Source organism: Nerophis lumbriciformis, linkage group LG25 (assembly GCF_033978685.3).
Source record: "Nerophis lumbriciformis linkage group LG25, RoL_Nlum_v2.1, whole genome shotgun sequence".
Classification (NCBI taxonomy): domain Eukaryota; kingdom Metazoa; phylum Chordata; class Actinopteri; order Syngnathiformes; family Syngnathidae; genus Nerophis; species Nerophis lumbriciformis.
Genome location: NC_084572.2, coordinates 20739320 through 20883498, shown reverse-complemented (window position 1 = coordinate 20883498; position 144179 = coordinate 20739320).

The window sequence follows — 144179 nt, the reverse complement described above, 5'->3', positions numbered from 1 at the left end:
ACGGCGGAAAAGATCATCAGGACTCCTCTTCCTCCTATCCAGGAGATCGCAAAAAGTGCTGCCTCACCAGGGCTCAGAAAATTTGCAAAGACTCCTCCCACCCCCACCAAGGACAGTTTTCACTGCTGGACTCTAGAAAGAGGTTCCGCAGCCTCCGAAGCAGAACCTCCAGCTTCTGTAGCAGCTTCTTCCCTCAGGCCGTAAGACTCTTGAACGCATCATAATTAAATTATCTCCTCAACTCCCCTCAAAATGAATTAACTCGCTGGAATGAAATAAACAATATAACATACACCCATAAACGTGGGCGCATGTGAAAAAAGTGCAATATATTTATCTGCACAGTAATCTATTTATCTATTTATATATATTTATATATATTTATTTATTATATATATATATGTATATATATATACATATATATATATATATATATATATATATATATATAGTATTTATATATTATTTATATATATTTATTTATCGAAATATGCACCTTATTGCTTTTTTATCCTGCACTACGACATTTCGTTCTTATCTGTGCTGTAAAGTTCAAATTTGAATGACAATAAAAAGAAAGTCTAAGTCTAAGTCTTTACTAGAATAACGATCTTTTGTAAGGTTTGCAAAGACACAAGTTAGGTTTTTTTTTACTCAATGGTAATATACAGTATAACTGTCATACTAAATATGAAAGTTGTATAATCAAAACTCCAAAACCAAACATGCAATCCGTCTAAAAATGCATGTAATAATGAATCTATGTGAGTTTTACCAGAATCAGGTATTTTGGTAAGGTTTACAATTACAAAATTTAGGTTTCACTCATAATGACAGTATAACTGCCACATTCAATTTGACATCTATTTAAACATAACTCCTAAACCACAAATGCACAATGGCTATTAATGCCTGGAGAAATGTCTCTTTGTGAGTTTTACTGGAAAAAAAATATTTCGTAATGTTTGTACCGACACAAGTGCGTTTTTTTTACTCAATATGACAGTGTTACTGTCATACTAAATATGGAAGTTATATAAACATAACTCCAAAACCAAACATGCATTATCTCTAAAAATGCCTGTAATTTTGTATCCATGTGAGTTTTACTAGAATCAGTTGTTTTTGTAAGGTTTGCAAATACAAAATATGGGTTTTACTCACAGTATACTGTCACACTCAATCTGACAGTTATTTAAACATAACTCCTAAACCACACATGCCAAATGGCTAATAATGCCTGGAGAAATGTCTCTTTGTGAGTTTTGCAGGAAAAAAAATATTTTGTAAGGTTTGTAAAGACACAAGTTAGTTTTTATTACTCAATATGACAGTATTACTGTAATACTAAATATGAAAGTTATATACACACAACTCCAAAATCAAACATGCATCATGTCTAAAAATGCCTGCAATATTGCATCCATGTGAGTTTTACTAGAATCAGTTGTTTTTGTAAGGTTTTTGCAAATACAAAAATTAGGTTTTACTCACTATGACAGTTATTTAAACATAACTCCTAAACAACAAATGCAAAATGACTAATAATGCTTGGAGAAATGTATCTTTGTTAGATTAACTAAAACAATGATCTTTTTTATGGTTTGCAAAGAAACACATTTTAGTTTTTTGTACTCAATATGATAGTATAACTGTTATACTAAATATGAAAGTTGTATAAACATAACCCCAAAACCAAACATGTAATCTGTCTAAAAATGCCTGTAATATTGAATATTTGTGAGTTTTACCAGAATCAGGTATTTTGGTAAGGTTTACAATTACAAAAATTAGGTCATGATGACAGTATTACTGCCACATTCAATATGACAGTTATTTAAACATAACTCCTAAACCACACATGCAAAATGGCTAATAATGCCTGTAGATATGTATCTTTGTGAGTTTTACTAGAAAAAATATATTTTGTAAGTTAGTTTTTTTTACTTAATATGACAGTATAACTGTCATACTAAATCCATCCATTTTCTTCCGCTTATCCGAGGTCCGGTTGCAGGGGCAGCAGCCTAAGCAGAGAAGCCCGGACTTCCCTATCCCCAACCACTTCGTCCAGCTCATCTCGGGGGATCCCGAGGCGTTCGACAGCCCAGCCAGGAGACATAGTCTTCCCAATGTGTCCTGGGTCTTCCCCGCGGCCTCCTGCCCGTCGGACTTGCCCTAATGAAAAAAGCAATACAAATGTATTCAAACACAACTCTAAACCAAACATGTAAAATGTCTAAAAATGCCTGTAATATTGAATCTATGTGAGTTTTACCAGAATCAGGTATTGTGGTAAGGTTAACATTTACAAAAATTAGGTTTTACTCATAATAACAGTATAACTGCCACATTCAATTTGACATTTATTTAAACATAACTCCTAAACCACATGTGCACAATGGCTAATAATGCCTGGAGAAATGTCTCTTTGTGAGTTTTACTGGAAAAAAAAATATTTTTTAAGGTTTGTACAGATACAAGTTAGTTTTTTTTATTCAATATGACAGTATTACTGTCATACAAAATATGAAAAATATATAAACATTACTCCAAAACCAAACATGCATTATGTCTAAAAATGCCCGTAATCAGGGCCGGCCCGTGGCATAGGCCGTATAGGCAAATGCTAAGGGCGCCGTTCATCAGGGGGCGCCACGCCAGTGCCACAAATGTTGGAGAAAAAAAAAAAAAAAAAAAAGTTGGTACTATTATTTCTAAATACAAAAAATAATCCCACGTTAATTAAAATGCAAATTAAAGCCTATTTAATAGAAATATTATTTGTTACAACATTACGCCCCCCCTTCCCCCCGCACGGTCCCCCCCCCCCCCCCCCCCCCCCCCCTTTCCCGTATCATGACTCTTTTTGGACGTCACCACATCAAAAAATCAACACAAGATGTCAAAACGGCCAAAACTGTCAGGTGCTCAGGGAAGAAAAAAGAGAAAAGAAGAGGAGGAGAAACGAGAAAAGACAGAGGTAGCAGGTAGGTAACGTTAGCCTACATGAAATTATTTGTCTGTTACAGAATGTGATAGTAACCTGGCTTTTTAGCATTAAGCTATTGTTACATGATTCGGCAATTGCTAATCAATAAATAGCTAGTTCTGTTTTAACGTCGGGTTAATATTGTGGAGGGGGCTAAATTGTTATGGAAAATAATAATGTAACGTTAGGTAATTACAGTACTCCCACCTTACATTCCTCAGGGACATTTGTATTAGATCTTTTAAGCAGGTGTTTTTGTTTACATTGTTATTGCCTTCTGGTTAGCTAATGTTTGCCATGCAGGTAATAGTCACTTTTCCACCCCTTTATATATTAGGTATAGTTGTAAGCAGAGGTGGCTAGAGTAGCCAGAAATTGTACTCAAGTAAGAGTACTGTTACTTTAGAGATTTATTACTCAAGTAAAAGTAAGGAGTAGTCACCCAAATATTTACTTGAGTAAAAGTAAAAAGTATGTTGTGAAAAAACTACTCAAGTACTGAGTAACTGATGAGTAACATACACACACACACACACATATATATATATATATATATATATATATATATATATATATATATATATATATATATATATATATATATATATATATATATATATATATGCATACATATACATTGATATATACAGTATATAATTTATATGTAATTATTTTGCTGTTTTTGTTTACATGTTAAAGATGTTTTAATGAATATAAATGCATGTTTAACATATAGATTATTTTCTTTCATGCAGACTAGAATATAAATTGGTGTATTACCTGATTCTGATGACTTGCGTTGACTGTAATCAGACAGTAGTGATGATAACGTCCACGTTTTCAAATGGAGGAGAAGAAAAGTTCCTCCTTTCTGTCTAATACCACATGAAAGTGGTTGGTTTTTGGCACCTTGTTTGTCCAGCTTCCATATTCGTTTTTATACACTTTACAAGAAATATATTGGCGTCAAACTCCGTAGCTTGCTAGCTTGTTTGCGCTGGCTTTCGGAGACTCTTGTTTTGAAAGCGCAGGCGGGATGGAGCGGCATTTTTATTGTGAAGACAGGAACGTCCTCATGTGCGGTCAGTCTTGAGGCTTTTGACGGGATGTACGGTTGAAATAAAAAAAGTATATTTTTTCCTTCACACTTTTGATTGATTGATTGGAACTTTTATGATTAGATTGCACAGTACAGTAAATATTCCGTACAATTGACCACTAAATGGTAACACCCCAATAAGTTTTTCAACTTGTTTAAGTCAGGTCATGTGACCACCTGGCTCTGTTTGATTGGTCCAACGTCACCAGTGACTGCATCTGATTGGTGGAACGAAGTGAAACGTCACCAGTAAGGCAGGCACTTTGAAGGTCTGTCTGACAGACCAAAACAAACAAAGCGTGCATTAACAGATCGATAAAAATTAGTAGCGAGTAGCGAGCTGAATGTAGATAAAAGTAGCGGAGTAAAAGTAGCGTTCCTTCTCTATAAATATACTTAAGTAAAAGTAAAAGTATGTTGCATTAAAACTACTCTTAGAAGTACAATTTATCCCAAAATTTACTCAAGTAGATGTAACGGAGTAAATGTAGCGCGTTACTACCCACCTCTGGTTGTAAGTAAAAAAAAAGGTCAAAGACAAAGCTATTCGGTTTCTTGTGAGTATATACACTTCACTGCCGATGTGGGGGGGCGCCACCTAAAATCTTGCCTAGGGCGCCAGATTGGTTAGGGCGGGCCTGCCCGTAATATTGTATCCATGTGAGTTTTAGTAGAATCATTTGTTTTCATAAGGTTTGCAATTACAAAATATGGGTTTTACTCACTATGACAGTATACTGTCACACTCAATCTGACGATTATTTAAACATAAATCCTAAACCACACATGCAAAATGGCTAATAATGCCTTGAGTTATGTATCTTTGTGAGTTTTACTAGAAAAAATATATTTTGTAATGTTTGCAAATACCCAAGTTATTTTTTTACTTAATATGACAGTATAACTGTCATACTAAATCCATCCATTTTCTTCCTGCTTATCCGAGGTCAGGTTGCGGGGGCAGCAGCCTAAGCAGAGAAGCCCAGACTTTCCTCTCCCCAGCCACAAGGGACGGCGTGGCGCAGTGGAAGAGTGGCCGTGCGCGACCCGAGGGTCCCTGGTTCAATCCCCACCTAGTACCAACCTCGTCATGTCCGTTGTGTCCTGAGCAAGACACTTCACCCTTGCTCTTGATGGGTGCTGGTAGCGCCTTGCATGGCAGCTCCCTCCATCAGTGTGTGAATGTGTGTGTGAATGGGTAAATGTGGAAGTAGTGTCAAAGCGCTTTGAGTACCTTGAAGGTAGAAAAGCGCTATACAAGTACAACCCATTATCATTATCATTATCACTTTGTCCAGCTCTTCTCGGGACAAATATATAAATTGTATAAATTGTATAATTTGAAACAAAATAGAAACATATTACAATAGAATAAAAATAAAAAGCAACAATGAGAATAAAAAATAAAAAATGTATTCAAACACAACTCCTAAACCAAACATGTAAAATGTCTAAAAATGCCTGTAAAATTGAATCTATGTTTTACTAGAATCAGTAAAATAAGGTTTGCAAATACAAAATTAGGTTTTACACATAATGACAGTATAACTGCCACACTCAATATGACAGTTATTTAAACATAATTCCTAAACCACACATGAAAAATGTCTAATAATGCGTGAAGAAATGTATCTTTGTGATTTTTATTAGAAACGTTTTCTTTTGTGAGGTTTGCAAAGAAACAAGTTAGTTTTTTTTACTCAATATGACTGCCACACTCACTATGACAGTTATTTAAACATAACTCCTAAACTCATACTTGCCAACATTGAGACCTCCGATTTCAGTATATATATATATATATATATATATATATATATATATATATATATATATATATATATATATATATATATACACACACATATATAAAAAAAACTTGACTTTCAGTGAATTCTAGCTATATATATATATATATATATATATATATATATATATATATATATATATATATATGTATGTGTGGGGAAAAAAATCACAAGACTACTTCATCTCTACAGGCCTGTTTCATGAGGGGTTCCCTCAATCATCAGGAGATATAAGACATATATATATATATATTTATATATATATATAAAATAAATACTTGAATTTCAGTTTTCATTTATTTACACATATACACACACCTAACACTCATCTACTCATTGTTGAGTTAAGGGTTGAATTGTCCATCCTTGTTCTATTCTCTGTCACTATTTTTATAACCATGCTGAACACCCTCTCTGATGATGCATTGCTGTGTGGCACGCACAAAAGTGCTTTCATCAAATGCACGAGAGTCTGGAATTTTCCATCCCTCCCGAGCATGGCCAAAAACCGGTCAATCTTTGCTTCCTGAGGAAGATCTTCACTGCCAAGCACTTGGTATTCCACTACTTCTTCCCGGAGGCTATCTAGGTCCAATCGCAGCTGCGGCTTGGAACTTATAAGCGTGTTTCTTCATCTTACTCGTCGTCGGCGTCGCCATGGCTGTATCTTCCGCGTTCTTCTGCTTTGTCTCCTTGTTGTGTGCGCAGTTGTGCACTGCATTCTCTAAAAGCCCTGGATGTTATTGTCACATATGCATGTACAGTAGATGGCAGTATTGCCCTGTTTAAAGAGTGTCACAACATTGCTGTTTACGGCAGACAAACTGCTTTACGGTAGACGAAAACGTGACTGCTGTTGTTTTGTGTTGTTACCGCGCTGGGAGGACGTTAATGAAACTACCTAACAATAAACCCACATAAGAAACCAAGAACTCGCCCTCGATCATTCTACAGTTATAACGTGATTGGGCAGGCATGCTGTTTATATCGTGGGAAAGCAGACGTGAATACAGGCTGTCCTCACTCAGATCAGCCTGAATTTCGGGAGATTTTCGGGAGAAAATTTGTCCCGGGAGGTTTTCGTGAGATGCGCTGAATTTCGGGAGTCTCCTGGAAAATCCAGGAGTATTGGCAAGTATGCCTGAACTACACATAAAAAATGGCTAATAATGCCTGAAATAAGGCATTCTTGTGAGTTTTACTCGAAACATATGCTTTTTTAAGGCTTGCAAACACAAAAAGTATTTGGTTTCCTCTATATGACAGTAAAGTTCTTAAAATCCTGAGATAATGCGAAATAAGCAAAAACAATGTATTCCATCATAATTCCTACACCAAATAAGCAAAATGTCTAAAAATGCCTGTAATATTGAATCTGTGTGAGTTTTACTAAAATCAGTTGTTTTGGTAAGGTTTACAAATACAAAAATGAGGTTTTACTCTTTATGACAGTTATTTAAACATAACTCCATCCATCCAGTCATCCATTTTCTTCCGCTTATCCGAGGTCGGGTTGCGGGGGCTGCAGCCTAAGCAGGGAAGCCCAGACTTTCCTCTCCCCAGCCACTTCGTCCAGCTCCTCCCGGGGGATCCTGGGGCGTTCCAGGCCAGCCGGGAGAGATAAGCTTCCCGTTTCCTGGGTCTTCCTGGGCCTCCTACCGGTCGGACGTGCCCGAAACACCTCCCTAGAGAGGCGTTCGGGTGGCATCCTGACCAGATGCCCGAACCACCTCATCTGGCTCCTCTCGAAATGGAGGAGCAATGGCTTTACTTTGAGCTCCTCCCGGATGACAGAGCTTCTCTAAGGGAGAGCCCCGCCACCCGGCGGAGGAAACTCATTTCGGCCGCTTGTACCCGTGATTTTGTCCTTTTGGCCATGACACAAAGCTCATGACCATAGGTGAGGATGGGAACGTAGATCGAACCGGTAAATCGAGAGCTTTGCCTTCCGGCTCAGCTCCTTCTTCACCACAACGGATCAATACAACGTCCGCATTACTGAAGACGCCGCACCGTTCCGCCTGTCGATCTCACGATCCACTCTTCCCTCACTCGTGAACAAGACTCTGAGGTCCTTGAACTCCTCCACTTGGGGCAAGATCTCCTCCCCAACCCGGAGATGGCACTCCACCCTTTTCCGGGCGAGAACCATGGACTCGGACTTGGAGGTGCTGATTCACATCCCAGTCACTTCACACTCGTCTGCGAACCGATCCAGTGAGGGTTGAAGATCTTGGCCAGATTAAGCCATCAGGACCACATCATCTGCAAATAGCAGAGACCTAATCCTGCAGACACCAAACCGGATCCCCTCAACGCCCTGACTGCGCCTAGAAATTCTGTCCATAAAGGTTATGAACAGAATCGGTGACAAAGGGCAGCCTTGGCGGAGTCCAACCCTCACTGGAAACGGGTCCGACTTACTGCCGGCAATGCGGACCAAGCTCTGACTGTTGCAAAGGGAGCGAACCGCCACAATAAGACAGTCCGTTACCCCATACTCTCTAAGCACTCCCCACAGGACTTCCAGGGGTAAATGGTCGAATGCCTTCTCCAAGTCCATAAAGCACATGTAGACTGGTTGGGCAAACTCCCATGCACCCTCAAGGACCCTGCCGAGAGTATAAAGCTGGTCCGCAGTTCCACGACCAGGACGTAAACCACACTGTTCCTCCTGAATCCGAGGTTCGACTATCCGGCGTAGCCTCTTCTCCAGTACACATGAATAGACCTTACCGGGAAGACTGAGGAGTGTGATCTCACGATTGTTGAAACACACCCTCTGGTTCCCCTTCTTAAAGAGAGGAACCACCACCCCGGTCTCCCAATCCAGAAGTACCGCCCCCGATGTCCACGAGATGTTGCAGAGTCTTGTCAACCAAGACAGCACCACAGCATCCAGAGCCTTAAGGAACTCCGGACGGATCTCATCCACCCCCAGGGCGTTGCCATTGAGGAGCTTCTTAACTACCTTGGCATCCTCAGCCCCAGAAATAGGAGAGCCCACCACAGATTCCCCAGGCAATGCTTCCGCATAGGAAGACATGTTGGTGGGATTAAGGAGGTCTTCGAAGTATTCCCTCCACCGATCAATAACAGCTGCAGTAGAGGTCAGCAGCGCACCATCCTCACCATACACGGTGTTACAGTGCACTGCTGCCCCCCCTTGAGCCGGCGGATGGTGGTCCAGAATCGCTTCGAAGCCGTCTGGAAGTCGTTTTCCATGGCTTCTCCAAACTCCTCCCATGTCCGAGTTTTTGCCTCTGCGACCGCTGAAGCCGCACTTCGCTTGGCCTGTCGGCTGCCTCTGGAGTCCCATGAGCCAAAAGGACCCGATAGGCTCTTTCTTCAGCTTGACGGCATCCCTCACTGCTGGTGTCCACCAGCGGGTTCTAGGATTACCGCCACGACAGGCACCAAACTCCTTGCGGCCACAGCTCCAATCAGCCGGCTCGACAAGAGAGGCACGGAACATGGTCCACTCAGACTCAATGTCCAGCGCCTCCCTCGTGACATGTTCAAAGTTCTTCCGGAGGCGTTCCCAGCAAACCCTCACAATGCGTTTGGGCCTGCCAGGTCTGTCAGGCATCCTCCCCCACCATCGCAGCCAACTCACCACCAGGTGGTGATCGGTAGAAAGCTCCGCCCCTCTCTTCACCCGAGTGTCCAAAACATGAGACCGCAAATCCGATGACACAACTACAAAATCGATCATGGAACTGCGGCCTAGAGTGTCCTGGTGCCAAGTGCACATATGGACACCCTTATGTTTGAACTTGGTGTTTGTTATTGACAATGTGTGACGAGCACAAAAGTCCAATAACAAAACACCACTCGGGTTCAGATCCGGGCGGCCATTCTTCCCAATCACGCCTCTCCAGGTTTCACTGTTGTTGCCAAGATGAGCGTTGAAGGCCCCCAGTAGAACGAGGGAATCACCCGGTGGAGCACTTTCCAGTACTCCCTCGAGTGAATCCAAAAAGGGTGGGTACTCTGAGCTGCCGTTTGGCGCGTAAGGCCAAACAACAGTCAGGACCCGTCCCCCCACCCGAAGGCGGAGGAAAGCTACCCACTGGTCCACTGGGTTGAACTCCAACGTGCAGGCTTTGAGCCGGGGGACAACAAGAATTGCCACCCGAGCCCGTCGCCTCTCAACGCAAGCATTATAACTCCAAAACAACAAATGCTAATAATGCTTGGAAAAATGTATCTTTGTTAATTTTACTAGAATAATAATCTTTTGTAAGGTTTGCAGACACAAGTTGTTTTTTTTTTACTCAATATGACAGTATAACTGTCATACTAAATATGAAAGTTGTATAAACATATCTCCAAAACCAAACATGCAATCCATGTAAAGATGCCTGTAATATTGAATCTATGAAAAATAGTTTTTTTACTCAATATGACAGTATAACTGTCATACTAAATCCATCCATTTTCTTCCGCTTATCCGAGGTCGGGTTGCGGGGGCAGCAGCCTAAGCAGAGAAGCCCCAGCCACTTTGTCCAGCTCTTCTCGGGGGATCCCGAGGCGTTCCCAGGCCAGCCTGAGACATAGTCTTCCCAATGTGTCCTGGGTCTTCCCCGTGGCCTTCCTTGCCCTAACGAAAAAAGCAATAAAAATGTATTCAAACATGTGAAATGTCTAAAAATGCCTGTAATATTGAATCTATGTGAGTACAAAAATTTGGTTTTACACATAATAACAGTATAACTGCCACATTCAATATGACAGTTATTTAAACATATTTCCTAAACCACACATGAAAAATGTCTAATAATGCCTGGAAAACATTATTTTTGTGAGTTTTACTGGAAAAACATAGTTTGTAATGTTTGTAAAGACACAAGTTAGTTTTACTCAAGATGACAGTATAACTGTCATAATACATATGAAAGTTATATAAACATAATTCCAAAACCAAACATGCATTATGTCTAAAAATACCTGTAAAATTGTATCCATGTGAGTTTTACTAGAATCATTTTTTGTTGTCGTTACTAAATCCATCCATTTTCTTCCGCTTAACCAAGGTCGGGTTGCGGGGGCAGCAGCCTAAACAGAGAAGCCCAGACTTCCCTCTCCCCAGCCACTTCTTCCAGCTCTTCTCGGGGGATCCTGAGGCGTTCCCAGGCCAGCCGGGAGACATAATCTTCCCAATGTGTCCTGGGTCTTCCCCGTGGCCTCCTGCCGGTCGGACTTGCCCTAAACACCTCCCTCGGGAGGCGTTCGGGTGGCATCCTGAGCAGATGCCCGAACCACCTCATCTGGCTCCTCTCAATGTGGAGGAGCAGCGCTTTACTCTGAGTTCCTCCCGGATGACAGAGCTTCGGGAGAGACCCGCCACCCGGCAGAGGAAACTCAATTTGGCTGCTTGTCTTTGATATTGTCTTTTCGGTCATAACCATGACCATGGGTGCAGGATGGGAATGTAGATCGACCGGTAAATTTAGAGCTTTTAATTCTGGCTCAGCTCCTTCTTCACCACAATGGATCGATATAGCGTCCTCATTACTGAAGACGCCGCACCGATCCGCCTGTGGATCTCATGATCCACTCTTCCCTCACTCGTGAACAAGACTCCTAGGTACTTGAACTCCTCCACTTGGGGCCATCTAGTATGTGCCATCGCCTCCTCAACCTGGAAATGGCACCCCACCCTTTACCGGGCGAGAACCATGGACTCGGACTTGGAGGTGCTGATTCTCATCCCAGTCGCTTCATACTCGGCCATCCAATGGAGATCCTGGCCAGTTGAAGCCATCAGGACCACATCAACTGCAAAAAGCAGAGACCTAATCCTGCAACCACCAAACCGGATCCCCTCAACGCCATGACTGCAATTCTGTCCATAAAAGTTAACAACAGAATCGGTGACAAAGGGCAGCCTTGGTGGACCAAGGCTGCCCTACACTGATCATACAGGGAGCGACCCGCCACAATAAGACAGTCCGATACCCCATACTCTTGTCTTTGAGCCGGGGGGACAACAAGAATTGCCACCCCAGCCTCTCATTGCTTGCAACGCCATAGTGGAAGAGAGTCCAGCCCCTCTCGAGAGAACAGGTTCCTGTGCGTCGAAGTGAGTCCAACTATATCTAGCCGGAACTTATCCATCTCGCACACCAGCTCAGGCTCCTTCCCTCCCAGCGAGGTGACATTTCACGTCAGAAGAGCTAGCTTATGTAGCCGATGATCGGACCGCCAAGTGCCCTGCCTTTGGCTGCCGCTCAGCTCACACTGCACCCGACCTCTATAACCCAGCCCATGAGTGGTGAGCCCATTGGAGGAGGGAACCACGTTGCTTCATTGAGCTGAGCCAGCCAACAGGCGCTCGCCATCGTGCCCCACCTCTGGGCCTGGCTCCACAGGGGAGCCACGGTGACCCGCATCCGGGCGAGGAAAAATCTAGGACCTCGATTTGTACTTTTCATAAAGGTCTTTGAGCTGCTCTTTGTCTGATCCCTCACCTAGGACCTATTTGTCTTGGGAGAGCCTACGAGGGGGCATAGAAGCCCACAGACAGCATAGCTCCTAGGATCAGTGGGCCCCGCAAACTCCTCTACCACGATAAGGTGGCGGCTCAGAAAGGAGGTTATGTAAACATAACTCCAAAACCAAACATGCATTATGTCTAAAAATGCCTAAAATATTGTACCTGTGTGACTTTTACTAGAATGGGTTGTTTTTGTAAGGTTTGTAAATACAAACATTTGGTTTTACTCACTATGGTAAATGGGCTATACTTGTATAGCGCTTTTCTACCTTCAAGGTACACAAAGCGCTTTGACACTATTTTTACATTCATCCATTCACACACACATTCACACACTGATGGCGGAAGCTGGCATGCAAGGCCCTAACCACAACCCATCAGGAGCAAGGGTAAAGTGTCTCCCTCAAGGACACAACGGACGTGACGAGGTTGGTAGAAGGTGGGGATCGAACCAAGAACCCTCAGGTTGCTGGAACGGCCACTCTCCCAACTGCGCCACGCCTTCCCCATGTATACTGTCTCTGTCTCTGTATCTGACAGTTATTTAAACATAATTCCGAAACCACACATGCAAAATGGCTAATAAGAGAAATGTATCTTTGTGAGTTTTACTGGAAAAAAATATTTTGTAAGGTTTGCAAAGACACGTCTTTTTTTTTTTTTTTTTACTTAATATGACAGTATAACTGTCATACTAAATATGAAAAGTTATAAACCTAACTCCAAAACCAAACCTGCATTATGTCTAAAAATGCCTGTAATATTGTATATTTGTGAATTTTACTAGAATCAGGAGGTTTTAAGGTTTAAAAATACAAAAATTAGGTTTTACTCATAATGACAGTATAACTGCCACAAGCAATATGACAGTTATTTAAAAACTCCTAATCCACACAAGCAAAATGGCTATTGATGCCTGAAATACTGCATCCTTAGGAGTTTTCCTCGAAACATAAGCTTTTTTAAATCTTGCAAACACAAAAAGTAGTTTTTTACTCAATATGACAGTAATGTTCTTAAAATCCTGAGATAATGCGAAAAAAGCCATAAAAATGTATTCAATCATAATTTCTAAACTAAACATACAAAATGTGTAAAAATGCCTGTATTATTGAATCCATGTGAGTTTTACTAGAATCAGTTGTTTTAGTGAAGTTTGCAAAAACAAAAATTAGGTTTTCTCTTTATGAAAGTAAACTGTCACACTCAATATGACATGTATTTAATCATAACTCCTAAACTACACATGCAAAAGTCTAATGATGCCTCAAATAATGCATTCTACGGAGTTTTACTCGAAACATATGCTTTTTCAAATCTTGCAAACAAAAAGTAGCTTTTTACTCAATATGACAGTAATATTCCTAAAATACTGAGATAATGCGGAAAAAAGCAATGAAAATATATTCAATCATATTTCCTAAACCAAACATGCAAAATGTGTAAAAATGCCTGTAATATTGAATCCATGTGAGTTTTACTAGATTAGGTTGTATTTGAAATTTTTGCAAATACAAAAATTAGGTTTTTTTCACCATGACAATGTACACTCAATATGACAGTAAATTAAACATAACTCCTAAACTACACTTAAAAATGAGCTAATGTTGCCTGAAATAATGGATCCTTGGGAGTTTTACTCGAAACATATGCTTTTTTTAAGGTTTGTAAACACAAAAAGTAGTTTTTACTCAATATGACAGTAATGTTCTTAAAATTCTGAGATAATGCGAAAAAAGCAATAAAAATGTATTCCAACATAATTCCTAAACCAACAATGCAAAATGTCTAAAAATGCCAGTAATATTAAATCCATGTGAGTTTCACTAGAATCAGTTGTTTTAGTAAGGTTTGCAAAAGCAAAAATTAGGTTTTACTCTTTATGAAAGTAAACTGTCACACTCAATATGACAATCTTTTAATCATAACTCCTAAACCCCTCATGCAAAATGGCTAATAATGTTTAAAATAATAGTTCCTTGGGAGTTTACCTCGAAACATATGCTTTCTTAAGGCTTGCAAACACAAAAAGTATTTTTTTACTCAATATGACAGTAATGTTCTTAAAATCCTGAGATAATGCGAAAAAAGCCATAAAAATTTATTCAATCATAATTTCTAAAATAAACATGCAAAATGTGTAAAAATGCCTGTAATATTGAATCCATGTGAGTTTTACTAGAATCAGTTGTTTTAGTGAAGTTTGCAAAAACAAAAATTAGGTTTTACTTTTTATGAAAGTAAACTGTCACACTCAATATGACAATTTTTTAATCACAACTCCTAAACTACTCATGCAAAATGGCTAATAATGTTTGAAATAATGGATCCTTGGGAGTTTTCCTCGAAACATATGCTTTCTTAAGGCTTGCAAACACAAAAAGTATTTTTTACTCAATATGACAGTAATGTTCTTAAAATCCTGAGATAATGCAAAAAAAGCAATAAAAATGTATTCAATCATAATTTCAAACTTAAACATGCAAAATGTGTAAAACTGCCTGTATTATTGATTCCAAGTGAGTTTTCCTAGAATCAGTTGTTTTAGTGAAGTTTGCAAAAACAAAAATTAGGTTTTACTCTTTATGAAAGTAAACTGTCACACTCAATATGACAATTTTTTAATCATAACTCCTAAACCACTCATGCAAAATGGCTAATAATGTTTAAAATAATAGTTCCTTGGGAGTTTACTTCGAAACATATGCTTTCTTATGGCTTGCAAACACAAAAAGTATTTTTTTACTCAATATGACAGTAATGTTCTTAAAATCCTGAGATAATGCGAAAAAAGCCATAAAAATGTATTCAATCATAATTTCTAAACTAAACATGCAAAATGTGTAAAAATGCCTGTATTATTGAATCCATGTGAGTTTTACTAGAATCAGTTGTTTTAGTGAAGTTTTCAAAAACAAAAATTAGGTTTTACTCTTTATGAAAGTAAACTGTCACACTCAATATGACAGTTTTTTAATCATAACTCCTAAACTACTCATGCAAAATGGCTAATAATGTTTGAAATAATGGATTCTTGGGAGTTTTCCTCGAAACATATGCTTTCTTAAGGCTTGCAAACACAAAAAGTATTTTTTTACTCAATATGACAGTAATGTTCTTAAAATCCTGAGATAATGCGAAAAAAGCCATAAAAATGTATTCAATCATAATTTCTAAACTAAACATGCAAAATGTGTAAAAATGCCTGTATTATTGAATCCATGTGAGTTTTACTAGAACCAGTTGTTTTAGTGAAGTTTGCAAAAACAAAAATTTGGTTTTACTCTCTATGAAAGTAAACTGTCACACTCAATATGACAGTTTTTTAATCATAACTCCTAAACTACTCATGCAAAATGGCTAATAATGTTTAAAATAATAGTTCCTTGGGAGTTTTCCTCGAAACATATGCTTTCTTAAGGCTTGCAAACACAAAAAGTATTTTTTTACTCAATATGACAGTAATGTTCTTAAAAACCTGAGATAATGCGAAAAAAGCCATAAAAATTTATTCAATCATAATTTCTAAAATAAACATGCAAAATGTGTAAAAATGCCTGTAATATTGAATCCATGTGAGTTTTACTAGAATCAGTTGTTTTAGTGAAGTTTGCAAAAACAAAAATTAGGTTTTACTCTTTGTGAAAGTAAACTGTCACACTCAATATGACAGTTTTTTAATCATAACTCCTAAACTACTCATGCAAAATGGCTAATAATGTTTGAAATAATGGATCCTTGGGAGTTTTCCTTGAAACATATGCTTTCTTAAGGCTTGCAAACACAAAAAGTATTTTTTGTACTCAATATGACAGTAATGTTCTTAAAATTCTGAGATAATGCGAAAAAAGCAATAAAAATGTATTCCAACATAATTCCTAAACCAACAATGCAAAATGTCTAAAAATGCCAGTAATATTAAATCCATGTGAGTTTCACTAGAATCAGTTGTTTTAATAAGGTTTGCAAAAGCAAAAATTAGGTTTTACTCTTTATGAATGTAAACTGTCACACTCAATATGACAAGTTTTTAATCATAACTCCTAAACCACTCATGCAAAATGGCTAATAATGTTTGAAATAATGGATTCTTGGGAGTTTTCCTCGAAACATATGCTTTCTTAAGGCTTGCAAACACAAAAAGTATTTTATGTTTATGTTCTTAAAATCCTGAGATAATGCGAAAAAAGCCATAAAAATGTATTTAATCATAATTTCTAAACTAAACATGCAAAATGTGTAAAAATGCCTGTATTATTGAATCCATGTGAGTTTTACTAGAATCAGTAGTTTTAGTAAAGTTTGCAAAAACAAAAATTAGGTTTTACTCTTTATGAAAGTAAACTGTCACACTCAATATGACAGTTTTTTTTAATCATAACTCCTAAACTACTCATGCAAAATGGCTAATAATGTTTGAAATAATGGATCCTTGGGAGTTTTCCTTGAAACATATGCTTTCTTAAGGCTTGCAAATACAAAAAGTATTTTTTGTACTCAATATGACAGTAATGTTCTTTAAATTCTGAGATAATGCGAAAAAAGCAATAAAAATGTATTCCAACATAATTCCTAAACCAACAATGCAAAATGTCTAAAAATGCCAGTAATATTAAATCCATGTGAGTTTCACTAGAATCAGTTGTTTTAGTAAGGTTTGCAAAAGCAAAAATTAGGTTTTACTCTTCATGAAAGTAAAATGTCACACTCAATATGACAGTTATTTAAAAATAACTCCTAACTACACATGCAAAATGGCTAATGATGCCTCAATTAATGCATTCTACGGAGTTTTACTCGAAACATATGCTCTTTCAAATCTTGCAAACACAAAAAGTAGTTTTTTACTCAATATGACAGTAATATTCCTAAAATCCTGAGATAATGCGAAAAAAGCAATGAAAATATATTCAATCATATTTCCTAAATCAAACATGCAAAATGTGTGAAAATGCCTGTAATTTTGAATCCATGTGAGTTTTACTAGAATCGGTTGTGTTTGAAATTTTTGCAAATAAAAAAATTAGGGTTTTTTTCACCATGACAATGTACACTCAATATGACAGTAAATAAACATAACTCCTAAACTACAGATAAAAATGAGCTAATATTGCCTGAAATAATGCATTATTGTGAGTTTTACTCGAAACATATGCTTTTTTAAGGCTTGCAAACGCAAAAAGTAGTTTTTTACTCAATATGACAGTAATATTCCTAAAATCCTGAGATAATGCGAAAAAAGCAATACAAATGTATTCCATCATAATTTCTAAACCAAACAGGCAAAATGTCTAAAAATAACTGTAATATTGAATGCATGTGAGTTTTACTAGAATCAGTTGTTTTTGTAAGGTTTGCAAATACAAAAATTTGGTTTTACTCTATATGAGAGTATACTGTTACATTTAATATGACAGTTATTTAAACATAACTCCTAAACAACAAATGCAAAATGGCTAATAATGCCTGGAGATGTATCTTTGAGTTTTACTAAAATGTTCTTTTGTAAGGTTTGCAAAGACACAAGTTAGTTTTTTTTACTCAATATGATAGTATCACTGTCTTACTAAATAAGAAGGTTATATAAACATAATTTCAAAACTACAATGCAATCCGTCTAAAAATGCCTGTAATATTGAATCTCTGTGAGTTTTACCAGAATCAGGTATTTTGGTAAGGTTTACAATTACAAAAATTAGGTTTTACTCATAATGACAGTATAACTGCCACGTTCAATATGGCAGTTATTTAAACATAACCCCTAAACCACATGCAAAATGGCTTATAATGCCTGGAGATGTATCTTTGTGAGTTTTACTAGAAAACATTAAATTTGTAAGGTTTTTTAAAGACACAAGTTAGTTTTTTTTACTCAATATAATAGTATAACTGTCATACTAAATGTATCCATTTTCTTCCGCTTATCCGAGGTCGGGTTGCGGGGGCAGCAGCCTAAGCAGAGAAGCCCAGACTTCCCTCTCCCCAGCCACTTCGTCCAGCTCTTCTCGGGGGATCCCGAAGCGTTCCCAGGCCAGCTGGCTGACATAGTCTTCCCAATGTGTCCTGGGGCTTCCCCGTGGCCTCCTGCCGGGCGGACTTGCCCTAACGAAAAAAGCAATTAAAATGTATTCAAACACAACTCCTAAACCAAACATGTGAAATGTCTAAAATGCCTGCAATATTGAATCTATGTGAGTTTTACTAGAATCAGTTGTTTTTGTAAGGTTTGCAAATACAAAAATTAGGTTTAACACTTAATGTCAATTTGACAGTTATTAAAACATAACTCCTAAACTACACATGAACATTTTCTAATAATGCATGAAGAAATGTATCTTTTGTGAGTTTTACTAGTAACATTTTCTTTTGTAAGCATTGCAAAGACACAAGTTAGTTTGTTTTACTCACTATGACTTTACTGTCACACTCAATATGACAATTATTTAAACATAAATCCTAAACCGCACATGCAAAATGGCTAATAATGCCTGTAGAAATGTATCTTTGAGTTTTACTGGGAAAAATATTTTGTAAGGTTTGTAAAGACACAAGTTAGTTGTTTTTTCTTTACTCAATATGACAGTATTACTGTAATACTAAATATGAAAGTTATATAAACACAACTCCAAAACCAAACATGCATTATGTCTAAAAATGCCTGTGATATTGTATCTGAGTTTTCCTCGAATCAATTGTTTTTGTAAGGTTTGCAAATACAAAATTTAGGTTTTACTCACTATGACAGTTATTTAAACATAAATCCTAAACAACAAATGCAAATAGCTAATAATGCTTGGAGAACTGTATCTTTGTTATAGAGAGCCTGCTGACCAACAGCATCTCTGTCTGGACTGGAGCCTGCAGTGCCTGATCAGACTGGAAGTCTCTCCAGAGAGTGGTGAGGACCGCGGAAAAGATCTTCAGGAATCCTCTTCCTCTTATCCAGGAGATCGCAAAAAGCGCTGCCTGACCAGGGCTCAAAAAATTTGCAAAGACTCCTCCCACCCCCACCAAGGACTGTTTTCACTGCTGGACTCTAGAAAGAGGTTCCGCAGACTCCGAAGCAGAACCTCCAGCTTCTTCCCTCAGGCCGTAAGACTCTTGAACGCATTATAATTAAATTATCCCCTCAACTCCCCTCAAAATGGATTAACTCGCTGGAATAAACAAAAAACAATATAACATACACCCATAAACGTGGGCGCATGTGGAAAAAGTGCAATATATTTATCTGCACAGTAATCTTTTTATTTATTTATATATATTTAAGTATATTTATTTATTTTATATATATATTTATATATTATTTTTATTTATTTATTTATTTATAAATGCACCTTATTGCTTTTTTATCCTGCACTACCATGAGCTTATGTAACGAAATTGTGTTATCTATGCTGTAAAGTTCAAATTTGAATGACAATAAAAAGAAAGTCTAAGTCTTTACCAGAATAATGATCTTTTGTAAGGTTTGCAAAGACGCAAGTTATTTGGTTTTTTTACTCAATATGACAGTATAACTGTCATACTAAATATGAAAGTTGTAAAAACATAACTCCAAAACCAAACAAGCAATCCGTCTACAAATGCATGTAATATTCAATCTATGTGAGTTTTACCAGAATCAGGTATTTTGGTAAGGTTTTCAAATACCAAAATTAGGTTTTTTTTTACTTTGACAGTTATTTAAACATAACTCCTAAACAACAAATGCAAAATAATGCTTGGAGAGATGTATCGTTGTTATAGCGAGCCTGCTGACCAACAGCATCTCTGTCTGGACTGGAGCCTGCAGTGCCTCAGACTGGAAGTATCTCCAGAGAGTGGTGAGGACGGCGGAAAAGATCATCAGGACTCCTCTTCCTCCTATCCAGGAGATCGCAAAAAGTGCTGCCTGACCAGGGCTCAGAAAATTTGCAAAGACTCCTCCCACCCCCACCAAGGACAGTTTTCACTGCTGGACTCTAGAAAGAGGTTCCGCAGCCTCCGAAGCAGAACCTCCAGCTTCTGTAGCAGCTTCTTCCCTCAGGCCGTAAGACTCTTGAACGCATCATAATTAAATTATCTCAACTCCCCTCAAAATGAATTGACTCGCTGGAATGAAATAAACAATATAACATACACCCATAAACATGGGCGCATGTGGAAAAAGTGCAATATATTTATCTGCACAGTAATCTATTTATCTATTTATATCTATGTATATATATTTATTTATTATATATATGTATATATATATATATATATATATATATATATAGTATTTATATATTATTTATATATATTTATTTATCAAAATATGCACCTTATTGCTTTTTTATCCTGCACTACGACATTTCGTTCTTATCTGTGCTGTAAAGTTCAAATATGAATGACAATAAAAAGAAAGTCTAAGTCTTTACCAGAATAATGATCTTTTGTAAGGTTTGCAAAGACGCAAGTTATTTGTTTTTTTTACTCAATATGACAGTATAACTGTCATACTAAATATGAAAGTTGTAAAAACATAACTCCAAAACCAAACAAGCAATCCGTCTAAAAATGCATGTAATATTCAATCTATGTGAGTTTTACCAGAATCAGGTATTTTGGTAAGGTTTACAATTACAAAAATTAGGTTTTACTCATGACAGTATACCTGCCACATTCAATTTGACATTTATTTAAACATAACTCCTAAACCACACATGCACAATGGCTAATAATACCTGGGGAAATGTCTCTTTGTGAGTTTTACTAGAAAAAATATATTGTGTAAGGTTTGTAAAGACACAAGTTAGTTTTTTTTACTCAATATAACAGTATAGCTGTAAATAAATAAATAAATAAATGGGTTGTACTTGTACAGCGCTTTTCTACCTTCAAGGTACTCAAAGCGCTTTGACACTACTTCCACATTTACCCATTCACACACTGATGGAGGGAGCTGCCATGCAAGGCGCTAACCAGCACCCATCAGGAGCAAGGGTGAAGTGTCTTGTTCAGGACACAACGGACATGACGAGGTTGGTACTAGGTGGGGATTGAACCTGGGACCCTCGGGTCGCGCACGGCCATTCTTCCACTGCGCCAAACATTACTCCAAAACCAATGTCTAAAAATGCCTGTAATATTGTATCTGTGTGAGTTTTACTAGAATCAGTTGTTTTTGTAAGGTTTTCAAATACCAAAATTAGGTTTTATTTACTTTGACTGTTATTTAAACATAACTCCTAAACAACAAATGCAAAATAGCTAATAATGCTTGGAGAGATGTATCGTTGTTATAGCGAGCCTGCTGACCAACAGTATCTCTGTCTGGACTGGAGCCTGCAGTGCCTCAGACTGGAAGTATCTCCAGAGAGTGGTGAGGACGGCGGAAAAGATCATCAGGACTCCTCTTCCTCCTATCCAGGAGATCGCAAAAAGTGCTGCCTGACCAGGGCTCAGAAAATTTGCAAAGACTCCTCCCACCCCCACCAAGGACAGTTTTCACTGCTGGACTCTAGAAAGAGGTTCCGCAGCCTCCGAAGCAGAACCTCCAGCTTCTGTAGCAGCTTCTTCCCTCAGGCCGTAAGACTCTTGAACGCATCATAATTAAATTATCTCCTCAACTCCCCTCAAAATGAATTAACTCGCTGGAATGAAATAAACAATATAACATACACCCATAAACGTGGGCGCATGTGAAAAAAGTGCAATATATTTATCTGCACAGTAATCTATTTATCTATTTATATATATTTATATATATTTATTTATTATATATATATATGTATATATATATATACATATATATATATATATATATATATATATAGTATTTATATATTATTTATATATATTTATTTATCGAAATATGCACCTTATTGCTTTTTTATCCTGCACTACGACATTTCGTTCTTATCTGTGCTGTAAAGTTCAAATTTGAATGACAATAAAAAGAAAGTCTAAGTCTAAGTCTTTACTAGAATAACGATCTTTTGTAAGGTTTGCAAAGACACAAGTTAGGTTTTTTTTTACTCAATGGTAATATACAGTATAACTGTCATACTAAATATGAAAGTTGTATAATCAAAACTCCAAAACCAAACATGCAATCCGTCTAAAAATGCATGTAATAATGAATCTATGTGAGTTTTACCAGAATCAGGTATTTTGGTAAGGTTTACAATTACAAAATTTAGGTTTCACTCATAATGACAGTATAACTGCCACATTCAATTTGACATCTATTTAAACATAACTCCTAAACCACAAATGCACAATGGCTATTAATGCCTGGAGAAATGTCTCTTTGTGAGTTTTACTGGAAAAAAAATATTTCGTAATGTTTGTACCGACACAAGTGCGTTTTTTTTACTCAATATGACAGTGTTACTGTCATACTAAATATGGAAGTTATATAAACATAACTCCAAAACCAAACATGCATTATCTCTAAAAATGCCTGTAATTTTGTATCCATGTGAGTTTTACTAGAATCAGTTGTTTTTGTAAGGTTTGCAAATACAAAATATGGGTTTTACTCACAGTATACTGTCACACTCAATCTGACAGTTATTTAAACATAACTCCTAAACCACACATGCCAAATGGCTAATAATGCCTGGAGAAATGTCTCTTTGTGAGTTTTGCAGGAAAAAAAATATTTTGTAAGGTTTGTAAAGACACAAGTTAGTTTTTATTACTCAATATGACATTATTACTGTAATACTAAATATGAAAGTTATATACACACAACTCCAAAATCAAACATGCATCATGTCTAAAAATGCCTGCAATATTGCATCCATGTGAGTTTTACTAGAATCAGTTGTTTTTGTAAGGTTTTTGCAAATACAAAAATTAGGTTTTACTCACTATGACAGTTATTTAAACATAACTCCTAAACAACAAATGCAAAATGACTAATAATGCTTGGAGAAATGTATCTTTGTTAGATTAACTAAAACAATGATCTTTTTTATGGTTTGCAAAGAAACACATTTTAGTTTTTTGTACTCAATATGATAGTATAACTGTTATACTAAATATGAAAGTTGTATAAACATAACCCCAAAACCAAACATGTTATCTGTCTAAAAATGCCTGTAATATTGAATATTTGTGAGTTTTACCAGAATCAGGTATTTTGGTAAGGTTTACAATTACAAAAATTAGGTCATGATGACAGTATTACTGCCACATTCAATATGACAGTTATTTAAACATAACTCCTAAACCACACATGCAAAATGGCTAATAATGCCTGTAGATATGTATCTTTGTGAGTTTTACTAGAAAAAATATATTTTGTAAGTTAGTTTTTTTTTACTTAATATGACAGTATAACTGTCATACTAAATCCATCCATTTTCTTCCGCTTATCCGAGGTCCGGTTGCAGGGGCAGCAGCCTAAGCAGAGAAGCCCGGACTTCCCTATCCCCAACCACTTCGACCAGCTCATCTCGGGGGATCCCGAGGCGTTCGACAGCCCAGCCAGGAGACATAGTCTTCCCAATGTGTCCTGGGTCTTCCCCGCGGCCTCCTGCCCGTCGGACTTGCCCTAATGAAAAAAGCAATACAAATGTATTCAAACACAACTCTAAACCAAACATGTAAAATGTCTAAAAATGCCTGTAATATTGAATCTATGTGAGTTTTACCAGAATCAGGTATTGTGGTAAGGTTAACATTTACAAAAATTAGGTTTTACTCATAATAACAGTATAACTGCCACATTCAATTTGACATTTATTTAAACATAACTCCTAAACCACATGTGCACAATGGCTAATAATACCTGGAGAAATGTCTCTTTGTGAGTTTTACTGGAAAAAAAAACATTTTTTAAGGTTTGTACAGATACAAGTTAGTTTTTTTTATTCAATATGACAGTATTACTGTCATACAAAATATGAAAAATATATAAACATTACTCCAAAACCAAACATGCATTATGTCTAAAAATGCCCGTAATCAGGGCCGGCCCGTGGCGTAGGCCGTATAGGCAAATGTTAAGGGCGCCGTTCATCAGGGGGCGCCACGCCAGTGCCACAAATGTTGGAGAAAAAAAAAAAAAAAAAAAAGTTGGTACTATTATTTCTAAATACAAAAAATAATCCCACGTAAATTAAAATGCAAATTAAAGCCTATTTAATAGAAATATTATTTGTTACAACATTACGCCCCCCCCTTCCCCCCGCACGGTCCCCCCCCCCCCCCCCACATGATTCGGCAATTGCTAATCAATAAATAGCTAGTTCTGTTTTAACGTCGGGTTAATATTGTGGAGGGGGCTAAATTGTTATGGAAAATAATAATGTAACGTTAGGTAATTACAGTACTCCCACCTTACATTCCTCAGGGACATTTGTATTAGATCTTTTAAGCAGGTGTTTTTGTTTACATTGTTATTGCCTTCTGGTTAGCTAATGTTTGCCCTGCAGGTAATAGTCACTTTTCCACCCCTTTATATATTAGGTATAGTTGTAAGCAGAGGTGGCTAGAGTAGCCAGAAATTGTACTCAAGTAAGAGTACTGTTACTTTAGAGATTTATTACTCAAGTAAAAGTAAGGAGTAGTCACCCAAATATTTACTTGAGTAAAAGTAAAAAGTATGTTGTGAAAAAACTACTCAAGTACTGAGTAACTGATGAGTAACATACACACACACACACACACACACATATATATATATATATATATATATATATATATATATATATATATATATATATATATATATATATATATATATATATACATACATATACATTGATATATACAGTATATAATTTATATGTAATTATTTTGCTGTTTTTGTTTACATGTTAAAGATGTTTTAATGAATATACATGCATGTTTAACATATAGATTATTTTCTTTCATGCAGACTAGAATATAAATTGGTGTATTACCTGATTCTGATGACTTGCGTTGACTGTAATCAGACAGTAGTGATGATAACGTCCACGTTTTCAAATGGAGGAGAAGAAAAGTTCCTCCTTTCTGTCTAATACCACATGAAAGTGGTTGGTTTTTGGCACCTTGTTTGTCCAGCTTCCATATTCGTTTTTATACACTTTACAAGAAATATATTGGCGTCAAACTCCGTAGCTTGCTAGCTTGTTTGCGCTGGCTTTCGGAGACTCTTGTTTTGAAAGCGCAGGCGGGATGGAGCGGCATTTTTATTGTGAAGACAGGAACGTCCTCATGTGCGGTCAGTCTTGAGGCTTTTGACGGGATGTACGGTTGAAATAAAAAAAGTATATTTTTTCCTTCACACTTTTGATTGATTGATTGGAACTTTTATGATTAGATTGCACAGTACAGTAAATATTCCGTACAATTGACCACTAAATGGTAACACCCCAATAAGTTTTTCAACTTGTTTAAGTCAGGTCATGTGACCACCTGGCTCTGTTTGATTGGTCCAACGTCACCAGTGACTGCATCTGATTGGTGGAACGAAGTGAAACGTCACCAGTAAGGCAGGCACTTTGAAGGTCTGTCTGACAGACCAAAACAAACAAAGCGTGCATTAACAGATCGATAAAAATTAGTAGCGAGTAGCGAGCTGAATGTAGATAAAAGTAGCGGAGTAAAAGTAGCGTTCCTTCTCTATAAATATACTTAAGTAAAAGTAAAAGTATGTTGCATTAAAACTACTCTTAGAAGTACAATTTATCCCAAAATTTACTCAAGTAGATGTAACGGAGTAAATGTAGCGCGTTACTACCCACCTCTGGTTGTAAGTAAAAAAAAAGGTCAAAGACAAAGCTATTCGGTTTCTTGTGAGTATATACACTTCACTGCCGATGTGGGGGGGCGCCACCTAAAATCTTGCCTAGGGCGCCAGATTGGTTAGGGCGGGCCTGCCCGTAATATTGTATCCATGTGAGTTTTAGTAGAATCATTTGTTTTCATAAGGTTTGCAATTACAAAATATGGGTTTTACTCACTATGACAGTATACTGTCACACTCAATCTGACGATTATTTAAACATAAATCCTAAACCACACATGCAAAATGGCTAATAATGCCTTGAGTTATGTATCTTTGTGAGTTTTACTAGAAAAAATATATTTTGTAATGTTTGCAAATACCCAAGTTATTTTTTTACTTAATATGACAGTATAACTGTCATACTAAATCCATCCATTTTCTTCCTGCTTATCCGAGGTCAGGTTGCGGGGGCAGCAGCCTAAGCAGAGAAGCCCAGACTTTCCTCTCCCCAGCCACAAGGGACGGCGTGGCGCAGTGGAAGAGTGGCCGTGCGCGACCCGAGGGTCCCTGGTTCAATCCCCACCTAGTACCAACCTCGTCATGTCCGTTGTGTCCTGAGCAAGACACTTCACCCTTGCTCTTGATGGGTGCTGGTAGCGCCTTGCATGGCAGCTCCCTCCATCAGTGTGTGAATGTGTGTGTGAATGGGTAAATGTGGAAGTAGTGTCAAAGCGCTTTGAGTACCTTGAAGGTAGAAAAGCGCTATACAAGTACAACCCATTATCATTATCATTATCACTTTGTCCAGCTCTTCTCGGGACAAATATATAAATTGTATAAATTGTATAAATTGTATAAATTGTATAAATTGAAACAAAATAGAAACATATTACAATAGAATAAAAATAAAAAGCAACAATGAGAATAAAAAATAAAAAATGTATTCAAACACAACTCCTAAACCAAACATGTAAAATGTCTAAAAATGCCTGTAAAATTGAATCTATGTTTTACTAGAATCAGTAAAATAAGGTTTGCAAATACAAAATTAGGTTTTACACATAATGACAGTATAACTGCCACACTCAATATGACAGTTATTTAAACATAATTCCTAAACCACACATGAAAAATGTCTAATAATGCGTGAAGAAATGTATCTTTGTGATTTTTATTAGAAACGTTTTCTTTTGTGAGGTTTGCAAAGAAACAAGTTAGTTTTTTTTACTCAATATGACTGCCACACTCACTATGACAGTTATTTAAACATAACTCCTAAACTCATACTTGCCAACATTGAGACCTCCGATTTCAGTATATATATATATATATATATATATATATATATATATATATATATATATATATATATATATGTATATACACACACATATATAAAAAAAACTTGACTTTCAGTGAATTCTAGCTATATATATATATATATATATATATATATATATATATATATATATGTATGTGTGGGGAAAAAAATCACAAGACTACTTCATCTCTACAGGCCTGTTTCATGAGGGGTTCCCTCAATCATCAGGAGATATAAGACATATATATATATATATTTATATATATATATAAAATAAATACTTGAATTTCAGTTTTCATTTATTTACACATATACACACACCTAACACTCATCTACTCATTGTTGAGTTAAGGGTTGAATTGTCCATCCTTGTTCTATTCTCTGTCACTATTTTTATAACCATGCTGAACACCCTCTCTGATGATGCATTGCTGTGTGGCACGCACAAAAGTGCTTTCATCAAATGCACGAGAGTCTGGAATTTTCCATCCCTCCCGAGCATGGCCAAAAACCGGTCAATCTTTGCTTCCTGAGGAAGATCTTCACTGCCAAGCACTTGGTATTCCACTACTTCTTCCCGGAGGCTATCTAGGTCCAATCGCAGCTGCGGCTTGGAACTTATAAGCGTGTTTCTTCATCTTACTCGTCGTCGGCGTCGCCATGGCTGTATCTTCCGCGTTCTTCTGCTTTGTCTCCTTGTTGTGTGCGCAGTTGTGCACTGCATTCTCTAAAAGCCCTGGATGTTATTGTCACATATGCATGTACAGTAGATGGCAGTATTGCCCTGTTTAAAGAGTGTCACAACATTGCTGTTTACGGCAGACAAACTGCTTTACGGTAGACGAAAACGTGACTGCTGTTGTTTTGTGTTGTTACCGCGCTGGGAGGACGTTAATGAAACTACCTAACAATAAACCCACATAAGAAACCAAGAACTCGCCCTCGATCATTCTACAGTTATAACGTGATTGGGCAGGCATGCTGTTTATATCGTGGGAAAGCAGACGTGAATACAGGCTGTCCTCACTCAGATCAGCCTGAATTTCGGGAGATTTTCGGGAGAAAATTTGTCCCGGGAGGTTTTCGTGAGATGCGCTGAATTTCGGGAGTCTCCTGGAAAATCCAGGAGTATTGGCAAGTATGCCTGAACTACACATAAAAAATGGCTAATAATGCCTGAAATAAGGCATTCTTGTGAGTTTTACTCGAAACATATGCTTTTTTAAGGCTTGCAAACACAAAAAGTATTTGGTTTCCTCTATATGACAGTAAAGTTCTTAAAATCCTGAGATAATGCGAAATAAGCAAAAACAATGTATTCCATCATAATTCCTACACCAAATAAGCAAAATGTCTAAAAATGCCTGTAATATTGAATCTGTGTGAGTTTTACTAAAATCAGTTGTTTTGGTAAGGTTTACAAATACAAAAATGAGGTTTTACTCTTTATGACAGTTATTTAAACATAACTCCATCCATCCAGCCATCCATTTTCTTCCGCTTATCCGAGGTCGGGTTGCGGGGGCTGCAGCCTAAGCAGGGAAGCCCAGACTTTCCTCTCCCCAGCCACTTCGTCCAGCTCCTCCCGGGGGATCCTGGGGCGTTCCAGGCCAGCCGGGAGAGATAAGCTTCCCGTTTCCTGGGTCTTCCTGGGCCTCCTACCGGTCGGACGTGCCCGAAACACCTCCCTAGGGAGGCGTTCGGGTGGCATCCTGACCAGATGCCCGAACCACCTCATCTGGCTCCTCTCGAAATGGAGGAGCAATGGCTTTACTTTGAGCTCCTCCCGGATGACAGAGCTTCTCACTATCTCTAAGGGAGAGCCCGCCACCCGGCGGAGGAAACTCATTTCGGCCGCTTGTACCCGTGATTTTGTCCTTTTGGCCATGACACAAAGCTCATGACCATAGGTGAGGATGGGAACGTAGATCGAACCGGTAAATCGAGAGCTTTGCCTTCTGGCTCAGCTCCTTCTTCACCACAACGGATCAATACAGCGTCCGCATTACTGAAGACGCCGCACCGTTCCGCCTGTCGATCTCACGATCCACTCTTCCCTCACTCGTGAACAAGACTCTGAGGTCCTTGAACTCCTCCACTTGGGGCAAGATCTCCTCCCCAACCCGGAGATGGCACTCCACCCTTTTCCGGGCGAGAACCATGGACTCGGACTTGGAGGTGCTGATTCACATCCCAGTCACTTCACACTCGTCTGCGAACCGATCCAGTGAGGGTTGAAGATCTTGGCCAGATTAAGCCATCAGGACCACATCATCTGCAAATAGCAGAGACCTAATCCTGCAGACACCAAACCGGATCCCCTCAACGCCCTGACTGCGCCTAGAAATTCTGTCCATAAAGGTTATGAACAGAATCGGTGACAAAGGGCAGCCTTGGCGGAGTCCAACCCTCACTGGAAACGGGTCCGACTTACTGCCGGCAATGCGGACCAAGCTCTGACTCTTGCAAAGGGAGCGAACCGCCACAATAAGACAGTCCGTTACCCCATACTCTCTAAGCACTCCCCACAGGACTTCCAGGGGTAAATGGTCGAATGCCTTCTCCAAGTCCATAAAGCACATGTAGACTGGTTGGGCAAACTCCCATGCACCCTCAAGGACCCTGCCGAGAGTATAAAGCTGGTCCGCAGTTCCACGACCAGGACGTAAACCACACTGTTCCTCCTGAATCCGAGGTTCGACTATCCGGCGTAGCCTCTTCTCCAGTACACATGAATAGACCTTACCGGGAAGACTGAGGAGTGTGATCTCACGATTGTTGAAACACACCCTCTGGTTCCCCTTCTTAAAGAGAGGAACCACCACCCCGGTCTCCCAATCCAGAAGTACCGCCCCCGATGTCCACGAGATGTTGCAGAGTCTTGTCAACCAAGACAGCCCCACAGCATCCAGAGCCTTAAGGAACTCCGGACGGATCTCATCCACCCCCAGGGCGTTGCCATTGAGGAGCTTTTTAACTACCTTGGCATCCTCAGCCCCAGAAATAGGAGAGCCCACCACAGATTCCCCAGGCAATGCTTCCGCATAGGAAGACATGTTGGTGGGATTAAGGAGGTCTTCGAAGTATTCCCTCCACCGATCAATAACAGCTGCAGTAGAGGTCAGCAGCGCACCATCCTCACCATACACGGTGTTACAGTGCACTGCTGCCCCCCCTTGAGCCGGCGGATGGTGGTCCAGAATCGCTTCGAAGCCGTCTGGAAGTCGTTTTCCATGGCTTCTCCAAACTCCTCCCATGTCCGAGTTTTTGCCTCTGCGACCGCTGAAGCCGCACTTCGCTTGGCCTGTCGGCTGCCTCTGGAGTCCCATGAGCCAAAAGGACCCGATAGGCTCTTTCTTCAGCTTGACGGCATCCCTCACTGCTGGTGTCCACCAGCGGGTTCTAGGATTACCGCCACGACAGGCACCAAACTCCTTGCGGCCACAGCTCCAATCAGCCGGCTCGACAAGAGAGGCACGGAACATGGTCCACTCAGACTCAATGTCCAGCGCCTCCCTCGTGACATGTTCAAAGTTCTTCCGGAGGCGTTCCCAGCAAACCCTCACAATGCGTTTGGGCCTGCCAGGTCTGTCAGGCATCCTCCCCCACCATCGCAGCCAACTCACCACCAGGTGGTGATCGGTAGAAAGCTCCGCCCCTCTCTTCACCCGAGTGTCCAAAACATGAGACCGCAAATCCGATGACACAACTACAAAATCGATCATGGAACTGCGGCCTAGGGTGTCCTGGTGCCAAGTGCACATATGGACACCCTTATGTTTGAACTTGGTGTTTGTTATTGACAATGTGTGACGAGCACAAAAGTCCAATAACAAAACACCACTCGGGTTCAGATCCGGGCGGCCATTCTTCCCAATCACGCCTCTCCAGGTTTCACTGTTGTTGCCAAGATGAGCGTTGAAGGCCCCCAGTAGAACGAGGGAATCACCCGGTGGAGCACTTTCCAGTACTCCCTCGAGTGAATCCAAAAAGGGTGGGTACTCTGAGCTGCCGTTTGGCGCGTAAGGCCAAACAACAGTCAGGACCCGTCCCCCCACCCGAAGGCGGAGGAAAGCTACCCACTGGTCCACTGGGTTGAACTCCAACGTGCAGGCTTTGAGCCGGGGGGCAACAAGAATTGCCACCCGAGCCCGTCGCCTCTCAACGCAAGCATTATAACTCCAAAACAACAAATGCTAATAATGCTTGGAAAAATGTATCTTTGTTAATTTTACTAGAATAATAATCTTTTGTAAGGTTTGCAGACACAAGTTTGTTTTTTTTTACTCAATATGACAGTATAACTGTCATACTAAATATGAAAGTTGTATAAACATATCTCCAAAACCAAACATGCAATCCATGTAAAGATGCCTGTAATATTGAATCTATGAAAAATAGTTTTTTTACTCAATATGACAGTATAACTGTCATACTAAATCCATCCATTTTCTTCCGCTTATCCGAGGTCGGGTTGCGGGGGCAGCAGCCTAAGCAGAGAAGCCCCAGCCACTTTGTCCAGCTCTTCTCGGGGGATCCCGAGGCGTTCCCAGGCCAGCCTGAGACATAGTCTTCCCAATGTGTCCTGGGTCTTCCCCGTGGCCTTCCTTGCCCTAATGAAAAAAGCAATAAAAATGTATTCAAACATGTGAAATGTCTAAAAATGCCTGTAATATTGAATCTATGTGAGTACAAAAATTTGGTTTTACACATAATAACAGTATAACTGCCACATTCAATATGACAGTTATTTAAACATATTTCCTAAACCACACATGAAAAATGTCTAATAATGCCTGGAAAACATTATTTTTGTGAGTTTTACTGGAAAAACATAGTTTGTAATGTTTGTAAAGACACAAGTTAGTTTTACTCAAGATGACAGTATAACTGTCATAATACATATGAAAGTTATATAAACATAATTCCAAAACCAAACATGCATTATGTCTAAAAATACCTGTAAAATTGTATCCATGTGAGTTTTACTAGAATCATTTTTTGTTGTCGTTACTAAATCCATCCATTTTCTTCCGCTTAACCAAGGTCGGGTTGCGGGGGCAGCAGCCTAAACAGAGAAGCCCAGACTTCCCTCTCCCCAGCCACTTCTTCCAGCTCTTCTCGGGGGATCCTGAGGCGTTCCCAGGCCAGCCGGGAGACATAATCTTCCCAATGTGTCCTGGGTCTTCCCCGTGGCCTCCTGCCGGTCGGACTTGCCCTAAACACCTCCCTCGGGAGGCGTTCGGGTGGCATCCTGAGCAGATGCCCGAACCACCTCATCTGGCTCCTCTCAATGTGGAGGAGCAGCGCTTTACTCTGAGTTCCTCCCGGATGACAGAGCTTCGGGAGAGACCCGCCACCCGGCAGAGGAAACTCAATTTGGCTGCTTGTCTTTGATATTGTCTTTTCGGTCATAACCATGACCATGGGTGCAGGATGGGAATGTAGATCGACCGGTAAATTTAGAGCTTTTAATTCTGGCTCAGCTCCTTCTTCACCACAATGGATCGATATAGCGTCCTCATTACTGAAGACGCCGCACCGATCCGCCTGTGGATCTCATGATCCACTCTTCCCTCACTCGTGAACAAGACTCCTAGGTACTTGAACTCCTCCACTTGGGGCCATCTAGTATGTGCCATCGCCTCCTCAACCTGGAAATGGCACCCCACCCTTTACCGGGCGAGAACCATGGACTCGGACTTGGAGGTGCTGATTCTCATCCCAGTCGCTTCATACTCGGCCATCCAATGGAGATCCTGGCCAGTTGAAGCCATCAGGACCACATCAACTGCAAAAAGCAGAGACCTAATCCTGCAACCACCAAACCGGATCCCCTCAACGCCATGACTGCAATTCTGTCCATAAAAGTTAACAACAGAATCGGTGACAAAGGGCAGCCTTGGTGGACCAAGGCTGCCCTACACTGATCATACAGGGAGCGACCCGCCACAATAAGACAGTCCGATACCCCATACTCTTGTCTTTGAGCCGGGGGGACAACAAGAATTGCCACCCCAGCCTCTCATTGCTTGCAACGCCATAGTGGAAGAGAGTCCAGCCCCTCTCGAGAGAACAGGTTCCTGTGCGTCGAAGTGAGTCCAACTATATCTAGCCGGAACTTATCCATCTCGCACACCAGCTCAGGCTCCTTCCCTCCCAGCGAGGTGACATTTCACGTCAGAAGAGCTAGCTTATGTAGCCGATGATCGGACCGCCAAGTGCCCTGCCTTTGGCTGCCGCTCAGCTCACACTGCACCCGACCTCTATAACCCAGCCCATGAGTGGTGAGCCCATTGGAGGAGGGAACCACGTTGCTTCATTGAGCTGAGCCAGCCAACAGGCGCTCGCCATCGTGCCCCACCTCTGGGCCTGGCTCCACAGGGGAGCCACGGTGACCCGCATCCGGGCGAGGAAAAATCTAGGACCTCGATTTGTACTTTTCATAAAGGTCTTTGAGCTGCTCTTTGTCTGATCCCTCACCTAGGACCTATTTGTCTTGGGAGAGCCTATGAGGGGGCATAGAAGCCCACAGACAGCATAGCTCCTAGGATCAGTGGGCCCCGCAAACTCCTCTACCACGATAAGGTGGCGGCTCAGAAAGGAGGTTATGTAAACATAACTCCAAAACCAAACATGCATTATGTCTAAAAATGCCTAAAATATTGTACCTGTGTGACTTTTACTAGAATGGGTTGTTTTTGTAAGGTTTGTAAATACAAACATTTGGTTTTACTCACTATGGTAAATGGGCTATACTTGTATAGCGCTTTTCTACCTTCAAGGTACACAAAGCGCTTTGACACTATTTTTACATTCATCCATTCACACACACATTCACACACTGATGGCGGAAGCTGGCATGCAAGGCCCTAACCACAACCCATCAGGAGCAAGGGTAAAGTGTCTCCCTCAAGGACACAACGGACGTGACGAGGTTGGTAGAAGGTGGGGATCGAACCAAGAACCCTCAGGTTGCTGGAACGGCCACTCTCCCAACTGCGCCACGCCTTCCCCATGTATACTGTCTCTGTCTCTGTATCTGACAGTTATTTAAACATAATTCCGAAACCACACATGCAAAATGGCTAATAAGAGAAATGTATCTTTGTGAGTTTTACTGGAAAAAAATATTTTGTAAGGTTTGCAAAGACACGTCTTTTTTTTTTTTTTTTTTTACTTAATATGACAGTATAACTGTCATACTAAATATGAAAAGTTATAAACCTAACTCCAAAACCAAACCTGCATTATGTCTAAAAATGCCTGTAATATTGTATATTTGTGAATTTTACTAGAATCAGGAGGTTTTAAGGTTTAAAAATACAAAAATTAGGTTTTACTCATAATGACAGTATAACTGCCACAAGCAATATGACAGTTATTTAAAAACTCCTAATCCACACAAGCAAAATGGCTATTGATGCCTGAAATACTGCATCCTTAGGAGTTTTCCTCGAAACATAAGCTTTTTTAAATCTTGCAAACACAAAAAGTAGTTTTTTACTCAATATGACAGTAATGTTCTTAAAATCCTGAGATAATGCGAAAAAAGCCATAAAAATGTATTCAATCATAATTTCTAAACTAAACATACAAAATGTGTAAAAATGCCTGTATTATTGAATCCATGTGAGTTTTACTAGAATCAGTTGTTTTAGTGAAGTTTGCAAAAACAAAAATTAGGTTTTCTCTTTATGAAAGTAAACTGTCACACTCAATATGACATGTATTTAATCATAACTCCTAAACTACACATGCAAAAGTCTAATGATGCCTCAAATAATGCATTCTACGGAGTTTTACTCGAAACATATGCTTTTTCAAATCTTGCAAACAAAAAGTAGCTTTTTACTCAATATGACAGTAATATTCCTAAAATACTGAGATAATGCGGAAAAAAGCAATGAAAATATATTCAATCATATTTCCTAAACCAAACATGCAAAATGTGTAAAAATGCCTGTAATATTGAATCCATGTGAGTTTTACTAGATTAGGTTGTATTTGAAATTTTTGCAAATACAAAAATTAGGTTTTTTTCACCATGACAATGTACACTCAATATGACAGTAAATTAAACATAACTCCTAAACTACACTTAAAAATGAGCTAATGTTGCCTGAAATAATGGATCCTTGGGAGTTTTACTCGAAACATATGCTTTTTTTAAGGTTTGTAAACACAAAAAGTAGTTTTTACTCAATATGACAGTAATGTTCTTAAAATTCTGAGATAATGCGAAAAAAGCAATAAAAATGTATTCCAACATAATTCCTAAACCAACAATGCAAAATGTCTAAAAATGCCAGTAATATTAAATCCATGTGAGTTTCACTAGAATCAGTTGTTTTAGTAAGGTTTGCAAAAGCAAAAATTAGGTTTTACTCTTTATGAAAGTAAACTGTCACACTCAATATGACAATCTTTTAATCATAACTCCTAAACCCCTCATGCAAAATGGCTAATAATGTTTAAAATAATAGTTCCTTGGGAGTTTACCTCGAAACATATGCTTTCTTAAGGCTTGCAAACACAAAAAGTATTTTTTTACTCAATATGACAGTAATGTTCTTAAAATCCTGAAATAATGCGAAAAAAGCCATAAAAATTTATTCAATCATAATTTCTAAAATAAACATGCAAAATGTGTAAAAATGCCTGTAATATTGAATCCATGTGAGTTTTACTAGAATCAGTTGTTTTAGTGAAGTTTGCAAAAACAAAAATTAGGTTTTACTCTTTATGAAAGTAAACTGTCACACTCAATATGACAATTTTTTAATCACAACTCCTAAACTACTCATGCAAAATGGCTAATAATGTTTGAAATAATGGATCCTTGGGAGTTTTCCTCGAAACATATGCTTTCTTAAGGCTTGCAAACACAAAAAGTATTTTTTTACTCAATATGACAGTAATGTTCTTAAAATCCTGAGATAATGCAAAAAAAGCAATAAAAATGTATTCAATCATAATTTCAAAATTAAACATGCAAAATGTGTAAAACTGCCTGTATTATTGATTCCAAGTGAGTTTTCCTAGAATCAGTTGTTTTAGTGAATTGCAAAAACAAAAATTAGGTTTTACTCTTTATGAAAGTAAACTGTCACACTCAATATGACAGTTTTTTAATCATAACTCCTAAACTACTCATTGAAAAGGGCTAATAATGTTTGAAATAATGGATTCTTGGGAGTTTTCCTCGAAACATATGCTTTCTTAAGGCTTGCAAACACAAAAAGTATTTTTTTACTCAATATGACAGTAATGTTCCTAAAATACTGAGATAATGCGAAAAAAGCCATAAAAATGTATTCAATCATATTTTCTAAACTAAACATGCAAAATGTGTAAAAATGCCTGTATTATTGATTCCATGTGAGTTTTACTAGAATCAGTTGTTTTAGTGAAGTTTGCAAAAACAAAAATTAGGTTTTACTCTTTATGAAAGTAAACTGTCACACTCAATATGACAGTTTTTTAATCATAACTCCTAAACTACTCATGCAAAAGGGCTAATAATGTTTGAAATAATGGATTCTTGGGAGTTTTCCTCGAAACATATGCTTTCTTAAGGCTTGCAAACACAAAAAGTATGTTTTTACTCAATATGACAGTAATGTTCCTAAAATCCTGAGATTATGCGAAAAAAGCCATAAAAATGTATTCAATCATAATTTCTAAAATAAACATGCAAAATGTGTAAAAATGCCTGTATTATTGAATCCATGTGAGTTTTACTAGAATCAGTTGTTTTAGTGAAGTTTGCAAAAACAAAAATTTGGTTTTACTCTTTATGAAAGTAAACTGTCACACTCAATATGACAGTTTTTTAATCATAACTCCTAAACCATTCATGAAAAATGGCTAATGTTTGAAATAATGGATTCTTGGGAGTTTTCCGAAACATATGCTTTCTTAAGCCTTGCAAACACAAAAAGTATTTTTTTTTACTCCATATGACAGTAATGTTCTTAAAATCCTGAGATAATGCGAAAAAAGCCATAAAAATGTAATCAATCATAATTTCTAAACTAAAGATGCAAAATGTGTAAAAATGCCTGTATTATTGAATCCATGTGAGTTTTACTAGAATCAGTTGTTTTAGTGAAGTTTGCAAAAACAAAAATTAGGTTTTACTCTTTATGAAAGTAAACTGTCACACTCAATATGACAATTTTTTAATCATAACTCCTAAACCACTCATGCAAAATGGCTAATAATGTTTAAAATAATAGTTCCTTGGGAGTTTACTTCGAAACATATGCTTTCTTATGGCTTGCAAACACAAAAAGTATTTTTTTACTCAATATGACAGTAATGTTCTTAAAATCCTGAGATAATGCGAAAAAAGCCATAAAAATGTATTCAATCATAATTTCTAAACTAAACATGCAAAATGTGTAAAAATGCCTGTATTATTGAATCCATGTGAGTTTTACTAGAATCAGTTGTTTTAGTGAAGTTTTCAAAAACAAAAATTAGGTTTTACTCTTTATGAAAGTAAACTGTCACACTCAATATGACAGTTTTTTAATCATAACTCCTAAACTACTCATGCAAAATGGCTAATAATGTTTGAAATAATGGATTCTTGGGAGTTTTCCTCGAAACATATGCTTTCTTAAGGCTTGCAAACACAAAAAGTATTTTTTTACTCAATATGACAGTAATGTTCTTAAAATCCTGAGATAATGCGAAAAAAGCCATAAAAATGTATTCAATCATAATTTCTAAACTAAACATGCAAAATGTGTAAAAATGCCTGTATTATTGAATCCATGTGAGTTTTACTAGAACCAGTTGTTTTAGTGAAGTTTGCAAAAACAAAAATTTGGTTTTACTCTCTATGAAAGTAAACTGTCACACTCAATATGACAGTTTTTTAATCATAACTCCTAAACTACTCATGCAAAATGGCTAATAATGTTTAAAATAATAGTTCCTTGGGAGTTTTCCTCGAAACATATGCTTTCTTAAGGCTTGCAAACACAAAAAGTATTTTTTTACTCAATATGACAGTAATGTTCTTAAAAACCTGAGATAATGCGAAAAAAGCCATAAAAATGTATTCAATCATAATTTCTAAAATAAACATGCAAAATGTGTAAAAATGCCTGTATTATTGAATCCACGTGAGTTTTACTAGAATCAGTTGTTTTAGTGAAGTTTGCAAAAACAAAAATTAGGTTTTACTCTTTATGAAAGTAAACTGTCACACTCAATATGACAGTTTTTTAATCATAAATCCTAAACTATTCATGCAAAATGGCTAATAATGTTTGAAATAATGGATTCTTGGGAGTTTTCCTCGAAACATATGCTTTTTTAAGGCTTGCAAACACAAAAAGTATTTTTTTTACTCAATATGACAGTAATGTTCTTAAAATCCTGAGATAATGCGAAAAAAGCCATAAAAATGTATTCAATCATAATTTCTAAACTAAACATGCAAAATGTGTAAAAATGCCTGTATTATTGAATCCATGTGAGTGTTACTAGAATCAGTTGTTTTAGTGAAGTTTGCAAAAACAAAAATTAGGTTTTACTCTTTGTGAATGTAAACTGTCACACTCAATATGACAGTTTTTTAATCATAACTCCTAAACTACTCATGCAAAATGGCTAATAATGTTTGAAATAATGGATCCTTGGGAGTTTTCCTTGAAACATATGCTTTCTTAAGGCTTGCAAACACAAAAAGTATTTTTTGTACTCAATATGACAGTAATGTTCTTAAAATTCTGAGATAATGCGAAAAAAGCAATAAAAATGTATTCCAACATAATTCCTAAACCAACAATGCAAAATGTCTAAAAATGCCAGTAATATTAAATCCATGTGAGTTTCACTAGAATTAGTTGTTTTAATAAGGTTTGCAAAAGCAAAAATTAGGTTTTACTCTTTATGAATGTAAACTGTCACACTCAATATGACAGTTTTTTAATCATAACTCCTAAACTACTCATGCAAAATGGCTAATAATGTTTAAAATAATAGTTCCTTGGGAGTTTTCCTCGAAACATATGCTTTCTTAAGGCTTGCAAACACAAAAAGTATTTTTTTACTCAATATGACAGTAATGTTCTTAAAAACCTGAGATAATGCGAAAAAAGCCATAAAAATGTATTCAATCATAATTTCTAAAATAAACATGCAAAATGTGTAAAAATGCCTGTATTATTGAATCCACGTGAGTTTTACTAGACCCAGTTGTTTTAGTGAAGTTTGCAAAAACAAAAATTAGGTTTTACTCTTTATGAAAGTAAACTGTCACACTCAATATGACAGTTTTTTAATCATAAATCCTAAACTATTCATGCAAAATGGCTAATAATGTTTGAAATAATGGATTCTTGGGAGTTTTCCTCGAAACATATGCTTTTTTAAGGCTTGCAAACACAAAAAGTATTTTTTTTACTCAATATGACAGTAATGTTCTTAAAATCCTGAGATAATGCGAAAAAAGCCATAAAAATGTATTCAATCATAATTTCTAAACTAAACATGCAAAATGTGTAAAAATGCCTGTATTATTGAATCCATGTGAGTGTTACTAGAATCAGTTGTTTTAGTGAAGTTTGCAAAAACAAAAATTAGGTTTTACTCTTTGTGAAAGTAAACTGTCACACTCAATATGACAAGTTTTTAATCATAACTCCTAAACCACTCATGCAAAATGGCTAATAATGTTTGAAATAATGGATTCTTGGGAGTTTTCCTCGAAACATATGCTTTCTTAAGGCTTGCAAACACAAAAAGTATTTTTTTTACTCAATATGACAGTAATGTTCTTAAAATCCTGAGATAATGCGAAAAAAGCCATAAAAATGTATTTAATCATAATTTCTAAACTAAACATGCAAAATGTGTAAAAATGCCTGTATTATTGAATCCATGTGAGTTTTACTAGAATCAGTAGTTTTAGTAAAGTTTGCAAAAACAAAAATTAGGTTTTACTCTTTATGAAAGTAAACTGTCACACTCAATATGACAATTTTTTAATCACAACTCCTAAACTACTCATGCAAAATGGCTAATAATGTTTGAAATAATGGATCCTTGGGAGTTTTCCTCGAAACATATGCTTTCTTAAGGCTTGCAAACACAAAAAGTATTTTTTACTCAATATGACAGTAATGTTCTTAAAATCCTGAGATAATGCAAAAAAAGCAATAAAAATGTATTCAATCATAATTTCAAACTTAAACATGCAAAATGTGTAAAACTGCCTGTATTATTGATTCCAAGTGAGTTTTCCTAGAATCAGTTGTTTTAGTGAAGTTTGCAAAAACAAAAATTAGGTTTTACTCTTTATGAAAGTAAACTGTCACACTCAATATGACAGTTTTTTAATCATAACTCCTAAACTACTCATTGAAAAGGGCTAATAATGTTTGAAATAATGGATTCTTGGGAGTTTTCCTCGAAACATATGCTTTCTTAAGGCTTGCAAACACAAAAAGTATTTTTTTACTCAATATGACAGTAATGTTCCTAAAATCCTGAGATAATGCGAAAAAAGCCATAAAAATGTATTCAATCATAATTTCTAACTTAAACATGCAAAATGTGTAAAAATGCCTATTATTGAATCCATGTGAGTTTTACTAGAATCAGTTGTTTTAGTAAGGTTTGCAAAAACAAAAATTAGGTTTTACTCTTTATGAAAGTAAACTGTCACACTCAATATGACAGTTTTTTAATCATAACTCCTAAACTACTCATGCAAAATGGCTAATATTGTTTGAAATATTGGATCCTTGGGAGTTTTCCTCGAAACATATGCTTTCTTAAGGCTTGCAAACACAAAAAGTATTTTTTTACTCAATATGACAGTTATGTTCTTAAAGTCCTGAGAAAATGCGAAAAAGGCAATAAAAATGTATTCAATCATAATTTCTAAACTAAACATGCAAAATTTGTAAAAATGCCTGTAATATTGAATCCATGTGAGTTTTACTAGAACCGGTTGTGTTTGAAATTTTTGCAAATAAAAAAAATTAGGGTTTTTTCACCATGACAAGTACACTCAATATAACAGTAAATAAACATAACTCCTAAACTACACATAAAAATGAGCTATTATTGCCTGAAATAATGCATTATTGTGAGTTTTACTCGAAACATATGCTTTTTTTAAGGCTTGCAAACACAAAAAGTAGTTTTTTACTCAATATGACAGTAATGTTCTTAAAATCCTGAGATAATGCGAAAAAAGCAATAAAAATGTATTCCAACATAATTCCTAAACCAACAATGTAAAATGTCTAAAAATGCCTGTAATATTAAATCCATGTGAGTTTTACTAGAATCAGTTGTTTTTGTAAGGTTTGCAAATACAAAAAATAGGTTTTACTCTATATGAGAGTATACTGTTACATTTAATATGACAGTTATTTAAACATAACTCCTAAACTACAAATGCTAAATGGCTAATGATGCCTGAAATAATGCATCCTTAGGAGTTTTACTCGAAAAATATGCTTTTTTAATCCTTGCAAACACAGAAAGTAGTTTTTACTCAATGTGACAGTAATATTCTTATAATCCTGAGATAATGCGAAAAAAGCAATAAAAATGTGTTCCATCATAATTTCTAAACCAAACATGCAAAATGTGTAAAAATGCCTGTTATATTGAATCCATGTGAGTTTTACTAGTATCAGTTGTTTTTGTAAGGTTTTCAAATACAAAAAATAGGTTTTACTTACTATGACAGTTATTTAAACTCCATGTATCTTTGTGAGTTTTACTAAAAAAAATATATTTTGAATGTTTACAAAAACAAAAGTTAGTTTTTTTTTACTCAATATGATAGTATAACTGTCATACTAAATCCATCCATTTTCTTCTGCTTATCCGAGGTCGTGTTGCGGGGGCTGCAGCCTAAGCAGAGAAGCCCAGACTTCCCTATCCCCAGCTACTTCGTCCAGCTCCTCTCGGGGGATCCCGAGGCGTTCCCAGGCCAGCCAGCTGATATAATCTTCCCAATGTGTCCTGTGTCTTCCCCGTGGCCTCCTGCCGTTTGGACTTGCCTTAACGAAAAAAGCAATACTAATGTATTCAAACACAACTCCTAAACAAAACATGTAAAATGTCTAAAATGCCTTTAATATTGAATCTATGTGAGTTTTACAAGAATCAGTTGTTTTTGTAAGGTTTGCAAATACAAAAATTAGGTTTTACACTTAACTTTATAACTCAATATGTGTGGCAGTTATACTACCACACTCAAAATGACAGTTATTTAAGCATAACTCCTAAACTACACATGACCATTTTCTAATAATGCATGAAGAAATGTATCTTTGTGAGTTTTACTAGTAACATTTTCTTTTGTAAGGTTTGCAAAGACACGAGTTAGTTTTTTTTTACTCACTTTGACAGTATACTGTCACACTCAATTTCAGTTATTTAAACATAACTCCTAAACCACACATACAAAATGGCTAATAATGTCTGTAGAAATGTATCTTTGTGAGTTTTACTGGGAAACAATATTTTGTAAGGTTTGTAAAGACACAAGTTAGTTTTTTTTTACTCAATATAACAGTATAACTGTCATACTATATATGAAAGTTATATAAACATAACTTCAAAACTACACATGAACATTTTCTAATAATGTTAGAGTTTTACTAGTAACATTTTCTTTTGTAAGGTTTGCAAAGACACAAGTTAGTTTTTTTTACTCAATATAACAGTATAACTGTCATACTATAAACACAAGTTATATAAACATAACTCCAAAACCAAACATGCATTATGTCTAAAAATTCAGCACTGCAACTACACATGCACCGGATTTAAACTAAATGTCCCTGCTGCTGAGATCCGAGTTGCAGGGCTGGCCACCACGCCAACATCATCCAGGGCTCCAGAAACATTTGTAGGTCAATGCCCCACAATACAAGTAGATGCTGGAGGCACTATTCTGCCAGGACTTTTAGACACCGGGTCCCAAGTGACGCTAATGTCCGAAAGCCTATTTAATGCTCACTTTACCGAAGCTAAGCTCGAAAGGACCCCTACCCTTTTTCGTCTAAGAGCAGCTAATGGCCTGGAAATCCCCTATATCGGCTATGCGGTTCTTGATTTTGAGGTAGAGGGTGTTAAAGTTCCCGAAAGAGGAGTAGTAATTGTTGCGGATCAAAACTGTACACACCCCTTCATAATAGGTATGAATCTAATCGTGGGTTGTTGGGATGCCGTTTTTAAATGTCCTAAGACCTCTACTCTTCGGCATCTTCAAAAGCAAAAGGTGTGGAGGGAAGCTTTTGCTACATGTTCCCGTATAGAAGCTGTTGCTGCTAAAGATGGCTTGCTAGGCCACGTGAGATTGGCCTCGAAGACTAGTATTACATATCCCCCAAAGGAGATGTTGGTGCAGGGCTAACTACTGCGCCTGCCACGCCAACTGCCGGTGCAGTTGGCGTGGCAAAATCACTGGTCGTGGTGAACAGAGGTAGGCTGCCCCTCCATGTTTATAACCCCCATTCCTACAGTATTTCCTTAAAACGATTTGAGAAGCTAGGGCAGCTGTTCTGTGTTGATGATAGTGATGTGCATGGAGCTGAGGATCTGTGTTTATCTCTAGTAGAGGAGGGTGTGGTAGAAGTGTCACTCATTGATGCCACAGCCCAAACCAATCCAGAACTGTCCCCAGATGTTAGGGATTTGAGTGATAAGCCGGATCTGTCTGAGCAGCAACAGGTGCAGCTACGCGCCCTGCTGGCGAAGTGGGAGAAGGTGTTTGCACAACATGAGGACTTTGGAAGGACCAGTGTTGTGCAACACAGGATACTGACTGGAGATTCCGCCCCTACCAGGGAGAGATACCGACCCATCCCGCCTCTGTTGCATAAGGAAGTGAAGACACTGCATGCTTTCAGGTATGCTTGAACAGAGAGTGATAAAGGAAAGCTGCAGTCCCTGGGCAGCGCCTATAGTGTTAGTCCGCAAAAAGTTGGCGCTTTTGTGTAGACTACCGGAGGTTAAACTCAGTTACACATAAAGACGCCTTTCCGTTCCCCTGAATCGAAGAGACCCTAACTGGTCTGAGCAAATCTGAATGGTTTTCGACCTTAGACCTCGCTAGTGGGTATTGGCAAGTGGAGGTGCACCCGGACGATCGTGAAAAGACTGCATTTACAACTCTCCTCGGACTGTTCGAGTTTGAACGCATGCCATTTGGTCTATGCAATGCACCTGCCACTTTCCAACGGCTTATACATCATTGTTTGAATGGTCAAATAGCGGAATCATTGTTGGTTTATCTTGATGACATAATACTTTTTTCTGTTGATTTCACTGCCCATCTACAGCACCTGGACCAGGTGTTTGAACGGTTGCAGCGACATGGACTTAAACTCAAGCCCTCTAAGTGCAAGCTCTTTCAGCGTGAGGTGAAATTCTTGGGACACGTGGTGGATCGGGATGGAGTGAGACCGGACTCAGGTAAAATTAAGGCAGTACAGGACTGGGCCGCTCCGACCACTGTCAAGGAAGTGAGAGCGTTTCTTGGATTGGCAGGCTATTACCAACGTTTTGTGGCTGGGTTTGCTAAAATAGCCCGTCCCCTAAATAAATGTCGGTGGGACGGCCTCACTGGCCGTCCCACCGACAAGAAGGCACAGGCCCACAAAATAGTGTGGACACCAGAGTGTCAGACGTCCTTTGAAGAGCTAAAAAAGGCTTTGACCGACAGTTGCCTGCCCGCTATGCAGACGAGAGTTCCCCCCGTTGCAGGGACTGACAACGATAATGTATGGGGGGGATGTGATGGGACACAAGTAGGGGATTTTATTTTTTTTGTTTCATTGTCATGCATGTCTGAGTGTTTTTATTGTTGTAGATTTTAATTGCATGTTTTTACATTTTACAATTTGATTGCATGTTTTGACACTTTGAGGACTTTGACTGTATTTTTAATTGCATAAGTTTATTCCTTGTGGACTTTGCTGGCATTTAAGACGTTGCCCCTTTTAGCTTGTTGCCCCTGACAACCAAAGTGCCCAATCGAACGGCACCTGAAATCAGACGCACCTGTGGAGCATTAGGGCTGCACACATTTAAAAAGGAGCGACCAGGAGGATCGTCAGGCTTGACAAGGAGGACCGGGTGAACGCGCGCAGGTTGAGAAGGAATCCCCAAGACTACCCAGCAGACCTGCAGGCTACCGAAAAGAACCCCCAGAATCCCACAATACGCAGGGGCAGAGGAAACTCTGACTCCAAAGTAAGTGTCGTGCCTTGTGGATTTGCAGGGGTATTTAACTGCCTTGGGCTGTGGGCTTGTGGCTCGTGTGTTGTGCGCTGGCTGTGTGGTTCTGTGAGCAGGAGCAATCGAACACGATTCATAAACCAAAGATGTATTATGTCTAAAAATGCCTGTAATATTTTATCCATGTGAGTTTTACTACAATCAGTTGTTTTTGTAAGGTTTGCAAATACAACAATTAGGTTTTACACATAATGACAGTATAACTGCCACACCCAATCAGTAGTTTTTTACTCGATTTGACTAATATTTTTACAATCCTGAGATAATGCAAAAAAAGCAATAAAAATGTATTGCAACATAATTCCTAAACCAACAATGCAAAATGTCTAAAAATACCTGTAATATTAAAACTATGTGACAATTACTGTAATCAGTTGTTTTTGAAAGATTTGCAAATACAAAAATTAGGTTTTACGCATAGACATATAACTGCCACCTAAATATGACAGTTGTTTAAAACATATCTCCTAAACCACACATGCAAAGTGGCTAATAATGCCTGGAGGAATGTATCTTTGTGAGTTTTACTAGAATAATGATCTTTTGTAAGGATTGCAAAGACACAAGTTAGTTTTTTTTACTCAATATGACAGTTTTACTGTCATACTAAATATGAAAGTTATATAAACATAACTCTATAACCAAACATGCATTATGTCTAAAAATGCCTGTAATATTGTATCCATGTGAGTATTACTAGAATCAGTTGTTTTTGTAAGGTTTGCAAATACAAAAATTAAGTTTTACTCACTATGCCAGTTATTTAAACATAACTCCTAAACAACAAATGCAAAATGGCTAATAATGCCTGGAGATGTATCTTTGAGTTTTACTAAAATGTTCTTTTGTAAGGTTTGCAAAGACACAAGTTAGTTTTTTTTTACTCAATATGATAGTATCACTGTCATACTAAATAAGAAAGTTGTATAAACATAATTTCAAAACTACACATGCAATCCGTCTATAAATGCCTGTAATATTGAATCTATGTGAGTTTTACCAGAATCAGGTATTTTGGTAAGGTTTACAATTACAAAAATTAGGTTTTACTCATGACAGTATAACTGCCACATTCAATATGGCAGTTATTTAAACATAACCCCTAAACCACATGCAAAAAGGCTTATATTGCCTGGAGATGTATCTTTGTGAGTTTTACTAGAAAACATATAATTTGTAAGGTTTTTTAAAGACACAAGTTAGTTTTTTTTACTCAATATAATAGTATAACTGTCATACTAAATGTATCCATTTTCTTCCGCTTATCCGAGGTCGGGTTGCGGGGGCAGCAGCCTAAGCAGAGAAGCCCAGACTTCCCTCTCCCCAGCCACTTCGTCCAGCTCTTCTCGGGGGATCCCGAAGCGTTCCCAGGCCAGCCGGCTGACATAGTCTTCCCAATGTGTCCTGGGGCTTCCCTGTGGCCTCCTGCCGGTCGGACTTGCCCTAACGAAAAAAGCAATTAAAATGTATTCAAACACAACTCCTAAACCAAACATGTGAAATGTCTAAATGCCTGCAATATTGAATCTATATGAGTTTTACTAGAATCAGTTGTTTTTGTAAGGTTTGCAAATACAAAAATTAGGTTTAACACTTAATGACAGTATAACTGCCATACTCAATTTGACAGTTATTAAAACATAACTCCTAAACTACACATGAACATTTTCTAATAATGCATGAAGAAATGTATCTTTTGTGAGTTTTACTAGTAACATTTTTGCATTGCAAAGACACAAGTTAGTTTGTTTTACTCACTATGACTTTACTGTCACACTCAATATGACAATTATTTAAACATAAATCCTAAACCGCACATGCAAAATGGCTAATAATGCCTGTAGAAATGTATCTTTGAGTTTTACTGGGAAAAATATTTTGTAAGGTTTGTAAAGACACAAGTTAGTTGTTTTTTCTTTACTCAATATGACAGTATTACTGTAATACTAAATATGAAAGTTATATAAACACAACTCCAAAACCAAACATGCATTATGTCTAAAAATGCCTGTGATATTGTATCTGAGTTTTCCTCGAATCAATTGTTTTTGTAAGGTTTGCAAATACAAAATTTAGGTTTTACTCACTATGACAGTTATTTAAACATAAATCCTAAACAACAAATGCAAATAGCTAATAATGCTTGGAGAACTGTATCTTTGTTATAGAGAGCCTGCTGACCAACAGCATCTCTGTCTGGACTGGAGCCTGCAGTGCCTGATCAGACTGGAAGTCTCTCCAGAGAGTGGTGAGGACCGCGGAAAAGATCTTCAGGAATCCTCTTCCTCTTATCCAGGAGATCGCAAAAAGCGCTGCCTGACCAGGGCTCAAAAAATTTGCAAAGACTCCTCCCACCCCCACCAAGGACTGTTTTCACTGCTGGACTCTAGAAAGAGGTTCCGCAGACTCCGAAGCAGAACCTCCAGCTTCTTCCCTCAGGCCGTAAGACTCTTGAACGCATTATAATTAAATTATCCCCTCAACTCCCCTCAAAATGGATTAACTCGCTGGAATAAACAAAAAACAATATAACATACACCCATAAACGTGGGCGCATGTGGAAAAAGTGCAATATATTTATCTGCACAGTAATCTTTTTATTTATTTATATATATTTAAGTATATTTATTTATTTTATTTATATATTATTTTTATTTATTTATTTATTTATAAATGCACCTTATTGCTTTTTTATCCTGCACTACCATGAGCTTATGTAACGAAATTGTGTTATCTATGCTGTAAAGTTCAAATTTGAATGACAATAAAAAGAAAGTCTAAGTCTTTACCAGAATAATGATCTTTTGTAAGGTTTGCAAAGACGCAAGTTATTTTTTTTTTACTCAATATGACAGTATAACTGTCATACTAAATATGAAAGTTGTAAAAACATAACTCCAAAACCAAACAAGCAATCCGTCTACAAATGCATGTAATATTCAATCTATGTGAGTTTTACCAGAATCAGGTATTTTGGTAAGGTTTACAATTACAAAAATTAGGTTTTACTCATGACAGTATACCTGCCACATTCAATTTGACATTTATTTAAACATAACTCCTAAACCACACATGCACAATGGCTAATAATACCTGGGGAAATGTCTCTTTGTGAGTTTTACTAGAAAAAATATATTGTGTAAGGTTTGTAAAGACACAAGTTAGTTTTTTTTACTCAATATAACAGTATAGCTGTCATACTATATATAAATAAATAAATGGGTTGTACTTGTATAGCGCTTTTCTACCTTCAAGGTACTCAAAGCGCTTTGACACTACTTCCACATTTACCCATTCACACACTGATGGAGGGAGCTGCCATGCAAGGCGCTAACCAGCACCCATCAGGAGCAAGGGTGAAGTGTCTTGCTCAGGACACAACGGACATGACGAGGTTGGTACTAGGTGGGGATTGAACCAGGGACCCTCGGGTCTCGCACGGCCATTCTTCCACTGCGCCAAACATTACTCCAAAACCAAATATGTATTATGTCTAAAAATGCCTGTAATATTGTATCTGTGTGAGTTTTACTAGAATAAGTTGTTTTTTTAAGGTTTTCAAATACCAAAATTAGTTTTTTTTTACTTTGACAGTTATTTAAACATAACTCCTAAACAACAAATGCAAAATAATGCTTGGAGAGATGTATCGTTGTTATAGCGAGCCTGCTGACCAACAGCATCTCTGTCTGGACTGGAGCCTGCAGTGCCTCAGACTGGAAGTATCTCCAGAGAGTGGTGAGGACGGCGGAAAAGATCATCAGGACTCCTCTTCCTCCTATCCAGGAGATCGCAAAAAGTGCTGCCTGACCAGGGCTCAGAAAATTTGCAAAGACTCCTCCCACCCCCACCAAGGACAGTTTTCACTGCTGGACTCTAGAAAGAGGTTCCGCAGCCTCCGAAGCAGAACCTCCAGCTTCTGTAGCAGCTTCTTCCCTCAGGCCGTAAGACTCTTGAACGCATCATAATTAAATTATCTCAACTCCCCTCAAAATGAATTGACTCGCTGGAATGAAATAAACAATATAACATACACCCATAAACGTGGGCGCATGTGGAAAAAGTGCAATATATTTATCTGCACAGTAATCTATTTATCTATTTATATCTATGTATATATATTTATTTATTATATATATGTATATATATATATATATATATATAGTATTTATATATTATTTATATATATTTATTTATCAAAATATGCACCTTATTGCTTTTTTATCCTGCACTACGACATTTCGTTCTTATCTGTGCTGTAAAGTTCAAATTTGAATGACAATAAAAAGAAAGTCTAAGTCTTTACCAGAATAATGATCTTTTGTAAGGTTTGCAAAGACGCAAGTTATTTGTTTTTTTTACTCAATATGACAGTATAACTGTCATACTAAATATGAAAGTTGTAAAAACATAACTCCAAAACCAAACAAGCAATCCGTCTACAAATGCATGTAATATTCAATCTATGTGAGTTTTACCAGAATCAGGTATTTTGGTAAGGTTTACAATTACAAAAATTAGGTTTTACTCATGACAGTATACCTGCCACATTCAATTTGACATTTATTTAAACATAACTCCTAAACCACACATGCACAATGGCTAATAATACCTGGGGAAATGTCTCTTTGTGAGTTTTACTAGAAAAAATATATTGTGTAAGGTTTGTAAAGACACAAGTTAGTTTTTTTTACTCAATATAACAGTATAGCTGTAAATAAATAAATAAATAAATGGGTTGTACTTGTACAGCGCTTTTCTACCTTCAAGGTACTCAAAGCGCTTTGACACTACTTCCACATTTACCCATTCACACACTGATGGAGGGAGCTGCCATGCAAGGCGCTAACCAGCACCCATCAGGAGCAAGGGTGAAGTGTCTTGTTCAGGACACAACGGACATGACGAGGTTGGTACTAGGTGGGGATTGAACCTGGGACCCTCGGGTCGCGCACGGCCATTCTTCCACTGCGCCAAACATTACTCCAAAACCAATGTCTAAAAATGCCTGTAATATTGTATCTGTGTGAGTTTTACTAGAATCAGTTGTTTTTGTAAGGTTTTCAAATACCAAAATTAGGTTTTATTTACTTTGACTGTTATTTAAACATAACTCCTAAACAACAAATGCAAAATAGCTAATAATGCTTGGAGAGATGTATCGTTGTTATAGCGAGCCTGCTGACCAACAGTATCTCTGTCTGGACTGGAGCCTGCAGTGCCTCAGACTGGAAGTATCTCCAGAGAGTGGTGAGGACGGCGGAAAAGATCATCAGGACTCCTCTTCCTCCTATCCAGGAGATCGCAAAAAGTGCTGCCTCACCAGGGCTCAGAAAATTTGCAAAGACTCCTCCCACCCCCACCAAGGACAGTTTTCACTGCTGGACTCTAGAAAGAGGTTCCGCAGCCTCCGAAGCAGAACCTCCAGCTTCTGTAGCAGCTTCTTCCCTCAGGCCGTAAGACTCTTGAACGCATCATAATTAAATTATCTCCTCAACTCCCCTCAAAATGAATTAACTCGCTGGAATGAAATAAACAATATAACATACACCCATAAACGTGGGCGCATGTGAAAAAAGTGCAATATATTTATCTGCACAGTAATCTATTTATCTATTTATATATATTTATATATATTTATTTATTATATATATATATGTATATATATATACATATATATATATATATATATATATATATATATATAGTATTTATATATTATTTATATATATTTATTTATCGAAATATGCACCTTATTGCTTTTTTATCCTGCACTACGACATTTCGTTCTTATCTGTGCTGTAAAGTTCAAATTTGAATGACAATAAAAAGAAAGTCTAAGTCTAAGTCTTTACTAGAATAACGATCTTTTGTAAGGTTTGCAAAGACACAAGTTAGGTTTTTTTTTACTCAATGGTAATATACAGTATAACTGTCATACTAAATATGAAAGTTGTATAATCAAAACTCCAAAACCAAACATGCAATCCGTCTAAAAATGCATGTAATAATGAATCTATGTGAGTTTTACCAGAATCAGGTATTTTGGTAAGGTTTACAATTACAAAATTTAGGTTTCACTCATAATGACAGTATAACTGCCACATTCAATTTGACATCTATTTAAACATAACTCCTAAACCACAAATGCACAATGGCTATTAATGCCTGGAGAAATGTCTCTTTGTGAGTTTTACTGGAAAAAAAATATTTCGTAATGTTTGTACCGACACAAGTGCGTTTTTTTTACTCAATATGACAGTGTTACTGTCATACTAAATATGGAAGTTATATAAACATAACTCCAAAACCAAACATGCATTATCTCTAAAAATGCCTGTAATTTTGTATCCATGTGAGTTTTACTAGAATCAGTTGTTTTTGTAAGGTTTGCAAATACAAAATATGGGTTTTACTCACAGTATACTGTCACACTCAATCTGACAGTTATTTAAACATAACTCCTAAACCACACATGCCAAATGGCTAATAATGCCTGGAGAAATGTCTCTTTGTGAGTTTTGCAGGAAAAAAAATATTTTGTAAGGTTTGTAAAGACACAAGTTAGTTTTTATTACTCAATATGACAGTATTACTGTAATACTAAATATGAAAGTTATATACACACAACTCCAAAATCAAACATGCATCATGTCTAAAAATGCCTGCAATATTGCATCCATGTGAGTTTTACTAGAATCAGTTGTTTTTGTAAGGTTTTTGCAAATACAACAATTAGGTTTTACTCACTATGACAGTTATTTAAACATAACTCCTAAACAACAAATGCAAAATGACTAATAATGCTTGGAGAAATGTATCTTTGTTAGATTAACTAAAACAATGATCTTTTTTATGGTTTGCAAAGAAACACATTTTAGTTTTTTGTACTCAATATGATAGTATAACTGTTATACTAAATATGAAAGTTGTATAAACATAACCCCAAAACCAAACATGTAATCTGTCTAAAAATGCCTGTAATATTGAATATTTGTGAGTTTTACCAGAATCAGGTATTTTGGTAAGGTTTACAATTACAAAAATTAGGTCATGATGACAGTATTACTGCCACATTCAATATGACAGTTATTTAAACATAACTCCTAAACCACACATGCAAAATGGCTAATAATGCCTGTAGATATGTATCTTTGTGAGTTTTACTAGAAAAAATATATTTTGTAAGTTAGTTTTTTTTACTTAATATGACAGTATAACTGTCATACTAAATCCATCCATTTTCTTCCGCTTATCCGAGGTCCGGTTGCAGGGGCAGCAGCCTAAGCAGAGAAGCCCGGACTTCCCTATCCCCAACCACTTCGTCCAGCTCATCTCGGGGGATCCCGAGGCGTTCGACAGCCCAGCCAGGAGACATAGTCTTCCCAATGTGTCCTGGGTCTTCCCCGCGGCCTCCTGCCCGTCGGACTTGCCCTAATGAAAAAAGCAATACAAATGTATTCAAACACAACTCTAAACCAAACATGTAAAATGTCTAAAAATGCCTGTAATATTGAATCTATGTGAGTTTTACCAGAATCAGGTATTGTGGTAAGGTTAACATTTACAAAAATTAGGTTTTACTCATAATAACAGTATAACTGCCACATTCAATTTGACATTTATTTAAACATAACTCCTAAACCACATGTGCACAATGGCTAATAATGCCTGGAGAAATGTCTCTTTGTGAGTTTTACTGGAAAAAAAAATATTTTTTAAGGTTTGTACAGATACAAGTTAGTTTTTTTTATTCAATATGACAGTATTACTGTCATACAAAATATGAAAAATATATAAACATTACTCCAAAACCAAACATGCATTATGTCTAAAAATGCCCGTAATCAGGGCCGGCCCGTGGCATAGGCCGTATAGGCAAATGCTAAGGGCGCCGTTCATCAGGGGGCGCCACGCCAGTGCCACAAATGTTGGAGAAAAAAAAAAAAAAAAAAAAGTTGGTACTATTATTTCTAAATACAAAAAATAATCCCACGTTAATTAAAATGCAAATTAAAGCCTATTTAATAGAAATATTATTTGTTACAACATTACGCCCCCCCCTTCCCCCCGCACGGTCCCCCCCCCCCCTTTCCCGTATCATGACTCTTTTTGGACGTCACCACATCAAAAAATCAACACAAGATGTCAAAACGGCCAAAACTGTCAGGTGCCCAGGGAAGAAAAAAGAGAAAAGAAGAGGAGGAGAAACGAGAAAAGACAGAGGTAGCAGGTAGGTAACGTTAGCCTACATGAAATTATTTGTCTGTTACAGAATGTGATAGTAACCTGGCTTTTTAGCATTAAGCTAATGTTACATGATTCGGCAATTGCTAATCAATAAATAGCTAGTTCTGTTTTAACGTCGGGTTAATATTGTGGAGGGGGCTAAATTGTTATGGAAAATAATAATGTAACGTTAGGTAATTACAGTACTCCCACCTTACATTCCTCAGGGACATTTGTATTAGATCTTTTAAGCAGGTGTTTTTGTTTACATTGTTATTGCCTTCTGGTTAGCTAATGTTTGCCCTGCAGGTAATAGTCACTTTTCCACCCCTTTATATATTAGGTATAGTTGTAAGCAGAGGTGGCTAGAGTAGCCAGAAATTGTACTCAAGTAAGAGTACTGTTACTTTAGAGATTTATTACTCAAGTAAAAGTAAGGAGTAGTCACCCAAATATTTACTTGAGTAAAAGTAAAAAGTATGTTGTGAAAAAACTACTCAAGTACTGAGTAACTGATGAGTAACATACACACACACACACACACACATATATATATATATATATATATATATATATATATATATATATATATATATATATATATATATATATATATATATATATATATATATATACATACATATACATTGATATATACAGTATATAATTTATATGTAATTATTTTGCTGTTTTTGTTTACATGTTAAAGATGTTTTAATGAATATACATGCATGTTTAACATATAGATTATTTTCTTTCATGCAGACTAGAATATATATTGGTGTATTACCTGATTCTGATGACTTGCGTTGACTGTAATCAGACAGTAGTGATGATAACGTCCACGTTTTCAAATGGAGGAGAAGAAAAGTTCCTCCTTTATGTCTAATACCACATGAAAGTGGTTGGTTTTTGGCACCTTGTTTGTCCAGCTTCCATATTCGTTTTTATACACTTTACAAGAAATATATTGGCGTCAAACTCCGTAGCTTGCTAGCTTGTTTGCGCTGGCTTTCGGAGACTCTTGTTTTGAAAGCGCAGGCGGGATGGAGCGGCATTTTTATTGTGAAGACAGGAACGTCCTCATGTGCGGTCAGTCTTGAGGCTTTTGACGGGATGTACGGTTGAAATAAAAAAAGTATATTTTTTCCTTCACACTTTTGATTGATTGATTGGAACTTTTATGATTAGATTGCACAGTACAGTAAATATTCCGTACAATTGACCACTAAATGGTAACACCCCAATAAGTTTTTCAACTTGTTTAAGTCAGGTCATGTGACCACCTGGCTCTGTTTGATTGGTCCAACGTCACCAGTGACTGCATCTGATTGGTGGAACGAAGTGAAACGTCACCAGTAAGGCAGGCACTTTGAAGGTCTGTCTGACAGACCAAAACAAACAAAGCGTGCATTAACAGATCGATAAAAATTAGTAGCGAGTAGCGAGCTGAATGTAGATAAAAGTAGCGGAGTAAAAGTAGCGTTCCTTCTCTATAAATATACTTAAGTAAAAGTAAAAGTATGTTGCATTAAAACTACTCTTAGAAGTACAATTTATCCCAAAATTTACTCAAGTAGATGTAACGGAGTAAATGTAGCGCGTTACTACCCACCTCTGGTTGTAAGTAAAAAAAAAGGTCAAAGACAAAGCTATTCGGTTTCTTGTGAGTATATACACTTCACTGCCGATGTGGGGGGGCGCCACCTAAAATCTTGCCTAGGGCGCCAGATTGGTTAGGGCGGGCCTGCCCGTAATATTGTATCCATGTGAGTTTTAGTAGAATCATTTGTTTTCATAAGGTTTGCAATTACAAAATATGGGTTTTACTCACTATGACAGTATACTGTCACACTCAATCTGACGATTATTTAAACATAAATCCTAAACCACACATGCAAAATGGCTAATAATGCCTTGAGTTATGTATCTTTGTGAGTTTTACTAGAAAAAATATATTTTGTAATGTTTGCAAATACCCAAGTTATTTTTTTACTTAATATGACAGTATAACTGTCATACTAAATCCATCCATTTTCTTCCTGCTTATCCGAGGTCAGGTTGCGGGGGCAGCAGCCTAAGCAGAGAAGCCCAGACTTTCCTCTCCCCAGCCACAAGGGACGGCGTGGCGCAGTGGAAGAGTGGCCGTGCGCGACCCGAGGGTCCCTGGTTCAATCCCCACCTAGTACCAACCTCGTCATGTCCGTTGTGTCCTGAGCAAGACACTTCACCCTTGCTCTTGATGGGTGCTGGTAGCGCCTTGCATGGCAGCTCCCTCCATCAGTGTGTGAATGTGTGTGTGAATGGGTAAATGTGGAAGTAGTGTCAAAGCGCTTTGAGTACCTTGAAGGTAGAAAAGCGCTATACAAGTACAACCCATTATCATTATCATTATCACTTTGTCCAGCTCTTCTCGGGACAAATATATAAATTGTATAAATTGTATAAATTGAAACAAAATAGAAACATATTACAATAGAATAAAAATAAAAAGCAACAATGAGAATAAAAAATAAAAAATGTATTCAAACACAACTCCTAAACCAAACATGTAAAATGTCTAAAAATGCCTGTAAAATTGAATCTATGTTTTACTAGAATCAGTAAAATAAGGTTTGCAAATACAAAATTAGGTTTTACACATAATGACAGTATAACTGCCACACTCAATATGACAGTTATTTAAACATAATTCCTAAACCACACATGAAAAATGTCTAATAATGCGTGAAGAAATGTATCTTTGTGATTTTTATTCGAAACGTTTTCTTTTGTGAGGTTTGCAAAGAAACAAGTTAGTTTTTTTTACTCAATATGACTGCCACACTCACTATGACAGTTATTTAAACATAACTCCTAAACTCATACTTGCCAACATTGAGACCTCCGATTTCAGTATATATATATATATATATATATATATATATATATATATATATATATATATATATATATATATATATATACACACACATATATAAAAAAAACTTGACTTTCAGTGAATTCTAGCTATATATATATATATATATATATATATATATATATATATATATATATATATATATGTATGTGTGGGGAAAAAAATCACAAGACTACTTCATCTCTACAGGCCTGTTTCATGAGGGGTTCCCTCAATCATCAGGAGATATAAGACATATATATATATATATTTATATATATATATAAAATAAATACTTGAATTTCAGTTTTCATTTATTTACACATATACACACACCTAACACTCATCTACTCATTGTTGAGTTAAGGGTTGAATTGTCCATCCTTGTTCTATTCTCTGTCACTATTTTTATAACCATGCTGAACACCCTCTCTGATGATGCATTGCTGTGTGGCACGCACAAAAGTGCTTTCATCAAATGCACGAGAGTCTGGAATTTTCCATCCCTCCCGAGCATGGCCAAAAACCGGTCAATCTTTGCTTCCTGAGGAAGATCTTCACTGCCAAGCACTTGGTATTCCACTACTTCTTCCCGGAGGCTATCTAGGTCCAATCGCAGCTGCGGCTTGGAACTTATAAGCGTGTTTCTTCATCTTACTCGTCGTCGGCGTCGCCATGGCTGTATCTTCCGCGTTCTTCTGCTTTGTCTCCTTGTTGTGTGCGCAGTTGTGCACTGCATTCTCTAAAAGCCCTGGATGTTATTGTCACATATGCATGTACAGTAGATGGCAGTATTGCCCTGTTTAAAGAGTGTCACAACATTGCTGTTTACGGCAGACAAACTGCTTTACGGTAGACGAAAACGTGACTGCTGTTGTTTTGTGTTGTTACCGCGCTGGGAGGACGTTAATGAAACTACCTAACAATAAACCCACATAAGAAACCAAGAACTCGCCCTCGATCATTCTACAGTTATAACGTGATTGGGCAGGCATGCTGTTTATATCGTGGGAAAGCAGACGTGAATACAGGCTGTCCTCACTCAGATCAGCCTGAATTTCGGGAGATTTTCGGGAGAAAATTTGTCCCGGGAGGTTTTCGTGAGATGCGCTGAATTTCGGGAGTCTCCTGGAAAATCCAGGAGTATTGGCAAGTATGCCTGAACTACACATAAAAAATGGCTAATAATGCCTGAAATAAGGCATTCTTGTGAGTTTTACTCGAAACATATGCTTTTTTAAGGCTTGCAAACACAAAAAGTATTTGGTTTCCTCTATATGACAGTAAAGTTCTTAAAATCCTGAGATAATGCGAAATAAGCAAAAACAATGTATTCCATCATAATTCCTACACCAAATAAGCAAAATGTCTAAAAATGCCTGTAATATTGAATCTGTGTGAGTTTTACTAAAATCAGTTGTTTTGGTAAGGTTTACAAATACAAAAATGAGGTTTTACTCTTTATGACAGTTATTTAAACATAACTCCATCCATCCAGCCATCCATTTTCTTCCGCTTATCCGAGGTCGGGTTGCGGGGGCTGCAGCCTAAGCAGGGAAGCCCAGACTTTCCTCTCCCCAGCCACTTCGTCCAGCTCCTCCCGGGGGATCCTGGGGCGTTCCAGGCCAGCCGGGAGAGATAAGCTTCCCGTTTCCTGGGTCTTCCTGGGCCTCCTACCGGTCGGACGTGCCCGAAACACCTCCCTAGGGAGGCGTTCGGGTGGCATCCTGACCAGATGCCCGAACCACCTCATCTGGCTCCTCTCGAAATGGAGGAGCAATGGCTTTACTTTGAGCTCCTCCCGGATGACAGAGCTTCTCACCCTATCTCTAAGGGAGAGCCCCGCCACCCGGCGGAGGAAACTCATTTCGGCCGCTTGTACCCGTGATTTTGTCCTTTTGGCCATGACACAAAGCTCATGACCATAGGTGAGGATGGGAACGTAGATCGAACCGGTAAATCGAGAGCTTTGCCTTCCGGCTCAGCTCCTTCTTCACCACAACGGATCAATACAGCGTCCGCATTACTGAAGACGCCGCACCGTTCCGCCTGTCGATCTCACGATCCACTCTTCCCTCACTCGTGAACAAGACTCTGAGGTCCTTGAACTCCTCCACTTGGGGCAAGATCTCCTCCCCAACCCGGAGATGGCACTCCACCCTTTTCCGGGCGAGAACCATGGACTCGGACTTGGAGGTGCTGATTCACATCCCAGTCACTTCACACTCGTCTGCGAACCGATCCAGTGAGGGTTGAAGATCTTGGCCAGATTAAGCCATCAGGACCACATCATCTGCAAATAGCAGAGACCTAATCCTGCAGACACCAAACCGGATCCCCTCAACGCCCTGACTGCGCCTAGAAATTCTGTCCATAAAGGTTATGAACAGAATCGGTGACAAAGGGCAGCCTTGGCGGAGTCCAACCCTCACTGGAAACGGGTCCGACTTACTGCCGGCAATGCGGACCAAGCTCTGACTCTTGCAAAGGGAGCGAACCGCCACAATAAGACAGTCCGTTACCCCATACTCTCTAAGCACTCCCCACAGGACTTCCAGGGGTAAATGGTCGAATGCCTTCTCCAAGTCCATAAAGCACATGTAGACTGGTTGGGCAAACTCCCATGCACCCTCAAGGACCCTGCCGAGAGTATAAAGCTGGTCCGCAGTTCCACGACCAGGACGTAAACCACACTGTTCCTCCTGAATCCGAGGTTCGACTATCCGGCGTAGCCTCTTCTCCAGTACACATGAATAGACCTTACCGGGAAGACTGAGGAGTGTGATCTCACGATTGTTGAAACACACCCTCTGGTTCCCCTTCTTAAAGAGAGGAACCACCACCCCGGTCTCCCAATCCAGAAGTACCGCCCCCGATGTCCACGAGATGTTGCAGAGTCTTGTCAACCAAGACAGCCCCACAGCATCCAGAGCCTTAAGGAACTCCGGACGGATCTCATCCACCCCCAGGGCGTTGCCATTGAGGAGCTTTTTAACTACCTTGGCATCCTCAGCCCCAGAAATAGGAGAGCCCACCACAGATTCCCCAGGCAATGCTTCCGCATAGGAAGACATGTTGGTGGGATTAAGGAGGTCTTCGAAGTATTCCCTCCACCGATCAATAACAGCTGCAGTAGAGGTCAGCAGCGCACCATCCTCACCATACACGGTGTTACAGTGCACTGCTGCCCCCCCTTGAGCCGGCGGATGGTGGTCCAGAATCGCTTCGAAGCCGTCTGGAAGTCGTTTTCCATGGCTTCTCCAAACTCCTCCCATGTCCGAGTTTTTGCCTCTGCGACCGCTGAAGCCGCACTTCGCTTGGCCTGTCGGCTGCCTCTGGAGTCCCATGAGCCAAAAGGACCCGATAGGCTCTTTCTTCAGCTTGACGGCATCCCTCACTGCTGGTGTCCACCAGCGGGTTCTAGGATTACCGCCACGACAGGCACCAAACTCCTTGCGGCCACAGCTCCAATCAGCCGGCTCGACAAGAGAGGCACGGAACATGGTCCACTCAGACTCAATGTCCAGCGCCTCCCTCGTGACATGTTCAAAGTTCTTCCGGAGGCGTTCCCAGCAAACCCTCACAATGCGTTTGGGCCTGCCAGGTCTGTCAGGCATCCTCCCCCACCATCGCAGCCAACTCACCACCAGGTGGTGATCGGTAGAAAGCTCCGCCCCTCTCTTCACCCGAGTGTCCAAAACATGAGACCGCAAATCCGATGACACAACTACAAAATCGATCATGGAACTGCGGCCTAGGGTGTCCTGGTGCCAAGTGCACATATGGACACCCTTATGTTTGAACTTGGTGTTTGTTATTGACAATGTGTGACGAGCACAAAAGTCCAATAACAAAACACCACTCGGGTTCAGATCCGGGCGGCCATTCTTCCCAATCACGCCTCTCCAGGTTTCACTGTTGTTGCCAAGATGAGCGTTGAAGGCCCCCAGTAGAACGAGGGAATCACCCGGTGGAGCACTTTCCAGTACTCCCTCGAGTGAATCCAAAAAGGGTGGGTACTCTGAGCTGCCGTTTGGCGCGTAAGGCCAAACAACAGTCAGGACCCGTCCCCCCACCCGAAGGCGGAGGAAAGCTACCCACTGGTCCACTGGGTTGAACTCCAACGTGCAGGCTTTGAGCCGGGGGGCAACAAGAATTGCCACCCGAGCCCGTCGCCTCTCAACGCAAGCATTATAACTCCAAAACAACAAATGCTAATAATGCTTGGAAAAATGTATCTTTGTTAATTTTACTAGAATAATAATCTTTTGTAAGGTTTGCAGACACAAGTTTTTTTTTTTTTACTCAATATGACAGTATAACTGTCATACTAAATATGAAAGTTGTATAAACATATCTCCAAAACCAAACATGCAATCCATCTAAAGATGCCTGTAATATTGAATCTATGAAAAATAGTTTTTTTACTCAATATGACAGTATAACTGTCATACTAAATCCATCCATTTTCTTCCGCTTATCCGAGGTCGGGTTGCGGGGGCAGCAGCCTAAGCAGAGAAGCCCCAGCCACTTTGTCCAGCTCTTCTCGGGGGATCCCGAGGCGTTCCCAGGCCAGCCTGAGGCATAGTCTTCCCAATGTGTCCTGGGTCTTCCCCGTGGCCTTCCTTGCCCTAACGAAAAAAGCAATAAAAATGTATTCAAACATGTGAAATGTCTAAAAATGCCTGTAATATTGAATCTATGTGAGTACAAAAATTTGGTTTTACACATAATAACAGTATAACTGCCACATTCAATATGACAGTTATTTAAACATATTTCCTAAACCACACATGAAAAATGTCTAATAATGCCTGGAAAACATTATTTTTGTGAGTTTTACTGGAAAAACATAGTTTGTAATGTTTGTAAAGACACAAGTTAGTTTTACTCAAGATGACAGTATAACTGTCATAATACATATGAAAGTTATATAAACATAATTCCAAAACCAAACATGCATTATGTCTAAAAATACCTGTAAAATTGTATCCATGTGAGTTTTACTAGAATCATTTTTTGTTGTCGTTACTAAATCCATCCATTTTCTTCCGCTTAACCAAGGTCGGGTTGCGGGGGCAGCAGCCTAAACAGAGAAGCCCAGACTTCCCTCTCCCCAGCCACTTCTTCCAGCTCTTCTCGGGGGATCCTGAGGCGTTCCCAGGCCAGCCGGGAGACATAATCTTCCCAATGTGTCCTGGGTCTTCCCCGTGGCCTCCTGCCGGTCGGACTTGCCCTAAACACCTCCCTCGGGAGGCGTTCGGGTGGCATCCTGAGCAGATGCCCGAACCACCTCATCTGGCTCCTCTCAATGTGGAGGAGCAGCGCTTTACTCTGAGTTCCTCCCGGATGACAGAGCTTCGGGAGAGACCCGCCACCCGGCAGAGGAAACTCAATTTGGCTGCTTGTCTTTGATATTGTCTTTTCGGTCATAACCATGACCATGGGTGCAGGATGGGAATGTAGATCGACCGGTAAATTTAGAGCTTTTAATTCTGGCTCAGCTCCTTCTTCACCACAATGGATCGATATAGCGTCCTCATTACTGAAGACGCCGCACCGATCCGCCTGTGGATCTCATGATCCACTCTTCCCTCACTCGTGAACAAGACTCCTAGGTACTTGAACTCCTCCACTTGGGGCCATCTAGTATGTGCCATCGCCTCCTCAACCTGGAAATGGCACCCCACCCTTTACCGGGCGAGAACCATGGACTCGGACTTGGAGGTGCTGATTCTCATCCCAGTCGCTTCATACTCGGCCATCCAATGGAGATCCTGGCCAGTTGAAGCCATCAGGACCACATCAACTGCAAAAAGCAGAGACCTAATCCTGCAACCACCAAACCGGATCCCCTCAACGCCATGACTGCAATTCTGTCCATAAAAGTTAACAACAGAATCGGTGACAAAGGGCAGCCTTGGTGGACCAAGGCTGCCCTACACTGATCATACAGGGAGCGACCCGCCACAATAAGACAGTCCGATACCCCATACTCTTGTCTTTGAGCCGGGGGGACAACAAGAATTGCCACCCCAGCCTCTCATTGCTTGCAACGCCATAGTGGAAGAGAGTCCAGCCCCTCTCGAGAGAACAGGTTCCTGTGCGTCGAAGTGAGTCCAACTATATCTAGCCGGAACTTATCCATCTCGCACACCAGCTCAGGCTCCTTCCCTCCCAGCGAGGTGACATTTCACGTCAGAAGAGCTAGCTTATGTAGCCGATGATCGGACCGCCAAGTGCCCTGCCTTTGGCTGCCGCTCAGCTCACACTGCACCCGACCTCTATAACCCAGCCCATGAGTGGTGAGCCCATTGGAGGAGGGAACCACGTTGCTTCATTGAGCTGAGCCAGCCAACAGGCGCTCGCCATCGTGCCCCACCTCTGGGCCTGGCTCCACAGGGGAGCCACGGTGACCCGCATCCGGGCGAGGAAAAATCTAGGACCTCGATTTGTACTTTTCATAAAGGTCTTTGAGCTGCTCTTTGTCTGATCCCTCACCTAGGACCTATTTGTCTTGGGAGAGCCTATGAGGGGGCATAGAAGCCCACAGACAGCATAGCTCCTAGGATCAGTGGGCCCCGCAAACTCCTCTACCACGATAAGGTGGCGGCTCAGAAAGGAGGTTATGTAAACATAACTCCAAAACCAAACATGCATTATGTCTAAAAATGCCTAAAATATTGTACCTGTGTGACTTTTACTAGAATGGGTTGTTTTTGTAAGGTTTGTAAATACAAACATTTGGTTTTACTCACTATGGTAAATGGGCTATACTTGTATAGCGCTTTTCTACCTTCAAGGTACACAAAGCGCTTTGACACTATTTTTACATTCATCCATTCACACACACATTCACACACTGATGGCGGAAGCTGGCATGCAAGGCCCTAACCACAACCCATCAGGAGCAAGGGTAAAGTGTCTCCCTCAAGGACACAACGGACGTGACGAGGTTGGTAGAAGGTGGGGATCGAACCAAGAACCCTCAGGTTGCTGGAACGGCCACTCTCCCAACTGCGCCACGCCTTCCCCATGTATACTGTCTCTGTCTCTGTATCTGACAGTTATTTAAACATAATTCCGAAACCACACATGCAAAATGGCTAATAAGAGAAATGTATCTTTGTGAGTTTTACTGGAAAAAAATATTTTGTAAGGTTTGCAAAGACACGTCTTTTTTTTTTTTTTTTTTACTTAATATGACAGTATAACTGTCATACTAAATATGAAAAGTTATAAACCTAACTCCAAAACCAAACCTGCATTATGTCTAAAAATGCCTGTAATATTGTATATTTGTGAATTTTACTAGAATCAGGAGGTTTTAAGGTTTAAAAATACAAAAATTAGGTTTTACTCATAATGACAGTATAACTGCCACAAGCAATATGACAGTTATTTAAAAACTCCTAATCCACACAAGCAAAATGGCTATTGATGCCTGAAATACTGCATCCTTAGGAGTTTTCCTCGAAACATAAGCTTTTTTAAATCTTGCAAACACAAAAAGTAGTTTTTTACTCAATATGACAGTAATGTTCTTAAAATCCTGAGATAATGCGAAAAAAGCCATAAAAATGTATTCAATCATAATTTCTAAACTAAACATACAAAATGTGTAAAAATGCCTGTATTATTGAATCCATGTGAGTTTTACTAGAATCAGTTGTTTTAGTGAAGTTTGCAAAAACAAAAATTAGGTTTTCTCTTTATGAAAGTAAACTGTCACACTCAATATGACATGTATTTAATCATAACTCCTAAACTACACATGCAAAAGTCTAATGATGCCTCAAATAATGCATTCTACGGAGTTTTACTCGAAACATATGCTTTTTCAAATCTTGCAAACAAAAAGTAGCTTTTTACTCAATATGACAGTAATATTCCTAAAATACTGAGATAATGCGGAAAAAAGCAATGAAAATATATTCAATCATATTTCCTAAACCAAACATGCAAAATGTGTAAAAATGCCTGTAATATTGAATCCATGTGAGTTTTACTAGATTAGGTTGTATTTGAAATTTTTGCAAATACAAAAATTAGGTTTTTTTCACCATGACAATGTACACTCAATATGACAGTAAATTAAACATAACTCCTAAACTACACTTAAAAATGAGCTAATGTTGCCTGAAATAATGGATCCTTGGGAGTTTTACTCGAAACATATGCTTTTTTTAAGGTTTGTAAACACAAAAAGTAGTTTTTACTCAATATGACAGTAATGTTCTTAAAATTCTGAGATAATGCGAAAAAAGCAATAAAAATGTATTCCAACATAATTCCTAAACCAACAATGCAAAATGTCTAAAAATGCCAGTAATATTAAATCCATGTGAGTTTCACTAGAATCAGTTGTTTTAGTAAGGTTTGCAAAAGCAAAAATTAGGTTTTACTCTTTATGAAAGTAAACTGTCACACTCAATATGACAATCTTTTAATCATAACTCCTAAACCCCTCATGCAAAATGGCTAATAATGTTTAAAATAATAGTTCCTTGGGAGTTTACCTCGAAACATATGCTTTCTTAAGGCTTGCAAACACAAAAAGTATTTTTTTACTCAATATGACAGTAATGTTCTTAAAATCCTGAGATAATGCGAAAAAAGCCATAAAAATTTATTCAATCATAATTTCTAAAATAAACATGCAAAATGTGTAAAAATGCCTGTAATATTGAATCCATGTGAGTTTTACTAGAATCAGTTGTTTTAGTGAAGTTTGCAAAAACAAAAATTAGGTTTTACTCTTTATGAAAGTAAACTGTCACACTCAATATGACAATTTTTTAATCACAACTCCTAAACTACTCATGCAAAATGGCTAATAATGTTTGAAAAAATGGATCCTTGGGAGTTTTCCTCGAAACATATGCTTTCTTAAGGCTTGCAAACACAAAAAGTATTGTTTACTCAATATGACAGTAATGTTCTTAAAATCCTGAGATAATGCAAAAAAAGCAATAAAAATGTATTCAATCATAATTTCAAACTTAAACATGCAAAATGTGTAAAACTGCCTGTATTATTGATTCCAAGTGAGTTTTCCTAGAATCAGTTGTTTTAGTGAAGTTTGCAAAAACAAAAATTAGGTTTTACTCTTTATGAAAGTAAACTGTCACACTCAATATGACAATTTTTTAATCATAACTCCTAAACCACTCATGCAAAATGGCTAATAATGTTTAAAATAATAGTTCCTTGTGAGTTTACTTCGAAACATATGCTTTCTTATGGCTTGCAAACACAAAAAGTATTTTTTTACTCAATATGACAGTAATGTTCTTAAAATCCTGAGATAATGCGAAAAAAGCCATAAAAATGTATTCAATCATAATTTCTAAACTAAACATGCAAAATGTGTAAAAATGCCTGTATTATTGAATCCATGTGAGTTTTACTAGAATCAGTTGTTTTAGTGAAGTTTTCAAAAACAAAAATTAGGTTTTACTCTTTATGAAAGTAAACTGTCACACTCAATATGACAGTTTTTTAATCATAACTCCTAAACTACTCATGCAAAATGGCTAATAATGTTTGAAATAATGGATTCTTGGGAGTTTTCCTCGAAACATATGCTTTCTTAAGGCTTGCAAACACAAAAAGTATTTTTTTACTCAATATGACAGTAATGTTCTTAAAATCCTGAGATAATGCGAAAAAAGCCATAAAAATGTATTCAATCATAATTTCTAAACTAAACATGCAAAATGTGTAAAAATGCCTGTATTATTGAATCCATGTGAGTTTTACTAGAACCAGTTGTTTTAGTGAAGTTTGCAAAAACAAAAATTTGGTTTTACTCTCTATGAAAGTAAACTGTCACACTCAATATGACAGTTTTTTAATCATAACTCCTAAACTACTCATGCAAAATGGCTAATAATGTTTAAAATAATAGTTCCTTGGGAGTTTTCCTCGAAACATATGCTTTCTTAAGGCTTGCACACAAAAAGTATTTTTTTACTCAATATGACAGTAATGTTCTTAAAAACCTGAGATAATGCGAAAAAAGCCATAAAAATTTATTCAATCATAATTTCTAAAATAAACATGCAAAATGTGTAAAAATGCCTGTAATATTGAATCCATGTGAGTTTTACTAGAATCAGTTGTTTTAGTGAAGTTTGCAAAAACAAAAATTAGGTTTTACTCTTTGTGAAAGTAAACTGTCACACTCAATATGACAGTTTTTTAATCATAACTCCTAAACTACTCATGCAAAATGGCTAATAATGTTTGAAATAATGGATCCTTGGGAGTTTTCCTTGAAACATATGCTTTCTTAAGGCTTGCAAACACAAAAAGTATTTTTTGTACTCAATATGACAGTAATGTTCTTAAAATTCTGAGATAATGCGAAAAAAGCAATAAAAATGTATTCCAACATAATTCCTAAACCAACAATGCAAAATGTCTAAAAATGCCAGTAATATTAAATCCATGTGAGTTTCACTAGAATCAGTTGTTTTAATAAGGTTTGCAAAAGCAAAAATTAGGTTTTACTCTTTATGAATGTAAACTGTCACACTCAATATGACAAGTTTTTAATCATAACTCCTAAACCACTCATGCAAAATGGCTAATAATGTTTGAAATAATGGATTCTTGGGAGTTTTCCTCGAAACATATGCTTTCTTAAGGCTTGCAAACACAAAAAGTATTTTATGTTTATGTTCTTAAAATCCTGAGATAATGCGAAAAAAGCCATAAAAATGTATTTAATCATAATTTCTAAACTAAACATGCAAAATGTGTAAAAATGCCTGTATTATTGAATCCATGTGAGTTTTACTAGAATCAGTAGTTTTAGTAAAGTTTGCAAAAACAAAAATTAGGTTTTACTCTTTATGAAAGTAAACTGTCACACTCAATATGACAGTTTTTTTTAATCATAACTCCTAAACTACTCATGCAAAATGGCTAATAATGTTTGAAATAATGGATCCTTGGGAGTTTTCCTTGAAACATATGCTTTCTTAAGGCTTGCAAATACAAAAAGTATTTTTTGTACTCAATATGACAGTAATGTTCTTTAAATTCTGAGATAATGCGAAAAAAGCAATAAAAATGTATTCCAACATAATTCCTAAACCAACAATGCAAAATGTCTAAAAATGCCAGTAATATTAAATCCATGTGAGTTTCACTAGAATCAGTTGTTTTAGTAAGGTTTGCAAAAGCAAAAATTAGGTTTTACTCTTCATGAAAGTAAAATGTCACACTCAATATGACAGTTATTTAAAAATAACTCCTAACTACACATGCAAAATGGCTAATGATGCCTCAATTAATGCATTCTACGGAGTTTTACTCGAAACATATGCTCTTTCAAATCTTGCAAACACAAAAAGTAGTTTTTTACTCAATATGACAGTAATATTCCTAAAATCCTGAGATAATGCGAAAAAAGCAATGAAAATATATTCAATCATATTTCCTAAATCAAACATGCAAAATGTGTGAAAATGCCTGTAATTTTGAATCCATGTGAGTTTTACTAGAATCGGTTGTGTTTGAAATTTTTGCAAATAAAAAATTTTTTTTCACCATGACAATGTACACTCAATATGACAGTAAATAAACATAACTCCTAAACTACAGATAAAAATGAGCTAATATTGCCTGAAATAATGCATTATTGTGAGTTTTACTCGAAACATATGCTTTTTTAAGGCTTGCAAACGCAAAAAGTAGTTTTTTACTCAATATGACAGTAATATTCCTAAAATCCTGAGATAATGCGAAAAAAGCAATACAAATGTATTCCATCATAATTTCTAAACCAAACAGGCAAAATGTCTAAAAATAACTGTAATATTGAATGCATGTGAGTTTTACTAGAATCAGTTGTTTTTGTAAGGTTTGCAAATACAAAAATTAGGTTTTACTCTATATGAGAGTATACTGTTACATTTAATATGACAGTTATTTAAACATAACTCCTAAACAACAAATGCAAAATGGCTAATAATGCCTGGAGATGTATCTTTGAGTTTTACTAAAATGTTCTTTTGTAAGGTTTGCAAAGACACAAGTTAGTTTTTTTTACTCAATATGATAGTATCACTGTCTTACTAAATAAGAAGGTTTTATAAACATAATTTCAAAACTACAATGCAATCCGTCTAAAAATGCCTGTAATATTGAATCTCTGTGAGTTTTACCAGAATCAGGTATTTTGGTAAGGTTTACAATTACAAAAATTAGGTTTTACTCATAATGACAGTATAACTGCCACGTTCAATATGGCAGTTATTTAAACATAACCCCTAAACCACATGCAAAATGGCTTATAATGCCTGGAGATGTATCTTTGTGAGTTTTACTAGAAAACATTAAATTTGTAAGGTTTTTTAAAGACACAAGTTAGTTTTTTTTACTCAATATAATAGTATAACTGTCATACTAAATGTATCCATTTTCTTCCGCTTATCCGAGGTCGGGTTGCGGGGGCAGCAGCCTAAGCAGAGAAGCCCAGACTTCCCTCTCCCCAGCCACTTCGTCCAGCTCTTCTCGGGGGATCCCGAAGCGTTCCCAGGCCAGCTGGCTGACATAGTCTTCCCAATGTGTCCTGGGGCTTCCCCGTGGCCTCCTGCCGGGCGGACTTGCCCTAACGAAAAAAGCAATTAAAATGTATTCAAACACAACTCCTAAACCAAACATGTGAAATGTCTAAAATGCCTGCAATATTGAATCTATGTGAGTTTTACTAGAATCAGTTGTTTTTGTAAGGTTTGCAAATACAAAAATTAGGTTTAACACTTAATGTCAATTTGACAGTTATTAAAACATAACTCCTAAACTACACATGAACATTTTCTAATAATGCATGAAGAAATGTATCTTTTGTGAGTTTTACTAGTAACATTTTCTTTTGTAAGCATTGCAAAGACACAAGTTAGTTTGTTTTACTCACTATGACTTTACTGTCACACTCAATATGACAATTATTTAAACATAAATCCTAAACCGCACATGCAAAATGGCTAATAATGCCTGTAGAAATGTATCTTTGAGTTTTACTGGGAAAAATATTTTGTAAGGTTTGTAAAGACACAAGTTAGTTGTTTTTTCTTTACTCAATATGACAGTATTACTGTAATACTAAATATGAAAGTTATATAAACACAACTCCAAAACCAAACATGCATTATGTCTAAAAATGCCTGTGATATTGTATCTGAGTTTTCCTCGAATCAATTGTTTTTGTAAGGTTTGCAAATACAAAATTTAGGTTTTACTCACTATGACAGTTATTTAAACATAAATCCTAAACAACAAATGCAAATAGCTAATAATGCTTGGAGAACTGTATCTTTGTTATAGAGAGCCTGCTGACCAACAGCATCTCTGTCTGGACTGGAGCCTGCAGTGCCTGATCAGACTGGAAGTCTCTCCAGAGAGTGGTGAGGACCGCGGAAAAGATCTTCAGGAATCCTCTTCCTCTTATCCAGGAGATCGCAAAAAGCGCTGCCTGACCAGGGCTCAAAAAATTTGCAAAGACTCCTCCCACCCCCACCAAGGACTGTTTTCACTGCTGGACTCTAGAAAGAGGTTCCGCAGACTCCGAAGCAGAACCTCCAGCTTCTTCCCTCAGGCCGTAAGACTCTTGAACGCATTATAATTAAATTATCCCCTCAACTCCCCTCAAAATGGATTAACTCGCTGGAATAAACAAAAAACAATATAACATACACCCATAAACGTGGGCGCATGTGGAAAAAGTGCAATATATTTATCTGCACAGTAATCTTTTTATTTATTTATATATATTTAAGTATATTTATTTATTTTATATATATATTTATATATTATTTTTATTTATTTATTTATTTATAAATGCACCTTATTGCTTTTTTATCCTGCACTACCATGAGCTTATGTAACGAAATTGTGTTATCTATGCTGTAAAGTTCAAATTTGAATGACAATAAAAAGAAAGTCTAAGTCTTTACCAGAATAATGATCTTTTGTAAGGTTTGCAAAGACGCAAGTTATTTGTTTTTTTTACTCAATATGACAGTATAACTGTCAAATTAAATATGAAAGTTGTAAAAACATAACTCCAAAACCAAACAAGCAATCCGTCTACAAATGCATGTAATATTCAATCTATGTGAGTTTTACCAGAATCAGGTATTTTGGTAAGGTTTACAATTACAAAAATTAGGTTTTACTCATGACAGTATACCTGCCACATTCAATTTGACATTTATTTAAACATAACTCCTAAACCACACATGCACAATGGCTAATAATACCTGGGGAAATGTCTCTTTGTGAGTTTTACTAGAAAAAATATATTGTGTAAGGTTTGTAAAGACACAAGTTAGTTTTTTTTACTCAATATAACAGTATAGCTGTCATACTATATATAAATAAATAAATGGGTTGTACTTGTATAGCGCTTTTCTACCTTCAAGGTACTCAAAGCGCTTTGACACTACTTCCACATTTACCCATTCACACACTGATGGAGGGAGCTGCCATGCAAGGCGCTAACCAGCACCCATCAGGAGCAAGGGTGAAGTGTCTTGCTCAGGACACAACGGACATGACGAGGTTGGTACTAGGTGGGGATTGAACCAGGGACCCTCGGGTCTCGCACGGCCATTCTTCCACTGCGCCAAACATTACTCCAAAACCAAATATGTATTATGTCTAAAAATGCCTGTAATATTGTATCTGTGTGAGTTTTACTAGAATAAGTTGTTTTTTTAAGGTTTTCAAATACCAAAATTAGGTTTTTTTTACTTTGACAGTTATTTAAACATAACTCCTAAACAACAAATGCAAAATAATGCTTGGAGAGATGTATCGTTGTTATAGCGAGCCTGCTGACCAACAGCATCTCTGTCTGGACTGGAGCCTGCAGTGCCTCAGACTGGAAGTATCTCCAGAGAGTGGTGAGGACGGCGGAAAAGATCATCAGGACTCCTCTTCCTCCTATCCAGGAGATCGCAAAAAGTGCTGCCTGACCAGGGCTCAGAAAATTTGCAAAGACTCCTCCCACCCCCACCAAGGACAGTTTTCACTGCTGGACTCTAGAAAGAGGTTCCGCAGCCTCCGAAGCAGAACCTCCAGCCTCTGTAGCAGCTTCTTCCCTCAGGCCGTAGACTCTTGAACGCATCATAATTAAATTATCTCAACTCCCCTCAAAATGAATTGACTCGCTGGAATGAAATAAACAATATAACATACACCCATAAACGTGGGCGCATGTGGAAAAAGTGCAATATATTTATCTGCACAGTAATCTATTTATCTATTTATATCTATGTATATATATTTATTTATTATATATATGTATATATATATATATATATATATATATAGTATTTATATATTATTTATATATATTTATTTATCAAAATATGCACCTTATTGCTTTTTTATCCTGCACTACGACATTTCGTTCTTATCTGTGCTGTAAAGTTCAAATTTGAATGACAATAAAAAGAAAGTCTAAGTCTTTACCAGAATAATGATCTTTTGTAAGGTTTGCAAAGACGCAAGTTATTTGTTTTTTTTACTCAATATGACAGTATAACTGTCATACTAAATATGAAAGTTGTAAAAACATAACTCCAAAACCAAACAAGCAATCCGTCTAAAAATGCATGTAATATTCAATCTATGTGAGTTTTACCAGAATCAGGTATTTTGGTAAGGTTTACAATTACAAAAATTAGGTTTTACTCATGACAGTATACCTGCCACATTCAATTTGACATTTATTTAAACATAACTCCTAAACCACACATGCACAATGGCTAATAATACCTGGGGAAATGTCTCTTTGTGAGTTTTACTAGAAAAAATATATTGTGTAAGGTTTGTAAAGACACAAGTTAGTTTTTTTTACTCAATATAACAGTATAGCTGTAAATAAATAAATAAATAAATGGGTTGTACTTGTACAGCGCTTTTCTACCTTCAAGGTACTCAAAGCGCTTTGACACTACTTCCACATTTACCCATTCACACACTGATGGAGGGAGCTGCCATGCAAGGCGCTAACCAGCACCCATCAGGAGCAAGGGTGAAGTGTCTTGTTCAGGACACAACGGACATGACGAGGTTGGTACTAGGTGGGGATTGAACCTGGGACCCTCGGGTCGCGCACGGCCATTCTTCCACTGCGCCAAACATTACTCCAAAACCAATGTCTAAAAATGCCTGTAATATTGTATCTGTGTGAGTTTTACTAGAATCAGTTGTTTTTGTAAGGTTTTCAAATACCAAAATTAGGTTTTATTTACTTTGACTGTTATTTAAACATAACTCCTAAACAACAAATGCAAAATAGCTAATAATGCTTGGAGAGATGTATCGTTGTTATAGCGAGCCTGCTGACCAACAGTATCTCTGTCTGGACTGGAGCCTGCAGTGCCTCAGACTGGAAGTATCTCCAGAGAGTGGTGAGGACGGCGGAAAAGATCATCAGGACTCCTCTTCCTCCTATCCAGGAGATCGCAAAAAGTGCTGCCTGACCAGGGCTCAGAAAATTTGCAAAGACTCCTCCCACCCCCACCAAGGACAGTTTTCACTGCTGGACTCTAGAAAGAGGTTCCGCAGCCTCCGAAGCAGAACCTCCAGCTTCTGTAGCAGCTTCTTCCCTCAGGCCGTAAGACTCTTGAACGCATCATAATTAAATTATCTCCTCAACTCCCCTCAAAATGAATTAACTCGCTGGAATGAAATAAACAATATAACATACACCCATAAACGTGGGCGCATGTGAAAAAAGTGCAATATATTTATCTGCACAGTAATCTATTTATCTATTTATATATATTTATATATATTTATTTATTATATATATATATGTATATATATATACATATATATATATATATATATATATATATATATAGTATTTATATATTATTTATATATATTTATTTATCGAAATATGCACCTTATTGCTTTTTTATCCTGCACTACGACATTTCGTTCTTATCTGTGCTGTAAAGTTCAAATTTGAATGACAATAAAAAGAAAGTCTAAGTCTAAGTCTTTACTAGAATAACGATCTTTTGTAAGGTTTGCAAAGACACAAGTTAGGTTTTTTTTTACTCAATGGTAATATACAGTATAACTGTCATACTAAATATGAAAGTTGTATAATCAAAACTCCAAAACCAAACATGCAATCCGTCTAAAAATGCATGTAATAATGAATCTATGTGAGTTTTACCAGAATCAGGTATTTTGGTAAGGTTTACAATTACAAAATTTAGGTTTCACTCATAATGACAGTATAACTGCCACATTCAATTTGACATCTATTTAAACATAACTCCTAAACCACAAATGCACAATGGCTATTAATGCCTGGAGAAATGTCTCTTTGTGAGTTTTACTGGAAAAAAAATATTTCGTAATGTTTGTACCGACACAAGTGCGTTTTTTTTACTCAATATGACAGTGTTACTGTCATACTAAATATGGAAGTTATATAAACATAACTCCAAAACCAAACATGCATTATCTCTAAAAATGCCTGTAATTTTGTATCCATGTGAGTTTTACTAGAATCAGTTGTTTTTGTAAGGTTTGCAAATACAAAATATGGGTTTTACTCACAGTATACTGTCACACTCAATCTGACAGTTATTTAAACATAACTCCTAAACCACACATGCCAAATGGCTAATAATGCCTGGAGAAATGTCTCTTTGTGAGTTTTGCAGGAAAAAAAATATTTTGTAAGGTTTGTAAAGACACAAGTTAGTTTTTATTACTCAATATGACAGTATTACTGTAATACTAAATATGAAAGTTATATACACACAACTCCAAAATCAAACATGCATCATGTCTAAAAATGCCTGCAATATTGCATCCATGTGAGTTTTACTAGAATCAGTTGTTTTTGTAAGGTTTTTGCAAATACAAAAATTAGGTTTTACTCACTATGACAGTTATTTAAACATAACTCCTAAACAACAAATGCAAAATGACTAATAATGCTTGGAGAAATGTATCTTTGTTAGATTAACTAAAACAATGATCTTTTTTATGGTTTGCAAAGAAACACATTTTAGTTTTTTGTACTCAATATGATAGTATAACTGTTATACTAAATATGAAAGTTGTATAAACATAACCCCAAAACCAAACATGTAATCTGTCTAAAAATGCCTGTAATATTGAATATTTGTGAGTTTTACCAGAATCAGGTATTTTGGTAAGGTTTACAATTACAAAAATTAGGTCATGATGACAGTATTACTGCCACATTCAATATGACAGTTATTTAAACATAACTCCTAAACCACACATGCAAAATGGCTAATAATGCCTGTAGATATGTATCTTTGTGAGTTTTACTAGAAAAAATATATTTTGTAAGTTAGTTTTTTTTTACTTAATATGACAGTATAACTGTCATACTAAATCCATCCATTTTCTTCCGCTTATCCGAGGTCCGGTTGCAGGGGCAGCAGCCTAAGCAGAGAAGCCCGGACTTCCCTATCCCCAACCACTTCGACCAGCTCATCTCGGGGGATCCCGAGGCGTTCGACAGCCCAGCCAGGAGACATAGTCTTCCCAATGTGTCCTGGGTCTTCCCCGCGGCCTCCTGCCCGTCGGACTTGCCCTAATGAAAAAAGCAATACAAATGTATTCAAACACAACTCTAAACCAAACATGTAAAATGTCTAAAAATGCCTGTAATATTGAATCTATGTGAGTTTTACCAGAATCAGGTATTGTGGTAAGGTTAACATTTACAAAAATTAGGTTTTACTCATAATAACAGTATAACTGCCACATTCAATTTGACATTTATTTAAACATAACTCCTAAACCACATGTGCACAATGGCTAATAATGCCTGGAGAAATGTCTCTTTGTGAGTTTTACTGGAAAAAAAAATATTTTTTAAGGTTTGTACAGATACAAGTTAGTTTTTTTTATTCAATATGACAGTATTACTGTCATACAAAATATGAAAAATATATAAACATTACTCCAAAACCAAACATGCATTATGTCTAAAAATGCCCGTAATCAGGGCCGGCCCGTGGCGTAGGCCGTATAGGCAAATGTTAAGGGCGCCGTTCATCAGGGGGCGCCACGCCAGTGCCACAAATGTTGGAGAAAAAAAAAAAAAAAAAAAAGTTGGTACTATTATTTCTAAATACAAAAAATAATCCCACGTTAATTAAAATGCAAATTAAAGCCTATTTAATAGAAATATTATTTGTTACAACATTACGCCCCCCCCTTCCCCCCGCACGGTCCCCCCACCCCACATGATTCGGCAATTGCTAATCAATAAATAGCTAGTTCTGTTTTAACGTCGGGTTAATATTGTGGAGGGGGCTAAATTGTTATGGAAAATAATAATGTAACGTTAGGTAATTACAGTACTCCCACCTTACATTCCTCAGGGACATTTGTATTAGATCTTTTAAGCAGGTGTTTTTGTTTACATTGTTATTGCCTTCTGGTTAGCTAATGTTTGCCCTGCAGGTAATAGTCACTTTTCCACCCCTTTATATATTAGGTATAGTTGTAAGCAGAGGTGGCTAGAGTAGCCAGAAATTGTACTCAAGTAAGAGTACTGTTACTTTAGAGATTTATTACTCAAGTAAAAGTAAGGAGTAGTCACCCAAATATTTACTTGAGTAAAAGTAAAAAGTATGTTGTGAAAAAACTACTCAAGTACTGAGTAACTGATGAGTAACATACACACACACACACACACATATATATATATATATATATATATATATATATATATATATATATATATATATATATATATATATATATATATATATATATATATATATATATATATATATATATATATATATATATACATACATATACATTGATATATACAGTATATAATTTATATGTAATTATTTTGCTGTTTTTGTTTACATGTTAAAGATGTTTTAATGAATATACATGCATGTTTAACATATAGATTATTTTCTTTCATGCAGACTAGAATATAAATTGGTGTATTACCTGATTCTGATGACTTGCGTTGACTGTAATCAGACAGTAGTGATGATAACGTCCACGTTTTCAAATGGAGGAGAAGAAAAGTTCCTCCTTTCTGTCTAATACCACATGAAAGTGGTTGGTTTTTGGCACCTTGTTTGTCCAGCTTCCATATTCGTTTTTATACACTTTACAAGAAATATATTGGCGTCAAACTCCGTAGCTTGCTAGCTTGTTTGCGCTGGCTTTCGGAGACTCTTGTTTTGAAAGCGCAGGCGGGATGGAGCGGCATTTTTATTGTGAAGACAGGAACGTCCTCATGTGCGGTCAGTCTTGAGGCTTTTGACGGGATGTACGGTTGAAATAAAAAAAGTATATTTTTTCCTTCACACTTTTGATTGATTGATTGGAACTTTTATGATTAGATTGCACAGTACAGTAAATATTCCGTACAATTGACCACTAAATGGTAACACCCCAATAAGTTTTTCAACTTGTTTAAGTCAGGTCATGTGACCACCTGGCTCTGTTTGATTGGTCCAACGTCACCAGTGACTGCATCTGATTGGTGGAACGAAGTGAAACGTCACCAGTAAGGCAGGCACTTTGAAGGTCTGTCTGACAGACCAAAACAAACAAAGCGTGCATTAACAGATCGATAAAAATTAGTAGCGAGTAGCGAGCTGAATGTAGATAAAAGTAGCGGAGTAAAAGTAGCGTTCCTTCTCTATAAATATACTTAAGTAAAAGTAAAAGTATGTTGCATTAAAACTACTCTTAGAAGTACAATTTATCCCAAAATTTACTCAAGTAGATGTAACGGAGTAAATGTAGCGCGTTACTACCCACCTCTGGTTGTAAGTAAAAAAAAAGGTCAAAGACAAAGCTATTCGGTTTCTTGTGAGTATATACACTTCACTGCCGATGTGGGGGGGCGCCACCTAAAATCTTGCCTAGGGCGCCAGATTGGTTAGGGCGGGCCTGCCCGTAATATTGTATCCATGTGAGTTTTAGTAGAATCATTTGTTTTCATAAGGTTTGCAATTACAAAATATGGGTTTTACTCACTATGACAGTATACTGTCACACTCAATCTGACGATTATTTAAACATAAATCCTAAACCACACATGCAAAATGGCTAATAATGCCTTGAGTTATGTATCTTTGTGAGTTTTACTAGAAAAAATATATTTTGTAATGTTTGCAAATACCCAAGTTATTTTTTTTACTTAATATGACAGTATAACTGTCATACTAAATCCATCCATTTTCTTCCTGCTTATCCGAGGTCAGGTTGCGGGGGCAGCAGCCTAAGCAGAGAAGCCCAGACTTTCCTCTCCCCAGCCACAAGGGACGGCGTGGCGCAGTGGAAGAGTGGCCGTGCGCGACCCGAGGGTCCCTGGTTCAATCCCCACCTAGTACCAACCTCGTCATGTCCGTTGTGTCCTGAGCAAGACACTTCACCCTTGCTCTTGATGGGTGCTGGTAGCGCCTTGCATGGCAGCTCCCTCCATCAGTGTGTGAATGTGTGTGTGAATGGGTAAATGTGGAAGTAGTGTCAAAGCGCTTTGAGTACCTTGAAGGTAGAAAAGCGCTATACAAGTACAACCCATTATCATTATCATTATCACTTTGTCCAGCTCTTCTCGGGACAAATATATAAATTGTATAAATTGTATAAATTGAAACAAAATAGAAACATATTACAATAGAATAAAAATAAAAAGTAACAATGAGAATAAAAAATAAAAAATGTATTCAAACACAACTCCTAAACCAAACATGTAAAATGTCTAAAAATGCCTGTAAAATTGAATCTATGTTTTACTAGAATCAGTAAAATAAGGTTTGCAAATACAAAATTAGGTTTTACACATAATGACAGTATAACTGCCACACAGCCATGACAGTTATTTAAACATAATTCCTAAACCACACATGAAAAATGTCTAATAATGCGTGAAGAAATGTATCTTTGTGATTTTTATTAGAAACGTTTTCTTTTGTGAGGTTTGCAAAGAAACAAGTTAGTTTTTTTTACTCAATATGACTGCCACACTCACTATGACAGTTATTTAAACATAACTCCTAAACTCATACTTGCCAACATTGAGACCTCCGATTTCAGTATATATATATATATATATATATATATATATATATATATATATATATATATATATATATATATACACACACATATATAAAAAAAACTTGACTTTCAGTGAATTCTAGCTATATATATATATATATATATATATATATATATATATGTATGTGTGGGGAAAAAAATCACAAGACTACTTCATCTCTACAGGCCTGTTTCATGAGGGGTTCCCTCAATCATCAGGAGATATAAGACATATATATATATATATTTATATATATATATAAAATAAATACTTGAATTTCAGTTTTCATTTATTTACACATATACACACACCTAACACTCATCTACTCATTGTTGAGTTAAGGGTTGAATTGTCCATCCTTGTTCTATTCTCTGTCACTATTTTTATAACCATGCTGAACACCCTCTCTGATGATGCATTGCTGTGTGGCACGCACAAAAGTGCTTTCATCAAATGCACGAGAGTCTGGAATTTTCCATCCCTCCCGAGCATGGCCAAAAACCGGTCAATCTTTGCTTCCTGAGGAAGATCTTCACTGCCAAGCACTTGGTATTCCACTACTTCTTCCCGGAGGCTATCTAGGTCCAATCGCAGCTGCGGCTTGGAACTTATAAGCGTGTTTCTTCATCTTACTCGTCGTCGGCGTCGCCATGGCTGTATCTTCCGCGTTCTTCTGCTTTGTCTCCTTGTTGTGTGCGCAGTTGTGCACTGCATTCTCTAAAAGCCCTGGATGTTATTGTCACATATGCATGTACAGTAGATGGCAGTATTGCCCTGTTTAAAGAGTGTCACAACATTGCTGTTTACGGCAGACAAACTGCTTTACGGTAGACGAAAACGTGACTGCTGTTGTTTTGTGTTGTTACCGCGCTGGGAGGACGTTAATGAAACTACCTAACAATAAACCCACATAAGAAACCAAGAACTCGCCCTCGATCATTCTACAGTTATAACGTGATTGGGCAGGCATGCTGTTTATATCGTGGGAAAGCAGACGTAAATACAGGCTGTCCTCACTCAGATCAGCCTGAATTTCGGGAGATTTTCGGGAGAAAATTTGTCCCGGGAGGTTTTCGTGAGATGCGCTGAATTTCGGGAGTCTCCTGGAAAATCCAGGAGTATTGGCAAGTATGCCTGAACTACACATAAAAAATGGCTAATAATGCCTGAAATAAGGCATTCTTGTGAGTTTTACTCGAAACATATGCTTTTTTAAGGCTTGCAAACACAAAAAGTATTTGGTTTCCTCTATATGACAGTAAAGTTCTTAAAATCCTGAGATAATGCGAAATAAGCAAAAACAATGTATTCCATCATAATTCCTACACCAAATAAGCAAAATGTCTAAAAATGCCTGTAATATTGAATCTGTGTGAGTTTTACTAAAATCAGTTGTTTTGGTAAGGTTTACAAATACAAAAATGAGGTTTTACTCTTTATGACAGTTATTTAAACATAACTCCATCCATCCAGCCATCCATTTTCTTCCGCTTATCCGAGGTCGGGTTGCGGGGGCTGCAGCCTAAGCAGGGAAGCCCAGACTTTCCTCTCCCCAGCCACTTCGTCCAGCTCCTCCCGGGGGATCCTGGGGCGTTCCAGGCCAGCCGGGAGAGATAAGCTTCCCGTTTCCTGGGTCTTCCTGGGCCGGTCGGACGTGCCCGAAACACCTCCCTAGGGAGGCGTTCGGGTGGCATCCTGACCAGATGCCCGAACCACCTCATCTGGCTCCTCTCGAAATGGAGGAGCAATGGCTTTACTTTGAGCTCCTCCCGGATGACAGAGCTTCTCACCCTATCTCTAAGGGAGAGCCCCGCCACCCGGCGGAGGAAACTCATTTCGGCCGCTTGTACCCGTGATTTTGTCCTTTTGGCCATGACACAAAGCTCATGACCATAGGTGAGGATGGGAACGTAGATCGAACCGGTAAATCGAGAGCTTTGCCTTCCGGCTCAGCTCCTTCTTCACCACAACGGATCAATACAGCGTCCGCATTACTGAAGACGCCGCACCGTTCCGCCTGTCGATCTCACGATCCACTCTTCCCTCACTCGTGAACAAGACTCTGAGGTCCTTGAACTCCTCCACTTGGGGCAAGATCTCCTCCCCAACCCGGAGATGGCACTCCACCCTTTTCCGGGCGAGAACCATGGACTCGGACTTGGAGGTGCTGATTCACATCCCAGTCACTTCACACTCGTCTGCGAACCGATCCAGTGAGGGTTGAAGATCTTGGCCAGATTAAGCCATCAGGACCACATCATCTGCAAATAGCAGAGACCTAATCCTGCAGACACCAAACCGGATCCCCTCAACGCCCTGACTGCGCCTAGAAATTCTGTCCATAAAGGTTATGAACAGAATCGGTGACAAAGGGCAGCCTTGGCGGAGTCCAACCCTCACTGGAAACGGGTCCGACTTACTGCCGGCAATGCGGACCAAGCTCTGACTCTTGCAAAGGGAGCGAACCGCCACAATAAGACAGTCCGTTACCCCATACTCTCTAAGCACTCCCCACAGGACTTCCAGGGGTAAATGGTCGAATGCCTTCTCCAAGTCCATAAAGCACATGTAGACTGGTTGGGCAAACTCCCATGCACCCTCAAGGACCCTGCCGAGAGTATAAAGCTGGTCCGCAGTTCCACGACCAGGACGTAAACCACACTGTTCCTCCTGAATCCGAGGTTCGACTATCCGGCGTAGCCTCTTCTCCAGTACACATGAATAGACCTTACCGGGAAGACTGAGGAGTGTGATCTCACGATTGTTGAAACACACCCTCTGGTTCCCCTTCTTAAAGAGAGGAACCACCACCCCGGTCTCCCAATCCAGAAGTACCGCCCCCGATGTCCACGAGATGTTGCAGAGTCTTGTCAACCAAGACAGCCCCACAGCATCCAGAGCCTTAAGGAACTCCGGACGGATCTCATCCACCCCCAGGGCGTTGCCATTGAGGAGCTTTTTAACTACCTTGGCATCCTCAGCCCCAGAAATAGGAGAGCCCACCACAGATTCCCCAGGCAATGCTTCCGCATAGGAAGACATGTTGGTGGGATTAAGGAGGTCTTCGAAGTATTCCCTCCACCGATCAATAACAGCTGCAGTAGAGGTCAGCAGCGCACCATCCTCACCATACACGGTGTTACAGTGCACTGCTGCCCCCCCTTGAGCCGGCGGATGGTGGTCCAGAATCGCTTCGAAGCCGTCTGGAAGTCGTTTTCCATGGCTTCTCCAAACTCCTCCCATGTCCGAGTTTTTGCCTCTGCGACCGCTGAAGCCGCACTTCGCTTGGCCTGTCGGCTGCCTCTGGAGTCCCATGAGCCAAAAGGACCCGATAGGCTCTTTCTTCAGCTTGACGGCATCCCTCACTGCTGGTGTCCACCAGCGGGTTCTAGGATTACCGCCACGACAGGCACCAAACTCCTTGCGGCCACAGCTCCAATCAGCCGGCTCGACAAGAGAGGCACGGAACATGGTCCACTCAGACTCAATGTCCAGCGCCTCCCTCGTGACATGTTCAAAGTTCTTCCGGAGGCGTTCCCAGCAAACCCTCACAATGCGTTTGGGCCTGCCAGGTCTGTCAGGCATCCTCCCCCACCATCGCAGCCAACTCACCACCAGGTGGTGATCGGTAGAAAGCTCCGCCCCTCTCTTCACCCGAGTGTCCAAAACATGAGACCGCAAATCCGATGACACAACTACAAAATCGATCATGGAACTGCGGCCTAGGGTGTCCTGGTGCCAAGTGCACATATGGACACCCTTATGTTTGAACTTGGTGTTTGTTATTGACAATGTGTGACGAGCACAAAAGTCCAATAACAAAACACCACTCGGGTTCAGATCCGGGCGGCCATTCTTCCCAATCACGCCTCTCCAGGTTTCACTGTTGTTGCCAAGATGAGCGTTGAAGGCCCCCAGTAGAACGAGGGAATCACCCGGTGGAGCACTTTCCAGTACTCCCTCGAGTGAATCCAAAAAGGGTGGGTACTCTGAGCTGCCGTTTGGCGCGTAAGGCCAAACAACAGTCAGGACCCGTCCCCCCACCCGAAGGCGGAGGAAAGCTACCCACTGGTCCACTGGGTTGAACTCCAACGTGCAGGCTTTGAGCCGGGGGGCAACAAGAATTGCCACCCGAGCCCGTCGCCTCTCAACGCAAGCATTATAACTCCAAAACAACAAATGCTAATAATGCTTGGAAAAATGTATCTTTGTTAATTTTACTAGAATAATAATCTTTTGTAAGGTTTGCAGACACAAGTTTGTTTTTTTTTACTCAATATGACAGTATAACTGTCATACTAAATATGAAAGTTGTATAAACATATCTCCAAAACCAAACATGCAATCCATGTAAAGATGCCTGTAATATTGAATCTATGAAAAATAGTTTTTTTACTCAATATGACAGTATAACTGTCATACTAAATCCATCCATTTTCTTCCGCTTATCCGAGGTCGGGTTGCGGGGGCAGCAGCCTAAGCAGAGAAGCCCCAGCCACTTTGTCCAGCTCTTCTCGGGGGATCCCGAGGCGTTCCCAGGCCAGCCTGAGACATAGTCTTCCCAATGTGTCCTGGGTCTTCCCCGTGGCCTTCCTTGCCCTAACGAAAAAAGCAATAAAAATGTATTCAAACATGTGAAATGTCTAAAAATGCCTGTAATATTGAATCTATGTGAGTACAAAAATTTGGTTTTACACATAATAACAGTATAACTGCCACATTCAATATGACAGTTATTTAAACATATTTCCTAAACCACACATGAAAAATGTCTAATAATGCCTGGAAAACATTATTTTTGTGAGTTTTACTGGAAAAACATAGTTTGTAATGTTTGTAAAGACACAAGTTAGTTTTACTCAAGATGACAGTATAACTGTCATAATACATATGAAAGTTATATAAACATAATTCCAAAACCAAACATGCATTATGTCTAAAAATACCTGTAAAATTGTATCCATGTGAGTTTTACTAGAATCATTTTTTGTTGTCGTTACTAAATCCATCCATTTTCTTCCGCTTAACCAAGGTCGGGTTGCGGGGGCAGCAGCCTAAACAGAGAAGCCCAGACTTCCCTCTCCCCAGCCACTTCTTGCAGCTCTTCTCGGGGGATCCTGAGGCGTTCCCAGGCCAGCCGGGAGACATAATCTTCCCAATGTGTCCTGGGTCTTCCCCGTGGCCTCCTGCCGGTCGGACTTGCCCTAAACACCTCCCTCGGGAGGCGTTCGGGTGGCATCCTGAGCAGATGCCCGAACCACCTCATCTGGCTCCTCTCAATGTGGAGGAGCAGCGCTTTACTCTGAGTTCCTCCCGGATGACAGAGCTTCGGGAGAGACCCGCCACCCGGCAGAGGAAACTCAATTTGGCTGCTTGTCTTTGATATTGTCTTTTCGGTCATAACCATGACCATGGGTGCAGGATGGGAATGTAGATCGACCGGTAAATTTAGAGCTTTTAATTCTGGCTCAGCTCCTTCTTCACCACAATGGATCGATATAGCGTCCTCATTACTGAAGACGCCGCACCGATCCGCCTGTGGATCTCATGATCCACTCTTCCCTCACTCGTGAACAAGACTCCTAGGTACTTGAACTCCTCCACTTGGGGCCATCTAGTATGTGCCATCGCCTCCTCAACCTGGAAATGGCACCCCACCCTTTACCGGGCGAGAACCATGGACTCGGACTTGGAGGTGCTGATTCTCATCCCAGTCGCTTCATACTCGGCCATCCAATGGAGATCCTGGCCAGTTGAAGCCATCAGGACCACATCAACTGCAAAAAGCAGAGACCTAATCCTGCAACCACCAAACCGGATCCCCTCAACGCCATGACTGCAATTCTGTCCATAAAAGTTAACAACAGAATCGGTGACAAAGGGCAGCCTTGGTGGACCAAGGCTGCCCTACACTGATCATACAGGGAGCGACCCGCCACAATAAGACAGTCCGATACCCCATACTCTTGTCTTTGAGCCGGGGGGACAACAAGAATTGCCACCCCAGCCTCTCATTGCTTGCAACGCCATAGTGGAAGAGAGTCCAGCCCCTCTCGAGAGAACAGGTTCCTGTGCGTCGAAGTGAGTCCAACTATATCTAGCCGGAACTTATCCATCTCGCACACCAGCTCAGGCTCCTTCCCTCCCAGCGAGGTGACATTTCACGTCAGAAGAGCTAGCTTATGTAGCCGATGATCGGACCGCCAAGTGCCCTGCCTTTGGCTGCCGCTCAGCTCACACTGCACCCGACCTCTATAACCCAGCCCATGAGTGGTGAGCCCATTGGAGGAGGGAACCACGTTGCTTCATTGAGCTGAGCCAGCCAACAGGCGCTCGCCATCGTGCCCCACCTCTGGGCCTGGCTCCACAGGGGAGCCACGGTGACCCGCATCCGGGCGAGGAAAAATCTAGGACCTCGATTTATACTTTTCATAAAGGTCTTTGAGCTGCTCTTTGTCTGATCCCTCACCTAGGACCTATTTGTCTTGGGAGAGCCTATGAGGGGGCATAGAAGCCCACAGACAGCATAGCTCCTAGGATCAGTGGGCCCCGCAAACTCCTCTACCACGATAAGGTGGCGGCTCAGAAAGGAGGTTATGTAAACATAACTCCAAAACCAAACATGCATTATGTCTAAAAATGCCTAAAATATTGTACCTGTGTGACTTTTACTAGAATGGGTTGTTTTTGTAAGGTTTGTAAATACAAACATTTGGTTTTACTCACTATGGTAAATGGGCTATACTTGTATAGCGCTTTTCTACCTTCAAGGTACACAAAGCGCTTTGACACTATTTTTACATTCATCCATTCACACACACATTCACACACTGATGGCGGAAGCTGGCATGCAAGGCCCTAACCACAACCCATCAGGAGCAAGGGTAAAGTGTCTCCCTCAAGGACACAACGGACGTGACGAGGTTGGTAGAAGGTGGGGATCGAACCAAGAACCCTCAGGTTGCTGGAACGGCCACTCTCCCAACTGCGCCACGCCTTCCCCATGTATACTGTCTCTGTCTCTGTATCTGACAGTTATTTAAACATAATTCCGAAACCACACATGCAAAATGGCTAATAAGAGAAATGTATCTTTGTGAGTTTTACTGGAAAAAAATATTTTGTAAGGTTTGCAAAGACACGTCTTTTTTTTTTTTTTTTGTACTTAATATGACAGTATAACTGTCATACTAAATATGAAAAGTTATAAACCTAACTCCAAAACCAAACCTGCATTATGTCTAAAAATGCCTGTAATATTGTATATTTGTGAATTTTACTAGAATCAGGAGGTTTTAAGGTTTAAAAATACAAAAATTAGGTTTTACTCATAATGACAGTATAACTGCCACAAGCAATATGACAGTTATTTAAAAACTCCTAATCCACACAAGCAAAATGGCTATTGATGCCTGAAATACTGCATCCTTAGGAGTTTTCCTCGAAACATAAGCTTTTTTAAATCTTGCAAACACAAAAAGTAGTTTTTTACTCAATATGACAGTAATGTTCTTAAAATCCTGAGATAATGCGAAAAAAGCCATAAAAATGTATTCAATCATAATTTCTAAACTAAACATACAAAATGTGTAAAAATGCCTGTATTATTGAATCCATGTGAGTTTTACTAGAATCAGTTGTTTTAGTGAAGTTTGCAAAAACAAAAATTAGGTTTTCTCTTTATGAAAGTAAACTGTCACACTCAATATGACATGTATTTAATCATAACTCCTAAACTACACATGCAAAAGTCTAATGATGCCTCAAATAATGCATTCTACGGAGTTTTACTCGAAACATATGCTTTTTCAAATCTTGCAAACAAAAAGTAGCTTTTTACTCAATATGACAGTAATATTCCTAAAATACTGAGATAATGCGGAAAAAAGCAATGAAAATATATTCAATCATATTTCCTAAACCAAACATGCAAAATGTGTAAAAATGCCTGTAATATTGAATCCATGTGAGTTTTACTAGATTAGGTTGTATTTGAAATTTTTGCAAATACAAAAATTAGGTTTTTTTCACCATGACAATGTACACTCAATATGACAGTAAATTAAACATAACTCCTAAACTACACTTAAAAATGAGCTAATGTTGCCTGAAATAATGGATCCTTGGGAGTTTTACTCGAAACATATGCTTTTTTTAAGGTTTGTAAACACAAAAAGTAGTTTTTACTCAATATGACAGTAATGTTCTTAAAATTCTGAGATAATGCGAAAAAAGCAATAAAAATGTATTCCAACATAATTCCTAAACCAACAATGCAAAATGTCTAAAAATGCCAGTAATATTAAATCCATGTGAGTTTCACTAGAATCAGTTGTTTTAGTAAGGTTTGCAAAAGCAAAAATTAGGTTTTACTCTTTATGAAAGTAAACTGTCACACTCAATATGACAATCTTTTAATCATAACTCCTAAACCCCTCATGCAAAATGGCTAATAATGTTTAAAATAATAGTTCCTTGGGAGTTTACCTCGAAACATATGCTTTCTTAAGGCTTGCAAACACAAAAAGTATTTTTTTACTCAATATGACAGTAATGTTCTTAAAATCCTGAGATAATGCGAAAAAAGCCATAAAAATTTATTCAATCATAATTTCTAAAATAAACATGCAAAATGTGTAAAAATGCCTGTAATATTGAATCCATGTGAGTTTTACTAGAATCAGTTGTTTTAGTGAAGTTTGCAAAAACAAAAATTAGGTTTTACTCTTTATGAAAGTAAACTGTCACACTCAATATGACAATTTTTTAATCACAACTCCTAAACTACTCATGCAAAATGGCTAATAATGTTTGAAATAATGGATCCTTGGGAGTTTTCCTCGAAACATATGCTTTCTTAAGGCTTGCAAACACAAAAAGTATTGTTTACTCAATATGACAGTAATGTTCTTAAAATCCTGAGATAATGCAAAAAAAGCAATAAAAATGTATTCAATCATAATTTCAAACTTAAACATGCAAAATGTGTAAAACTGCCTGTATTATTGATTCCAAGTGAGTTTTCCTAGAATCAGTTGTTTTAGTGAAGTTTGCAAAAACAAAAATTAGGTTTTACTCTTTATGAAAGTAAACTGTCACACTCAATATGACAATTTTTTAATCATAACTCCTAAACCACTCATGCAAAATGGCTAATAATGTTTAAAATAATAGTTCCTTGGGAGTTTACTTCGAAACATATGCTTTCTTATGGCTTGCAAACACAAAAAGTATTTTTTTACTCAATATGACAGTAATGTTCTTAAAATCCTGAGATAATGCGAAAAAAGCCATAAAAATGTATTCAATCATAATTTCTAAACTAAACATGCAAAATGTGTAAAAATGCCTGTATTATTGAATCCATGTGAGTTTTACTAGAATCAGTTGTTTTAGTGAAGTTTTCAAAAACAAAAATTAGGTTTTACTCTTTATGAAAGTAAACTGTCACACTCAATATGACAGTTTTTTAATCATAACTCCTAAACTACTCATGCAAAATGGCTAATAATGTTTGAAATAATGGATTCTTGGGAGTTTTCCTCGAAACATATGCTTTCTTAAGGCTTGCAAACACAAAAAGTATTTTTTTACTCAATATGACAGTAATGTTCTTAAAATCCTGAGATAATGCGAAAAAAGCCATAAAAATGTATTCAATCATAATTTCTAAACTAAACATGCAAAATGTGTAAAAATGCCTGTATTATTGAATCCATGTGAGTTTTACTAGAACCAGTTGTTTTAGTGAAGTTTGCAAAAACAAAAATTTGGTTTTACTCTCTATGAAAGTAAACTGTCACACTCAATATGACAGTTTTTTAATCATAACTCCTAAACTACTCATGCAAAATGGCTAATAATGTTTAAAATAATAGTTCCTTGGGAGTTTTCCTCGAAACATATGCTTTCTTAAGGCTTGCAAACACAAAAAGTATTTTTTTACTCAATATGACAGTAATGTTCTTAAAAACCTGAGATAATGCGAAAAAAGCCATAAAAATTTATTCAATCATAATTTCTAAAATAAACATGCAAAATGTGTAAAAATGCCTGTAATATTGAATCCATGTGAGTTTTACTAGAATCAGTTGTTTTAGTGAAGTTTGCAAAAACAAAAATTAGGTTTTACTCTTTGTGAAAGTAAACTGTCACACTCAATATGACAGTTTTTTAATCATAACTCCTAAACTACTCATGCAAAATGGCTAATAATGTTTGAAATAATGGATCCTTGGGAGTTTTCCTTGAAACATATGCTTTCTTAAGGCTTGCAAACACAAAAAGTATTTTTTGTACTCAATATGACAGTAATGTTCTTAAAATTCTGAGATAATGCGAAAAAAGCAATAAAAATGTATTCCAACATAATTCCTAAACCAACAATGCAAAATGTCTAAAAATACCAGTAATATTAAATCCATGTGAGTTTCACTAGAATCAGTTGTTTTAATAAGGTTTGCAAAAGCAAAAATTAGGTTTTACTCTTTATGAATGTAAACTGTCACACTCAATATGACAAGTTTTTAATCATAACTCCTAAACCACTCATGCAAAATGGCTAATAATGTTTGAAATAATGGATTCTTGAGAGTTTTCCTCGAAACATATGCTTTCTTAAGGCTTGCAAACACAAAAAGTATTTTATGTTTATGTTCTTAAAATCCTGAGATAATGCGAAAAAAGCCATAAAAATGTATTTAATCATAATTTCTAAACTAAACATGCAAAATGTGTAAAAATGCCTGTATTATTGAATCCATGTGAGTTTTACTAGAATCAGTAGTTTTAGTAAAGTTTGCAAAAACAAAAATTAGGTTTTACTCTTTATGAAAGTAAACTGTCACACTCAATATGACAGTTTTTTTTAATCATAACTCCTAAACTACTCATGCAAAATGGCTAATAATGTTTGAAATAATGGATCCTTGGGAGTTTTCCTTGAAACATATGCTTTCTTAAGGCTTGCAAATACAAAAAGTATTTTTTGTACTCAATATGACAGTAATGTTCTTTAAATTCTGAGATAATGCGAAAAAAGCAATAAAAATGTATTCCAACATAATTCCTAAACCAACAATGCAAAATGTCTAAAAATGCCAGTAATATTAAATCCATGTGAGTTTCACTAGAATCAGTTGTTTTAGTAAGGTTTGCAAAAGCAAAAATTAGGTTTTACTCTTCATGAAAGTAAAATGTCACACTCAATATGACAGTTATTTAAAAATAACTCCTAACTACACATGCAAAATGGCTAATGATGCCTCAATTAATGCATTCTACGGAGTTTTACTCGAAACATATGCTCTTTCAAATCTTGCAAACACAAAAAGTAGTTTTTTACTCAATATGACAGTAATATTCCTAAAATCCTGAGATAATGCGAAAAAAGCAATGAAAATATATTCAATCATATTTCCTAAATCAAACATGCAAAATGTGTGAAAATGCCTGTAATTTTGAATCCATGTGAGTTTTACTAGAATCGGTTGTGTTTGAAATTTTTGCAAATAAAAAAATTTTTTTCACCATGACAATGTACACTCAATATGACAGTAAATAAACATAACTCCTAAACTACAGATAAAAATGAGCTAATATTGCCTGAAATAATGCATTATTGTGAGTTTTACTCGAAACATATGCTTTTTTAAGGCTTGCAAACGCAAAAAGTAGTTTTTTACTCAATATGACAGTAATATTCCTAAAATCCTGAGATAATGCGAAAAAAGCAATACAAATGTATTCCATCATAATTTCTAAACCAAACAGGCAAAATGTCTAAAAATAACTGTAATATTGAATGCATGTGAGTTTTACTAGAATCAGTTGTTTTTGTAAGGTTTGCAAATACAAAAATTAGGTTTTACTCTATATGAGAGTATACTGTTACATTTAATATGACAGTTATTTAAACATAACTCCTAAACAACAAATGCAAAATGGCTAATAATGCCTGGAGATGTATCTTTGAGTTTTACTAAAATGTTCTTTTGTAAGGTTTGCAAAGACACAAGTTAGTTTTTTTTACTCAATATGATAGTATCACTGTCTTACTAAATAAGAAGGTTTTATAAACATAATTTCAAAACTACAATGCAATCCGTCTAAAAATGCCTGTAATATTGAATCTCTGTGAGTTTTACCAGAATCAGGTATTTTGGTAAGGTTTACAATTACAAAAATTAGGTTTTACTCATAATGACAGTATAACTGCCACGTTCAATATGGCAGTTATTTAAACATAACCCCTAAACCACATGCAAAATGGCTTATAATGCCTGGAGATGTATCTTTGTGAGTTTTACTAGAAAACATTAAATTTGTAAGGTTTTTTAAAGACACAAGTTAGTTTTTTTTACTCAATATAATAGTATAACTGTCATACTAAATGTATCCATTTTCTTCCGCTTATCCGAGGTCGGGTTGCGGGGGCAGCAGCCTAAGCAGAGAAGCCCAGACTTCCCTCTCCCCAGCCACTTCGTCCAGCTCTTCTCGGGGGATCCCGAAGCGTTCCCAGGCCAGCTGGCTGACATAGTCTTCCCAATGTGTCCTGGGGCTTCCCCGTGGCCTCCTGCCGGGCGGACTTGCCCTAACGAAAAAAGCAATTAAAATGTATTCAAACACAACTCCTAAACCAAACATGTGAAATGTCTAAAATGCCTGCAATATTGAATCTATGTGAGTTTTACTAGAATCAGTTGTTTTTGTAAGGTTTGCAAATACAAAAATTAGGTTTAACACTTAATGTCAATTTGACAGTTATTAAAACATAACTCCTAAACTACACATGAACATTTTCTAATAATGCATGAAGAAATGTATCTTTTGTGAGTTTTACTAGTAACATTTTCTTTTGTAAGCATTGCAAAGACACAAGTTAGTTTGTTTTACTCACTATGACTTTACTGTCACACTCAATATGACAATTATTTAAACATAAATCCTAAACCGCACATGCAAAATGGCTAATAATGCCTGTAGAAATGTATCTTTGAGTTTTACTGGGAAAAATATTTTGTAAGGTTTGTAAAGACACAAGTTAGTTGTTTTTTCTTTACTCAATATGACAGTATTACTGTAATACTAAATATGAAAGTTATATAAACACAACTCCAAAACCAAACATGCATTATGTCTAAAAATGCCTGTGATATTGTATCTGAGTTTTCCTCGAATCAATTGTTTTTGTAAGGTTTGCAAATACAAAATTTAGGTTTTACTCACTATGACAGTTATTTAAACATAAATCCTAAACAACAAATGCAAATAGCTAATAATGCTTGGAGAACTGTATCTTTGTTATAGAGAGCCTGCTGACCAACAGCATCTCTGTCTGGACTGGAGCCTGCAGTGCCTGATCAGACTGGAAGTCTCTCCAGAGAGTGGTGAGGACCGCGGAAAAGATCTTCAGGAATCCTCTTCCTCTTATCCAGGAGATCGCAAAAAGCGCTGCCTGACCAGGGCTCAAAAAATTTGCAAAGACTCCTCCCACCCCCACCAAGGACTGTTTTCACTGCTGGACTCTAGAAAGAGGTTCCGCAGACTCCGAAGCAGAACCTCCAGCTTCTTCCCTCAGGCCGTAAGACTCTTGAACGCATTATAATTAAATTATCCCCTCAACTCCCCTCAAAATGGATTAACTCGCTGGAATAAACAAAAAACAATATAACATACACCCATAAACGTGGGCGCATGTGGAAAAAGTGCAATATATTTATCTGCACAGTAATCTTTTTATTTATTTATATATATTTAAGTATATTTATTTATTTTATATATATATATTTATATATTATTTTTATTTATTTATTTATTTATAAATGCACCTTATTGCTTTTTTATCCTGCACTACCATGAGCTTATGTAACGAAATTGTGTTATCTATGCTGTAAAGTTCAAATTTGAATGACAATAAAAAGAAAGTCTAAGTCTTTACCAGAATAATGATCTTTTGTAAGGTTTGCAAAGACGCAAGTTATTTGGTTTTTTTACTCAATATGACAGTATAACTGTCATACTAAATATGAAAGTTGTAAAAACATAACTCCAAAACCAAACAAGCAATCCGTCTACAAATGCATGTAATATTCAATCTATGTGAGTTTTACCAGAATCAGGTATTTTGGTAAGGTTTTCAAATACCAAAATTAGGTTTTTTTTACTTTGACAGTTATTTAAACATAACTCCTAAACAACAAATGCAAAATAATGCTTGGAGAGATGTATCGTTGTTATAGCGAGCCTGCTGACCAACAGCATCTCTGTCTGGACTGGAGCCTGCAGTGCCTCAGACTGGAAGTATCTCCAGAGAGTGGTGAGGACGGCGGAAAAGATCATCAGGACTCCTCTTCCTCCTATCCAGGAGATCGCAAAAAGTGCTGCCTGACCAGGGCTCAGAAAATTTGCAAAGACTCCTCCCACCCCCACCAAGGACAGTTTTCACTGCTGGACTCTAGAAAGAGGTTCCGCAGCCTCCGAAGCAGAACCTCCAGCTTCTGTAGCAGCTTCTTCCCTCAGGCCGTAAGACTCTTGAACGCATCATAATTAAATTATCTCAACTCCCCTCTAAATGAATTGACTCGCTGGAATGAAATAAACAATATAACATACACCCATAAACATGGGCGCATGTGGAAAAAGTGCAATATATTTATCTGCACAGTAATCTATTTATCTATTTATATCTATGTATATATATTTATTTATTATATATATGTATATATATATATATATATATATATAGTATTTATATATTATTTATATATATTTATTTATCAAAATATGCACCTTATTGCTTTTTTATCCTGCACTACGACATTTCGTTCTTATCTGTGCTGTAAAGTTCAAATATGAATGACAATAAAAAGAAAGTCTAAGTCTTTACCAGAATAATGATCTTTTGTAAGGTTTGCAAAGACGCAAGTTATTTGTTTTTTTTACTCAATATGACAGTATAACTGTCATACTAAATATGAAAGTTGTAAAAACATAACTCCAAAACCAAACAAGCAATCCGTCTAAAAATGCATGTAATATTCAATCTATGTGAGTTTTACCAGAATCAGGTATTTTGGTAAGGTTTACAATTACAAAAATTAGGTTTTACTCATGACAGTATACCTGCCACATTCAATTTGACATTTATTTAAACATAACTCCTAAACCACACATGCACAATGGCTAATAATACCTGGGGAAATGTCTCTTTGTGAGTTTTACTAGAAAAAATATATTGTGTAAGGTTTGTAAAGACACAAGTTAGTTTTTTTTACTCAATATAACAGTATAGCTGTAAATAAATAAATGGGTTGTACTTGTACAGCGCTTTTCTACCTTCAAGGTACTCAAAGCGCTTTGACACTACTTCCACATTTACCCATTCACACACTGATGGAGGGAGCTGCCATGCAAGGCGCTAACCAGCACCCATCAGGAGCAAGGGTGAAGTGTCTTGTTCAGGACACAACGGACATGACGAGGTTGGTACTAGGTGGGGATTGAACCTGGGACCCTCGGGTCGCGCACGGCCATTCTTCCACTGCGCCAAACATTACTCCAAAACCAATGTCTAAAAATGCCTGTAATATTGTATCTGTGTGAGTTTTACTAGAATCAGTTGTTTTTGTAAGGTTTTCAAATACCAAAATTAGGTTTTATTTACTTTGACTGTTATTTAAACATAACTCCTAAACAACAAATGCAAAATAGCTAATAATGCTTGGAGAGATGTATCGTTGTTATAGCGAGCCTGCTGACCAACAGTATCTCTGTCTGGACTGGAGCCTGCAGTGCCTCAGACTGGAAGTATCTCCAGAGAGTGGTGAGGACGGCGGAAAAGATCATCAGGACTCCTCTTCCTCCTATCCAGGAGATCGCAAAAAGTGCTGCCTCACCAGGGCTCAGAAAATTTGCAAAGACTCCTCCCACCCCCACCAAGGACAGTTTTCACTGCTGGACTCTAGAAAGAGGTTCCGCAGCCTCCGAAGCAGAACCTCCAGCTTCTGTAGCAGCTTCTTCCCTCAGGCCGTAAGACTCTTGAACGCATCATAATTAAATTATCTCCTCAACTCCCCTCAAAATGAATTAACTCGCTGGAATGAAATAAACAATATAACATACACCCATAAACGTGGGCGCATGTGAAAAAAGTGCAATATATTTATCTGCACAGTAATCTATTTATCTATTTATATATATTTATATATATTTATTTATTATATATATATATGTATATATATATACATATATATATATATATATATATATATATAGTATTTATATATTATTTATATATATTTATTTATCGAAATATGCACCTTATTGCTTTTTTATCCTGCACTACGACATTTCGTTCTTATCTGTGCTGTAAAGTTCAAATTTGAATGACAATAAAAAGAAAGTCTAAGTCTAAGTCTTTACTAGAATAACGATCTTTTGTAAGGTTTGCAAAGACACAAGTTAGGTTTTTTTTTACTCAATGGTAATATACAGTATAACTGTCATACTAAATATGAAAGTTGTATAATCAAAACTCCAAAACCAAACATGCAATCCGTCTAAAAATGCATGTAATAATGAATCTATGTGAGTTTTACCAGAATCAGGTATTTTGGTAAGGTTTACAATTACAAAATTTAGGTTTCACTCATAATGACAGTATAACTGCCACATTCAATTTGACATCTATTTAAACATAACTCCTAAACCACAAATGCACAATGGCTATTAATGCCTGGAGAAATGTCTCTTTGTGAGTTTTACTGGAAAAAAAATATTTCGTAATGTTTGTACCGACACAAGTGCGTTTTTTTTACTCAATATGACAGTGTTACTGTCATACTAAATATGGAAGTTATATAAACATAACTCCAAAACCAAACATGCATTATCTCTAAAAATGCCTGTAATTTTGTATCCATGTGAGTTTTACTAGAATCAGTTGTTTTTGTAAGGTTTGCAAATACAAAATATGGGTTTTACTCACAGTATACTGTCACACTCAATCTGACAGTTATTTAAACATAACTCCTAAACCACACATGCCAAATGGCTAATAATGCCTGGAGAAATGTCTCTTTGTGAGTTTTGCAGGAAAAAAAATATTTTGTAAGGTTTGTAAAGACACAAGTTAGTTTTTATTACTCAATATGACAGTATTACTGTAATACTAAATATGAAAGTTATATACACACAACTCCAAAATCAAACATGCATCATGTCTAAAAATGCCTGCAATATTGCATCCATGTGAGTTTTACTAGAATCAGTTGTTTTTGTAAGGTTTTTGCAAATACAAAAATTAGGTTTTACTCACTATGACAGTTATTTAAACATAACTCCTAAACAACAAATGCAAAATGACTAATAATGCTTGGAGAAATGTATCTTTGTTAGATTAACTAAAACAATGATCTTTTTTATGGTTTGCAAAGAAACACATTTTAGTTTTTTGTACTCAATATGATAGTATAACTGTTATACTAAATATGAAAGTTGTATAAACATAACCCCAAAACCAAACATGTAATCTGTCTAAAAATGCCTGTAATATTGAATATTTGTGAGTTTTACCAGAATCAGGTATTTTGGTAAGGTTTACAATTACAAAAATTAGGTCATGATGACAGTATTACTGCCACATTCAATATGACAGTTATTTAAACATAACTCCTAAACCACACATGCAAAATGGCTAATAATGCCTGTAGATATGTATCTTTGTGAGTTTTACTAGAAAAAATATATTTTGTAAGTTAGTTTTTTTTACTTAATATGACAGTATAACTGTCATACTAAATCCATCCATTTTCTTCCGCTTATCCGAGGTCCGGTTGCAGGGGCAGCAGCCTAAGCAGAGAAGCCCGGACTTCCCTATCCCCAACCACTTCGTCCAGCTCATCTCGGGGGATCCCGAGGCGTTCGACAGCCCAGCCAGGAGACATAGTCTTCCCAATGTGTCCTGGGTCTTCCCCGCGGCCTCCTGCCCGTCGGACTTGCCCTAATGAAAAAAGCAATACAAATGTATTCAAACACAACTCTAAACCAAACATGTAAAATGTCTAAAAATGCCTGTAATATTGAATCTATGTGAGTTTTACCAGAATCAGGTATTGTGGTAAGGTTAACATTTACAAAAATTAGGTTTTACTCATAATAACAGTATAACTGCCACATTCAATTTGACATTTATTTAAACATAACTCCTAAACCACATGTGCACAATGGCTAATAATGCCTGGAGAAATGTCTCTTTGTGAGTTTTACTGGAAAAAAAAATATTTTTTAAGGTTTGTACAGATACAAGTTAGTTTTTTTTATTCAATATGACAGTATTACTGTCATACAAAATATGAAAAATATATAAACATTACTCCAAAACCAAACATGCATTATGTCTAAAAATGCCCGTAATCAGGGCCGGCCCGTGGCATAGGCCGTATAGGCAAATGCTAAGGGCGCCGTTCATCAGGGGGCGCCACGCCAGTGCCACAAATGTTGGAGAAAAAAAAAAAAAAAAAAAAGTTGGTACTATTATTTCTAAATACAAAAAATAATCCCACGTTAATTAAAATGCAAATTAAAGCCTATTTAATAGAAATATTATTTGTTACAACATTACGCCCCCCCCTTCCCCCCGCACGGTCCCCCCCCCCCTTTCCCGTATCATGACTCTTTTTGGACGTCACCACATCAAAAAATCAACACAAGATGTCAAAACGGCCAAAACTGTCAGGTGCCCAGGGAAGAAAAAAGAGAAAAGAAGAGGAGGAGAAACGAGAAAAGACAGAGGTAGCAGGTAGGTAACGTTAGCCTACATGAAATTATTTGTCTGTTACAGAATGTGATAGTAACCTGGCTTTTTAGCATTAAGCTAATGTTACATGATTCGGCAATTGCTAATCAATAAATAGCTAGTTCTGTTTTAACGTCGGGTTAATATTGTGGAGGGGGCTAAATTGTTATGGAAAATAATAATGTAACGTTAGGTAATTACAGTACTCCCACCTTACATTCCTCAGGGACATTTGTATTAGATCTTTTAAGCAGGTGTTTTTGTTTACATTGTTATTGCCTTCTGGTTAGCTAATGTTTGCCCTGCAGGTAATAGTCACTTTTCCACCCCTTTATATATTAGGTATAGTTGTAAGCAGAGGTGGCTAGAGTAGCCAGAAATTGTACTCAAGTAAGAGTACTGTTACTTTAGAGATTTATTACTCAAGTAAAAGTAAGGAGTAGTCACCCAAATATTTACTTGAGTAAAAGTAAAAAGTATGTTGTGAAAAAACTACTCAAGTACTGAGTAACTGATGAGTAACATACACACACACACACACACATATATATATATATATATATATATATATATATATATATATATATATATATATATATATACATACATATACATTGATATATACAGTATATAATTTATATGTAATTATTTTGCTGTTTTTGTTTACATGTTAAAGATGTTTTAATGAATATACATGCATGTTTAACATATAGATTATTTTCTTTCATGCAGACTAGAATATAAATTGGTGTATTACCTGATTCTGATGACTTGCGTTGACTGTAATCAGACAGTAGTGATGATAACGTCCACGTTTTCAAATGGAGGAGAAGAAAAGTTCCTCCTTTCTGTCTAATACCACATGAAAGTGGTTGGTTTTTGGTACCTTGTTTGTCCAGCTTCCATATTCGTTTTTATACACTTTACAAGAAATATATTGGCGTCAAACTCCGTAGCTTGCTAGCTTGTTTGCGCTGGCTTTCGGAGACTCTTGTTTTGAAAGCGCAGGCGGGATGGAGCGGCATTTTTATTGTGAAGACAGGAACGTCCTCATGTGCGGTCAGTCTTGAGGCTTTTGACGGGATGTACGGTTGAAATAAAAAAAGTATATTTTTTCCTTCACACTTTTGATTGATTGATTGGAACTTTTATGATTAGATTGCACAGTACAGTAAATATTCCGTACAATTGACCACTAAATGGTAACACCCCAATAAGTTTTTCAACTTGTTTAAGTCAGGTCATGTGACCACCTGGCTCTGTTTGATTGGTCCAACGTCACCAGTGACTGCATCTGATTGGTGGAACGAAGTGAAACGTCACCAGTAAGGCAGGCACTTTGAAGGTCTGTCTGACAGACCAAAACAAACAAAGCGTGCATTAACAGATCGATAAAAATTAGTAGCGAGTAGCGAGCTGAATGTAGATAAAAGTAGCGGAGTAAAAGTAGCGTTCCTTCTCTATAAATATACTTAAGTAAAAGTAAAAGTATGTTGCATTAAAACTACTCTTAGAAGTACAATTTATCCCAAAATTTACTCAAGTAGATGTAACGGAGTAAATGTAGCGCGTTACTACCCACCTCTGGTTGTAAGTAAAAAAAAAGGTCAAAGACAAAGCTATTCGGTTTCTTGTGAGTATATACACTTCACTGCCGATGTGGGGGGGCGCCACCTAAAATCTTGCCTAGGGCGCCAGATTGGTTAGGGCGGGCCTGCCCGTAATATTGTATCCATGTGAGTTTTAGTAGAATCATTTGTTTTCATAAGGTTTGCAATTACAAAATATGGGTTTTACTCACTATGACAGTATACTGTCACACTCAATCTGACGATTATTTAAACATAAATCCTAAACCACACATGCAAAATGGCTAATAATGCCTTGAGTTATGTATCTTTGTGAGTTTTACTAGAAAAAATATATTTTGTAATGTTTGCAAATACCCAAGTTATTTTTTTACTTAATATGACAGTATAACTGTCATACTAAATCCATCCATTTTCTTCCTGCTTATCCGAGGTCAGGTTGCGGGGGCAGCAGCCTAAGCAGAGAAGCCCAGACTTTCCTCTCCCCAGCCACAAGGGACGGCGTGGCGCAGTGGAAGAGTGGCCGTGCGCGACCCGAGGGTCCCTGGTTCAATCCCCACCTAGTACCAACCTCGTCATGTCCGTTGTGTCCTGAGCAAGACACTTCACCCTTGCTCTTGATGGGTGCTGGTAGCGCCTTGCATGGCAGCTCCCTCCATCAGTGTGTGAATGTGTGTGTGAATGGGTAAATGTGGAAGTAGTGTCAAAGCGCTTTGAGTACCTTGAAGGTAGAAAAGCGCTATACAAGTACAACCCATTATCATTATCATTATCACTTTGTCCAGCTCTTCTCGGGACAAATATATAAATTGTATAAATTGTATAATTTGAAACAAAATAGAAACATATTACAATAGAATAAAAATAAAAAGCAACAATGAGAATAAAAAATAAAAAAATGTATTCAAACACAACTCCTAAACCAAACATGTAAAATGTCTAAAAATGCCTGTAAAATTGAATCTATGTTTTACTAGAATCAGTAAAATAAGGTTTGCAAATACAAAATTAGGTTTTACACATAATGACAGTATAACTGCCACACTCAATATGACAGTTATTTAAACATAATTCCTAAACCACACATGAAAAATGTCTAATAATGCGTGAAGAAATGTATCTTTGTGATTTTTATTAGAAACGTTTTCTTTTGTGAGGTTTGCAAAGAAACAAGTTAGTTTTTTTTACTCAATATGACTGCCACACTCACTATGACAGTTATTTAAACATAACTCCTAAACTCATACTTGCCAACATTGAGACCTCCGATTTCAGTATATATATATATATATATATATATATATATATATATATATATATATATATATATATATATACACACACATATATAAAAAAAACTTGACTTTCAGTGAATTCTAGCTATATATATATATATATATATATATATATATATATATATATGTATGTGTGGGGAAAAAAATCACAAGACTACTTCATCTCTACAGGCCTGTTTCATGAGGGGTTCCCTCAATCATCAGGAGATATAAGACATATATATATATATATTTATATATATATATAAAATAAATACTTGAATTTCAGTTTTCATTTATTTACACATATACACACACCTAACACTCATCTACTCATTGTTGAGTTAAGGGTTGAATTGTCCATCCTTGTTCTATTCTCTGTCACTATTTTTATAACCATGCTGAACACCCTCTCTGATGATGCATTGCTGTGTGGCACGCACAAAAGTGCTTTCATCAAATGCACGAGAGTCTGGAATTTTCCATCCCTCCCGAGCATGGCCAAAAACCGGTCAATCTTTGCTTCCTGAGGAAGATCTTCACTGCCAAGCACTTGGTATTCCACTACTTCTTCCCGGAGGCTATCTAGGTCCAATCGCAGCTGCGGCTTGGAACTTATAAGCGTGTTTCTTCATCTTACTCGTCGTCGGCGTCGCCATGGCTGTATCTTCCGCGTTCTTCTGCTTTGTCTCCTTGTTGTGTGCGCAGTTGTGCACTGCATTCTCTAAAAGCCCTGGATGTTATTGTCACATATGCATGTACAGTAGATGGCAGTATTGCCCTGTTTAAAGAGTGTCACAACATTGCTGTTTACGGCAGACAAACTGCTTTACGGTAGACGAAAACGTGACTGCTGTTGTTTTGTGTTGTTACCGCGCTGGGAGGACGTTAATGAAACTACCTAACAATAAACCCACATAAGAAACCAAGAACTCGCCCTCGATCATTCTACAGTTATAACGTGATTGGGCAGGCATGCTGTTTATATCGTGGGAAAGCAGACGTAAATACAGGCTGTCCTCACTCAGATCAGCCTGAATTTCGGGAGATTTTCGGGAGAAAATTTGTCCCGGGAGGTTTTCGTGAGATGCGCTGAATTTCGGGAGTCTCCTGGAAAATCCAGGAGTATTGGCAAGTATGCCTGAACTACACATAAAAAATGGCTAATAATGCCTGAAATAAGGCATTCTTGTGAGTTTTACTCGAAACATATGCTTTTTTAAGGCTTGCAAACACAAAAAGTATTTGGTTTCCTCTATATGACAGTAAAGTTCTTAAAATCCTGAGATAATGCGAAATAAGCAAAAACAATGTATTCCATCATAATTCCTACACCAAATAAGCAAAATGTCTAAAAATGCCTGTAATATTGAATCTGTGTGAGTTTTACTAAAATCAGTTGTTTTGGTAAGGTTTACAAATACAAAAATGAGGTTTTACTCTTTATGACAGTTATTTAAACATAACTCCATCCATCCAGCCATCCATTTTCTTCCGCTTATCCGAGGTCGGGTTGCGGGGGCTGCAGCCTAAGCAGGGAAGCCCAGACTTTCCTCTCCCCAGCCACTTCGTCCAGCTCCTCCCGGGGGATCCTGGGGCGTTCCAGGCCAGCCGGGAGAGATAAGCTTCCCGTTTCCTGGGTCTTCCTGGGCCGGTCGGACGTGCCCGAAACACCTCCCTAGGGAGGCGTTCGGGTGGCATCCTGACCAGATGCCCGAACCACCTCATCTGGCTCCTCTCGAAATGGAGGAGCAATGGCTTTACTTTGAGCTCCTCCCGGATGACAGAGCTTCTCACCCTATCTCTAAGGGAGAGCCCCGCCACCCGGCGGAGGAAACTCATTTCGGCCGCTTGTACCCGTGATTTTGTCCTTTTGGCCATGACACAAAGCTCATGACCATAGGTGAGGATGGGAACGTAGATCGAACCGGTAAATCGAGAGCTTTGCCTTCCGGCTCAGCTCCTTCTTCACCACAACGGATCAATACAGCGTCCGCATTACTGAAGACGCCGCACCGTTCCGCCTGTCGATCTCACGATCCACTCTTCCCTCACTCGTGAACAAGACTCTGAGGTCCTTGAACTCCTCCACTTGGGGCAAGATCTCCTCCCCAACCCGGAGATGGCACTCCACCCTTTTCCGGGCGAGAACCATGGACTCGGACTTGGAGGTGCTGATTCACATCCCAGTCACTTCACACTCGTCTGCGAACCGATCCAGTGAGGGTTGAAGATCTTGGCCAGATTAAGCCATCAGGACCACATCATCTGCAAATAGCAGAGACCTAATCCTGCAGACACCAAACCGGATCCCCTCAACGCCCTGACTGCGCCTAGAAATTCTGTCCATAAAGGTTATGAACAGAATCGGTGACAAAGGGCAGCCTTGGCGGAGTCCAACCCTCACTGGAAACGGGTCCGACTTACTGCCGGCAATGCGGACCAAGCTCTGACTCTTGCAAAGGGAGCGAACCGCCACAATAAGACAGTCCGTTACCCCATACTCTCTAAGCACTCCCCACAGGACTTCCAGGGGTAAATGGTCGAATGCCTTCTCCAAGTCCATAAAGCACATGTAGACTGGTTGGGCAAACTCCCATGCACCCTCAAGGACCCTGCCGAGAGTATAAAGCTGGTCCGCAGTTCCACGACCAGGACGTAAACCACACTGTTCCTCCTGAATCCGAGGTTCGACTATCCGGCGTAGCCTCTTCTCCAGTACACATGAATAGACCTTACCGGGAAGACTGAGGAGTGTGATCTCACGATTGTTGAAACACACCCTCTGGTTCCCCTTCTTAAAGAGAGGAACCACCACCCCGGTCTCCCAATCCAGAAGTACCGCCCCCGATGTCCACGAGATGTTGCAGAGTCTTGTCAACCAAGACAGCCCCACAGCATCCAGAGCCTTAAGGAACTCCGGACGGATCTCATCCACCCCCAGGGCGTTGCCATTGAGGAGCTTTTTAACTACCTTGGCATCCTCAGCCCCAGAAATAGGAGAGCCCACCACAGATTCCCCAGGCAATGCTTCCGCATAGGAAGACATGTTGGTGGGATTAAGGAGGTCTTCGAAGTATTCCCTCCACCGATCAATAACAGCTGCAGTAGAGGTCAGCAGCGCACCATCCTCACCATACACGGTGTTACAGTGCACTGCTGCCCCCCCTTGAGCCGGCGGATGGTGGTCCAGAATCGCTTCGAAGCCGTCTGGAAGTCGTTTTCCATGGCTTCTCCAAACTCCTCCCATGTCCGAGTTTTTGCCTCTGCGACCGCTGAAGCCGCACTTCGCTTGGCCTGTCGGCTGCCTCTGGAGTCCCATGAGCCAAAAGGACCCGATAGGCTCTTTCTTCAGCTTGACGGCATCCCTCACTGCTGGTGTCCACCAGCGGGTTCTAGGATTACCGCCACGACAGGCACCAAACTCCTTGCGGCCACAGCTCCAATCAGCCGGCTCGACAAGAGAGGCACGGAACATGGTCCACTCAGACTCAATGTCCAGCGCCTCCCTCGTGACATGTTCAAAGTTCTTCCGGAGGCGTTCCCAGCAAACCCTCACAATGCGTTTGGGCCTGCCAGGTCTGTCAGGCATCCTCCCCCACCATCGCAGCCAACTCACCACCAGGTGGTGATCGGTAGAAAGCTCCGCCCCTCTCTTCACCCGAGTGTCCAAAACATGAGACCGCAAATCCAATGACACAACTACAAAATCGATCATGGAACTGCGGCCTAGGGTGTCCTGGTGCCAAGTGCACATATGGACACCCTTATGTTTGAACTTGGTGTTTGTTATTGACAATGTGTGACGAGCACAAAAGTCCAATAACAAAACACCACTCGGGTTCAGATCCGGGCGGCCATTCTTCCCAATCACGCCTCTCCAGGTTTCACTGTTGTTGCCAAGATGAGCGTTGAAGGCCCCCAGTAGAACGAGGGAATCACCCGGTGGAGCACTTTCCAGTACTCCCTCGAGTGAATCCAAAAAGGGTGGGTACTCTGAGCTGCCGTTTGGCGCGTAAGGCCAAACAACAGTCAGGACCCGTCCCCCCACCCGAAGGCGGAGGAAAGCTACCCACTGGTCCACTGGGTTGAACTCCAACGTGCAGGCTTTGAGCCGGGGGGCAACAAGAATTGCCACCCGAGCCCGTCGCCTCTCAACGCAAGCATTATAACTCCAAAACAACAAATGCTAATAATGCTTGGAAAAATGTATCTTTGTTAATTTTACTAGAATAATAATCTTTTGTAAGGTTTGCAGACACAAGTTTGTTTTTTTTTACTCAATATGACAGTATAACTGTCATACTAAATATGAAAGTTGTATAAACATATCTCCAAAACCAAACATGCAATCCATCTAAAGATGCCTGTAATATTGAATCTATGAAAAATAGTTTTTTTACTCAATATGACAGTATAACTGTCATACTAAATCCATCCATTTTCTTCCGCTTATCCGAGGTCGGGTTGCGGGGGCAGCAGCCTAAGCAGAGAAGCCCAGACTTCCCTCTCCACAGCCACTTCGTCCAGCTCTTCTCGGGGGATCCCGAAGCGTTCCCAGGCCAGCTGGCTGACATAGTCTTCCCAATGTGTCCTGGGGCTTCCCCGTGGCCTCCTGCCGGGCGGACTTGCCCTAACGAAAAAAGCAATTAAAATGTATTCAAACACAACTCCTAAACCAAACATGTGAAATGTCTAAAATGCCTGCAATATTGAATCTATGTGAGTTTTACTAGAATCAGTTGTTTTTGTAAGGTTTGCAAATACAAAAATTAGGTTTAACACTTAATGTCAATTTGACAGTTATTAAAACATAACTCCTAAACTACACATGAACATTTTCTAATAATGCATGAAGAAATGTATCTTTTGTGAGTTTTACTAGTAACATTTTCTTTTGTAAGCATTGCAAAGACACAAGTTAGTTTGTTTTACTCACTATGACTTTACTGTCACACTCAATATGACAATTATTTAAACATAAATCCTAAACCGCACATGCAAAATGGCTAATAATGCCTGTAGAAATGTATCTTTGAGTTTTACTGGGAAAAATATTTTGTAAGGTTTGTAAAGACACAAGTTAGTTGTTTTTTCTTTACTCAATATGACAGTATTACTGTAATACTAAATATGAAAGTTATATAAACACAACTCCAAAACCAAACATGCATTATGTCTAAAAATGCCTGTGATATTGTATCTGAGTTTTCCTCGAATCAATTGTTTTTGTAAGGTTTGCAAATACAAAATTTAGGTTTTACTCACTATGACAGTTATTTAAACATAAATCCTAAACAACAAATGCAAATAGCTAATAATGCTTGGAGAACTGTATCTTTGTTATAGAGAGCCTGCTGACCAACAGCATCTCTGTCTGGACTGGAGCCTGCAGTGCCTGATCAGACTGGAAGTCTCTCCAGAGAGTGGTGAGGACCGCGGAAAAGATCTTCAGGAATCCTCTTCCTCTTATCCAGGAGATCGCAAAAAGCGCTGCCTGACCAGGGCTCAAAAAATTTGCAAAGACTCCTCCCACCCCCACCAAGGACTGTTTTCACTGCTGGACTCTAGAAAGAGGTTCCGCAGACTCCGAAGCAGAACCTCCAGCTTCTTCCCTCAGGCCGTAATACTCTTGAACGCATTATAATTAAATTATCCCCTCAACTCCCCTCAAAATGGATTAACTCGCTGGAATAAACAAAAAACAATATAACATACACCCATAAACGTGGGCGCATGTGGAAAAAGTGCAATATATTTATCTGCACAGTAATCTTTTTATTTATTTATATATATTTAAGTATATTTATTTATTTTATATATATATTTATATATTATTTTTATTTATTTATTTATTTATAAATGCACCTTATTGCTTTTTTATCCTGCACTACCATGAGCTTATGTAACGAAATTGTGTTATCTATGCTGTAAAGTTCAAATTTGAATGACAATAAAAAGAAAGTCTAAGTCTTTACCAGAATAATGATCTTTTGTAAGGTTTGCAAAGACGCAAGTTATTTGGTTTTTTTACTCAATATGACAGTATAACTGTCATACTAAATATGAAAGTTGTAAAAACATAACTCCAAAACCAAACAAGCAATCCGTCTACAAATGCATGTAATATTCAATCTATGTGAGTTTTACCAGAATCAGGTATTTTGGTAAGGTTTTCAAATACCAAAATTAGGTTTTTTTTACTTTGACAGTTATTTAAACATAACTCCTAAACAACAAATGCAAAATAATGCTTGGAGAGATGTATCGTTGTTATAGCGAGCCTGCTGACCAACAGCATCTCTGTCTGGACTGGAGCCTGCAGTGCCTCAGACTGGAAGTATCTCCAGAGAGTGGTGAGGACGGCGGAAAAGATCATCAGGACTCCTCTTCCTCCTATCCAGGAGATCGCAAAAAGTGCTGCCTGACCAGGGCTCAGAAAATTTGCAAAGACTCCTCCCACCCCCACCAAGGACAGTTTTCACTGCTGGACTCTAGAAAGAGGTTCCGCAGCCTCCGAAGCAGAACCTCCAGCTTCTGTAGCAGCTTCTTCCCTCAGGCCGTAAGACTCTTGAACGCATCATAATTAAATTATCTCAACTCCCCTCAAAATGAATTGACTCGCTGGAATGAAATAAACAATATAACATACACCCATAAACATGGGCGCATGTGGAAAAAGTGCAATATATTTATCTGCACAGTAATCTATTTATCTATTTATATCTATGTATATATATTTATTTATTATATATATGTATATATATATATATATATATATATATATAGTATTTATATATTATTTATATATATTTATTTATCAAAATATGCACCTTATTGCTTTTTTATCCTGCACTACGACATTTCGTTCTTATCTGTGCTGTAAAGTTCAAATATGAATGACAATAAAAAGAAAGTCTAAGTCTTTACCAGAATAATGATCTTTTGTAAGGTTTGCAAAGACGCAAGTTATTTGTTTTTTTTACTCAATATGACAGTATAACTGTCATACTAAATATGAAAGTTGTAAAAACATAACTCCAAAACCAAACAAGCAATCCGTCTAAAAATGCATGTAATATTCAATCTATGTGAGTTTTACCAGAATCAGGTATTTTGGTAAGGTTTACAATTACAAAAATTAGGTTTTACTCATGACAGTATACCTGCCACATTCAATTTGACATTTATTTAAACATAACTCCTAAACCACACATGCACAATGGCTAATAATACCTGGGGAAATGTCTCTTTGTGAGTTTTACTAGAAAAAATATATTGTGTAAGGTTTGTAAAGACACAAGTTAGTTTTTTTTACTCAATATAACAGTATAGCTGTAAATAAATAAATGGGTTGTACTTGTACAGCGCTTTTCTACCTTCAAGGTACTCAAAGCGCTTTGACACTACTTCCACATTTACCCATTCACACACTGATGGAGGGAGCTGCCATGCAAGGCGCTAACCAGCACCCATCAGGAGCAAGGGTGAAGTGTCTTGTTCAGGACACAACGGACATGACGAGGTTGGTACTAGGTGGGGATTGAACCTGGGACCCTCGGGTCGCGCACGGCCATTCTTCCACTGCGCCAAACATTACTCCAAAACCAATGTCTAAAAATGCCTGTAATATTGTATCTGTGTGAGTTTTACTAGAATCAGTTGTTTTTGTAAGGTTTTCAAATACCAAAATTAGGTTTTATTTACTTTGACTGTTATTTAAACATAACTCCTAAACAACAAATGCAAAATAGCTAATAATGCTTGGAGAGATGTATCGTTGTTATAGCGAGCCTGCTGACCAACAGTATCTCTGTCTGGACTGGAGCCTGCAGTGCCTCAGACTGGAAGTATCTCCAGAGAGTGGTGAGGACGGCGGAAAAGATCATCAGGACTCCTCTTCCTCCTATCCAGGAGATCGCAAAAAGTGCTGCCTCACCAGGGCTCAGAAAATTTGCAAAGACTCCTCCCACCCCCACCAAGGACAGTTTTCACTGCTGGACTCTAGAAAGAGGCTCCGCAGCCTCCGAAGCAGAACCTCCAGCTTCTGTAGCAGCTTCTTCCCTCAGGCCGTAAGACTCTTGAACGCATCATAATTAAATTATCTCCTCAACTCCCCTCAAAATGAATTAACTCGCTGGAATGAAATAAACAATATAACATACACCCATAAACGTGGGCGCATGTGAAAAAAAGTGCAATATATTTATCTGCACAGTAATCTATTTATCTATTTGTATATATTTATATATATTTATTTATTATATATATATATGTATATATATATACATATATATATATATATATATATATATATAGTATTTATATATTATTTATATATATTTATTTATCGAAATATGCACCTTATTGCTTTTTTATCCTGCACTACGACATTTCGTTCTTATCTGTGCTGTAAAGTTCAAATTTGAATGACAATAAAAAGAAAGTCTAAGTCTAAGTCTTTACTAGAATAACGATCTTTTGTAAGGTTTGCAAAGACACAAGTTAGGTTTTTTTTTACTCAATGGTAATATACAGTATAACTGTCATACTAAATATGAAAGTTGTATAATCAAAACTCCAAAACCAAACATGCAATCCGTCTAAAAATGCATGTAATAATGAATCTATGTGAGTTTTACCAGAATCAGGTATTTTGGTAAGGTTTACAATTACAAAATTTAGGTTTCACTCATAATGACAGTATAACTGCCACATTCAATTTGACATCTATTTAAACATAACTCCTAAACCACAAATGCACAATGGCTATTAATGCCTGGAGAAATGTCTCTTTGTGAGTTTTACTGGAAAAAAAATATTTCGTAATGTTTGTACCGACACAAGTGCGTTTTTTTTACTCAATATGACAGTGTTACTGTCATACTAAATATGGAAGTTATATAAACATAACTCCAAAACCAAACATGCATTATCTCTAAAAATGCCTGTAATTTTGTATCCATGTGAGTTTTACTAGAATCAGTTGTTTTTGTAAGGTTTGCAAATACAAAATATGGGTTTTACTCACAGTATACTGTCACACTCAATCTGACAGTTATTTAAACATAACTCCTAAACCACACATGCCAAATGGCTAATAATGCCTGGAGAAATGTCTCTTTGTGAGTTTTGCAGGAAAAAAAATATTTTGTAAGGTTTGTAAAGACACAAGTTAGTTTTTATTACTCAATATGACAGTATTACTGTAATACTAAATATGAAAGTTATATACACACAACTCCAAAATCAAACATGCATCATGTCTAAAAATGCCTGCAATATTGCATCCATGTGAGTTTTACTAGAATCAGTTGTTTTTGTAAGGTTTTTGCAAATACAAAAATTAGGTTTTACTCACTATGACAGTTATTTAAACATAACTCCTAAACAACAAATGCAAAATGACTAATAATGCTTGGAGAAATGTATCTTTGTTAGATTAACTAAAACAATGATCTTTTTTATGGTTTGCAAAGAAACACATTTTAGTTTTTTGTACTCAATATGATAGTATAACTGTTATACTAAATATGAAAGTTGTATAAACATAACCCCAAAACCAAACATGTAATCTGTCTAAAAATGCCTGTAATATTGAATATTTGTGAGTTTTACCAGAATCAGGTATTTTGGTAAGGTTTACAATTACAAAAATTAGGTCATGATGACAGTATTACTGCCACATTCAATATGACAGTTATTTAAACATAACTCCTAAACCACACATGCAAAATGGCTAATAATGCCTGTAGATATGTATCTTTGTGAGTTTTACTAGAAAAAATATATTTTGTAAGTTAGTTTTTTTTACTTAATATGACAGTATAACTGTCATACTAAATCCATCCATTTTCTTCCGCTTATCCGAGGTCCGGTTGCAGGGGCAGCAGCCTAAGCAGAGAAGCCCGGACTTCCCTATCCCCAACCACTTCGTCCAGCTCATCTCGGGGGATCCCGAGGCGTTCGACAGCCCAGCCAGGAGACATAGTCTTCCCAATGTGTCCTGGGTCTTCCCCGCGGCCTCCTGCCCGTCGGACTTGCCCTAATGAAAAAAGCAATACAAATGTATTCAAACACAACTCTAAACCAAACATGTAAAATGTCTAAAAATGCCTGTAATATTGAATCTATGTGAGTTTTACCAGAATCAGGTATTGTGGTAAGGTTAACATTTACAAAAATTAGGTTTTACTCATAATAACAGTATAACTGCCACATTCAATTTGACATTTATTTAAACATAACTCCTAAACCACATGTGCACAATGGCTAATAATGCCTGGAGAAATGTCTCTTTGTGAGTTTTACTGGAAAAAAAAATATTTTTTAAGGTTTGTACAGATACAAGTTAGTTTTTTTTATTCAATATGACAGTATTACTGTCATACAAAATATGAAAAATATATAAACATTACTCCAAAACCAAACATGCATTATGTCTAAAAATGCCCGTAATCAGGGCCGGCCCGTGGCATAGGCCGTATAGGCAAATGCTAAGGGCGCCGTTCATCAGGGGGCGCCACGCCAGTGCCACAAATGTTGGAGAAAAAAAAAAAAAAAAAAAAGTTGGTACTATTATTTCTAAATACAAAAAATAATCCCACGTTAATTAAAATGCAAATTAAAGCCTATTTAATAGAAATATTATTTGTTACAACATTACGCCCCCCCCTTCCCCCCGCACGGTCCCCCCCCCCCCCCCCCCCCCCCCCCCTTTCCCGTATCATGACTCTTTTTGGACGTCACCACATCAAAAAATCAACACAAGATGTCAAAACGGCCAAAACTGTCAGGTGCCCAGGGAAGAAAAAAGAGAAAAGAAGAGGAGGAGAAACGAGAAAAGACAGAGGTAGCAGGTAGGTAACGTTAGCCTACATGAAATTATTTGTCTGTTACAGAATGTGATAGTAACCTGGCTTTTTAGCATTAAGCTAATGTTACATGATTCGGCAATTGCTAATCAATAAATAGCTAGTTCTGTTTTAACGTCGGGTTAATATTGTGGAGGGGGCTAAATTGTTATGGAAAATAATAATGTAACGTTAGGTAATTACAGTACTCCCACCTTACATTCCTCAGGGACATTTGTATTAGATCTTTTAAGCAGGTGTTTTTGTTTACATTGTTATTGCCTTCTGGTTAGCTAATGTTTGCCCTGCAGGTAATAGTCACTTTTCCACCCCTTTATATATTAGGTATAGTTGTAAGCAGAGGTGGCTAGAGTAGCCAGAAATTGTACTCAAGTAAGAGTACTGTTACTTTAGAGATTTATTACTCAAGTAAAAGTAAGGAGTAGTCACCCAAATATTTACTTGAGTAAAAGTAAAAAGTATGTTGTGAAAAAACTACTCAAGTACTGAGTAACTGATGAGTAACATACACACACACACACACATATATATATATATATATATATATATATATATATATATATATATATATATATATATATATATATATATATATATATATATATATATATATATATATATATATATATATACATACATATACATTGATATATACAGTATATAATTTATATGTAATTATTTTGCTGTTTTTGTTTACATGTTAAAGATGTTTTAATGAATATACATGCATGTTTAACATATAGATTATTTTCTTTCATGCAGACTAGAATATAAATTGGTGTATTACCTGATTCTGATGACTTGCGTTGACTGTAATCAGACAGTAGTGATGATAACGTCCACGTTTTCAAATGGAGGAGAAGAAAAGTTCCTCCTTTCTGTCTAATACCACATGAAAGTGGTTGGTTTTTGGCACCTTGTTTGTCCAGCTTCCATATTCGTTTTTATACACTTTACAAGAAATATATTGGCGTCAAACTCCGTAGCTTGCTAGCTTGTTTGCGCTGGCTTTCGGAGACTCTTGTTTTGAAAGCGCAGGCGGGATGGAGCGGCATTTTTATTGTGAAGACAGGAACGTCCTCATGTGCGGTCAGTCTTGAGGCTTTTGACGGGATGTACGGTTGAAATAAAAAAAGTATATTTTTTCCTTCACACTTTTGATTGATTGATTGGAACTTTTATGATTAGATTGCACAGTACAGTAAATATTCCGTACAATTGACCACTAAATGGTAACACCCCAATAAGTTTTTCAACTTGTTTAAGTCAGGTCATGTGACCACCTGGCTCTGTTTGATTGGTCCAACGTCACCAGTGACTGCATCTGATTGGTGGAACGAAGTGAAACGTCACCAGTAAGGCAGGCACTTTGAAGGTCTGTCTGACAGACCAAAACAAACAAAGCGTGCATTAACAGATCGATAAAAATTAGTAGCGAGTAGCGAGCTGAATGTAGATAAAAGTAGCGGAGTAAAAGTAGCGTTCCTTCTCTATAAATATACTTAAGTAAAAGTAAAAGTATGTTGCATTAAAACTACTCTTAGAAGTACAATTTATCCCAAAATTTACTCAAGTAGATGTAACGGAGTAAATGTAGCGCGTTACTACCCACCTCTGGTTGTAAGTAAAAAAAAAGGTCAAAGACAAAGCTATTCGGTTTCTTGTGAGTATATACACTTCACTGCCGATGTGGGGGGGCGCCACCTAAAATCTTGCCTAGGGCGCCAGATTGGTTAGGGCGGGCCTGCCCGTAATATTGTATCCATGTGAGTTTTAGTAGAATCATTTGTTTTCATAAGGTTTGCAATTACAAAATATGGGTTTTACTCACTATGACAGTATACTGTCACACTCAATCTGACGATTATTTAAACATAAATCCTAAACCACACATGCAAAATGGCTAATAATGCCTTGAGTTATGTATCTTTGTGAGTTTTACTAGAAAAAATATATTTTGTAATGTTTGCAAATACCCAAGTTATTTTTTTACTTAATATGACAGTATAACTGTCATACTAAATCCATCCATTTTCTTCCTGCTTATCCGAGGTCAGGTTGCGGGGGCAGCAGCCTAAGCAGAGAAGCCCAGACTTTCCTCTCCCCAGCCACAAGGGACGGCGTGGCGCAGTGGAAGAGTGGCCGTGCGCGACCCGAGGGTCCCTGGTTCAATCCCCACCTAGTACCAACCTCGTCATGTCCGTTGTGTCCTGAGCAAGACACTTCACCCTTGCTCTTGATGGGTGCTGGTAGCGCCTTGCATGGCAGCTCCCTCCATCAGTGTGTGAATGTGTGTGTGAATGGGTAAATGTGGAAGTAGTGTCAAAGCGCTTTGAGTACCTTGAAGGTAGAAAAGCGCTATACAAGTACAACCCATTATCATTATCATTATCACTTTGTCCAGCTCTTCTCGGGACAAATATATAAATTGTATAAATTGTATAATTTGAAACAAAATAGAAACATATTACAATAGAATAAAAATAAAAAGCAACAATGAGAATAAAAAATAAAAAATGTATTCAAACACAACTCCTAAACCAAACATGTAAAATGTCTAAAAATGCCTGTAAAATTGAATCTATGTTTTACTAGAATCAGTAAAATAAGGTTTGCAAATACAAAATTAGGTTTTACACATAATGACAGTATAACTGCCACACTCAATATGACAGTTATTTAAACATAATTCCTAAACCACACATGAAAAATGTCTAATAATGCGTGAAGAAATGTATCTTTGTGATTTTTATTAGAAACGTTTTCTTTTGTGAGGTTTGCAAAGAAACAAGTTAGTTTTTTTTACTCAATATGACTGCCACACTCACTATGACAGTTATTTAAACATAACTCCTAAACTCATACTTGCCAACATTGAGACCTCCGATTTCAGTATATATATATATATATATATATATATATATATATATATATATATATATATACACACACATATATAAAAAAAACTTGACTTTCAGTGAATTCTAGCTATATATATATATATATATATATATATATATATATATATGTATGTGTGGGGAAAAAAATCACAAGACTACTTCATCTCTACAGGCCTGTTTCATGAGGGGTTCCCTCAATCATCAGGAGATATAAGACATATATATATATATATTTATATATATATATAAAATAAATACTTGAATTTCAGTTTTCATTTATTTACACATATACACACACCTAACACTCATCTACTCATTGTTGAGTTAAGGGTTGAATTGTCCATCCTTGTTCTATTCTCTGTCACTATTTTTATAACCATGCTGAACACCCTCTCTGATGATGCATTGCTGTGTGGCACGCACAAAAGTGCTTTCATCAAATGCACGAGAGTCTGGAATTTTCCATCCCTCCCGAGCATGGCCAAAAACCGGTCAATCTTTGCTTCCTGAGGAAGATCTTCACTGCCAAGCACTTGGTATTCCACTACTTCTTCCCGGAGGCTATCTAGGTCCAATCGCAGCTGCGGCTTGGAACTTATAAGCGTGTTTCTTCATCTTACTCGTCGTCGGCGTCGCCATGGCTGTATCTTCCGCGTTCTTCTGCTTTGTCTCCTTGTTGTGTGCGCAGTTGTGCACTGCATTCTCTAAAAGCCCTGGATGTTATTGTCACATATGCATGTACAGTAGATGGCAGTATTGCCCTGTTTAAAGAGTGTCACAACATTGCTGTTTACGGCAGACAAACTGCTTTACGGTAGACGAAAACGTGACTGCTGTTGTTTTGTGTTGTTACCGCGCTGGGAGGACGTTAATGAAACTACCTAACAATAAACCCACATAAGAAACCAAGAACTCGCCCTCGATCATTCTACAGTTATAACGTGATTGGGCAGGCATGCTGTTTATATCGTGGGAAAGCAGACGTGAATACAGGCTGTCCTCACTCAGATCAGCCTGAATTTCGGGAGATTTTCGGGAGAAAATTTGTCCCGGGAGGTTTTCGTGAGATGCGCTGAATTTCGGGAGTCTCCTGGAAAATCCAGGAGTATTGGCAAGTATGCCTGAACTACACATAAAAAATGGCTAATAATGCCTGAAATAAGGCATTCTTGTGAGTTTTACTCGAAACATATGCTTTTTTAAGGCTTGCAAACACAAAAAGTATTTGGTTTCCTCTATATGACAGTAAAGTTCTTAAAATCCTGAGATAATGCGAAATAAGCAAAAACAATGTATTCCATCATAATTCCTACACCAAATAAGCAAAATGTCTAAAAATGCCTGTAATATTGAATCTGTGTGAGTTTTACTAAAATCAGTTGTTTTGGTAAGGTTTACAAATACAAAAATGAGGTTTTACTCTTTATGACAGTTATTTAAACATAACTCCATCCATCCAGCCATCCATTTTCTTCCGCTTATCCGAGGTCGGGTTGCGGGGGCTGCAGCCTAAGCAGGGAAGCCCAGACTTTCCTCTCCCCAGCCACTTCGTCCAGCTCCTCCCGGGGGATCCTGGGGCGTTCCAGGCCAGCCGGGAGAGATAAGCTTCCCGTTTCCTGGGTCTTCCTGGGCCTCCTACCGGTCGGACGTGCCCGAAACACCTCCCTAGGGAGGCGTTCGGGTGGCATCCTGACCAGATGCCCGAACCACCTCATCTGGCTCCTCTCGAAATGGAGGAGCAATGGCTTTACTTTGAGCTCCTCCCGGATGACAGAGCTTCTCACTATCTCTAAGGGAGAGCCCGCCACCCGGCGGAGGAAACTCATTTCGGCCGCTTGTACCCGTGATTTTGTCCTTTTGGCCATGACACAAAGCTCATGACCATAGGTGAGGATGGGAACGTAGATCGAACCGGTAAATCGAGAGCTTTGCCTTCCGGCTCAGCTCCTTCTTCACCACAACGGATCAATACAGCGTCCGCATTACTGAAGACGCCGCACCGTTCCGCCTGTCGATCTCACGATCCACTCTTCCCTCACTCGTGAACAAGACTCTGAGGTCCTTGAACTCCTCCACTTGGGGCAAGATCTCCTCCCCAACCCGGAGATGGCACTCCACCCTTTTCCGGGCGAGAACCATGGACTCGGACTTGGAGGTGCTGATTCACATCCCAGTCACTTCACACTCGTCTGCGAACCGATCCAGTGAGGGTTGAAGATCTTGGCCAGATTAAGCCATCAGGACCACATCATCTGCAAATAGCAGAGACCTAATCCTGCAGACACCAAACCGGATCCCCTCAACGCCCTGACTGCGCCTAGAAATTCTGTCCATAAAGGTTATGAACAGAATCGGTGACAAAGGGCAGCCTTGGCGGAGTCCAACCCTCACTGGAAACGGGTCCGACTTACTGCCGGCAATGCGGACCAAGCTCTGACTCTTGCAAAGGGAGCGAACCGCCACAATAAGACAGTCCGTTACCCCATACTCTCTAAGCACTCCCCACAGGACTTCCAGGGGTAAATGGTCGAATGCCTTCTCCAAGTCCATAAAGCACATGTAGACTGGTTGGGCAAACTCCCATGCACCCTCAAGGACCCTGCCGAGAGTATAAAGCTGGTCCGCAGTTCCACGACCAGGACGTAAACCACACTGTTCCTCCTGAATCCGAGGTTCGACTATCCGGCGTAGCCTCTTCTCCAGTACACATGAATAGACCTTACCGGGAAGACTGAGGAGTGTGATCTCACGATTGTTGAAACACACCCTCTGGTTCCCCTTCTTAAAGAGAGGAACCACCACCCCGGTCTCCCAATCCAGAAGTACCGCCCCCGATGTCCACGAGATGTTGCAGAGTCTTGTCAACCAAGACAGCCCCACAGCATCCAGAGCCTTAAGGAACTCCGGACGGATCTCATCCACCCCCAGGGCGTTGCCATTGAGGAGCTTTTTAACTACCTTGGCATCCTCAGCCCCAGAAATAGGAGAGCCCACCACAGATTCCCCAGGCAATGCTTCCGCATAGGAAGACATGTTGGTGGGATTAAGGAGGTCTTCGAAGTATTCCCTCCACCGATCAATAACAGCTGCAGTAGAGGTCAGCAGCGCACCATCCTCACCATACACGGTGTTACAGTGCACTGCTGCCCCCCCTTGAGCCGGCGGATGGTGGTCCAGAATCGCTTCGAAGCCGTCTGGAAGTCGTTTTCCATGGCTTCTCCAAATTCCTCCCATGTCCGAGTTTTTGCCTCTGCGACCGCTGAAGCCGCACTTCGCTTGGCCTGTCGGCTGCCTCTGGAGTCCCATGAGCCAAAAGGACCCGATAGGCTCTTTCTTCAGCTTGACGGCATCCCTCACTGCTGGTGTCCACCAGCGGGTTCTAGGATTACCGCCACGACAGGCACCAAACTCCTTGCGGCCACAGCTCCAATCAGCCGGCTCGACAAGAGAGGCACGGAACATGGTCCACTCAGACTCAATGTCCAGCGCCTCCCTCGTGACATGTTCAAAGTTCTTCCGGAGGCGTTCCCAGCAAACCCTCACAATGCGTTTGGGCCTGCCAGGTCTGTCAGGCATCCTCCCCCACCATCGCAGCCAACTCACCACCAGGTGGTGATCGGTAGAAAGCTCCGCCCCTCTCTTCACCCGAGTGTCCAAAACATGAGACCGCAAATCCAATGACACAACTACAAAATCGATCATGGAACTGCGGCCTAGGGTGTCCTGGTGCCAAGTGCACATATGGACACCCTTATGTTTGAACTTGGTGTTTGTTATTGACAATGTGTGACGAGCACAAAAGTCCAATAACAAAACACCACTCGGGTTCAGATCCGGGCGGCCATTCTTCCCAATCACGCCTCTCCAGGTTTCACTGTTGTTGCCAAGATGAGCGTTGAAGGCCCCCTGTAGAACGAGGGAATCACCCGGTGGAGCACTTTCCAGTACTCCCTCGAGTGAATCCAAAAAGGGTGGGTACTCTGAGCTGCCGTTTGGCGCGTAAGGCCAAACAACAGTCAGGACCCGTCCCCCCACCCGAAGGCGGAGGAAAGCTACCCACTGGTCCACTGGGTTGAACTCCAACGTGCAGGCTTTGAGCCGGGGGGCAACAAGAATTGCCACCCGAGCCCGTCGCCTCTCAACGCAAGCATTATAACTCCAAAACAACAAATGCTAATAATGCTTGGAAAAATGTATCTTTGTTAATTTTACTAGAATAATAATCTTTTGTAAGGTTTGCAGACACAAGTTTGTTTTTTTTTACTCAATATGACAGTATAACTGTCATACTAAATATGAAAGTTGTATAAACATATCTCCAAAACCAAACATGCAATCCATCTAAAGATGCCTGTAATATTGAATCTATGAAAAATAGTTTTTTTACTCAATATGACAGTATAACTGTCATACTAAATCCATCCATTTTCTTCCGCTTATCCGAGGTCGGGTTGCGGGGGCAGCAGCCTAAGCAGAGAAGCCCCAGCCACTTTGTCCAGCTCTTCTCGGGGGATCCCGAGGCGTTCCCAGGCCAGCCTGAGACATAGTCTTCCCAATGTGTCCTGGGTCTTCCCCGTGGCCTTCCTTGCCCTAACGAAAAAAGCAATAAAAATGTATTCAAACATGTGAAATGTCTAAAAATGCCTGTAATATTGAATCTATGTGAGTACAAAAATTTGGTTTTACACATAATAACAGTATAACTGCCACATTCAATATGACAGTTATTTAAACATATTTCCTAAACCACACATGAAAAATGTCTAATAATGCCTGGAAAACATTATTTTTGTGAGTTTTACTGGAAAAACATAGTTTGTAATGTTTGTAAAGACACAAGTTAGTTTTACTCAAGATGACAGTATAACTGTCATAATACATATGAAAGTTATATAAACATAATTCCAAAACCAAACATGCATTATGTCTAAAAATACCTGTAAAATTGTATCCATGTGAGTTTTACTAGAATCATTTTTTGTTGTCGTTACTAAATCCATCCATTTTCTTCCGCTTAACCAAGGTCGGGTTGCGGGGGCAGCAGCCTAAACAGAGAAGCCCAGACTTCCCTCTCCCCAGCCACTTCTTCCAGCTCTTCTCGGGGGATCCCGAAGCGTTCCCAGGCCAGCTGGCTGGGTTGAACTCCAACGTGCAGGCTTTGAGCCGGGGGGCAACAAGAATTGCCACCCGAGCCCGTCGCCTCTCAACGCAAGCATTATAACTCCAAAACAACAAATGCTAATAATGCTTGGAAAAATGTATCTTTGTTAATTTTACTAGAATAATAATCTTTTGTAAGGTTTGCAGACACAAGTTTGTTTTTTTTTACTCAATATGACAGTATAACTGTCATACTAAATATGAAAGTTGTATAAACATATCTCCAAAACCAAACATGCAATCCATCTAAAGATGCCTGTAATATTGAATCTATGAAAAATAGTTTTTTTACTCAATATGACAGTATAACTGTCATACTAAATCCATCCATTTTCTTCCGCTTATCCGAGGTCGGGTTGCGGGGGCAGCAGCCTAAGCAGAGAAGCCCCAGCCACTTTGTCCAGCTCTTCTCGGGGGATCCCGAGGCGTTCCCAGGCCAGCCTGAGACATAGTCTTCCCAATGTGTCCTGGGTCTTCCCCGTGGCCTTCCTTGCCCTAATGAAAAAAGCAATAAAAATGTATTCAAACATGTGAAATGTCTAAAAATGCCTGTAATATTGAATCTATGTGAGTACAAAAATTTGGTTTTACACATAATAACAGTATAACTGCCACATTCAATATGACAGTTATTTAAACATATTTCCTAAACCACACATGAAAAATGTCTAATAATGCCTGGAAAACATTATTTTTGTGAGTTTTACTGGAAAAACATAGTTTGTAATGTTTGTAAAGACACAAGTTAGTTTTACTCAAGATGACAGTATAACTGTCATAATACATATGAAAGTTATATAAACATAATTCCAAAACCAAACATGCATTATGTCTAAAAATACCTGTAAAATTGTATCCATGTGAGTTTTACTAGAATCATTTTTTGTTGTCGTTACTAAATCCATCCATTTTCTTCCGCTTAACCAAGGTCGGGTTGCGGGGGCAGCAGCCTAAACAGAGAAGCCCAGACTTCCCTCTCCCCAGCCACTTCTTCCAGCTCTTCTCGGGGGATCCTGAGGCGTTCCCAGGCCAGCCGGGAGACATAATCTTCCCAATGTGTCCTGGGTCTTCCCCGTGGCCTCCTGCCGGTCGGACTTGCCCTAAACACCTCCCTCGGGAGGCGTTCGGGTGGCATCCTGAGCAGATGCCCGAACCACCTCATCTGGCTCCTCTCAATGTGGAGGAGCAGCGCTTTACTCTGAGTTCCTCCCGGATGACAGAGCTTCGGGAGAGACCCGCCACCCGGCAGAGGAAACTCAATTTGGCTGCTTGTCTTTGATATTGTCTTTTCGGTCATAACCATGACCATGGGTGCAGGATGGGAATGTAGATCGACCGGTAAATTTAGAGCTTTTAATTCTGGCTCAGCTCCTTCTTCACCACAATGGATCGATATAGCGTCCTCATTACTGAAGACGCCGCACCGATCCGCCTGTGGATCTCATGATCCACTCTTCCCTCACTCGTGAACAAGACTCCTAGGTACTTGAACTCCTCCACTTGGGGCCATCTAGTATGTGCCATCGCCTCCTCAACCTGGAAATGGCACCCCACCCTTTACCGGGCGAGAACCATGGACTCGGACTTGGAGGTGCTGATTCTCATCCCAGTCGCTTCATACTCGGCCATCCAATGGAGATCCTGGCCAGTTGAAGCCATCAGGACCACATCAACTGCAAAAAGCAGAGACCTAATCCTGCAACCACCAAACCGGATCCCCTCAACGCCATGACTGCAATTCTGTCCATAAAAGTTAACAACAGAATCGGTGACAAAGGGCAGCCTTGGTGGACCAAGGCTGCCCTACACTGATCATACAGGGAGCGACCCGCCACAATAAGACAGTCCGATACCCCATACTCTTGTCTTTGAGCCGGGGGGACAACAAGAATTGCCACCCCAGCCTCTCATTGCTTGCAACGCCATAGTGGAAGAGAGTCCAGCCCCTCTCGAGAGAACAGGTTCCTGTGCGTCGAAGTGAGTCCAACTATATCTAGCCGGAACTTATCCATCTCGCACACCAGCTCAGGCTCCTTCCCTCCCAGCGAGGTGACATTTCACGTCAGAAGAGCTAGCTTATGTAGCCGATGATCGGACCGCCAAGTGCCCTGCCTTTGGCTGCCGCTCAGCTCACACTGCACCCGACCTCTATAACCCAGCCCATGAGTGGTGAGCCCATTGGAGGAGGGAACCACGTTGCTTCATTGAGCTGAGCCAGCCAACAGGCGCTCGCCATCGTGCCCCACCTCTGGGCCTGGCTCCACAGGGGAGCCACGGTGACCCGCATCCGGGCGAGGAAAAATCTAGGACCTCGATTTGTACTTTTCATAAAGGTCTTTGAGCTGCTCTTTGTCTGATCCCTCACCTAGGACCTATTTGTCTTGGGAGAGCCTATGAGGGGGCATAGAAGCCCACAGACAGCATAGCTCCTAGGATCAGTGGGCCCCGCAAACTCCTCTACCACGATAAGGTGGCGGCTCAGAAAGGAGGTTATGTAAACATAACTCCAAAACCAAACATGCATTATGTCTAAAAATGCCTAAAATATTGTACCTGTGTGACTTTTACTAGAATGGGTTGTTTTTGTAAGGTTTGTAAATACAAACATTTGGTTTTACTCACTATGGTAAATGGGCTATACTTGTATAGCGCTTTTCTACCTTCAAGGTACACAAAGCGCTTTGACACTATTTTTACATTCATCCATTCACACACACATTCACACACTGATGGCGGAAGCTGGCATGCAAGGCCCTAACCACAACCCATCAGGAGCAAGGGTAAAGTGTCTCCCTCAAGGACACAACGGACGTGACGAGGTTGGTAGAAGGTGGGGATCGAACCAAGAACCCTCAGGTTGCTGGAACGGCCACTCTCCCAACTGCGCCACGCCTTCCCCATGTATACTGTCTCTGTCTCTGTATCTGACAGTTATTTAAACATAATTCCGAAACCACACATGCAAAATGGCTAATAAGAGAAATGTATCTTTGTGAGTTTTACTGGAAAAAAATATTTTGTAAGGTTTGCAAAGACACGTCTTTTCTTTTTTTTTTTTACTTAATATGACAGTATAACTGTCATACTAAATATGAAAAGTTATAAACCTAACTCCAAAACCAAACCTGCATTATGTCTAAAAATGCCTGTAATATTGTATATTTGTGAATTTTACTAGAATCAGGAGGTTTTAAGGTTTAAAAATGCAAAAATTAGGTTTTACTCATAATGACAGTATAACTGCCACAAGCAATATGACAGTTATTTAAAAACTCCTAATCCACACAAGCAAAATGGCTATTGATGCCTGAAATACTGCATCCTTAGGAGTTTTCCTCGAAACATAAGCTTTTTTAAATCTTGCAAACACAAAAAGTAGTTTTTTACTCAATATGACAGTAATGTTCTTAAAATCCTGAGATAATGCGAAAAAAGCCATAAAAATGTATTCAATCATAATTTCTAAACTAAACATACAAAATGTGTAAAAATGCCTGTATTATTGAATCCATGTGAGTTTTACTAGAATCAGTTGTTTTAGTGAAGTTTGCAAAAACAAAAATTAGGTTTTCTCTTTATGAAAGTAAACTGTCACACTCAATATGACATGTATTTAATCATAACTCCTAAACTACACATGCAAAAGTCTAATGATGCCTCAAATAATGCATTCTACGGAGTTTTACTCGAAACATATGCTTTTTCAAATCTTGCAAACAAAAAGTAGCTTTTTACTCAATATGACAGTAATATTCCTAAAATACTGAGATAATGCGGAAAAAAGCAATGAAAATATATTCAATCATATTTCCTAAACCAAACATGCAAAATGTGTAAAAATGCCTGTAATATTGAATCCATGTGAGTTTTACTAGATTAGGTTGTATTTGAAATTTTTGCAAATACAAAAATTAGGTTTTTTTCACCATGACAATGTACACTCAATATGACAGTAAATTAAACATAACTCCTAAACTACACTTAAAAATGAGCTAATGTTGCCTGAAATAATGGATCCTTGGGAGTTTTACTCGAAACATATGCTTTTTTTAAGGTTTGTAAACACAAAAAGTAGTTTTTACTCAATATGACAGTAATGTTCTTAAAATTCTGAGATAATGCGAAAAAAGCAATAAAAATGTATTCCAACATAATTCCTAAACCAACAATGCAAAATGTCTAAAAATGCCAGTAATATTAAATCCATGTGAGTTTCACTAGAATCAGTTGTTTTAGTAAGGTTTGCAAAAGCAAAAATTAGGTTTTACTCTTTATGAAAGTAAACTGTCACACTCAATATGACAATCTTTTAATCATAACTCCTAAACCCCTCATGCAAAATGGCTAATAATGTTTAAAATAATAGTTCCTTGGGAGTTTACCTCGAAACATATGCTTTCTTAAGGCTTGCAAACACAAAAAGTATTTTTTTACTCAATATGACAGTAATGTTCTTAAAATCCTGAAATAATGCGAAAAAAGCCATAAAAATTTATTCAATCATAATTTCTAAAATAAACATGCAAAATGTGTAAAAATGCCTGTAATATTGAATCCATGTGAGTTTTACTAGAATCAGTTGTTTTAGTGAAGTTTGCAAAAACAAAAATTAGGTTTTACTCTTTATGAAAGTAAACTGTCACACTCAATATGACAATTTTTTAATCACAACTCCTAAACTACTCATGCAAAATGGCTAATAATGTTTGAAATAATGGATCCTTGGGAGTTTTCCTCGAAACATATGCTTTCTTAAGGCTTGCAAACACAAAAAGTATTTTTTACTCAATATGACAGTAATGTTCTTAAAATCCTGAGATAATGCAAAAAAATCAATAAAAATGTATTCAATCATAATTTCAAACTTAAACATGCAAAATGTGTAAAACTGCCTGTATTATTGATTCCAAGTGAGTTTTCCTAGAATCAGTTGTTTTAGTGAAGTTTGCAAAAACAAAAATTAGGTTTTACTCTTTATGAAAGTAAACTGTCACACTCAATATGACAGTTTTTTAATCATAACTCCTAAACTACTCATTGAAAAGGGCTAATAATGTTTGAAATAATGGATTCTTGGGAGTTTTCCTCGAAACATATGCTTTCTTAAGGCTTGCAAACACAAAAAGTATTTTTTTACTCAATATGACAGTAATGTTCCTAAAATCCTGAGATAATGCGAAAAAAGCCATAAAAATGTATTCAACCATAATTTCTAAACTAAACATGCAAAATGTGTAAAAATGCCTGTATTATTGATTCCATGTGAGTTTTACTAGAATCAGTTGTTTTAGTGAAGTTTGCAAAAACAAAAATTAGGTTTTACTCTTTATGAAAGTAAACTGTCACACTCAATATGACAGTTTTTTAATCATAACTCCTAAACTACTCATGCAAAAGGGCTAATAATGTTTGAAATAATGGATTCTTGGGAGTTTTCCTCGAAACATATGCTTTCTTAAGGCTTGCAAACACAAAAAGTATGTTTTTACTCAATATGACAGTAATGTTCCTAAAATCCTGAGATTATGCGAAAAAAGCCATAAAAATGTATTCAATCATAATTTCTAAAATAAACATGCAAAATGTGTAAAAATGCCTGTATTATTGAATCCATGTGAGTTTTACTAGAATCAGTTGTTTTAGTGAAGTTTGCAAAAACAAAAATTTGGTTTTACTCTTTATGAAAAACTGTCACACTCAATATGACAGTTTTTTAATCATAACTCCTAAACTATTCATGAAAAATGGCTAATGTTTGAAATAATGGATTCTTGGGAGTTTTCCGAAACATATGCTTTCTTAAGGCTTGCAAACACAAAAAGTATTTTTTTTTACTCCATATGACAGTAATGTTCTTAAAATCCTGAGATAATGCGAAAAAAGCCATAAAAATGTAATCAATCATAATTTCTAAACTAAAGATGCAAAATGTGTAAAAATGCCTGTATTATTGAATCCATGTGAGTTTTACTAGAATCAGTTGTTTTAGTGAAGTTTGCAAAAGCAAAAATTAGGTTTTACTCTTTATGAAAGTAAACTGTCACACTCAATATGACAATCTTTTAATCATAACTCCTAAACCCCTCATGCAAAATGGCTAATAATGTTTAAAATAATAGTTCCTTGGGAGTTTACCTCGAAACATATGCTTTCTTAAGGCTTGCAAACACAAAAAGTATTTTTTTACTCAATATGACAGTAATGTTCTTAAAATCCTGAAATAATGCGAAAAAAGCCATAAAAATTTATTCAATCATAATTTCTAAAATAAACATGCAAAATGTGTAAAAATGCCTGTAATATTGAATCCATGTGAGTTTTACTAGAATCAGTTGTTTTAGTGAAGTTTGCAAAAACAAAAATTAGGTTTTACTCTTTATGAAAGTAAACTGTCACACTCAATATGACAATTTTTTAATCACAACTCCTAAACTACTCATGCAAAATGGCTAATAATGTTTGAAATAATGGATCCTTGGGAGTTTTCCTCGAAACATATGCTTTCTTAAGGCTTGCAAACACAAAAAGTATTTTTTACTCAATATGACAGTAATGTTCTTAAAATCCTGAGATAATGCAAAAAAATCAATAAAAATGTATTCAATCATAATTTCAAACTTAAACATGCAAAATGTGTAAAACTGCCTGTATTATTGATTCCAAGTGAGTTTTCCTAGAATCAGTTGTTTTAGTGAAGTTTGCAAAAACAAAAATTAGGTTTTACTCTTTATGAAAGTAAACTGTCACTCAATATGACAGTTTTTTAATCATAACTCCTAAACTACTCATTGAAAAGGGCTAATAATGTTTGAAATAATGGATTCTTGGGAGTTTTCCTCGAAACATATGCTTTCTTAAGGCTTGCAAACACAAAAAGTATTTTTTTACTCAATATGACAGTAATGTTCCTAAAATCCTGAGATAATGCGAAAAAAGCCATAAAAATGTATTCAACCATAATTTCTAAACTAAACATGCAAAATGTGTAAAAATGCCTGTATTATTGATTCCATGTGAGTTTTACTAGAATCAGTTGTTTTAGTGAAGTTTGCAAAAACAAAAATTAGGTTTTACTCTTTATGAAAGTAAACTGTCACACTCAATATGACAGTTTTTTTAATCATAACTCCTAAACTACTCATGCAAAAGGGCTAATAATGTTTGAAATAATGGATTCTTGGGAGTTTTCCTCGAAACATATGCTTTCTTAAGGCTTGCAAACACAAAAAGTATGTTTTTACTCAATATGACAGTAATGTTCCTAAAATCCTGAGATTATGCGAAAAAAGCCATAAAAATGTATTCAATCATAATTTCTAAAATAAACATGCAAAATGTGTAAAAATGCCTGTATTATTGAATCCATGTGAGTTTTACTAGAATCAGTTGTTTTAGTGAAGTTTGCAAAAACAAAAATTTGGTTTTACTCTTTATGAAAAACTGTCACACTCAATATGACAGTTTTTTAATCATAACTCCTAAACTATTCATGAAAAATGGCTAATGTTTGAAATAATGGATTCTTGGGAGTTTTCCGAAACATATGCTTTCTTAAGGCTTGCAAACACAAAAAGTATTTTTTTTTACTCCATATGACAGTAATGTTCTTAGAATCCTGAGATAATGCGAAAAAAGCCATAAAAATGTAATCAATCATAATTTCTAAACTAAAGATGCAAAATGTGTAAAAATGCCTGTATTATTGAATCCATGTGAGTTTTATTAGAATCAGTTGTTTTAGTGAAGTTTGCAAAAACAAAAATTAGGTTTTACTCTTTATGAAAGTAAACTGTCACACTCGATATGACAGTTTTTTAATCATAACTCCTAAACTACTCATGCAAAATGGCTAATAATGTTTAAAATAATAGTTCCTTGGGAGTTTTCCTCGAAACATATGCTTTCTTAAGGCTTGCAAACACAAAAAGTATTTTTTTACTCAATATGACAGTAATGTTCTTAAAAACCTGAGATAATGCGAAAAAAGCCATAAAAATGTATTCAATCATAATTTCTAAAATAAACATGCAAAATGTGTAAAAATGCCTGTATTATTGAATCCACGTGAGTTTTACTAGAACCAGTTGTTTTAGTGAAGTTTGCAAAAACAAAAATTAGGTTTTACTCTTTATGAAAGTAAACTGTCACACTCAATATGACAGTTTTTTAATCATAACTCCTAAACTACTCATGCAAAAGGGCTAATAATGTTTGAAATAATGGATTCTTGGGAGTTTTCCTCGAAACATATGCTTTCTTAAGGCTTGCAAACACAAAAAGTATGTTTTTACTCAATATGACAGTAATGTTCCTAAAATCCTGAGATTATGCGAAAAAAGCCATAAAAATGTATTCAATCATAATTTCTAAAATAAACATGCAAAATGTCTAAAAATGCCAGTAATATTAAATCCATGTGAGTTTCACTAGAATCAGTTGTTTTAGTGAAGTTTGCAAAAACAAAAATTAGGTTTTACTCTTTATGAAAGTAAACTGTCACACTCAATATGACAGTTTTTTAATCATAAATCCTAAACTATTCATGCAAAATGGCTAATGTTTGAAATAATGGATTCTTGGGAGTTTTCCTCGAAACATATGCTTTTTTAAGGCTTGCAAACACAAAAAGTATTTTTTTTACTCAATATGACAGTAATGTTCTTAAAATCCTGAGATAATGCGAAAAAAGCCATAAAAATGTATTCAATCATAATTTCTAAACTAAACATGCAAAATGTGTAAAAATGCCTGTATTATTGAATCCATGTGAGTGTTACTAGAATCAGTTGTTTTAGTGAAGTTTGCAAAAACAAAAATTAGGTTTTACTCTTTGTGAAAGTAAACTGTCACACTCAATATGACAGTTTTTTAATCATAACTCCTAAACTACTCATGCAAAATGGCTAATAATGTTTAAAATAATGGATCCTTGGGAGTTTTCCTTGAAACATATGCTTTCTTAAGGCTTGCAAACACAAAAAGTATTTTTTGTACTCAATATGACAGTAATGTTCTTAAAATTCTGAGATAATGCGAAAAAAGCAATAAAAATGTATTCCAACATAATTCCTAAACCAACAATGCAAAATGTCTAAAAATGCCAGTAATATTAAATCCATGTGAGTTTCACTAGAATCAGTTGTTTTAATAAGGTTTGCAAAAGCAAAAATTAGGTTTTACTCTTTATGAATGTAAACTGTCACACTCAATATGACAACTTTTTAATCATAACTCCTAAACCACTCATGCAAAATGGCTAATAATGTTTGAAATAATGGATTCTTGGGAGTTTTCCTCGAAACATATGCTTTCTTAAGGCTTGCAAACACAAAAAGTATTTTTTTTACTCAATATGACAGTAATGTTCTTAAAATCCTGAGATAATGCGAAAAAAGCCATAAAAATGTATTTAATCATAATTTCTAAACTAAACATGCAAAATGTGTAAAAATGCCTGTATTATTGAATCCATGTGAGTTTTACTAGAATCAGTAGTTTTAGTAAAGTTTGCAAAAACAAAAATTAGGTTTTACTCTTTATGAAAGTAAACTGTCACACTCAATATGACAATTTTTTAATCACAACTCCTAAACTACTCATGCAAAATGGCTAATAATGTTTGAAATAATGGATCCTTGGGAGTTATCCTCGAAACATATGCTTTCTTAAGGCTTGCAAACACAAAAAGTATTTTTTACTCAATATGACAGTAATGTTCTTAAAATCCTGAGATAATGCAAAAAAAGCAATAAAAATGTATTCAATCATAATTTCAAACTTAAACATGCAAAATGTGTAAAACTGCCTGTATTATTGATTCCAAGTGAGTTTTCCTAGAATCAGTTGTTTTAGTGAAGTTTGCAAAAACAAAAATTAGGTTTTACTCTTTATGAAAGTAAACTGTCACACTCAATATGACAGTTTTTTAATCATAACTCCTAAACTACTCATTGAAAAGGGCTAATGTTTGAAATAATGGATTCTTGGGAGTTTTCCTCGAAACATATGCTTTCTTAAGGCTTGCAAACACAAAAAGTATTTTTTTACTCAATATGACAGTAATGTTCTTAAAATCCTGAGGTAATGCGAAAAAAGCCATAAAAATGTATTCAATCATAATTTCTAAACTAAACATGCAAAATGTGTAAAAATGCCTGTATTATTGAATCCATGTGAGTTTTACTAGAACCAGTTGTTTTAGTGAAGTTTGCAAAAACAAAAATTTGGTTTTACTCTCTATGAAAGTAAACTGTCACACTCAATATGACAGTTTTTTAATCATAACTCCTAAACTACTCATGCAAAATGGCTAATAATGTTTAAAATAATAGTTCCTTGGGAGTTTTCCTCGAAACATATGCTTTCTTAAGGCTTGCAAACACAAAAAGTATTTTTTTACTCAATATGACAGTAATGTTCTTAAAAACCTGAGATAATGCGAAAAAAGCAATAAAAATGTATTCAATCATAATTTCTAAAATAAACATGCAAAATGTGTAAAAATGCCTGTATTATTGAATCCACGTGAGTTTTACTAGAATCAGTTGTTTTAGTGAAGTTTGCAAAAACAAAAATTAGGTTTTACTCTTTATGAAAGTAAACTGTCACACTCAATATGACAGTTTTTTTAATCATAAATCCTAAGCTATTCATGCAAAATGGCTAATAATGTTTGAAATAATGGATTCTTGGGAGTTTTCCTCGAAACATATGCTTTTTTAAGGCTTGCAAACACAAAAAGTATTTTTTTTACTCAATATGACAGTAATGTTCTTAAAATCCTGAGATAATGCGAAAAAAGCCATAAAAATGTATTCAATCATAATTTCTAAACTAAACATGCAAAATGTGTAAAAATGCCTGTATTATTGAATCCATGTGAGTGTTACTAGAATCAGTTGTTTTAGTGAAGTTTGCAAAAACAAAAATTAGGTTTTACTCTTTGTGAAAGTAAACTGTCACACTCAATATGACAGTTTTTTAATCATAACTCCTAAACTACTCATGCAAAATGGCTAATAATGTTTGAAATAATGGATCCTTGGAAGTTTTCCTTGAAACATATGCTTTCTTAAGGCTTGCAAACACAAAAAGTATTTTTTGTACTCAATATGACAGTAATGTTCTTAAAATTCTGAGATAATGCGAAAAAAGCAATAAAAATGTATTCCAACATAATTCCTAAACCAACAATGCAAAATGTCTAAAAATGCCAGTAATATTAAATCCATGTGAGTTTCACTAGAATCAGTTGTTTTAATAAGGTTTGCAAAAGCAAAAATTAGGTTTTACTCTTTATGAATGTAAACTGTCACACTCGATATGACAGTTTTTTAATCATAACTCCTAAACTACTCATGCAAAATGGCTAATAATGTTTAAAATAATAGTTCCTTGGGAGTTTACCTCGAAACATATGCTTTCTTAAGGCTTGCAAACACAAAAAGTATTTTTTTACTCAATATGACAGTAATGTTCTTAAAAACCTGAGATAATGCGAAAAAAGCCATAAAAATGTATTCAATCATAATTTCTAAAATAAACATGCAAAATGTGTAAAAATGCCTGTATTATTGAATCCACGTGAGTTTTACTAGAACCAGTTGTTTTAGTGAAGTTTGCAAAAACAAAAATTAGGTTTTACTCTTTATGAAAGTAAACTGTCACACTCAATATGACAGTTTTTTAATCATAACTCCTAAACTACTCATGCAAAAGGGCTAATAATGTTTGAAATAATGGATTCTTGGGAGTTTTCCTCGAAACATATGCTTTCTTAAGGCTTGCAAACACAAAAAGTATGTTTTTACTCAATATGACAGTAATGTTCCTAAAATCCTGAGATTATGCGAAAAAAGCCATAAAAATGTATTCAATCATAATTTCTAAAATAAACATGCAAAATGTCTAAAAATGCCAGTAATATTAAATCCATGTGAGTTTCACTAGAATCAGTTGTTTTAGTGAAGTTTGCAAAAACAAAAATTAGGTTTTACTCTTTATGAAACTGTCACACTCAATATGACAGTTTTTTAATCATAAATCCTAAACTATTCATGCAAAATGGCTAATGTTTGAAATAATGGATTCTTGGGAGTTTTCCTCGAAACATATGCTTTTTTAAGGCTTGCAAACACAAAAAGTATTTTTTTTACTCAATATGACAGTAATGTTCTTAAAATCCTGAGATAATGCGAAAAAAGCCATAAAAATGTATTCAATCATAATTTCTAAACTAAACATGCAAAATGTGTAAAAATGCCTGTATTATTGAATCCATGTGAGTGTTACTAGAATCAGTTGTTTTAGTGAAGTTTGCAAAAACAAAAATTAGGTTTTACTCTTTGTGAAAGTAAACTGTCACACTCAATATGACAGTTTTTTAATCATAACTCCTAAACTACTCATGCAAAATGGCTAATAATGTTTGAAATAATGGATCCTTGGGAGTTTTCCTCGAAACATATGCTTTCTTAAGGCTTGCAAACACAAAAAGTATTTTTTACTCAATATGACAGTAATGTTCTTAAAATCCTGAGATAATGCAAAAAAAGCAATAAAAATGTATTCAATCATAATTTCAAACTTAAACATGCAAAATGTGTAAAACTGCCTGTATTATTGATTCCAAGTGAGTTTTCCTAGAATCAGTTGTTTTAGTGAAGTTTGCAAAAACAAAAATTAGGTTTTACTCTTTATGAAAGTAAACTGTCACACTCAATATGACAGTTTTTTAATCATAACTCCTAAACTACTCATTGAAAAGGGCTAATGTTTGAAATAATGGATTCTTGGGAGTTTTCCTCGAAACATATGCTTTCTTAAGGCTTGCAAACACAAAAAGTATTTTTTTACTCAATATGACAGTAATGTTCTTAAAATCCTGAGGTAATGCGAAAAAAGCCATAAAAATGTATTCAATCATAATTTCTAAACTAAACATGCAAAATGTGTAAAAATGCCTGTATTATTGAATCCATGTGAGTTTTACTAGAACCAGTTGTTTTAGTGAAGTTTGCAAAAACAAAAATTTGGTTTTACTCTCTATGAAAGTAAACTGTCACACTCAATATGACAGTTTTTTAATCATAACTCCTAAACTACTCATGCAAAATGGCTAATAATGTTTAAAATAATAGTTCCTTGGGAGTTTTCCTCGAAACATATGCTTTCTTAAGGCTTGCAAACACAAAAAGTATTTTTTTACTCAATATGACAGTAATGTTCTTAAAAACCTGAGATAATGCGAAAAAAGCAATAAAAATGTATTCAATCATAATTTCTAAAATAAACATGCAAAATGTGTAAAAATGCCTGTATTATTGAATCCACGTGAGTTTTACTAGAATCAGTTGTTTTAGTGAAGTTTGCAAAAACAAAAATTAGGTTTTACTCTTTATGAAAGTAAACTGTCACACTCAATATGACAGTTTTTTTAATCATAAATCCTAAGCTATTCATGCAAAATGGCTAATAATGTTTGAAATAATGGATTCTTGGGAGTTTTCCTCGAAACATATGCTTTTTTAAGGCTTGCAAACACAAAAAGTATTTTTTTTACTCAATATGACAGTAATGTTCTTAAAATCCTGAGATAATGCGAAAAAAGCCATAAAAATGTATTCAATCATAATTTCTAAACTAAACATGCAAAATGTGTAAAAATGCCTGTATTATTGAATCCATGTGAGTGTTACTAGAATCAGTTGTTTTAGTGAAGTTTGCAAAAACAAAAATTAGGTTTTACTCTTTGTGAAAGTAAACTGTCACACTCAATATGACAGTTTTTTAATCATAACTCCTAAACTACTCATGCAAAATGGCTAATAATGTTTGAAATAATGGATCCTTGGAAGTTTTCCTTGAAACATATGCTTTCTTAAGGCTTGCAAACACAAAAAGTATTTTTTGTACTCAATATGACAGTAATGTTCTTAAAATTCTGAGATAATGCGAAAAAAGCAATAAAAATGTATTCCAACATAATTCCTAAACCAACAATGCAAAATGTCTAAAAATGCCAGTAATATTAAATCCATGTGAGTTTCACTAGAATCAGTTGTTTTAATAAGGTTTGCAAAAGCAAAAATTAGGTTTTACTCTTTATGAATGTAAACTGTCACACTCGATATGACAGTTTTTTAATCATAACTCCTAAACTACTCATGCAAAATGGCTAATAATGTTTAAAATAATAGTTCCTTGGGAGTTTACCTCGAAACATATGCTTTCTTAAGGCTTGCAAACACAAAAAGTATTTTTTTACTCAATATGACAGTAATGTTCTTAAAAACCTGAGATAATGCGAAAAAAGCCATAAAAATGTATTCAATCATAATTTCTAAAATAAACATGCAAAATGTGTAAAAATGCCTGTATTATTGAATCCACGTGAGTTTTACTAGAACCAGTTGTTTTAGTGAAGTTTGCAAAAACAAAAATTAGGTTTTACTCTTTATGAAAGTAAACTGTCACACTCAATATGACAGTTTTTTAATCATAACTCCTAAACTACTCATGCAAAAGGGCTAATAATGTTTGAAATAATGGATTCTTGGGAGTTTTCCTCGAAACATATGCTTTCTTAAGGCTTGCAAACACAAAAAGTATGTTTTTACTCAATATGACAGTAATGTTCCTAAAATCCTGAGATTATGCGAAAAAAGCCATAAAAATGTATTCAATCATAATTTCTAAAATAAACATGCAAAATGTCTAAAAATGCCAGTAATATTAAATCCATGTGAGTTTCACTAGAATCAGTTGTTTTAGTGAAGTTTGCAAAAACAAAAATTAGGTTTTACTCTTTATGAAACTGTCACACTCAATATGACAGTTTTTTAATCATAAATCCTAAACTATTCATGCAAAATGGCTAATGTTTGAAATAATGGATTCTTGGGAGTTTTCCTCGAAACATATGCTTTTTTAAGGCTTGCAAACACAAAAAGTATTTTTTTTACTCAATATGACAGTAATGTTCTTAAAATCCTGAGATAATGCGAAAAAAGCCATAAAAATGTATTCAATCATAATTTCTAAACTAAACATGCAAAATGTGTAAAAATGCCTGTATTATTGAATCCATGTGAGTGTTACTAGAATCAGTTGTTTTAGTGAAGTTTGCAAAAACAAAAATTAGGTTTTACTCTTTGTGAAAGTAAACTGTCACACTCAATATGACAGTTTTTTAATCATAACTCCTAAACTACTCATGCAAAATGGCTAATAATGTTTACAATAATGGATCCTTGGGAGTTTTCCTTGAAACATATGCTTTCTTAAGGCTTGCAAACACAAAAAGTATTTTTTGTACTCAATATGACAGTAATGTTCTTAAAATTCTGAGATAATGCGAAAAAAGCAATAAAAATGTATTCCAACATAATTCCTAAACCAACAATGCAAAATGTCTAAAAATGCCAGTAATATTAAATCCATGTGAGTTTCACTAGAATCAGTTGTTTTAATAAGGTTTGCAAAAGCAAAAATTAGGTTTTACTCTTTATGAATGTAAACTGTCACACTCAATATGACAACTTTTTAATCATAACTCCTAAACCACTCATGCAAAATGGCTAATAATGTTTGAAATAATGGATTCTTGGGAGTTTTCCTCGAAACATATGCTTTCTTAAGGCTTGCAAACACAAAAAGTATTTTTTTTACTCAATATGACAGTAATGTTCTTAAAATCCTGAGATAATGCGAAAAAAGCCATAAAAATGTATTTAATCATAATTTCTAAACTAAACATGCAAAATGTGTAAAAATGCCTGTATTATTGAATCCATGTGAGTTTTACTAGAATCAGTAGTTTTAGTAAAGTTTGCAAAAACAAAAATTAGGTTTTACTCTTTATGAAAGTAAACTGTCACATATGACAATTTTTTAATCACAACTCCTAAACTACTCATGCAAAATGGCTAATAATGTTTGAAATAATGGATCCTTGGGAGTTATCCTCGAAACATATGCTTTCTTAAGGCTTGCAAACACAAAAAGTATTTTTTACTCAATATGACAGTAATGTTCTTAAAATCCTGAGATAATGCAAAAAAAGCAATAAAAATGTATTCAATCATAATTTCAAACTTAAACATGCAAAATGTGTAAAACTGCCTGTATTATTGATTCCAAGTGAGTTTTCCTAGAATCAGTTGTTTTAGTGAAGTTTGCAAAAACAAAAATTAGGTTTTACTCTTTATGAAAGTAAACTGTCACACTCAATATGACAGTTTTTTAATCATAACTCCTAAACTACTCATTGAAAAGGGCTAATAATGTTTGAAATAATGGATTCTTGGGAGTTTTCCTCGAAACATATGCTTTCTTAAGGCTTGCAAACACAAAAAGTATTTTTTTACTCAATATGACAGTAATGTTCTTAAAATCCTGAGATAATGCGAAAAAAGCCATAAAAATGTATTCAATCATAATTTCTAAACTAAACATGCAAAATGTGTAAAAATGCCTGTATTATTGAATCCATGTGAGTTTTACTAGAATCAGTTGTTTTAGTGAAGTTTTCAAAAACAAAAATTAGGTTTTACTCTTTATGAAAGTAAACTGTCACACTCAATATGACAGTTTTTTAATCATAACTCCTAAACTACTCATGCAAAATGGCTAATAATGTTTGAAATAATGGATTCTTGGGAGTTTTCCTCGAAACATATGCTTTCTTAAGGCTTGCAAACACAAAAAGTATTTTTTTACTCAATATGACAGTAATGTTCTTAAAATCCTGAGATAATGCGAAAAAAGCCATAAAAATGTATTCAATCATAATTTCTAAACTAAACATGCAAAATGTGTAAAAATGCCTGTATTATTGAATCCATGTGAGTTTTACTAGAACCAGTTGTTTTAGTGAAGTTTGCAAAAACAAAAATTTGGTTTTACTCTCTATGAAAGTAAACTGTCACACTCAATATGACAGTTTTTTAATCATAACTCCTAAACTACTCATGCAAAATGGCTAATAATGTTTAAAATAATAGTTCCTTGGGAGTTTTCCTCGAAACATATGCTTTCTTAAGGCTTGCAAACACAAAAAGTATTTTTTTACTCAATATGACAGTAATGTTCTTAAAAACCTGAGATAATGCGAAAAAAGCCATAAAAATGTATTCAATCATAATTTCTAAAATAAACATGCAAAATGTGTAAAAATGCCTGTATTATTGAATCCACGTGAGTTTTACTAGAATCAGTTGTTTTAGTGAAGTTTGCAAAAACAAAAATTAGGTTTTACTCTTTATGAAAGTAAACTGTCACACTCAATATGACAGTTTTTTTAATCATAAATCCTAAACTATTCATGCAAAATGGCTAATAATGTTTGAAATAATGGATTCTTGGGAGTTTTCCTCGAAACATATGCTTTTTTAAGGCTTGCAAACACAAAAAGTATTTTTTTTACTCAATATGACAGTAATGTTCTTAAAATCCTGAGATAATGCGAAAAAAGCCATAAAAATGTATTCAATCATAATTTCTAAACTAAACATGCAAAATGTGTAAAAATGCCTGTATTATTGAATCCATGTGAGTGTTACTAGAATCAGTTGTTTTAGTGAAGTTTGCAAAAACAAAAATTTGGTTTTACTCTTTGTGAAAGTAAACTGTCACACTCAATATGACAGTTTTTTAATCATAACTCCTAAACTACTCATGCAAAATGGCTAATAATGTTTGAAATAATGGATCCTTGGGAGTTTTCCTTGAAACATATGCTTTCTTAAGGCTTGCAAACACAAAAAGTATTTTTTGTACTCAATATGACAGTAATGTTCTTAAAATTCTGAGATAATGCGAAAAAAGCAATAAAAATGTATTCCAACATAATTCCTAAACCAACAATGCAAAATGTCTAAAAATGCCAGTAATATTAAATCCATGTGAGTTTCACTAGAATCAGTTGTTTTAATAAGGTTTGCAAAAGCAAAAATTAGGTTTTACTCTTTATGAATGTAAACTGTCACACTCAATATGACAGTTTTTTAATCATAACTCCTAAACTACTCATGCAAAATGGCTAATAATGTTTAAAATAATAGTTCCTTGGGAGTTTTCCTCGAAACATATGCTTTCTTAAGGCTTGCAAACACAAAAAGTATTTTTTTACTCAATATGACAGTAATGTTCTTAAAAACCTGAGATAATGCGAAAAAAGCCATAAAAATGTATTCAATCATAATTTCTAAAATAAACATGCAAAATGTGTAAAAATGCCTGTATTATTGAATCCACGTGAGTTTTACTAGAACCAGTTGTTTTAGTGAAGTTTGCAAAAACAAAAATTAGGTTTTACTCTTTATGAAAGTAAACTGTCACACTCAATATGACAGTTTTTTAATCATAAATCCTAAACTATTCATGCAAAATGGCTAATAATGTTTGAAATAATGGATTCTTGGGAGTTTTCCTCGAAACATATGCTTTCTTAAGGCTTGCAAACACAAAAAGTATTTTTTTACTCAATATGACAGTAATGTTCTTAAAATCCTGAGATAATGCGAAAAAAGCCATAAAAATGTATTCAATCATAATTTCTAAACTAAACATGCAAAATGTGTAAAAATGCCTGTATTATTGAATCCATGTGAGTGTTACTAGAATCAGTTGTTTTAGTGAAGTTTGCAAAAACAAAAATTAGGTTTTACTCTTTGTGAAAGTAAACTGTCACACTCAATATGACAGTTTTTTAATCATAACTCCTAAACTACTCATGCAAAATGGCTAATAATGTTTGAAATAATGGATCCTTGGGAGTTTTCCTTGAAACATATGCTTTCTTAAGGCTTGCAAACACAAAAAGTATTTTTTGTACTCAATATGACAGTAATGTTCTTAAAATTCTGAGATAATGCGAAAAAAGCAATAAAAATGTATTCCAACATAATTCCTAAACCAACAATGCAAAATGTCTAAAAATGCCAGTAATATTAAATCCATGTGAGTTTCACTAGAATCAGTTGTTTTAATAAGGTTTGCAAAAGCAAAAATTAGGTTTTACTCTTTATGAATGTAAACTGTCACACTCAATATGACAAGTTTTTAATCATAACTCCTAAACCACTCATGCAAAATGGCTAATAATGTTTGAAATAATGGATTCTTGGGAGTTTTCCTCGAAACATATGCTTTCTTAAGGCTTGCAAACACAAAAAGTATTTTTTTTACTCAATATGACAGTAATGTTCTTAAAATCCTGAGATAATGCGAAAAAAGCCATAAAAATGTATTTAATCATAATTTCTAAACTAAACATGCAAAATGTGTAAAAATGCCTGTATTATTGAATCCATGTGAGTTTTACTAGAATCAGTAGTTTTAGTAAAGTTTGCAAAAACAAAAATTAGGTTTTACTCTTTATGAAAGTAAACTGTCACACTCAATATGACAATTTTTTAATCACAACTCCTAAACTACTCATGCAAAATGGCTAATAATGTTTGAAATAATGGATCCTTGGGAGTTATCCTCGAAACATATGCTTTCTTAAGGCTTGCAAACACAAAAAGTATTTTTTACTCAATATGACAGTAATGTTCTTAAAATCCTGAGATAATGCAAAAAAAGCAATAAAAATGTATTCAATCATAATTTCAAACTTAAACATGCAAAATGTGTAAAACTGCCTGTATTATTGATTCCAAGTGAGTTTTCCTAGAATCAGTTGTTTTAGTGAAGTTTGCAAAAACAAAAATTAGGTTTTACTCTTTATGAAAGTAAACTGTCACACTCAATATGACAGTTTTTTAATCATAACTCCTAAACTACTCATTGAAAAGGGCTAATAATGTTTGAAATAATGGATTCTTGGGAGTTTTCCTCGAAACATATGCTTTCTTAAGGCTTGCAAACACAAAAAGTATTTTTTTACTCAATATGACAGTAATGTTCCTTAAATCCTGAGATAATGCGAAAAAAGCCATAAAAATGTATTCAATCATAATTTCTAACTTAAACATGCAAAATGTGTAAAAATGCCTATTATTGAATCCATGTGAGTTTTACTAGAATCAGTTGTTTTAGTAAGGTTTGCAAAAACAAAATTAGGTTTTACTCTTTATGAAAGTAAACTGTCACACTCAATATGACAGTTTTTTAATCATAACTCCTAAACTACTCATGCAAAATGGCTAATATTGTTTGAAATATTGGATCCTTGGGAGTTTTCCTCGAAACATATGCTTTCTTAAGGCTTGCAAACACAAAAAGTATTTTTTTACTCAATATGACAGTTATGTTCTTAAAGTCCTGAGAAAATGCGAAAAAGGCAATAAAAATGTATTCAATCATAATTTCTAAACTAAACATGCAAAATTTGTAAAAATGCCTGTAATATTGAATCCATGTGAGTTTTACTAGAACCGGTTGTGTTTGAAATTTTTGCAAATAAAAAAAATTAGGTTTTTTTCACCATGACAAGTACACTCAATATAACAGTAAATAAACATAACTCCTAAACTACACATAAAAATGAGCTATTATTGCCTGAAATAATGCATTATTGTGAGTTTTACTCGAAACATATGCTTTTTTTAAGGCTTGCAAACACAAAAAGTAGTTTTTTACTCAATATGACAGTAATGTTCTTAAAATCCTGAGATAATGCGAAAAAAGCAATAAAAATGTATTCCAACATAATTCCTAAACCAACAATGTAAAATGTCTAAAAATGCCTGTAATATTAAATCCATGTGAGTTTTACTAGAATCAGTTGTTTTTGTAAGGTTTGCAAATACAAAAAATAGGTTTTACTCTATATGAGAGTATACTGTTACATTTAATATGACAGTTATTTAAACATAACTCCTAAACTACAAATGCTAAATGGCTAATGATGCCTGAAATAATGCATCCTTAGGAGTTTTACTCGAAAAATATGCTTTTTTAATCCTTGCAAACACAGAAAGTAGTTTTTACTCAATGTGACAGTAATATTCTTATAATCCTGAGATAATGCGAAAAAAGCAATAAAAATGTGTTCCATCATAATTTCTAAACCAAACATGCAAAATGTGTAAAAATGCCTGTTATATTGAATCCATGTGAGTTTTACTAGTATCAGTTGTTTTTGTAAGGTTTTCAAATACAAAAAATAGGTTTTACTTACTATGACAGTTATTTAAACTCCATGTATCTTTATGAGTTTTACTAAAAAAAATATATTTTGAATGTTTACAAAAACAAAAGTTAGTTTTTTTTTACTCAATATGATAGTATAACTGTCATACTAAATCCATCCATTTTCTTCCGCTTATCCGAGGTCGTGTTGCGGGGGCTGCAGCCTAAGCAGAGAAGCCCAGACTTCCCTATCCCCAGCTACTTCGTCCAGCTCCTCTCGGGGGATCCCGAGGCGTTCCCAGGCCAGCCAGCTGATATAATCTTCCCAATGTGTCCTGTGTCTTCCCCGTGGCCTCCTGCCGTTTGGACTTGCCTTAACGAAAAAAGCAATACTAATGTATTCAAACACAACTCCTAAACAAAACATGTAAAATGTCTAAAATGCCTTTAATATTGAATCTATGTGAGTTTTACAAGAATCAGTTGTTTTTGTAAGGTTTGCAAATACAAAAATTAGGTTTTACACTTAACTTTATAACTCAATATGTGTGGCAGTTATACTACCACACTCAAAATGACAGTTATTTAAGCATAACTCCTAAACTACACATGACCATTTTCTAATAATGCATGAAGAAATGTATCTTTGTGAGTTTTACTAGTAACATTTTCTTTTGTAAGGTTTGCAAAGACACGAGTTAGTTTTTTTTTACTCACTTTGACAGTATACTGTCACACTCAATTTCAGTTATTTAAACATAACTCCTAAACCACACATACAAAATGGCTAATAATGTCTGTAGAAATGTATCTTTGTGAGTTTTACTGGGAAACAATATTTTGTAAGGTTTGTAAAGACACAAGTTAGTTTTTTTTTACTCAATATAACAGTATAACTGTCATACTATATATGAAAGTTATATAAACATAACTTCAAAACTACACATGAACATTTTCTAATAATGTTAGAGTTTTACTAGTAACATTTTCTTTTGTAAGGTTTGCAAAGACACAAGTTAGTTTTTTTTACTCAATATAACAGTATAACTGTCATACTATAAACACAAGTTATATAAACATAACTCCAAAACCAAACATGCATTATGTCTAAAAATTCAGCACTGCAACTACACATGCACCGGATTTAAACTAAATGTCCCTGCTGCTGAGATCCGAGTTGCAGGGCTGGCCACCACGCCAACATCATCCAGGGCTCCAGAAACATTTGTAGGTCAATGCCCCACAATACAAGTAGATGCTGGAGGCACTATTCTGCCAGGACTTTTAGACACCGGGTCCCAAGTGACGCTAATGTCCGAAAGCCTATTTAATGCTCACTTTACCGAAGCTAAGCTCGAAAGGACCCCTACCCTTTTTCGTCTAAGAGCAGCTAATGGCCTGGAAATCCCCTATATCGGCTATGCGGTTCTTGATTTTGAGGTAGAGGGTGTTAAAGTTCCCGAAAGAGGAGTAGTAATTGTTGCGGATCAAAACTGTACACACCCCTTCATAATAGGTATGAATCTAATCGTGGGTTGTTGGGATGCCGTTTTTAAATGTCCTAAGACCTCTACTCTTCGGCATCTTCAAAAGCAAAAGGTGTGGAGGGAAGCTTTTGCTACATGTTCCCGTATAGAAGCTGTTGCTGCTGAAGATGGCTTGCTAGGCCACGTGAGATTGGCCTCGAAGACTAGTATTACATATCCCCCAAAGGAGATGTTGGTGCAGGGCTAACTACTGCGCCTGCCACGCCAACTGCCGGTGCAGTTGGCGTGGCAAAATCACTGGTCGTGGTGAACAGAGGTAGGCTGCCCCTCCGTGTTTATAACCCCCATTCCTACAGTATTTCCTTAAAACGATTTGAGAAGCTAGGGCAGCTGTTCTGTGTTGATGATAGTGATGTGCATGGAGCTGAGGATCTGTGTTTATCTCTAGTAGAGGAGGGTGTGGTAGAAGTGTCACTCATTGATGCCACAGCCCAAACCAATCCAGAACTGTCCCCAGATGTTAGGGATTTGAGTGATAAGCCGGATCTGTCTGAGCAGCAACAGGTGCAGCTACGCGCCCTGCTGGCGAAGTGGGAGAAGGTGTTTGCACAACATGAGGACTTTGGAAGGACCAGTGTTGTGCAACACAGGATACTGACTGGAGATTCCGCCCCTACCAGGGAGAGATACCGACCCATCCCGCCTCTGTTGCATAAGGAAGTGAAGACACTGCATGCTTTCAGGTATGCTTGAACAGAGAGTGATAAAGGAAAGCTGCAGTCCCTGGGCAGCGCCTATAGTGTTAGTCCGCAAAAAGTTGGCGCTTTTGTGTAGACTACCGGAGGTTAAACTCAGTTACACATAAAGACGCCTTTCCGTTCCCCTGAATCGAAGAGACCCTAACTGGTCTGAGCAAATCTGAATGGTTTTCGACCTTAGACCTCGCTAGTGGGTATTGGCAAGTGGAGGTGCACCCGGACGATCGTGAAAAGACTGCATTTACAACTCTCCTCGGACTGTTCGAGTTTGAACGCATGCCATTTGGTCTATGCAATGCACCTGCCACTTTCCAACGGCTTATACATCATTGTTTGAATGGTCAAATAGCGGAATCATTGTTGGTTTATCTTGATGACATAATACTTTTTTCTGTTGATTTCACTGCCCATCTACAGCACCTGGACCAGGTGTTTGAACGGTTGCAGCGACATGGACTTAAACTCAAGCCCTCTAAGTGCAAGCTCTTTCAGCGTGAGGTGAAATTCTTGGGACACGTGGTGGATCGGGATGGAGTGAGACCGGACTCAGGTAAAATTAAGGCAGTACAGGACTGGGCCGCTCCGACCACTGTCAAGGAAGTGAGAGCGTTTCTTGGATTGGCAGGCTATTACCAACGTTTTGTGGCTGGGTTTGCTAAAATAGCCCGTCCCCTAAATAAATGTCGGTGGGACGGCCTCACTGGCCGTCCCACCGACAAGAAGGCACAGGCCCACAAAATAGTGTGGACACCAGAGTGTCAGACGTCCTTTGAAGAGCTAAAAAAGGCTTTGACCGACAGTTGCCTGCCCGCTATGCAGACGAGAGTTCCCCCCGTTGCAGGGACTGACAACGATAATGTATGGGGGGGATGTGATGGGACACAAGTAGGGGATTTTATTTTTTTTGTTTCATTGTCATGCATGTCTGAGTGTTTTTATTGTTGTAGATTTTAATTGCATGTTTTTACATTTTACAATTTGATTGCATGTTTTGACACTTTGAGGACTTTGACTGTATTTTTAATTGCATAAGTTTATTCCTTGTGGACTTTGCTGGCATTTAAGACGTTGCCCCTTTTAGCTTGTTGCCCCTGACAACCAAAGTGCCCAATCGAACGGCACCTGAAATCAGACGCACCTGTGGAGCATTAGGGCTGCACACATTTAAAAAGGAGCGACCAGGAGGATCGTCAGGCTTGACAAGGAGGACCGGGTGAACGCGCGCAGGTTGAGAAGGAATCCCCAAGACTACCCAGCAGACCCGCAGGCTACCGAAAAGAACCCCCAGAATCCCACAATACGCAGGGGCAGAGGAAACTCTGACTCC